Source organism: Peromyscus leucopus, chromosome 13, assembly GCF_004664715.2.
Source record: "Peromyscus leucopus breed LL Stock chromosome 13, UCI_PerLeu_2.1, whole genome shotgun sequence".
NCBI classification, from domain to species: domain Eukaryota; kingdom Metazoa; phylum Chordata; class Mammalia; order Rodentia; family Cricetidae; genus Peromyscus; species Peromyscus leucopus.
In genome coordinates this window covers 54620487-54764665 of record NC_051074.1, presented here as the reverse complement: position 1 = coordinate 54764665, position 144179 = coordinate 54620487, and the positions used below count along the sequence as shown (strand labels likewise).

The 144179-nt window shown below is 42.8% G+C and overlaps 3 protein-coding genes across 6 annotated transcripts; 2 read left to right on the top strand and 1 right to left on the bottom strand.

Annotated features, from left to right (window-relative positions):
• The first annotated feature begins 77663 nt into the window (after nt 1–77663).
• C13H2orf69 (chromosome 13 C2orf69 homolog) lies at nt 77664–86333 on the top strand. Its single transcript, XM_028886096.2, has 2 exons — nt 77664–78039; nt 83612–86333. The coding sequence occupies exons 1-2, from the start codon at nt 77743–77745 to the stop codon at nt 84428–84430; spliced, it is 1116 nt and encodes a 371-aa protein (XP_028741929.1). The 5' UTR covers nt 77664–77742; the 3' UTR covers nt 84431–86333.
• A 2549-nt stretch (nt 86334–88882) lies between these two features.
• On the bottom strand, nt 88883–107410 carry Tyw5 (tRNA-yW synthesizing protein 5). Of its 3 annotated transcripts, none has more exons than XM_028886051.2 (8): nt 107238–107410; nt 102612–102766; nt 98435–98504; nt 95504–95548; nt 94572–94709; nt 92708–92795; nt 92112–92228; nt 88883–90019 (listed from the first exon to the last, which is right to left on the bottom strand). In XM_028886051.2, exons 1-8 carry the CDS (start codon nt 107313–107315, stop codon nt 89763–89765), a joined length of 948 nt encoding a protein of 315 aa, XP_028741884.1. In that variant the 5' UTR covers nt 107316–107410; the 3' UTR covers nt 88883–89762. The 3 variants fall into 3 exon arrangements, with proteins under 3 accessions (XP_028741884.1, XP_037066298.1, XP_028741894.1); XM_037210403.1 differs by lacking the exon at nt 107238–107410 and adding an exon at nt 105370–105935; XM_028886061.2 differs by lacking the exons at nt 95504–95548; nt 98435–98504; nt 102612–102766; nt 107238–107410 and adding an exon at nt 95139–95488.
• Nucleotides 107411–107515: 105 nt separating this feature from the next.
• On the top strand, nt 107516–118496 carry Maip1 (matrix AAA peptidase interacting protein 1). 2 transcript variants are annotated; one of them, XM_028886074.2, is made up of 5 exons: nt 107536–108087; nt 111588–111659; nt 111984–112110; nt 113441–113588; nt 118204–118496. In XM_028886074.2, exons 1-5 carry the CDS (start codon nt 107635–107637, stop codon nt 118280–118282), a joined length of 879 nt encoding a protein of 292 aa, XP_028741907.1. In that variant the 5' UTR covers nt 107536–107634; the 3' UTR covers nt 118283–118496. The 2 variants fall into 2 exon arrangements, with proteins under 2 accessions (XP_028741916.1, XP_028741907.1); XM_028886083.2 differs by lacking the exon at nt 113441–113588 and having other exon boundaries at nt 107516–108087.
• Nucleotides 118497–144179: the final 25683 nt, after the last annotated feature.

Below are 144179 nucleotides of genomic sequence, written 5' to 3'. Positions count from 1 at the left end.
CTGGACATCTGCTGTAGTTTTGTGACTTGTCTCTACACAGGAAACGCTTACATTGCTTCCAGTATTTGTTTATCTGTCATACATGTTACAAATGATGCGCTGATAGACATGCTGACAAATAAGTGCCTGTCAATGGAGGAGAGCTGGGAGTGGGAGAGGGGGTGTCCCCAGGGATGAGCACGCCAATTGGTTGTCCAGTGTCAAAAAGCCAGCCCTGAAAGCATGCATACAAATGTCATGTGATGAAGCTGTGATGGAACATCCTGAGGAGATGCTCCCACAGCTACTCACCCAGACAGGGAGCCCAGGAAGACCAACTACCTTGGTCTGCTACCAAGGTACAGCTACCACCAAAGTCCCACCTGGTGAACCAATGAGTTTTCTTGGGGTTCCACACAGGTATACGACAGGTGAGGAGTTACTTATGAGCAGATGAAATTCTGCATATAAATCACTGACCTCTGTGTGACCTTGTATAGAATAATAAAAATAGAGAAAGAAAAATGCTGTGGGATGTTCTGTATGTCAAATGTGTTGCTCTGATTGGTTAATAAATAAAACACTGATTGGCCAGTGGCCAGGCAGGAGGAAGTATAGGTGGGACAAGGAGGAAAAGAATTCTGGGAAGTGGAAAGCTGAGTGAGAGAGACTGCCAGCCACCACCATGACAAGGGAGATGTAAGGTACCTGTAAGCCACGAGCCATGTGGCAAAGTATAGATTAATAGAAATGGGTTAATTTAAGATATAAGAACAGTTAGCAAGAAGCCTGAGCCATTAGGCCAAACAGTTTAAATAATATAAGCATCTGTGTGTTTATTTTATAAGTGGGCTGTCAGACTGGTGGGGCTTGGCAGGAGCTGGAGAGAAAAACTCTCTAACTACAAAAAAAAAAAAATCAGACCTTCCCACGTCTATCCATTTCACAACCAACGACATAAAATTGGTAATGATGAGGTTAGAGAAGAGATCGTCCAAGCCCAGGTAATTAACAAACAATTGTCAGTTTAGTCATTGCCCAGGAAGTTGCTCTTGGCAGGTGAAAAAGGTTACTGGTGCTATCATATGGTCTTTGGTCCATCCGTGTCTGTTACATTAGGTTAAACTTTCTCCTCGACATCAGCCCATTTCTCCTGACAGCACAACAAGGCTGCAACTTGCTCGCCTCCCGATGAAAGCAGTGCTTCCAGGCCCTGGTGCTGGCCTGCTCCTATTGTGTCCTCTCCATGCGAAGCAATCCCAGTCCTCCAGCCACAGGACTGTCTACGTCTGCGGTGTGATCTCTATGGTCTTGAAAGGGGCTCTGATTAGTAAGCAGGAAATATAATTCTGAAATTTTAATCATAAAACTTATACTTCTTTATATGTCAGGAAAAAATTCATGGGAAAACATGGCAAACTGGTACAGAGCGATCACTTTCTTTTCTCTGTAAGAAGATACTGAATGCAAGGAGCCTATAACCATGTCTTCACAAATCCATACATCACAGGGAAGAACAACTGAGCCCTTGGTTGCATAATGGGTACTCTACAGAAATTATGACAACTTCTCAATATTTTGAGGGCCATGCTATGGTTGTATCTAGACTCAGGCAGGAATTGGAGCTTCCTGAGAGTAAAGAACTCTCTAGAATCCCACAGTCCCTGAACAGCTTAGCCTCGGAACCAGTGTGCTGCATTGCTCCACTAAACACCAGTGCAGAGTTCTGGGGTGATTAACCCATGGCCCAGAATAAATGATTCCGGAGGGTTCTGTAGAGCCGACCTGTGAGAAATTTCTTTCTGTGCTCATCTGCCTCTGGCCACTGGGTATCTGTGTTCTTGTTGTTATTGTTTGTTTGTGTTTGCTTGTTTTTAGCAACTGCTAAGATGTTGCTGGCCACCGAAATGTGGCCTAATATAGTGGATTGGAGACCCTTTCCAAAGATGTTTGAGAATTAAGGATGTAAGGCTCTGAGCAAGCCTCCTCATGCAATAAGACAGCGCATAGGCTGAAGACCGAAAGCCAGCCTTCCACGTGAAAGCGCAGTGCTCCGGAACTGCTCACCACATCTTCCTCCTCCATCGCCCAACGTACGCACAGCTGAAGGCTCCAGCTCCAGACTACCCCATAGTGCAGAATTCTCTCCGCTCCATTAGGTCAAGTGAATGCAAATTACCTCTAGCAGTAGATTCATAAAAATACTTAAGCTTCCTCATAGTTGATTTTTTTTTTAAGCGAATTACTGTAGTTTTACGGCAGGAGGGAGAAAATGTGCTCACACAGTTTCTAATTAGGTGAGATGTTGAAATAGTGAGTGACTGACGTGTTTAGCAGAGATGAAATAAACGATGATTAATTGTCATTTATACTGGGGGGGATGAATGTAAGACTTAAACAAAACATAAATAAGAGGGGTAAGCCTTCCCCTGTTCCTTAGGCAATCCTTGTGGGTGTCCTGGGGAGACAAAGTTTGGGGGATCCGGGGGAACAGGAGCTTTACCCTGGTGCTTGTGTTTTCCGTTATGGAAGTCTGTTCTTAGCAGGCTGATGCTTCTTCCGGCTCTATTACTGGTTTGTAGGCTCCAACTTGTCAACCCTTGATGTGCAAGCACTAAAACACCATCCTAACAATCAGAAGGAACCTCTGCCTACGTCCCTACTCATCCCATCCCCGTGTGTCTCCATCACACACAGAACACATGCCCCACCTGGCAGAGATGGGGGCCACCAGCATGGTCCCCAATGCTACTTGCTTCCACCGTTCTTGCTCTAAGTAGTCGTGCTGCGAGGCTTATCACATTCCTCCTGTTTTACACACACACACACACACACACACACACACACACACACACACACACACTGAATATAATGGAAACTTCTAGGCTCCCTGGCTAGCTCACATGGGTCTAGTTGGAAGCCATAACAAGAGCTTCACTAGGTAAGAAGGAGCCACTACCCCAAAACTGTCCCGCCATGGGGAGGGCCTGACCAAAGAAGGAGAACTTGGGATAACTACCAAGTTTGGAAGACAAAACAGGGCAAGGGCAACTCATATGAGAGGCCCTGGATTTGATGCCCAACACCAGGAAAAGGCAAAGGAGAAGAGCAGGTTGAAGACTATACCCGAATCTGTTATCTCGCATCCTTTGGCTGGGTTAACTCCCAAGTCAGGCTCAAGGGCACTGAAATCCCGCCTAGGGAACCAACCCAACGGCTTCCTTGTCTGGACAAGACTGACTTCTCCGGCAGGTCGGCTTCACCAGGAGACACACACCGCAGCCAGCTGCTCCGCAAAGCCTGACTTGAAGAAATTCCGATCAAAACCAGGCCCACTGAGGTAAATGTACAACCGCAGTCTTGGTGGTAGCCCCGACTAAGCAGGAGCCTTCCGAGTGTGCCCTTCGGGACATCAGGTTCACCCTGTTGTCGAGACATCCCCACCACAGCCGTATCACAGTCTTAAAAATCAAAATCCCTGGACTGAGTCTACCAGGTTGATCGCAGTCCTCGGAGGAGGACTTGTCCTGGAGGAGGTGGGAATGGAGGGTAGGCTGGGGGTAAGGGGAGGGGGTGGGAGGGGGAAGAATAGGGGAACCCAGGGCTAATATGTAGAACTGAATGGTATTGTAAAATAAAATATATGTAAAATAAAAAATAAAATTTTATATATATATATATCAAAGTCTGCTCGTGGTCGAGTCTTTCTTGAAGTTAGTCCCACAATGAAGGTTTGCTTTGATCTCGGGAGACGACGGCTCAGTGGGTAAGGCAAGTGCCAGGCGGGTCTGACCCCTGAGTGCAGATCCTCAGAACCCTGGCATGACAGGAAGCATGATGCAGGGCAGGGGAGCCAGGGGGTGCCAGGGGGTGCTGAGGGCCGGTTACCCTGGCTTACACCGCGGCAAAGACACAGTCCCAGGCAAGGCGGGCAAGGTAAGTGACACCCAAAATTGTCCTCTGACCTCTGCACACATGCCTTGATATACATGTGCCCCCCACAAGAAAATGCACGCACATCATCTCTCTCTCTCTCTCTCTCTCTCTCTCTCTCTCTCTCTCTCTCTCTCTCTCTCACACACACACACACACACACACACACACACACACACACACACACAAATAAGTGAATAAAGAAAATTTTGCCTTTATGTGAGAAGGCTTGGGTTTCTAACCCACTACGAATCTGAATGCAGAAGGAAACCCCTATCATTTACAATTAATAAAATTTATGGTGTAAATTTGAAACCATGTTTATCACCCCAATTTTATATATGTTGTTTGGAGACACTAAAAGTTAAGAGTAAGGGTCATATCTTCACTGCTCAAAACAAAAATCTCTAGTTACACAGGACATGTAACTTGAACTTTAAAAATGTCAGGAGCAGGTAACAGGGTGAATTTTGTCAAATATATGTGCATTTATGAAAATGTCAAAATTAAACACGTAAATATGGTAGTTACATGCTAATAATAAACTGCATAAAATTTTGAAAAGCTTTTTAATTTCACTCACTAGCTACGTTTCTCATGTTTGGGGACCACACATGGCTACGGTCTCCACACTCGACAGCACAGGTTGACAGCATTGCCAACACCACAGAAAAGTCTACTGGACAGCTTTCTTCTCTACAAAAGGCCCCTTCTTAAGCATAATTAAGGGCTACTTCAAATGACACACTAGCTTGCCTGTCCTCTGAGATGTTTACTAGTAGATCTTTGGTACCTGGCTCTGTCTTCTCCAGACAGATTACAGCATTGCCTCGGAGCTCTCCTGCTTTGGCCTAGGGCATCTTCTGCAGCAGAGACCCCCTGACACCATGTGAATCATTCCGTTAGTACATAAGATGTATGTGCACCAGAGATGTTGGTATGGGCCCGGGGCAGCAGGAGTGTGAGTCTTCATTATTTGGAGGTACCTTAGAAACTGAGACAGGACAACCAACCACAGTAAGGATAGGAAACCACCTAATCTGCCATTTTAGGGTTCCTCTCTGCCCACGTGTTTTAACGAAAGCTGACACATGATGACGGAGTGAAACACGGAGCGTTCTAAGAAAAGACCGCGCTGATGAGACACGGAGTCTTGGGAAAGACTCATGCTCTGAGCCAGTCTGTACTCCAGCATTGGAAGCCAGTGATATTGTAGGCTCCATGGAGCTAAGAAAATCTCAAGTCTTATTTTAGTCTAAGTGATTTTTGCTTATTTAACACTATTTTAAGATACTAACGCATCACAGCTCCTAGGGAAGGCATCGGGGGTAGATCCCAGGGACACAGTCAAGTGAGGTTAAGGAAATCAAAACAATGCTTTAGCGATGAACTGAATTGTCCCCATGCTTTAGCGATGAACTGAATTGTCCTCTACAATCTGGGATGGTTGCCGGAGGGTGCAAGAAGAAAGGGGGAACGCAAGGGAGTCACAGAGTTGACATCTGATGACCCCCAAACCTGTCTCTCCTCTCACTGTCACCTAGAGCGACTCACGGTGGGGATGCCACAGTAGCCACAAGCGCAAAACACTACGCTGAGATCTTCGGCTAAATTCTCTAACACGTCTTTGTCCTTCCCGGCCGGTGTCTCTATCTGAAGCTACGCTTCTGGAACATTGCTGTTTATACAGCTCAGAATGCCCGCTCAGAGGTGTCCTTAGCCCCTGGTTTCTAAAGCGAAGAGCATCAGATGTTTGCAGCAGCAACTCCCAGTTGTCAGAAGTTGTGGGTTCGAGGGCAGAGGTCCATTTTTGTGCATCCAATAGAGAATCAAATGGCACTTCTGCTCCTTGATAAGCATTTGAAATCTTAAAAAATTTATTGTCATCTCAGAGTTTCAACTTCTCTATAAAATGTGAAAGAAAAAACTTCCCCTAAAGCACTAAGATTTATATATATAAAGTATAAAGTATATATATATATATGTATATGTGTGTGTGTGTGTGTGTGTGTATATATATATATATATATATACACTTTACTGGTTCTTTGAGAATGTCATACATGTAGAAAATGTGTGTTGATCATAATCATCTTCCCTCCCCACCTTCAATGCCTGGATTCCTCTGACATACTCTTCCCAACATTGTTCTCCTGTTTCAGATCCATCGATTCTACTTTGTGCTGCCCAGATGTTCACTGGTGTGGAGCCACACAGTGGAGTGCAGTCAACCTATGAGGGGCCACACCCTTTAAAAGACTGACCCTCCCTTTTCTAGCAGTCATAAGCTGTCAAAAAAAAAAAAAAGGTGTGTACAGCTAGGCATGGGGTCTCTTTCCATGCTGGAATGTTAACTGGCTGGATCTTATGCATATCTTGTGCAGGTTGCCACGACTGCTATGAGTCTAGGAGTGTGGCATTCCTGACATGTCCAGAAGGCAGTCCTGCCCCCATCCTCCTGACCTCTGGCTCTTTCAGCCTCTCCGCCACCTCTTCCACAATGCTCCCTGAGCCTCAAGAGTAGGAAAGACTGGAGCACTAACTTTGTGTCTAGAAATCTGCCAGTTACAAATTATGTGTATCCAGAACTTCCCATAAAAACAGCATTTCAGATGAGTCAGATATTCCAAATTGACGAGGGTAAGAATTACAATATAAAACACAATTTGTGAATGTACATGTGATAATCAGGGAGTCCATACTCCACAGACAGTAAAGATCAAATTATCGTAGACAATGAGAAGAACCCTAAAGTGGGGTGGGAACTGGCCAACAGCAGACAGAGGCACTTCGGTTTGCATCACCAGAAATGAGGTCGCCAGGCATGGCAGCCTCTTGATGAGACGTGAAGCAGACAGGCGACCTCTGTGAAATACTGGACCACTGTGGCAGGCAGAGCTTGCAGATGGAAATCAGGCGCCACTATGCTAATGAAATCAGATTTGGGTTCAACGCTACCGAGAGCTGACTGTCTTTAGTGGGAAACCACAGGGCCCACTCTCCGCCATTACGCTCCCATTTGATGTGCTTGCGACAGCGGTCTCCCCTGCAGAAGTCAGAGTCACATGGACCTGTGGGACAGCAAACCCGTTGACCTTGTCAAACATTGGGACCACCTTGCTCAGAAATAGTTAGGTGCTGAACACAGTTCAGTCGTGAAAGAAGTAGAACAAACCTACTGCTTCCTAAATCACCTATTGTTGGAAGACCAACGACTTTAGTTATTGTGTCTTTGACAAGGTTGTCCCACGGCTCTCGGGGGAGAGGAGGATTCTGATATTTTCATTTTCTCTGTTCTGAAAAGTTTGACTGATAATGATACTGTTTACAAATGTGCATCTTGAATCTGCGCTGTGGCTGATTTTATTGACTGAACAATGATTTCTAGCAACTTCTATGCGTATCTATTAGGCACTTTCTAGTCTTAACTCTAGAGACATTAATGCATTTGGTGACATTCCTCGTTGCAGAAGAACCAATAGCGAGGTTTTCCTGCTGCACTGGAACTTTCACCCTCATATTGCCACACAAAGACCTTCTCTAAGTTTAGAGCAGATATAACTATGGCAGAGATGCATATTTTATTGAGCATATGCAATAATAGAGGAACATTGACAGGCGTTTTAAGAATCTGCTTAATTAAATGTACCCCCTGCCTTACACCAGCACACACTCCATGTCATGGTAGGAAGTAATGTCATTGTCTTTCCTTCTGCTCCCATTTGTTCCAGGGGCAATTTAGGAGGTGCCAATATAAATGGAATCAAAACTCAATGCTACGCAGAGTTACATTTCAGCAGCTCAAGGAACATAATTCAGAAGCTTCGTTTTTGTTACACTTGTAATTGCAGCCAAAATGCACAACTTAGAAAAACCCTGTCTGTCACTCTCTCCTCTAGGAAGTTAAATTCCCCTTCCTCTCCCCCCACCCCTCGCATGAGTGTGTGTTTCATCATTATTATTTCTAAGCCAGAATGCTGGTGATAATTCAAAAAAGGATCGAATCTTTTCATAAGCACATACCCGTCAAGAAAGCATCTTCGGTCCCACCCGGGGCACCCCAGACCCAAATCAAGAAGAGGGAGAGGAAAAAAGCACAAAATTCTAAAAATTAAACTGGTGCTAGACTTGAAATCTTATATTCACCGCCTGCTTTTAGCATAGCTCTCCTAATATAGCCAAGGGGCTGTTTGTTCATTGATTTTTTTTTTAATGAGAAGGGGTAATTTTTTTTAATCAGAAATTATAAGAAATCTCTCAGATGGTAAAACAGATAGCCTTAAGAATTTTTTTTTTTTTACCTAAATCCATGTACATACCTAAAATAAAGCTGGCCGGTTAATCTTGTCACAGTACGTTTGGAAGAGCAGCATTTGAAAATACATTGTAGCAGCAATGCTGAGCTGTGCTGCCTCTAATTAAGTGCAGACTAGGAAAAATTATTCTTAGTTTAGTCTGTGGAATGGGGGGGGGGGCGTGGAAATTTCTCTCTTTGCAATTCAAAATTGTTTTAAAGATAGAATATTTCTTTTCCAATGTCTTCATTAAACAGAGCTGTTAAGAATTGTCTCCCAACCATCCCCAAAGAGTACAAAGCTTACCCAGTATTCACCCCATATGCTCGGCTTTGAAGTGTGAAGCTGTGACCATCCCGAGTCTCTGACACCACCATCAAAGCCATCTCATTACGCCCAGCGCTGAGAGCTAAAGCGCGGGGCCAGACCCGCTCCAACACAAACAGTGCATTAACAAAGCAACCGCAATATTCCTCCCCCACATGGCTAGGGCTTGAAGAAACTCTTACCATATGTACACATGCACGAGATACAAAAATTGACTGCGCTAGAACATCATCGAGGAGTGCATTAAACATGCCGACTGGAACTGGATGTTACTCTCGGGGACTGGGGGGAAAAATAAAATGCAGCTGATTTTATGATGAAAGAGCAGAAACGTTAGGCTGAGAAATGAGATCACGTGCCTTTTGACTAACACATTCAGGTGCCCGGGCATTTCTTGAGGTAGCAGAGAATGATGTGAGGCTGAGTAGCAACACTGTGACCCATGGCTGGAGGCTATTGCATGCTCTGCCACGGTTCATTTCAAAAGAACAAGTAAGTTTACAAACAGTGACGTGAAGATAACAGCATCTGTGATTCTCGCTGTACAGGCCCTCCTGAGAAGGGGTGGTTCCTTAGCATCTCTGGGTTGTCCATTTATGATTGTCAAGCAAGTAAATGATAAAATGCAAGGAAAAAGCAAGTGTCATAGGTTACAGAAACAGGGTCACTTGATTCTCATGTGAAAACAACTGTTAGGTTAACATTTTTATAACCTTTAGACCTGACAATTTCATTTCCAGGTATTTGTTCTAGAAAAAAAAATCCCTTGCTTTTGTTAATAATCATTACTGTACATTAGGCATGAGGAGAAACGGGCAACAATTTGGATGTTTACAAAGGAATAGATACAATCTGCACACCCTGATAGCTGTACAACAGGTAAAAGGGATGGCATGTGTGGATATACAACACTGTGGATAGACACATTTCTGAGATACTTTCCTAAGTGAAAACTTTCTGTGTAGGTGCTACAATTTAAACACAGACAGCCAATATATTAGGTTTACAGTAGAGTGTGCTCTCCATACCCAGAAGTTCTACTCCCAATCATGGGTCAAAACTACTTGTTAAAAATTTCACCCATAGTGAGCATGTGCAGGGTCCCTTGTGGGTTTTTTTTTTCCCTACACAAAATAGTCTAACAATCATTCATAGGCTTAGGTATTAAAAGTAAACTAAAGATGATTTAAAGTAAGACTGGCGATATGGTTAGGTGGGAATGCTATGCAGGGGTGTGCAAGGGGATCGTGCGCACATACACTGTGATCACTGTGATTTACAAGGGGCCCTGAAGCCAGTCTCCATAGGATAGCAAGGGGCCACTGCACATAAGTATCAAAGCACAAGTGTAGGGAATTCTGAACTTGAACATGGTACGTAAATTGCCAGATAATTTAGGAGGCCAAGAATAAGAGTGGTTGGAAATGGAGTTTAACCTTTAGTAGTTCAATTTTTGAAAAAAAAAAAAAAGGGGGGGGGACTAAGAAAAAACCCAAAGTGAGGGCTAATGAATGTCTGTGGGGATCCTTCATCTTGCTGTTATCTTCACAGGGAACTGCTAGTGACTTCTTGTTTCTGAGTCTGTTTTCTAGCTATAGAATGAAAAATTGAACCTCTCTTCGGCCTTAATTACAAACAGAAGAACAACACACCTCCAAACTCCTATTATCTGCATACCTTCACAGAGATGTAGACACTAGCACTCGTCAAAGTGCATGGCCCATCATGGTGTTGGGGCATACTGGATACTACGTACATACATACATGCATACATGCATACATATAAACATACATACATACATGCATATATGCATGCATGAATACATTACATCCACACATACTTACATATGTATATTACGTGCTATGCTATGTATACAATATATAAAATAAAGTACCTGCTATTCCAAAGAGCTTATTATTAATTTGTAGGGCACATGCTAAGGTATTTATGCCTTTGTGCAGGCATAGTATTGTTCATCCAAAGAACGACATCTTCCTGAGGGACCTCTAGCATATTAACACTTACCCCAGTAACATACTTCAGTTTCTCCCGTGGCTCTCTGGTGGTTTTGTGGATGTATACTGTGGCCCCGGAGGGAGATCTTCCGTTACTCTTCCCTGATGACACTAGAATCTACAGTGGGAAATGCGAACAAAACAGGCATTTCTCTTCATAGCATTTCTCGAAGACAGAGACTAAACGTCACCTGTGCAAATGAAGAGAAATTGTCTGCTGTAGAATTTGGATTTTGGGGACAACTGAAAACTCCTCAGATCTTCTGCTCAAGAGGTTTGCCAACAACTTGGATGCACAAGACAAAGACGGATCCACTGTCTTTACACTGGGAAGAGATAGCCTGAGCCCCAACCATTGAGCAGTCCCCTCACGGGACATAGAAAATCTGCACAATGAGAGACGGCAAGAAGCAGAGTCCCAGGGGCTATGGTGGTTCTGATTTCTCACAGCCATCTTTACAAGACGATGCTATTCTATTTTATAGAAGAAAACACCGAGACGCCCGAAAAAGACACTAAATACTAAAATTATCTGGCGAATAGGGGATGTGAACTCATGTTTTTAGTTCCTGAACTCTTGCTTCAGCCTCTTCATTATTGGACTTCCCAGCCTAGCTACTCAACATGATGCTATTGATTAGCTCCTTCTTGTCACTGACTCACACAGCGATGCACATGTGTATGAAACGCTGGGGACCGTGGTGTTAGGCCAGCCAGCCCAAACACTGCTGACCTGGATAAGAACCTCACTTTCTTTGTGGGGACAAATGGAAATCTGAAAGTACCCACAAAGAATAGTTCATAAGAGACAGGACAAAGTCTTGAAGATTGCCAGGAATCATCGACTAGATAACTGTGTAGAGAGTCCTTTGATACTACTGGACATTCGATATCTTATCTACCACAATTGCCCCCAACCTAACTAACCCTCATTGCTTTTCCCTACATAGCTTCCCAGCAAACTAGAAGCAAACAGAAATACTAGAGGAACACATAGAAGTTTACAACCAGCCTTCGGTGGCAGGGTTCGTGCCTGACTCTCATATTAACTTGAATCAAATATCGCCCTCCCTGATGACCCCAAATGCAGGGATCCTCTTGGCCTTGCTGGGGCTGGGGACCACAGTTGAGTGAGAAAGCTCTGACCGTCATACTCTGCAACCATAACTCTGCCTCCATTTCTTGGGCTTCGAGGCACCCTGAGCGGGTCCCGACAGATTGTTCCAGAACAACAACAACGTAGTTGTTTGAATGAGAAATGTTTCTAATAGACTCCAGTGTTTAAACGCTTGGTCTCCGATTGGTGGTGCTGTTTGGGGGAGTTTAGGAAGTACATCCTTGCTGGAGCAAGTAGGGTCACTGGAGGTGAGCTTTGGGAGTTTAAACTCCAAGCCACTTCCAATGCTCAAGCTCCCTCTCTCTCCCTCTCGCTCTCTCTTCCTCTCCCCATCCCCTTTTCTTTCTCTTCTCTCCTTCTCCCCCTCTCCCCCTTCTCCTCTCCCTCTCTTGCTTCCATTTGAAAATGTGAGCTCTCCGCTTTCTGCTCACGCTGCCCCGTCTGCTGAGGACTGCCTTTCCCCACCATGATGGACTCTTATCCATCTGGATTCTGAAACCAAATAAACTCTTCCTGAAGGTGCCTTTGGTCGAGGCATTTTATCACAGCGATAGCAAAGTACTAGTACAAGCGGCACAGCAACACCAGTTAAGAGTCTTCAAGACAAGCCCATGGCAACAGCAGCAGAGAGCTGTTTACCTCTCGGTCTCCTCTGTGCTCCCACAACGGCAAACAAGTGGTTTTCACGAGCTGCCTGTGTGCACAGCTCCCAAGGGTCTTCCAGGCCATCAGCCCAACAGCCCTTCAGTTGTTTCAAACGTGGCCTTCCTTCTTTACCACTGCATCCCAACACTCAAGTCTGAGCATCTCCGTTCTCACAGCCTCTCCCCTCTTCAGGTCACACTGGAGTAGGTGGACCTTGAATCCAATATAACCAGTGTTCTCTTTTAAAAAAAAAAAAGGGGGGGGGGATGTGAACATAGACAGTATTCAGGAAGAGTTGCCAGGAAGACAGGATGTGAGGAGTGTGGGACCGAAAACACTCTCATCTCAAACTTCCAGCCGTCAGCTCGGAGACAGGACACTTCTGCTGTTTGAGTCACCTGGTCCTAGGCACTTGGTTCCCACGACCACACTAACCTAATACAGTCGACTGCCTCCTCCCCCACTTTCATTGCCTGGTGCAGAGTTTGGAAGGGAAACTGCTGCTCCCTCTTCCTTTGTAGGAGATGGCTGACCAGCTCACCCATTCTTGCCAAAACACTGTGCAGCAGAAAGCCTAGGGTATGTGTGTGTGTGTATGGAAAAGTCTGTCCAATCTCTGGTTGGGTGAGCAAAGTCATCAGTGTTAGTCTCATCCGTAATAAAGGTAATGTTTCCACTTCTGTATTTTTTTGTTTGTTCGTTTTTGTTTTGTTTTGTTTTTATTTTTCAAGACAGGGTTTCTCTGTGTAGCTTTGTGCCTTTCCTGGAACTCACTCTGTAGCCCAGGCTGTTCTCGAACTCACAGAGATCCACCTGCTTCTGCCTCCCGAGTGCTGGAATTAAAGGCGTGTGCTACCACCGCCCAGCTATGTTTCCACTTCTCTATTGGCATTTCTTTCTAGGGAAGGGGTTCAAAATTTATTGCTCTCCTTTCAAAACCAGCATTAATTTTCTCATTTTCTTAGGGGCAGGAAGGAGAGACCTCCTCCTTTCTCTGTTCTTTTCCTAATTCTGTTGCTATAAATCATATACCTTGCCTTCCAAAGGCCTCTGCTATCAGAGATCAGAGTGAGCAGGACTTTCACCTTCCTTATTCTCATTATGATAACCTATAGCCACATCAAATTAGCAGATAACTCAGATGGTTACACACTGACTATGGAGGACAGGCAAGCACAATTAGCATCTTGAGGTATCTTACTACATCTTCCTGATTAGCTAAAATTGAAGAATGAGTTATTCAGTATGCATAACTTCAATGATCACGCAATAATGATTACTAGTTTAATGATACTATAATTATCACACCATACTGGTATGGCCATGTGTTGTTATAACTGCTACATTCTCAGTCTTTCAAGAAGTACACCTTGTCCCACCAATAGAAACCAGGGCTTTGAGTAGGTGTATACATAAGTGGACAGAAAAACTTGGGTTTTATGGCTTAGTGTTATGGGTCCTCCGGTATTGCTAACATCACACCACACTGAAGGTCTCTATACATCCTGGGAAGGAGGGACCAAAAGGGAAGGAATTCAGGAAGAGCAACTCCAGTGTCTGGAGATTTGTACTTGTATGGCATTCATTCACCACTGGAAATCCCTTATTAGGCCCAAGTCTCCAAAACACGGTTAGTAACTTCAGAAAACACCCATCTCTGAGTGTTACAAATGTCTACTGAAAACTGGAAACATACACTCACTAAGGCTTAACACTCCCCTCCCCCATAGTTCTCTTCACTGAAGGTGTGTCACAAGGAGGAATGACTTGATCCTGAAGAGTCCAAGAGACGTTATTCCTAGAAGTGACTACCACGGGAGGCAAAGCCTCCCAAGCCTTCACTATAAATCTTACATTATTTCTGTGATAGGAAAGAATTATAAGGAAGTATATAGAAAGGCGAAAAGATGCCGTGCACTCCACCTCATCCTAATTAGTAGGTTTCTTTTGGACGTCTGTTCCCATGAACATTTTCATAAAATCTGTTCGGCAAACATCAGGAATGAAACAGGGAAAGGTGGAAAACCAGTCCAAAGGTGTGCTCTCATACTGGCCACAGCTGCACAGAACTGGGACTTGATCCTAATGGACCTTAGACTTTTTCACCTTGGAGACAAATGGGGAGGGTGTTTATCTCCCAATCCTAGTCCCCCACAAGTGTCCAAAGGCTGCCCAGGGGGGTGGTAACTTGCCGGTCCCTTACTTTGTAGCAGAACCCCAATGAGAGAAGAGAATGCAGCTGTTTCAGGTGTAGCTGGGTTTGCTGATAATTGCTGGCCAGAGAAGATTCAGTTTGTTCATCCTGTGTCTCCCAGCTGGCTCCTTCTTTTCTTGTTAGTGTCTCTGGATTACAGTAGTAGGTATAATCTCCCTGCATTTATTAAGTCTATAGTGATATTCATTTTATGAACAACCTTGTAACGATCCTTCATAGTTGGAACCGTAGTAAACCATTGGAAATCAATCTTCAGGGTTTAAGTATTTTCACAATGCACAATCCTTCATTTTTTCCAGCTTCTCCTGTGGTGGTGACAGTGTCCTGTCCTTCTCAAGGTAAATGCTATGCTCTAAATGTGCTGATCCACATCTATCAAATCCATTGTCATTTTTATGCTGTGGCAATAAAGGCAGTGCCAGCGGTGACAAGAACTATATGGGAACCCAGCACCTAGATTGACTGATTTCAATCAAATTCAATGCTTTTTTTTCTGAGACAATCTCCATAGCAACTGAAAAATTAGAGCGGAAAATTCTTGAAGTGCAAAGTTGCTCCTGCTTTGCCAGCTCAGCCCATGTTTCGACAGTTGGTAACGAGGTAACTAAGGGCCTCGAGACTACCCACACAAGTGCTGATGCCCTGAGAGTTTGTCATGGCACATGTCCTCCGAATAACAAAAACAGCTCCCCACCATATCATGAGGCTGAGTGTCCTAATACAATTCATTAATGTTTTGTAGATTTAAAGAAAACACACACCCTAACAAATGAATAAAAGTGAACCGTGCTTCATTCATAAAACTTTCTCCACTCTCGCTGTCTTTTCTGTCTCAATAATAACCCGACATGGTGTAAGTGTTATTCCACTGAATCAGTGACATGAAACAAGGGCCAGTGTCCACAACACTTACAAAACACATCCATGTTCCACACAGTTAAAAGCTGGGTTTTTCTGAGCCCGAAGAAGAGGTGAGCCCATTCTTTTTTTTTTTTTTTTGGTTTTTCGAGACAGGGTTTCTCTGTGTAGCTTTGCGCCTTTCCTGGAACTCACTCTGTGTCCCAGGCTGGCCTTGAACTCACAGAGATCCACCTGCCTCTGCCTCCCAAGTGCTGGGATTAAAGGCATGCGCCACCACCGCCGGCCCAAGCCCATTCTTATTGATAAATCATTAGAAATTTTTTTCTAAACATCTTCTACCCTTATACCCCCTCTTTTCTATCTCCATTCAGTATTCCTCATATAGTGTGTGTGTGTGTGTGTGTGTGTGTGTGTGTGTGTGTGTGTGTGTACAACAGAGTCATTCAACAGGAACATCCACTCCTGTGTATAGAAACTGTGAGAAAATGAGATGTGGAAAACATACAGGAAGTACAATGGCCTACATAATCATGTGGAGAAGCTATACAAAATTTACAGAAGCCCGGGGATTCAGGCTAGACACCAGCAATATTGGGTGGGAAGTTTCCAGGAGTTTATAAAATTATAGGAGAATATTCTTTTTTTTTTTTTTTTTTTTTTTTTTTTTTTTTTTTTTTTTTTGGTTTTTCGAGACAGGGTTTCTCTGTGTAGCTTTGCGCCTTTCCTGGAGCTCACTTGGTAGCCCAGGCTGGCCTCGAACTCACAAAGATCCGCCTGCCTCTGCCTCCCGAGTGCTGGGATTAAAGGCGTGCGCCACCACCGCCCGGCTATAGGAGAATATTCTTATAAATTTACCTCTTACTCAAAATTAGATGGATTCAATGAGCAATCCAAGATAATTAAAAGTCACCAAGAATTAGAGAAGATTTAAGGTGAAGATGGGTTCATGTATTTCCTTTCGCTTCTACCAGAAACACCAAAAAAAAAGACGCTAAAGAGGACAGATTTAAGTCACCTCTACAGATAGATCTGGAAGAGAAGGCAGCGGCCCCTGAAGCCGAAGGGTGGATGGATGCATGAGGAATACGTGATTTAGCTGTTCTTGGGTGGCCAGAGAGCAGAAGGAAACAACCACACTCATACCACACACACCTGAAATAGCCGGAAGTAGCAACCTCATTTGGGGAGGAAAGGTCAAGGTGAAGCTCGAATCAGGAAGCCACGTGAGAGTGAAGGATGGGGGGGGGGGGGAGAAGCTGCCGTTCACCTTCTGCAGTGAAAAACTAATGACAATGCCTAAGACGGAAAGACCCAGAAGGAACAACAGAAGTGTATTTGCTACTTTTCGCTCACTGAGATAAAACACAAGGAGGAAAAGGTTATTCTGGTTTATGGTTCCAGGAAGAGAAGAGCCCAGGATGGCAGCAATGGCAGCCTCACGTGGTTGGTGGGCAGCAGGGGCGGAGCTAAGAGATCACATCTTCAACCATCAACACGAAGTAGAGATCAGGAACTAGAAGCAAGGCTGTGAATACCCAGAGCCCACCTCCTGTGACCTCCGTCCCTCAGCAAGACTGAACCTCCTAAACCTCCTCAAACGAGGCCACTAACTGGACACTAAGTGTGCAAATGCCTGAGCCTGTGGGGGAGACTTCTCATATAAACCACCACAATCAGCATGATATTCACATAGTTGGAATTAAACCTTAAATAAGAAAGTTTAAGAGTTGAAAGTGCCCGGCTTTAAGGAAGAAACTGAAATAGAGGTGTGGTAAAGGATGTGGGTAAGGGGATACTTAATGATTGTTGAAATAAACCCTACAGAACATCTGACTTGGCAACATACATGATTTTGGTACAAAGAAGATGCAGAAGAGAAGGAATGAGAAAGAATGGCAGAAGGAGGAGAGGAAAATGTTTCAAGATACAATGGAGATTTAAAAAAAGATGCATGACCTAATAGATTAAAATACTGAAATAAATCTGCAAGTGTTAAATAAACCTAGGCTAGGGATACATGCCTCTTAAACTCTAATTGTAAGTCCGAGAGCCAAATGATAGCTCTAGCTATGCTGTGCCATCCCCTATTCCCTACCACCCTCTGTTCTCTATCGTTCTCTATTCTCTGTCATTCCATGGTCTCTATGTCATCATGTTCTCTACCATTCCCTGTTCTCTATCATCCCCTATCCTCTATCTTTCTCTGTTCTCATTATCCCATAGTCTATACCATCCTCTGCTCTCTATCATCCCCTATTCTCTCTCTTTTTTTTTTCTTTTCAGAGCTGAGGACTGAACCCAGGGCCTTGGCTTGCTAGGCAAGTGCTCTACCACTGAGCTAAATCCCCAACTGCCATCCCCTATTCTCTATCATCCCCTATTCTTTATCATCCCCTATTCTCTATTCACTATCATCCCCTATTCTCTATCAACCCCTATTCTCTATCATTCCACAGTCTCTACCACCCTCTGTTCTCTACCATCCCCTATTCTCTATCATTCTCTGTTCTCTACCATCTCCTAGTTTCTATCATTCCCATTCTCTGTCATTCCATAGTCTCTACCATTCTCTGTTCTCTACCATCCCCTAGTCTCTATCATCCCCTATTCTCTATCATTCCATAGTCCCTACCATCCTCTGTTCTCTACCACCCTCTGTTCTCTATCATCCTCTATTTTCTACCATCCCCTAGTCTCTACCACCCTCTGTTCTCTGTCATCCCATAGGTCTCTACCACCCTCTATTTCTGTCACCCTCTGTCCTCTGCCAGTCTTTATTCTCTTTGTTTTCTCTCATCCTTCATCATCTCCACTCTCTATCATGCAGGCGACATAATCTTTCTGAATTCAAAGTCAACCATACTACTTCCAAATAGTTTCTCTTATCTTTAAGATAAGATTTGGACTCAAAACCAAACAGAAGATTCAGAATCTAACCTCTGATGACATCTTGAGTCTCATTTCTTGAGTTTCCTGGGAATGCTTTCCCATTCTACCCCATCGCTAAATTCTGGTCAACCATACTGAAGTCCTTGGCACATCCTTGTGTAGATGCTACCCTCACATCTGCACTGCTTTCCCTTTATTCTAGAAGTTTTCCAACTAGGATCATATGCATGCACAAAAGCGCATGCACAAAAACTTACAAATAATGTAGACAGCATTTATAAGTATCATGAACACTAACTGTGGACCCACTTTAAGAATCCCTTCCTTAATTAAGGTATAAGTAAGCTCGGAGCTGTTAGGAACTTTTGTATACACTGCACTCATGAATTACATGCATCAATCTCAACTATACTTCTATGTTGCCGAAAACCCTACATTGAAAGTTAGTTTTCCTGGAAAGGGGTTACTCTATGAAAAACATCCCTTTACTGTTCTGAAAATACTAGGATCCTAAAGTGTGAATATTTCTGCCTCATAAGGATGCCTGAGCATGCTGTTACAAAAAAAAAAGGTCTTTAAAAAATGTTGGATGATATTAGACGAACAGCTGTGTAGAAAGGGGAATGTAAAAATAAAAACTGCATGTTGGAGCATCAAAATAGTAACCATGTACAGTATATGACTGTTTTTAATCAGAGGAAGATTGAAGCTATTACGTTTCAAATCAAATGTTATAAATTAGTTCAAGAATGCAGCTGAGCTCTCATTTAATTAAAAATGTCCATGTTTAAATCATGAGGTACAGTAGCTGCCAGAGAAGCAGAAGGGCAGAGGAGGAGAGAAAGGCTGCCCTCCGACCCTCCGCTTCTCCACTGTCTCCTACCAGGAGGAACATCTGGGGTGGACCAGTCTTGATGTCGGGAAGAACTCCATGTACTAGCTAATTTCAGAGTTAATGTAATTATCCAGAATTGTTTTGAAGACAATTAACATCATTATTATGGTTTGGACAATTCTGAGCTCCTGGTTTTGTGTGGAAACCCTCTACGCTAAAGGTAACTCTTTCTTGGATCAAAAGTAAAGCAAATTTGGGGACTAGATTTCCTTGGGAAATGACCCCTTGGCTGTCAGGTCACATTAAGAATGAAGCAGAAGCCGCAAGGGAACTCTTTGGAAAACAAGTCTCATTTTCCGTCCCTGGTGTTTGGTGTAGCTCAGCTAAAATCCACATCTACACTCCAAATGTTAGACAATTCACTATTAAAGAAAAAAGAGGCGACATCATAGAAGGACTTTTGAGGTCATGTAGGGAAGAATGCAATTATCCTGAGAAGGGCTTCCCCCAAAGGTTCTGGGCCGCTGCTCTGTAATTAACCACAATGCAGCTAGACAGTCCAAGCAAAAGGTCTTTCTTTTCTCCCAATTTGCCTCATTCAAAAACACCTCAAGTGACGTAACTCAAATTTTCCAAATTAAACTTACCCCCGAGGTTGAAGCCATGCATACCAAAGACAACCTCCACAGAAAACCTTGGACTTGTGTGTAAGGAAAAAAGGAAAATTCAGAGCAAAGCAGGGTGGGAGTTAAGCTCTGAGTGGTTTTCAACCTCATCATTACCTCTACATTAGAAAATGGGACACAGATGGGCAAAGCAAGCCATTCTTCTGCCTGGAAGAGTCCCAGGGACTCAAAGAAAAAAAAGTACCGTTGTTTCTTCTCTAACTATTGGACCAACATTATTAGCGAAAAATTTCTAAATGCCATGGGTACAAATTGGATAGGTGAGTCCCAAAGACACCACGTGCCCGTGTGAAAGCCCACACCCATAGTCGGTACTGTGCCTCAGGCTTGACTTTGCCCGGAAAGCTGACCCACCGACCTGTGATTAGATGGTCACAGGCCATTTGCATTTGCAAAAACTGTGTGTCCTGAACTTCTCTAACTTCTCGCCACGGCTTCACACTCTTCCACCCCAACACCAGAGAGAGGGTAAGTGGGGTAAGGTCACTGCTCCCTGGCAAGGATGCGTTCCCTCTTGAACCTGTGTCCTGATGGCCAAGAAAGCCCCTGCTGAGGCAGCCCGAGCAGAGCTTGCCCAGAAATGTGCAAATGTGAACTTTCATTTTCTTTTCTCTTGCCATTGGAATAGAAAATTGTTTTCTATGCAAAATGATTTAAGAAGAAAAGATTCAACATTTGCTCTCAGCCCACCTCCACACAGTCAAGTTTAAAGTTCTTCAAGCTTCTTCCTGCCCAAAGTAGTGGGGCTGGGCAGTGTTTATTGGTCATGCAAAGTTTACTTATTTATTTTTTTTTACAGTTGCCTATTTTGACTTTTTTAATAGTCTCCCATTAATCTGATACAATTACTAGTTATTTTTAAATTGACTTATAAGTAATTATACTAAAATGGCTTTTAAACCCATAAATTTTTAAAGCCCAAATACTTATTTTAGTTTTGTATTTATTTAATAACTAGATTTTTTTCATTATTAAGAAATATTTTGTTCAGTTTACATACCTACCACAGATCCCCTTCTCTTCCCTCCTCCTGCTCCCTTCCCAGCCTTCCCCCCGGCCTACCCCCTATTTCCTCCTCTGACAAGGTAAGGCCTCCCATGGGGAGTCAGCAGAGCCTGGTACATTCAGTGGAAGCAGGTCCAAGCCCCTCCCGGGCATCAAGACTGTGCAAGGTGTCCCACCATAGGTAGTGGGCTCCAAAAAGCCAGCTCATGCACCATGGTTGGATCCTGATCCTACTGCCAGGGGGCCCCTTAAGCAGATCAAGCTACACAACTCTCACTTATGTGGAGGGCCTACTTTAGTCCCATGCAGGCTCCACAGCCATTGGTCTAAAGTTCATGAGTGCCCGCTAGCTTGGTTTGGTTGTCTCTGTAGGTTTCCCCATCATGATCTTGATGCCCCTTGCTCATAGAATGCCTCTTCCCTCTCTTCAACTGGACTCCCAGAACTCGACCTGGTGCTTGGCTGTGGATCTCTGCATCTACTTCCATCAGTGACTGGGTGAAGGCTCTATGATGACAGTTAGGGTATTCACCAATCTGATTACCGCAGTAGGCCAGCTCAAGCATCCTCTCCACTATTTCTAGTAGTCTAAGCTGGGGTCATCCTTGGGGATTCCTGGGAACTTCTCTAGCACCAGGTTTCTCCCTATCCCCATGATGTCTCCCTCTGTCAAGACATCTCTTCCATTGCTCTCTCATCCCACCCCTGTTCCAGCTCGACCATCCTGTTCCCTTCTGTTCTCATCCCCCATCCTCTCCCTCTGTTGCCCCCCCTCATCCCCAGTTCACTCAGGAGATCTCATCTATTTCCTCTTCCCAGGGCAATCCATGCACCCCTCTTAGGGTCCTCCTTGTTAGCTAGCAATTCTGGAGCTGTGGGTTGTAGTCTGGTTATCCTTTGCTTTACATCTAGTATCCACTTGTGAGTGAGTACATACCATGTTTGTCTTTCTGAATCTAGTAATCAGATTTTTTACTGGTTTTATATATAAGTCCTGGATACAGACACCTAAGAATGTTATGGTGTTTCTCCACTGACAGAGTAGTAGAACCATTTTAGCAACAGAAACAAAAGCTGACCTCCCATCTGGAAACTGTACCTATTAGTCGTTACCTCTCAGGGCCTCAATCTCCAAGCAAGCATTCTTTTTTGAAAGAAGATAATCTGCTAAATTGAAAACAAGTTAATTTGAAGATATTTTTGGTCCCTTACCAAAAAATTTAAGTGAATACAGTTTTTTGTCTTACACAGGCATGATTCTTCAAATGCAAGGTGTCCTGTCAAAACTCACAGTGTCCCCACAGAACACGGAGCCCATTTCATTTCAACCCGTGGCCCAAATCAAGATTTCAGGCTCCCTGCCCAAAACATAACCTTTGTATGTTTCCTTCCATGCTGACTTATCATGAAATCCAGATGGGCATCAACACTGTTAATGACCTGAATGTGTTCTTTTCTTAACCACTAAGCATAGGCGATCATCTTCAGCAAAAGAACACTAGTCAGTCTTGCACCCCAAGATCCACTGTAATAAGGATGAAATGAAGAATGTTTCATATATGTGTTCAGAGGGCTGAAGGGACAGCTCAGCTATGGTGATATTTTATTTGTATTAAAATGTTATTTGTATGTTAATAAATAAAGTTGCCTGGGGGTCAGAGCTATTAGCAAGCCATAGGAAAGCAGGGCAGTGGTGGTGTACGCTTGTAATCCCAGCACTTGGTAGGCAGAGCTAGGTAAGTCTCTGTGTGTACAGGGATACAGCCAGTATTGGATACACATGCCTTTAATCTCAATACCAACCATAGAAAACCTGGAGGTCTATACAGACAGGCCCTGATGAGGTGGTCATGTGGTTGGGTTTACAACCAATGAGAAGGCAGAACAGAAACACTATAAAAAGACAGACACACAGGAAATAGCTCTGGTTCGGAGAGGTAGGACCACTGCAGGAGGAAGGGTAAGGTTTAGCTCTTAGCTCTGACCTCTTGGCTTTCTTCTTTGCATTGGTTCTGTGTTTCTTATTTAATAAGACGGTTGGTTACATCTACACTCAGCCCTTAAGAGCACACACTGCTCTTGCAGAAGACCAGGGCTCAGTTCCCAGCACCCACATTTGGCAGACTGCAAGGGCCCATAAATCCAGTTCTAAGACACCTGACACCCTTTTCTGGCCTCTGTGGACACGTACATGCACATGATGTATATAAACTCATGCAGGTACACATATACACATATACATAAGAAATAAATTTTAAACAAGGTTTATATGTTCAGAAAAATGATGAGGTGCAGTTTGGGGGTATGCTGTATTAAACGGTGGGGAGCCTTCATTTACACAGTACCTAGATAGTTCAAGAACATTCCAATCTACCTGAAGCCTGCATTTCACCAAGAAGACACATATTCGAAGAAAGAAACTAAACTCTTACCCTTATCAACAGGAGCCACTGTCATAAATGACTGATCTGCTCTATTTTTTTTTTAAATAATTGCAAACGTTATACAATGTCTCCTAATCATATTCACCCCATTCCCCCCACTAACTTCTTCAGCCCCATAATACGTCTTCCTCTCAACTTTGTGTCCTCTTTTTAAATTACGTATTTGTTTGTTTGTTTGTTTTTAATTCACTGATTCCAATTAGTGCTGCCAATATGTGCGTAGGTATAGGGTCATCCGGTGGAATATGGGCAGTGCTCATCCCCCAAGGAACAGTGATTCTTCCTCTCCCACAATCCATAGCTGTCTATAACTCTTCAGTTAGGAGTGGAGTATTGGGATCCACTCATAGGTCTGGGTTGTAATTTTTAACTATATTGATATTGTGTAGATATCCACAGCTGCTGTAAACGCATGTGTGCAACAGCCATGAAAATGTCATTGTCTGGTATGGGTTATCTCCTTGCAAGCTACTGGTCACAGAGACTCCAGAGAACCCAAAATAGTTCAGGCTATTGTCATTGTTCTTGCTTTCCCGCCGTATCTAAATTATTAGGACCTTATTGCCATAGATAGGACATGTGTATTATACCTGCCCCCACTGCCTCCGAGGCTCGGTGACCATGAAGGAAGAGGAGATGGAAATAATTTAAGAAGCAAAGGTCAGAAAGGATTGGACTGAAATAGTGTTTTCTGGACCTGGTGGGACCACTGTAGTCATGAGCTCACAGCAGCTGTGGTTGTCTACATAAGATCTACACAGATCGAGCCAGACCATAGTCCAGCACAGGGAGAGTGGGGCTCATACGGTCCTCCCCTCCCTGAGGAGCTTTTGATAGCTGATGACCGCTTTGGGAGGAAGTCATTTTCTTTCAGGGTGTAGACTCTTATAGGTTGACCATGCTGCAGCGGATGGTCCACGTCCGTGAGTACATGGGTAACACACAGTGGGCTTGGTATGTTTAAAAGGAAAAGAAGAGGACCCAAAGCTAAAAGTGGGTGAGCAGGTAGAGAGTGGATCTGGAGGTTGAAGGGAGGTAAGGGAGTAAATATGACCAAAACACATTGTATGCATGGATAGATTACCCAAAGAATTAGTAAATATATGTGTGTGTGTGTGTGTGTGTGTGTGTGTATGTGTGTATATACATATATACATACACATATATATACATACATATATAATTTTTTAAAAAGGAAAATGTCACTAAAATGCAAGGATTTTTTTCCGTTATAAAAGCTTAATACTTAATTTCTCCTCATATAATTAAATTTCATTTGATAGAAAAGTTCTAGATTGAGACCACTAAAAGTGACACTAAGTATCCCCAAGCATGACGTTCATATCAGGGTTGCCCACTCTCCCTACAGCGTGGGTAGGTGCAGACAGCTGGAGGGCTCAGCTCAGGTGTAAGCACTGGATGTCTGTAAGAGACCTTGGGGACGGACTTGCTACTCAACTCACCAAAGTTCTCTTCACTTAGTTTTGTATTCAGTGGTCTGGTTGTATCACTCAAAGCTGACTGTGATATTGTATGACCAAAATCTCAGAATTTGGGAGGTTAAGGCAGGAGGACCATGAGTTCAAGGCCAATCTGGCCTACATAGTAAAATCCTTGTCTTTAAAAACCCCAAACAACAAAAATTGTGTCAGCTTGCATTTTGTGGCTTAACGATTTCATCTCCGTGTTCTTGTCAACATTTCCTTCCAAAAACCAGAGATCAAACTTCCCTGAGCAAGGTCTGAATTCTTAAAAACAAAACAAAACAACACCAATCTAGGGAAAGGCAATTAGTGTTTACCACAAGGGTCTGAGGTATGCACGCACCTGTCCATTTGAAACTGCCCTGACTACCGTCTCCTTCGGAGGGCCACCAGCAGTTAGCCGGTAATGACTTCCAGCTTTGGTACCCTACACCCTGGACTGTGTAACCTGGAGGAGAAAGCTGCTCTACCCTGATGTGGCCGTCATACAGAAACCCCAAGTTATTTTTGAAGTTTACAAGCCTGGTCCAGCCTCCTGAAAAGTCCCCCTTAATCCTACAAAAGCAAATTCAAAGTGCAGGACTAAAGGCTTTAGGTCGTAATTAAGCCTTTGGTGATGCCATTATGCCTCTCTGTCCCCTGGCAAGTTAACAACAGACCTTTTCAGAGCTGCAGGAAAAAGAAGTTCGAGCCAGCAACTGTAGCTTAAGCAGCCCTCTACTCTTAGTCTTGCCTGTGTGAAAGATAAAAATATGTCACTTGCTCACAGTCAAAGGAGCATCTGTGGAGCCCCCACACTCAGGTAGGTCTAACTTTTATAGCTTACTTTCCTGTATGAAGACTTAGTAGGCTATTTAAATGTGACCACTTTGGCCTAATTAGAAAAAAAAAAATAAGGTTTATATCACTTTATCGGCCCCCTTAAACACACATTCCTTTAAATGGTTTGTAAAGCAGCCTCGCCTTCTTAACCTGTGCGACCGACCCTTCCTGCACCTTTCAAACTGCAAAAGACGAGACAAGAGCAAAAGCATGCCATTCCTGTGTTATCCAGCTTCTCAGCGCATTCTAGCTCCTGGGAGAAAAGAGAGAGGATGACTTTTTTTTTTTTTTTTTGCTTAAATCTTCTGAAAAGCTTTCATTGGTACTTTCATAGGATTCAATAGACCCAAATGCCGGAAGAATGAAACTCGCTCTCCTGCAATTTCTTACACACATGTGTGGGAAGAGAATGCTTGCTGGCAGGAGGAACTGCCGGTGTGAATCTCGGCAGAAGTAAATTGTGTGGTGTTTGTAATGGAGTATAATAGCTGTAATTCCATTTGAGTGGCTGCCACTAATAAGCTGATAAAAACTGCAAGTTGAGACCCAGGCACCCATCCGCGTCTGCCTTCCACACACGTCCCTGCACACTCATTCAATCACAGACACTCGGGTGGTCCAACCCCATTAGATGTCCTCTTTCTGATACTGAAGAGCCCACACCGGCTCTTCCTACAAAGAAAAAGCAAAAGAACCAGCTGCAGAGTGACTCGGAAGGTGAGTCTCTTTAAAAATCGGTAATTACTGAGAATTTCACAAACATTTCCAAGTTGGAAGACGGTAGCCTGAATGTGCTTTTAGTTAGAGGTGGATGGGGGCAGACTCCTCTTTCTCGTGGGAGCTGTAAAAACTGCCCATCCAAAATTAAAATACACTGTTTCGGTGGGTGACAGAAGGCTGACACTCTAATACTCACCTGGTGACACAAAGCTACTTAGTAACAAAACATTCCTATTTAAATGATGTTAAACCTATGTTTTGTGTGCATTTGACAATAAACGCAAATCATATTTAAGCCATGTGTCACCACAGGAAGGTTTTGTGGAGAATGACAAAACCATAGCCACATCACTCAGTAGTGCTGGCCAAGGGAGAAGTCGGGCTTGAGTTCCGGTCTCCACTGAATCACTGCGTGACCCTGTGCAGATCATTTCAACGCAATTGCCCAACAGTCCTTGCACAAAGCACATGCAGGAGCAATAATAATAATACTGGAATGATATCATGGATTGTGCGGGCAAGATTGCTTTGAAAACTGCTTGGCATTCAGAAAGCTTATTTTTTATTTAACTTTCTAAAGAAAAGGTACGATGTATTATGTACGATGCTTATTGTATTAATGATCAGATGCGGGGCCTAGGAAGCAAAGAATACATTTTTGGGTAAACAGATCCTTCTTGTGGACCTAACAGTACCCTGAACAGTCTGCATCCCAGAGATTTGCACAGCTAAGCTAATGCAGGCGTCTGAAAAAAAAACCAAGCATCCACACTAAAGTGTTCAGTATCTCTCTGTGTCATCATTGCGCAGAACAGCTGCAGAGGGAGCTGGGCCGGCTCATGACCCGGAAGCACTTCAGGAAGAGCATCTACAGATGCAGGGTGCCAGCAGCTTGCAGCTCAGAGTATGACGTCACCCATCAGTAGCAGTCGCAGCAGCAACGGCCAGGTGTTCCCACCACTTTCTCCAAGAACCGCTTTGCTGTGCCCCCAACAGGGTCGTCTCTTCTGGCTTCTGAAGGGTTTCGTGAGCAGGCCTCCACACAGAGCCGCAGGCTAGAGGCACAAATGGCTTTTCTGGAATGAAAGAAAACTGGTCCTTTACTGCGGCAGTCTCTATAGTTCAGGGTTACCTTCGAGTTCACTAACCACGAGAATCCTACCTTCCTGGAGAGCAGGGCGTCGCGACCGGGTACTTTACTGCTGTTTTCTAGAGAAGATCTAAGGGAAAAGTCCTCAGACCGGCTGGGACGGTGTCCTGTGTATCAGCGGGCACGTGCACTGGAACAGGAATGTAGTAACAACACCGGAAAATACCTGGTAAATTACTCAGTCTGGCTGTGAAGTGATGCTTTCTTGTGGAAGCATGTTATTTCACTTTGAGCATGGCCCTCCTCAGCGTGGCTGATTCTCCTTTCCGGGCCTATACTATTTGACAAGCAGACAGGGTCATTTTGTTAGCTGAAGTGTGCTGAGGGAGGCTACTTAATATGTTGTTAAAAAAAAAAAAATACTCGCCGGGCGGTGGTGGCGCACGCCTTTAATCCCAGCACTCGGGAGGCAGAGGCAGGCAGATCTTTGTGAGTTCAAGGCCAGCCTGGTCTACAAAGCGAGTTCCAGGAAAGGCGCAAAACTATACAGAGAAACCCTGTCTCGAAAAAAGCAAAAAAAAAAAAAAAAATACTCCTGTGACAAATAAAAACACTCCTGCAGAGCGTGACCCGGGTGGGTCGGGCTATTTGATTGGCTTTGGCTTGTCCTTTCATCCCCAAAGTTTCTAAATCAGTTTAAAATAAATCTTTCCTTGAGACTCTTCCTTGAACAGAGAGACATATATTCTCATTTATGTTACTCAGTAATACCCAAAATACGACTTACTTCTTCGCCATTGAAGTATTAATCACGCACATTTGGGAGGTTACATTGATGCTTCTTAGACCGCCAGATGACATTTGGCAACCCATCGCCCATGCCTCGAACAACATTACAATCTAATAGAATCCAAATATCTCAAAACACAAGACAATAATTCAAGATCGGGTCATCCCTAGTGTGGGCCTCTTCTAAATATTGCAACTGGAAACGAATGAGGTCCTGGTGAATTCATTCCACAAACATGTAGAGAAGGCCGTTGTGCCTGGGAAAGTTCTCCAAGTGAAGGGTACTGCGGCGACCCAGTCTTTAGAGAGAAATGTTCGGGAAGATGGCTATGGTGGGATCTCCGCGCTGTGCAGGCACACACTGGCTGCTGTGGGACAGGTTTCCCAGCTAGTTTCAGACTTGCCCGTAGGTTTTCCATTGTCCCATCACAGAAAATTCAGAAAAGGGTGATCACCGAGTTCTTGTAGACATTAATAACGTCACGAGAAAGCAACTCAGACCTCGCTTTCCTGTGTAAACAAAAATGGAAAAAAAAAATCGCTTTACACAAGGGGTGTGGGTGTCTCCTGGTTTTCATTTGTTTTCAGTGTGTTTATGTAGCTTAATTGTCTCATCAGGCACTTTCCCAACGTAATTATGCTTTTTAACAAATGGTGTTTATGGCAACCCCTTACAGTGCAAAAGAAAGGATTGGTTTCATCCACTCATTCCACATTCTGATTCCCCATGGACAAGCTAAATCACACAAAGATGCTGTTAGAGGCTCTACCGTCACTGCAAGAGCTGACATGCGTGCTGTACGTACGAGGCTCTGACGCAGCCTTTGCTCTTAGACGGGGCCCAAAGCCATGCCCCATTCTTCTTGGTGGTTTGGGACAGGAAGATCCCACATCGCCAAGCCACCCGGCCACCCTGGATGACTTCAGGTGATAGACCAGAGTCCCTGTCCTGTCCCTGGAGGAGCCAGCAGGTCAGAGCCCCGGAGGAGTGGGTCGGGGCATAGGCGTTCCAGAGCTCCCAGGACGCAGTCACCCAAGAGACTCTTGGTGACTACAGCTGCCAGGCCGGAAGGGGACTGCACATGACAGTCATCAGGTGCTTTGGGACCACACAGCCAAGCAGGCTCTTCCACCAAGTGGAGAGGAGCCCCTTGGCCTTACCAGAGCTGACTCTGCTCTTCCCATTAGGGATTTACAATCTCCAGACCGGGTCTTTACCCTCCTCGGGCGGTGCACCAGCCGTGGGCTCTCTCCTGGGGCGCCCACCAAGGCCTCACTTCCACACCCTCCCTTACTCGGTTTACCAGGAATGTGGAGTTTGCTTATGCATTTCCTTCTCCATCCCCCCAGGCCAGACAACTCTGAGAATGCATTTCCAGAAGAAAAAAAAAGAAAAGAAAGAAAGAAAGAAAAACAAAACAAAACAAAAAAATCAGGACCTGTTTTTGATTGTTGTTGTTTTCTTTCCTTTTAATGTAACAAGGATTTAATGTCACCGTTTTTTATCTAATTTCACTCCTGAAGCTAAATAATCGCCAAATAACTACTTTGATGGAATAGATTAATTTTTAAATCTATTTTTTTAATTTTCTAATTATAATTTTTAAACACGGTTCGGAGGAAATTAACATTTATGTGGACATTTGGTTTCTAGCCTAATGTGGCATAAAAATAAGTAACATAATGAGTGTTAAAAAAAAAAATCAGGTTCATCGTGCTTCTCACACCATCATCATTGTACTTAGATGTCACAACAGTATTATGTGCCATTATGTCAGATCCAGCCTTCCCCGGCGCCGAGTGTTGGCAGGTAGGAGGGTTGTTGGCAGGAGGCAGGGTGTTAACCTCAGGATCCTGGAGCCAGGCCAAGGCTGGTAATTACGTTCTGCCAGCCAAAATTCATCCCGCAATTTTAATTGGATGAATCCTTTCTAGCCGACTGCGATGCCTGTCAAACCGTTGCCACATTTCACCCCAGAGGTGTCTGTGTTTTAGTCGCAGGAATCAGTCCCTTTGAGGTTGGCTTATCAGTTTAAATCCCCCCCCCCCCAAAGTGTTCTAGGATCTTATGGAATTAAATATATACTTAGGTGGGATTTTATATATATATATATATATATATATATATATATATATATATATATATATATATGCACAGAAATGCATGAATAGATACATATCCACTTTAGTGCTTAAAGATCAATAACCATCTAACCTCAGCATTCATCAGGTCATTTTGATTGCTTTTAAGCCAGAATTTGTCCTTTTTTTTTTTTCATTGAGAGCTTTCATGACCTATCGCTTCACCTTCTGTTTTCCAAAAGATCTTGCAAGGCCTAGAGTTTCTTCCATGGTCGAGCAAAGAGTTGAGGCCCCTGGAATGATAATCGGATGATGGGGGAAGGAGGCAGTGTGCTAATCTTCCATGCCATCTCTTCCTAAGTCTCCAAAGGATGCCATGTGACACCTAAGGTTATCAGGACAGCAGTTCCCCAGGAGGTGGCTTCCTGCATCTTCTAGTTCTCCCTCTCGGTGAAGCTCTCTCTCTCTCTCTCACAGGAAGGCCCAGGGGCCTCAAAGCACAATAACCCGGAGGTAAATCTTCACATGCCTATTCCAAATGCGAACGAAGGGCAAGTGGGCTGTCTCGGCTGCTTGCACTCTGACCACTCACGCGGAGGCAGGTCCTCGAGAGGTTAAGGAGTGACTTAAAGCCCTGGTGTGTTCTCAGGCAGTGGAAAGGCACCATTGGCGTTGGTGTGGTTCTCCGCCAGGGAGCTTGCCTGCTTCCCTATTCACACGAGCTCTATGCTCCTCATGTATTTTTTTTTTTTTTCTTTAGCACTCCTTGGAAGAATAGTTCATACTTCCAGAGTCTGTGTTTCTACACTTGATCTTAGCCAAAAGGCCGAGAAGCGATGAGTTTGTGTTTCTATTGCTGAATTCACCTGCTGGCTGTTGGTGCTTTGGTTTGTGACCCCTGTCCAGAAACAAATCAACCCTGGAATAGAAGACTCAACCGAGATGCCCAAGCCTTCCATCACCCGCTCTTTCCTCCCCCTGGTTCTGGGTTAGACGACTAGATGGAGGACACTTCATTCCGCTCTTGCATTTTTACAAGTGGGCATAGCTTAGATCCTGTAAGAGTCTCCTGGCCCATGTGAGCTGAAGAAGATAAAGAAAGACATCCTCAGCTGTGGCTCCACGGATCTACCTGAGCTCAGAGCCAGGACTAACGGAAAGCATTAATGGGTTTCTTGTTATGCTTAGGAATTTTGAAATATTTTAAAAAATAATTTAGTTGATAGTGTGTCTTAGTTTCTTTTCTGTTCCTGTGATTAAAAACCCTGACCAAAGCAACTTAAGTGGGAAGGGGCTTACTTGACTCACAATTGTAGGGAAGTCACGCGATCTGGTCACATGGCATCTGTTAGGAAGAGAGCAGTGGACTGATGCCAGCCTGCCAGTGTGAGCTTTCTTAGCCGTTCTATATGGTCCAGGACCCCCTGCGCAGGAGTGCTCCCAACTACAGCTAAGATGGGTCTTCCAGCATCAATTAATTTAGTCAAGACAACCCCCCCCCCCATCTTCTCAAAGGCTAACCTTAATCCAGACAATCCCTCCTGGGTGTCAAGTTGACAATGAATATAACCATCACCTACTGTACATCTATTTCCTAGCTGTCATTTGTCAGAATTGAACAAAGCCATGTGGCCAGTTTCCCTCTGTGAGACGGAAATTTGATTCCTAATGTGACCTTTGTCTTGGGGACATTCATCTTCACCTTTATTTTTTTGTTGGTGCTAGCCAATTCATATTTCATCCTGACTTTCTGCCTCTCCATGGAATGGGGCATTTTATTTCTTTCTTTTAGTCATTGCTCTAAGATATTAAGCAGAGAAGTGTTTCTAAAGTGAATGTTAAACTATTTACATCAGGGAATGTCATGATATGTGTGTCCTATTACTCATTAAATAAATAGCAATTGAATTTACCTCACCTCACTTCTTTTTCTTTTAATTTCATTTATTTTTATTGTATGAGCATTAGTGTTTTGCCTGCATATGTACGTCTGTGTAAGGGTGTCAGATCCCCTGGAAATGGAGTTACAAACAGTTGTGAGCTGCCATGTGGGTGCTGGGAATTGAACCTGGGGCTTTTGGAAGAGCACTTGGTGCTCTTAACCTCTGAGCCATCTCTCCAGCCTCTCATCTCATTCCTTTAGAGGGTTTAGTTCTGTTTTATGTGTGTTTGCCTGTACATACCCATGTGTACCACTTCCACGGTGCAGCGCCAATGGAGGCCAGAAGAGGGCGCCTCTTGAGGAGGACCCGAGTTCAGTCCCCAGCACCAACAGGAGGTAGCTCACAAACTGCCTGTAACTTCAGCTCCAAGGGAGCCAATGCCCTTTTCTAGGCTCCTCAGGCACTCACACACTACAAAAATAAAATCTTTAGAAAAAAAATCTTGATATCCAGAATGATGTTATACCTTCTAATAGAAACAAACCCATCATCTACACAGCAGAACCTTGATTAGTTAAATGATTTCTAATAATTTCAGTCTTAATAGCAGAATGAGATAAATGTCCAGAATTAACTGTTTATTTCACCTTAATATTCTAGACTTCGTTTTTTTCACATAATAGGGATTTTTGGATTGGCTCATCTCTTTGTCATGAGGACTAGCATAGCAGAATGTCACTGTTGTGATTAGCTGAAATTGGAATCACTTAAGCATCTGATTCATTAAGAGCCATCATAGCACATGTAAGTAGCTAGAAGCCTCCAGCTCTATGATTCACCAGCCCCTTAATTCATCTCTTGTCCTCTGATGCTTTCCAGTGTTTCTTACGGGGTTATTATAAAATTTATTTCCATTATAAAACCTGGAAATAAAATAAAAAGCATTTCCTGTTCCCTCTCTCCAGAGCTGTGTTTTCCTTGCCATCAGAGTACCAATGAAAACACTTAGAATTTTTTTTTCTAATCATTTAACTTAGAAACTAGATGATTTTGAAGGCTGTTACGATTCCACAATGTATCATTATATATTCTGAAAACTACACAAAGTGCGTAGACACACTGACCCCTAAGGAACAGGAATATCGGTTACCACGTGCAGTTTTATCAATGAGAATTAATGTCCCAGGAGTTGTGCTGAGCACCAGCTCTGGCTGGGACCAGCCCGGCAGGAACCAGTCATCTGCACGGGGAGGCTCCTCTGTATTACCGCTGTCACCTTCACTCATGGGTCATTTCATGTCTCCGGGTGTATGCAAATGAACGTCAACTCCATCGACGCCAAGAAGGTAGAGTCCCTTCTGCGTGTCTGCATGAGAATCCGGAACAGAAACAGACGGGAAGGTCTTGTGTTTTCTACTTCCTGGTATCAAAGCGTGTCCAGAGGCATCCGGTGCTTGGAAAGCAATGCTTTCTGGAGAGCATCAGCTGAGCTGCTCATGGGCAGATTTCCAACCTCGGTCTGCAAGATATTCAGACAGAAAGCATAATGGTTTTCCTGCTGATTTGTCTTGCTCTATAGCTCAGTGGGTGAAGGAATTTCCATTTTCTAAATCTGCTTTTTCACCACGTGTAAGCTTTTAGGAAGAAGTCGAACAGAGGAATTGGGGGGTGGGGGGGGCGCTGTTGATAATTTTTTCTTCATCTTTTCCTGTGCCTCGGTCATCACACAGCTCTTTGAGCTTGCAAGTCTATCGAACTCATGGAGACCGTTTTTCTTCTCATTTGTTTGAGACTAGCTCTCACTAGGTAGCCCAGGTTGGCCTCGAACTCAAGATCCTCCTGTCTCAGTCCCTACCTCCCCTCAAGTGCCGGAATTACAGGCCTGGGCCACGAGGATTAGCTTGTGGGAAACATAACTTGAAAATTCCTCGGCATTCAGGGAAAAGGGGATCTGTCGAGTTCATCTGGCATTTCCTGGAAGGAGGCACTGGAGAGGGAAGCAGGGCTTGAGGCAGAAGCAATGGAAGGGCCCTTGCGGGTTAACACGGGTCCCTATTTCTGCTTGCCCAAGGCCCTGCCTGAGCTCCAAGGTGTCTTTTAAAAACAGGGCATCAGCTCAGCTACCTTTCTTAGGCTTGGAAACCTTCTCTTAATAACAACATTCTGACTTTGGAAGATTAGCTCCGGATTCTCAAGGGGGAGGGGCGACGGCGTGATCTCGGAAGGCAAGCACCGTGGAATATAACTTTGCAAGTTATTGTCAGGATTTTACTAGTTGAAGGAAAATAAATATAATTGAACATTTAAATCTGGAATGGTCCATCAAAGATTTTAATTAATACCCAAACAAAAGTGATTCAGAACCCAGAAGGATGAAAATATGGGGAAGGAGGAAGAAGGAGTCAGAACGATGCAATCAAGCAGAGCGGACAATTATAGCCCAGACATCAGGCGGAGAAGAAAGTGGTTCAGGGACTGTATCATTAACCAGTGGGAAGACCGTAGAGCTCTGCCCTGCCCAGAGCCTCCGTCACTTTCAGCATTGGTATTTTTATTCCTCTATTTTGGGCGAAAGGACGGCAGTGTTCCTTATGGGAAATTTTTGGGGTTTCTGTATTGATTTTAGATATGGCCTGATTTTGTTTTCTGCATCCCATTCTTTTTTTTTTCTTATTTTTTATCACATGTTATACCATTTGATCTACGGTCATAAATTCTGAATGTCACAGACCTGTCCTCAGCAGTGGTTTCAGCCAGCCATATTTTAAAACCTAGTTTAAATTAAAAAAATATAAAAATACTTAATAAAAATATTTAGTGGTGATACATTTTGTAAGTCAGAGACAAATATATCAAATTTTTGAGTAATACTAATTTCATTAAAAATTAGCAACTATTCTTCAGGTTTTATTTATTTATTAATAGAAGATGCATCTTATTTCTGTAAAATAATACTTTCGAAGTAATTGTTGAAACTGTGGAACATATTTTAAATTATTTAGCTTAGATTGCCTAAAGCACTGATAAAGGTATAAGAAGTAAAGAAGGCTGATACCTTAAGAATTTATTCAGAGGGCTAGAGAGATGGCTAGGAACACGAGCAGCTCTTCCGGAGGACCCAGGTTCGCTGCCCAGCACCCACAAGGCGGCTCACATCTGCTGAAAGTCCAGTTCAAGGGATCTGATGTCCTCTTCTGGTCTCTAAGGGCACCAAAGTGCTCATGATACTCAAAACATCCATGCAAGCAAAACACTCATATATATTAAACAAATAAAATATTTTAAAAAGGAATTTTTAAGGGGGGGGGCCGCAACCTCACTTAATTATTTACACATTCAGCAATAAACCAATTGGAGGACTACCCTCCACAGAATAACGTATAAGTATGTCCAGGCTTAGAACAAACACTAAATTTGAATAAACAGATGTGACATTACATATTTCTGTGTGAGGACGTATATGGTGTGCATCGTTTGTGTTGACCCATGTGGGGAGGAGAGCACACATTGCCTGTAGAGACCTGAAGCTGATGTCAGGAGTCCTCCTCCATTGCTCTGCCTTTCACACTGAGGCAAGGTCACTTACTGAACCCAAGGCTCCCATTCTGGCTAGTCCGGCTAGCCAGTTTGCTCCAGGGTTTCCTTGTCTTTGCCGATATTACAGGGATTAGAGGCTCGCTGCCATGCCCACCTGGCTTTTAAATAAAGGGTATGAACTCCAGTCCTCATGATCTTGAGGCAAGTGGTTTACCTGTGGAACCATCTCCCCAGGCTCTGATATTATAATTAAAGTAAATATCACAACAAATATTATTTTTGCAAATAAAAAGCTATTTCTGACAGGTATGATGGTGGACACATTTAATTCCAGTACTTATGAGGCAGAGGCAGGAGGATTACTGTAATTCAAGAGCAGTCTGGCCTAAACTTCCCAGCCAGGGAGGTAGAGTGACATCCTGCCTTAATAAGCAAAGATATTTCTTTATAGTCATGATCTTTACTAATAGTTGTAATATAAGTCTAATATATTACGTCTATCTTATAGATTGACTTTGTAATGTTTTACAGAACAATTTAAAACTAAAAGAAACATCTAAAGGATTCCTCAGACATTTGAAGTGTGTGGAGACAATGCTAAAGAATTGTCACGTGCCCCAAATCACTTCTCTATTTTAAATTTAAAATGCCTAGACCATGAAATCCCAGGTCTCTCCCAGAGTATCCCTATTCTATTCCCTCAGACTTTCCATGTATCCTAGTTAGGATCACTGTGGTGATATTGTGTTCCCCAAAATATTGTGTACCCTAATAAACTTATCTGGGGTCAGAGAACAGAACAGCCACAGAGGCTAGAAAATAGTGGCACACATGCCTTTAATCCTATCATTTGGGAGGCAGAGATCCATCTGGATCTCTATGAGTTTAAAGCCACACTGGAAACAGCCAGGCTTGGTGACACAGGCCTTTAATCCCAGGAAGTGATGGCAGAAAGCAGAAAGGTATGTAAGGCATGAGGACCAGGAACTAGAGCCTGGTTAAGCTTTTAGGCTTTGAGCAGCAGTTCAGCTGAGATCCATTCTGGATGATGACTCAGAGGCTTCCAGTCTGAGGAAACAGGATCAGCTGAGGAATTGGCGAGGTGAGGAAGCTATGGCTTGTTCTGTTTCTCTGACCTTTTGGCATTCACCCCAATACCTGGCTCCAGGTTTTTGTTTTTGTTTTTATTAATAAGAACTGTTAAGATCTGTTTGGGAGGCATCTAGGCAGTGGTACCGGGTCCTGTGCTCAGTGCATGAGTTGGCTGTTTGAAACCTGGGGCTTTTGCAGGGACGCTTGGCTCAGTCTGGGAGGAAGGGACTGGACCTGCCTGGACTGAGTCTACCAGTTTGATCTCAGTCCTCGGGGGAGGCTTTGCCCTGAAGGAGGTGGGAATAGGGGATGGGCTGAGGGGAAGGGGAGGGGGTGGGAGAACAAGGGAATCCGTGGCTGATATGTAGAACTGAATGGTATTGTAAAATAAAATAAAAGGGAAAAAAAAGATTCCTGCTACAGGATCACCATTGCTGTGATGAGACACACAGGAGCAAAGCAGCTTGGGGAGGAAAAGGTTTATTTGGCTTACACTTCCACATCAGTGTTCATCACTGAAGGGAGTCAGGACAGGAACTCAAGCAGGGCAGGAACCTGGAGGCAGGAGCTGATGCAGAGGCCACAGAGGGAGCTGCTTACTGGCTTGTTCCCCATGGCTTGCTCAGTTGCTTTCTTTAGAACCCAAGATCACCAGCCCAGGGACGGCTCCCCCCACCATGGGCTGGGCCCTCCCCCATCAATCACTAAGAAAATGCCCTCCAGGTTTGCCTACGGCCTGACCTTCTGGAGGCATTTTCTTAATTGAGGCTCCCTCCTCTCAGAAGACTCTAGCTTGTGTCAGGTTGACGTTATAGACATCACACCATGTTTTCCCCAAGTCTTCTCATTCATTTCCTGTCTTAACAGCACACACTCACCAGATGCCTTTGAAGGTTGTGCCCCTCTGCTGTTGTTGGGTAGAAATTTCACTCTGTGACTTCGCCTCTGCCTCACAATCAACTCCCACACAGTAAATGCTTCTTAAATTCTATCCTTTTCAGGCTGGTTCCTTATATGGCTTCCCTGTTCCAGGATGTCTTACACTTAGGAATGAGGCACCGATCATACCCTGACACTATATCATTTTGTAACTATTTCTCCTGTCGGACTGAGTAAAAATGAGATTAAAAAGAATTATCTTCCTTATCGTTATCACTTGGTCCAGTCTTGAATCATAGTGATACTCTGAAAATTTGTTGCACACGCAGATAATGAATAGACTGAAGAGAAGATGACGGCATACAAAAATGAATACTCGGATGAATAGATGAGCTGACAGAGCAGTAAACGAGACCCCTAAGCCTGTCGTTGCTTTTTTTAAGATGTTTTGTTTTATGTGAAAGCATGTTTGCTTGCATGCATGTCTATATAACATATATATGTTCTGGGTGCCTGAGGTGCTCAGAAGGGGGCACTGGACCCCTGGAACTGGAGTTATAGATGGTTGTGAGCCCCCATGTGGGTGCTGGGAACTGAGCCCGGGTCCTCTGCCATCTCTCTAGCCCTCAACCTTGTCGTTATTAAGACACTGGTGTGGGATAACTCCTTATTAATGGCAGCAGCTCCCTCACTCCCCCAGCCGACTGTAACAACGGAAAAGATCTCCAGACATGGGTTAATCTCCCCGGGTCGGATGAGCAGGCCCAGAGATTCAGGTAGATGTGAATTAGATATGTGTCTGCTTCCGCCGGGCGGTGGTGGCACACGCCTTTAATCCCAGCACTCGGGAGGCAGAGCCAGGCGGATATCTGTGAGTTCGAGGCCAGCCTGGGCTACCAAGTGAGTTCCAGGAAAAGGCGCAAAGCTACACAGAGAAACCCTGTCTCGAAAAACCAAAAAAAAAAAAAAAAAAAAAGAAATGTGTCTGCTTCCATCCAGTTCTTTTCCCTTTATGATTTGGCCTTGCCAACATTCAAATTCAACTCTTAGTTTTCTCACAAAATGTTCTTACAACATGAGGCCAAAAGTAAAGTTAATAGAAACATAATTAATAGAATATTTAAAAGTAGCATCAGGACTAAAGATATGCTCATTTATAAAAACTCGCCTCGTTCACCAACCACCAACGTAGTTTAAAAAACCCGGTTTGTCTGGAGGCAGGATATTTCGGGACACTTATTTGACCCTGACTGCAAAAGCATTTCCAGCAGCTTTTGAAATTCTTTCCTAAACGCCACTTCATAGCGCCATCTTGTGGATCTTTCAGGAATGTGCTAATTTCTGTTTAAAATGGACAGCTATTTTTCCAGAAAATGAGTAAAGGCAAATAGAGAAACTATGTTTTTGAAAAACAAAGTTTGCTTCCTGAAATGTCCTTCTAAACTCCGAATTGTGAATGCGGTGAAATTTGACCTTGGGTTTGGTAATTCAGCCAAGATTCAGCATTTAGCTTCCAGGACGGCTTTCCTTTGGTCTGTGGAAAGTCACATAACCACACAACTCCGTCATCGCCATCAGGTCACCTTGTGTGAATTCCCATTCTGCGCAGTGAGAGAAGCAACGTTGTCCCAACAGGGACGGTCATCCCGATGTACTTCTTGATGCCGGAGCACAAGTGAACGCACAGATGTAACTGAGAACTGAAATGCCCTCGTGTGTTTTAGGGAAGACAGCGAAATCTCATAACGTGACGAAAACACAAAAACCTCTGAACTGTTAAATTCATAAGTAGGGACATAGTACTTTCCTACTGCATTATGTTAAATTTCGTTTAGTGATACTACTATAAAATGTAATTGTGGGGTCGGAGAGACTGCTCAGTGGTTAAGTACTTTTGCTGCTGTTGCAGAGGACCAAGGTTTGGTTCTCGGTACCCACAGCAGGTGGCTCACAGCTCACTGCCTATAACTCCAGGTCCAAGTGATCCAACATCAGGCGTCCCTGGGTACCAGGCATGCATGCGATACACAGACACACATTCAGGCACTCACACACATACATGAAATAAAAATTTTAAACCTCCGTTTTTAAAATGTATTGTACCACATTTCACACTTCTTACTTCTGGGAAGTTTATCCAGTGACAGCATCTAGCATCAGCCTCCAAGAGGAAAATCAAACAGAGAGGAGATGGTGCCACACATAATACCCTGGATCGATCTTCTTTTTCAAATGTGAATTTTACCTTTCTGACCAAAAAGAAAATATAGTCTACACAATTCCAGGAACATCAAATGCTTGGGACAATGCTATGGGCAACCTATATAGAATTTCTGATACAGGAAAAGCATCTCTACTAACATGTGTAATCCAAGTCTGATTATAGGGGCTCTGTGTGGTTAAGAGAACAGGCTACATTTCCAGAGGACCTGGGTTCAATTCCTGGCACTCACAAGGCAGCTCACAACCATCTGTACTCCAGTTCCAAGGGATCTGGTGCTCTTTTCTGGCCATTGCATGCATGTGGTGCAGATATACAAGCAGGCAAAGCATCCGCACATGTAAAAAAAAAAAAACAATTGAAAAGTCTCTATAGGCAAAAATGTTTGGTTAAAAGTCTGTTTTGTTTTCTCACTCTGGTAGGCAATCTCCTCATTTTCTCTGTGAGATAAACCAAACACAATATAAGCAGAGCCAAATAAAAACAATTTTACAATTTTTTCCTTGTTCATCTTTTTTATCCTTTCAAGCAGAATTATAAATATGCTGAGCATGATGGCACATGCCTTTAATCCCAGCACTTGGGAGGCAGAGGCAGGCGGATCTCTGTGAGTTCAAGACCAGCCTGGTCTACAGAGAGAGTTCCAGAACAGCCAGGGCTACACAGAGAAACCCTGTCTGGAATTAAAAACAAAACAAAAAAAAAAAAAAAAAAAAAAAAGCCACTAAGCAGGTCCAAGCCTGAGGCATTTGTGAATCTAAGTCCTATGCTTCTCTAAAGTTAAGGCTCCTTTGCTTTAGGAACTGATGAGAAAATAAAGAGTTAAAAGAGGGCTTGTCCCACAAGGATCATCACCCCATTGTTCTGACCGCACGGTGAACTATTTCGAGTTACAAGGCAGTTGACGGTCTTCCATCTGTGTGGTTGGAAAGCAGCTTCAGAAAGTCCCTGACAACGGTTCCAGTATTATCTGGTTCTGCTTAAGTCTCGCTGCCTCTGTAAGAAGACAGTCACAGCCGTGAATGACTCCTTTGGGTCTTGGAGTTCGCAGAGATGCCCAAACGCTACAGTGGAAGGAACTTCCGACCAGACATCATGGAGCTGTGATTCTGTCCCAGCCTTTCACCAAGCTCGTCCAGGGGACAAATGACTCCACCTTTCTTCAGCTCAGCTTCCTTCGCTTTAACAACATGGGGGCAGGGTGGACTCTAGGCTCTCTAATACTGAAGGCTTACTGGATTAAGATTCTGTACACTGGGGTCAGAGCATAGGTCCTTCAGTGTGTGATGGCTTGTGTGGTATGTCTTACATAGTCTAAGGATCTAACAAGCAGCCCTGGCCCTCCCTGGTGATCACAGGGAGAAGACGTATCTGTCAAGGCTTTCAACTTTTTCCTAATATTATTTTTTTTTCTCCCACATATCATGAAGTGTTCATCTCACTGGAGAATATTTTTTTGAAGTGTTTGAGGGTACCTTCTAGTTTTGCTCTTTCCAAATCAAGGCTCAGATTCTCAGGAGCTTTTGTAATGTAAAGGCTGTAAACAAACTTACTTAATAGCCTCTTCCTGAAAGGGGCCTGTCGAATATTCTTCTTTCCCATGGCCCCAAATCCAAATAGCAATGTTGGACCTCTCTATGTGATGCACTGCCTTCTTCCGTACCCACAGTGGCTGTATCATTTTGATAATTCTGGATGCCGCATTTAATTTGTATTTTCTGATGGTTTTGATTTAGGTAGGCAGTTTCCTTTTTAGCAAGACTGGTTTTTGGCTATAGCTTCAGGAATAACGTTAGCTATACTTTTAGCCTGTCCTGACATAGAAGCCATCCTTGGGAAGGCTTCATGCTTTCTCTGGATTTCTTTTCAAGCTCTCTTTTTTCACTGTATTTAATCATACAATAATATGCCGAGGGACTTTAAACTTTCTTCTGTACAGCAGAATGGCCACTTACCCACAAACAAGTCGCCACAGCCCAGTATCTGAGTCCCTTTGAAGGACCTAGTCGTCTCCTGTTCTTAGAACTATAGCTGCTTCTCGAACTTGATATGCTCAACAAAGGGAGGCTAAAAACATTTCAAAACTAATGCTAGTGGATTCCCCTTGTGCTGCTGCGCTCAATCCTGTTTTTAACAATGAAAAGCATGCTCCATAGTCGGTGAGAGAATTTTTTGAAAATGTGGAGGTGCACAAAATTCACCTTTTGAGAAGCAAAGAGAAGATCCATGCAGAGGCTGGAGCCTGCTGTAACAGGAGAGAAGTGGTGATACTCTACCTGCTGCCAAGCTTGGGATGAACCTCACCTTCCCACCTCCCGAAACATGGTACTATCTTTACACTGCAATTTCAGTGTCCTGAGTTGAATGCCAGTCAATCCTGGAGCAAAGGCGAATTGTCAGTTCAAATCTGAGTTTGTCAAGGTGTTAAGCTTAACCTCTGGACATACTATAATAAACAATGGACATGACGGCGATGTCATACTTTATTATAATTAAACATGAAGCTATATTATCAGATATTTTAATAAAAAAATAGCAAGAAAGCTTTTGGAAAGTTGATTTTATACCATTAGGATATCTTTATTAATTTTATCGGAGGTATAAATTGTAGTCTGTGTCATTGATTGTTGACAAATTTGTTTCTATTTAACATTTCATGGAAAGATTTTTCATGTCATTGTGATTTTTCCCTTAAACTTACATGCAATGTAAGTTTTATCTTGTTTAAAAATTAAGCCTATCTAAATTACTAATCTTTTAAAGTTTACTGAAGAAATACTTTTAAAAAGCATTTTCTACGCACAATATTAAAAAGATATAATGCCTTGTAAAATCCCCACCCTCTCCTCCCTTTTAATCCATGCTTCCTGGTGAAGGAGCTTCGCCAGGGTTTCTGCAAACTATTTTTGTTTGAAAATTTCAGGGTGGAATAGTTGTTTCAGACGATGGAAACTGTATTTGCAATTACAGCTTATACAGCAAAGAAAACCAAAAATTCACGTTGGCATCCATTTGACTCGAGGTCCAAATTAGATTTCCTCTTCCTACAACATTTGAATCAGAAACCCCCTCTTTCTGTAAGGAGACGGATTTCAGGTTGGTGGCGTCAGCTGTAAACTGCAAACCATGCTGCACGGATTCTAGGGTTAAAGTATAATTTTAAGTAAGGAGCTAACTCAATTTCGACCTTATCTTTAAAGTCATTTTTCATCTTGGGACTGATGGTGTTTTTTATACTTTAATTCAATAAAAAACAGTGGTTTCCCTAAATTTCAGACTAACACGATTATAAGTTGAAATCCTTCATTTTCACATCAGGCTGGGTGGTGGTGGTGGTGGTGGTGATGATGATGTTAGCAACTGCAAAGTAAGGTATTGGGGTCTATTATGCCGCAGAGCCCACTGGGTGGAAATGTATTTGAAGAGAGACAACTCCTGCCATTTTTCCTGCATGTAAAATTGTCTTTTTATACGAAGGCTTTCCTGGGAAATATTCATAACTCATTCTTAAGTTGTCCTCTGAGTGAAAGAGTATGGGGCTGGGTAGAAAAATCACTCCTTTACTCCGTTCAACTCTTATTTGAATGCATCCCTTCACTTACTGTAGCATTTCACGAGCAACTGAGAATTCTAACTCATTTCACATTAGTTACTTAATACGTTAGGCTAATGTTTATGTATGAAGTCACAGATCACTGAGCTGAAAAGGATCTGAAAAAGCCCTCTGTAGAGCAAAGAAAGTGATGTGTCCCAAAGTAAGAAAGAAGATGTCAAGAGAAATACAGAATCCTGAAGGAGGTGTTCAGCCAGAATCTGAGATTAACCTGGCTTGTAATCAATCAATGGAAGTCACACAGACATTATAAACTGATAATTCCACTAGCTGATGGCAGCACCACGAAGAAATATTTTTAGCAGATGCATTATTGAGGTGTATTTTAGTATCTGGTCACTTTTTCCATTACTTTGACTTCCTTGATCCTTGTCTGAAGGAAACGATGCTTATGTTTTGTATTAAGAGAGTATTCATAGCTCCCTAGGTTTCCCCAAGATCATCAAAAAATCTGGTACTGCTGGGCGGTGGTGATGCACACCTTTGATCCCAGCACTTGGGAGGCAGAGGCGGGTGGATCTCTGTGAGTTCCAGGAAAGGCACAAAGCTACACAGAGAAACCCTGTCTTGAAAAAAGAAAGAAAGAAAACCCCTGATACCAGTGATACTGTGTCACGGTCCATCATAATTCACTGAAACCATTAAAAGTAATGTTTTGTCATATGAACGGTTGTCTCTTTTTAAAGAAAAATTAATATACCACTTACAAGGACTATATGCATTAGGCAGTACAACTGTTTGATGGACTGAGCTTAGTCCTGGAACAGCATTTGTTGACTTTTTATTATGGAAAAATCTCCAAAGCAAAAACAGAAACAGTCGTATAATAAACCCTGGGTGCCTATTTTCAACAATTACTACCAGGTGTGGCCAATTTCACTTCATCTGGGCACGTCTGGGTTTTGCCTTTCCCCTTCGCTCTACACTCTACACTCTTCAAAGTGTGTCCTCAAAGGGAAGCTCAGCTGTCATATTCCACCCATGAATTTCAGAGGAGGTTTGTGAAATAAACGTCTCTGCTCTTCGCATGACTTATGTCTGTTTTGGAAAAGTTTAGGCTCCCCAAATCGTCGATGTCAGAGAGCTGTTTATCCGGGAGAACCTCTGTTCACAGCCCAGGCTCCCTTCTCTCAACTCTCTTTACATGCGTACCCCTAGTCCTAGTCCACTGGTCCATGGGGTTACCTTCGGTGTATTCATGACTAGGCTGACTTGAAGACTTGGTGTACACGGTGTCAAAGGAATCAATAGTCATAGTCACTCTTTATTGTTCTAGAAATGGCAGTCTAGTGTTGAGCAAGTTAGACAAGAATCCTGCCCACCCCCACCCCCGACCTCCACCTTATTGACTAAAGTTGGTATCAAGAGACTTTACTATGTGGAAAAACACCTCTTCATTACCTCTTTGTATGGAGATTTTCTTCCCTACCCCACTCCCTGTCTAGAAAACTCGATACCTTCACCAAAAGTCTATAGTGCTGAACCAAAAACACACAAAACAACAGTAAAATTCTAAAAGTCCACACGTACATGGTAGCTCACAAGTTTCATGCATCTTTGCTGCTCCCTCCCTTCTCCAAACCATCCTCTCCCTGGTACAGATTCCTCCAGGGGGATCTGAGAAAAATAAATGGCCACAATTTCATCCCTAAACAAAGGGCTAACAGAAAACAACCAACCATCCAGACTCATAGCACTGAGGATACAGTTTCTAAATTAGATAACAGATAACACTAAGGAAATGGCATACACACCTCTATGAAAAACTACAGTATATATTTAGTAACCATCATAATTATATTTTTATGGATTATCTTAATATAAATGATTGTATGAGATTAACTTCCCTATCAATCAATCTCCAATTGGAAAACTGATGTTTAGAAAGAACTATGGAAAGATAATCATTGTTTTGCAGCACTGAGTATTAACTCAAGTTCCCTTAAAAGCCACCTGTGGCAGTTTAACTTTCAGGTGTTTCAAAATGGCTCTTCTAGAAACCTCATAGTAATGAACCCAATATTTAAATCATATACTATATGCCATTAATGGAAAAAGTATAAAACAATACACTGCTTTTAGGAGGTACCAAGTTTCTTTTGTACTTTAAAAACTGACTTTGCTGTTTATTCCCCCAATCAAAAACTTAAATTACAATGTCCCATAATATAAAATATTTTCTGTCATTGCTTTGTTGGCAGTTGGGACTATAAATGGTTTCTAATTTTAAAGACTCAAAGATTTAATAGCTAGATGAATTATGTTTTGAAATTCCCATTAACTTATTTTCAAATGATGAAAACCCACAACTCTGAGAAACTGATTATTATGGGGGGAAAGGCCATGATTTGTCATTGTACCCAAATATGAAAGCCTGCATTTTGTAAGCATAAAAATTACATTCCCTTCAAAAGATTTGCAAATTCTCATAGGCACATAGCTTAGAGAATGAGAAGATTGTAATTTGAAAAATTACAGATTTCATTGTTTTTTGATGTGTGAAACCTATAAACAAATATCAGGAGATTGTATTGCAAAACTGAAAATCTCTTGTTTAGTTTTGTAAGGGACAGTGCCCTATGTGGCTTACACAACCCTAACTTAAAAGAAAAATGCAGAGTAATGCAAAAGACACCCTAATCACTGCATCTAATTACAAAGAAGAACTCAGCTGAAATTGTAAGGATCCTTGGGCGGGTGTGCGGTCTGGTGGCCGGAGCCTGGGATTTCAAGTCAGTAGTCTAAATTTCTATTTTAAACACAACTTTCAGATTTCTCCATGACTTTAAACGTGCCATTAACTTTATTTTTAAATAAGAATCTGAGATCTGTTCCTGATAATTATAAAGCGGTTCTAAGATCCTCTAACATGGGCGTCAGCCTGCTAAAGAACTAAAAAAGAGGGACAGGTGATTTCCTGACTTCTTAGAGACTGAAAAACCCATCCTTGGCACAAGACAAAAGCCAGCCAGCGTGTTTTTGCGAGCGTTTGCTGGTAGGTAGGCACACGGCTGCACCCCTGCCCTGCTTCTCACCCCTGCGCCATTGTACAGCAGTCAGAGCATTCACAGTAGGCTCCCTGGTCTGGTGACTTCCTTCAATAGCTCCCCTCCAAATTGCTCCTTTGTTTTCGAGGAGAGAGCATCCCCCCAGGAGCCAAAGCTGCGCCTCTTATACTGATGGCTGTTGTCACACTATGGAACTTGTACTCCACAGCCACACGCCTGCTTTGCGTTTTGCTTAGGTGTGGCATTTTTTAAGTGTCCAAGTGTAGTCCAACAAATGACCACATACATTTTCTTTAACCTACTGCTACAGTTCTAGGGATCCATGTAGTAAGCGATTCAAATCCTAGCACACGTCTATAAATCAGCTCTCACAGAAATTTTCACTGTGAGTAGTTAACATTTGAATTTGGGGGATACGATTCCCGCTTCCCTCTCTCTCCTTTTTATTTTTTCCCCTTCCCTCCTTCCCTCCCTCCCTTCCCGTTGACTTGCTTGCTTCCGAGGTTTAGATACTGGGTTTTTGAATATGATTCCTGTTTGGTTTGCACTAGTTCAGGCAGAGTGTGCTCTGCTGTAGGGATGGAGTATACAAATTAGACAAAGAGTGAAACCAGGAAAGGGGCCGGAAAAGGGACCACTATGACTACAGTATGCATTGAGACTATCCGAATTCCGCCCGTGTTTAACCTCACCAGGAACCTTCGGAACCTAGGCTATTGCACGTTTCTGTTTTTGTTTTTCTTCAGTAAAAAGTGTCCTTTAAAAACACCAGTTTGTCAAGCTAATGCTCCGCAAAGGGAAATAGAGACCAGGGTGGGTAACAGGAAGCAGCTTTAAGGACAGCTCCTGATGATTGGAAACGCAGCCCGGGATGTCTGCGGAAGCACCAAGGCTCCAAATCCCAGGTGAGAAATCACAGAGTTAAAGGATCAAATCCCAGCAGAGTCGGTTTGGTCTCTGGCTTTGTGTAGGAGGAAAATTAGAGATGGAGCTTTTCCTAAATTGCCCTCTGTGGGAAACGGCGCTGGAACCGTGGCGTGGTGGTTCCTTCGCAGGGGCCAATGTCAGTGCTTCTGGATTCCCAGGAGGGTTGAATGTGAAAAGCAAGGAAAACTGATGTACTAAAATTTTGAAACTTGAAGACAGGTTCATTTTCTTTAAAACTAAACATTAGGGTAAATATGGATATTTATTTTAAACGCAGAGATTTACTCTGGCATATGGTCCACTGAAAATCACTTCTAAATTTCCTGCCTGGACTTGGTCATTCAAAGACATTGACAAGAAAGAGACCCTCCGTGAACCTGACTTTCTCATAGTTAATGAGACACTGAATCCCCCATCTGGGTTGTGCATCTCCTCTCTTCCTCACTCCCCTGAAAATACAATGGAAACAAAACCACTCATAGCTGAAGGGAGAACAGGAAACCACTGAAAACGTGGGAATACATAGGATGGGTCACATTTAGAATTGGGGACAAGGCCCCCTCCATCATCTCTTCCACATACCTACTCCAGTGATAAGCTACAACCCAGGCCAAGTTCGGATGATACTTGAGAGCTGTGGAAGTTCCCATCTCCGGTCATCACCCTGGGTACAGCAGCACCACAGCACAGTTCTGAGACCCCAGACCTAGGTCTGCTGAAGACTTGTACATGGATATGGCCATGTGGCTCAGTGCAATAGTGTCCCAAAGCTGACTGGAACTTTATCCCTTGATATATTCCTCATCCTCAAATTGTCCTTCTATTTTTAACACGTCAAAGCTACTTCCCAAAGGTTACCATGGAGTCAGAAACAATTATTCTAGTAATGGACTTCTCTTACAGCTTTTTTTGTTTGTTTGTTTTGGGTTTTTTGCTTTTTTTGTTTTTGATTTTGAGACAGGGTTTCTCTGTGTAACAGCCCTGGCTGTCCTGGAACTCACTGTATAGACCAGGCTAGCCTGGATCTCACTCTATAGACCAGGCTGGCCTGGAACTCAGAGATCCACCTGCCTCTGCCTCCCAAGTCCTGGGATTAAAGGCGTGTGCCACCACGCCAGGTTCAGTTATAGTTTTGAACTTTTGGATAATTCTTATGCTGCACTGCTAATCACAAAACAGACTTCTAATAACTGAGAACGTATAAAAATGGTAATATACCTACTGCCATTAAAATATTTGCTCATTACATAAGCTTTAAAATGATGCCCCATACAGCTTTATGAAATCTCGCAATCATTGGTATTAAATATTAGCATCATTTTTTAGTGACAGTAATGACTGTTTAAGATTAGGTTCAACAATGAGAGATATGAAGTTCAGGCTGCAGAGCTTGACGAGGTTAAGAAAGTCATTATGAAATACGGAAAGCCGAAGCTAGCTGGGTATGATGCCCCATGCAATGCCAGCCCTGGGGCAATAAGAACAGGAGGGTGACAAGTTCAGGGCAAGAGTGGGCATCATGGACAGCTCCTGTCTCAAAGCAAAGCAAACTCAGAAAGCGGTTCAGGGCCAGTAGTACCAATTTATAGCAAGGCTCATTTTATCACAAGCGATGTTTTCCTTGCAGCCCACGAGGCCAGGTGATTGCTCTGGATACAACTTTGTACTCATAGTCAGGTAAAGGAGGGGAGGGGACAGAGCCCACCAGGAACTCTGAACTACAGTTTTTATGACCAGTATGTGACTGTGCTCCTATAACCCAGTTAACATGTTCATAATTTTTAATTCTTTTATCGTTGTTCCTGATTTTACATTTTCTACTGCAAAATGATAATTTTGGGTAAAGTAACTTTCAGGGTAATATAAAAGTGAACACATGTTAAAGATTTGATTTTACTTATCATATAAAGGACTCAGGCAGATGTTTTTACCAGTTCAAAGAAGAAGGCAAGCAGCAGAAATTTGAGAGGAAAGAAATGTTGAGACAAATTACAAATAAAACAAAATAGCTTTGTTAGAGGGGTGGAGAAAATTAATGCAAGGCAAGGTAAAATTTACATATCTAGCTGTTAACCAACAATTAACATGCTGTGAAGTATCTGAAAGTCTATGAACAAACCTAGAATCTGAGCTCAGAAGGGTGCTCCACACAGGATGCAATTTCTCACTGAGTCATATTTTTTCGGTAGTCTTCACCTGTGTGGCAGAAAGTACTCGCAAGCAGCAGCCTTGATCACAAAACTGGAGTGGACTTGTTAGAGTTGGCTCGATAGTGTACATAGGTGTAGTGAGACTGTTGGGTTTCTTTATAGACCTTTGTGCACCCACTCAGTGTGAGTGTGCGTGTGTGCGTGTGTGCGTGTGCGTGTGCGTGTGTGTGTGTGTGTGCCTCACTTTTTCTGACAGTTTTCAAGACCAAGCCTCCTATAGAACCATTAGATTTCTACTTCATTATTCCTTTGAGTGAATTCCTGAATTCCCCCCCGCCTCCCTCCCTCCCTCTCTCTCTCTCTCTCTCTCTCTCTCTCTCTCTCTCTCTCTCTCTCTCTCTCTCTCTCTCTCTCTCGTGTGTGAGATGTTTGTGCACACAGTGTGTGAATATGGGTGCACACGCCACACAGCAGGCATGGAGATCCGAGAACGACACTGGGCATCAGCCCTTTCTTCCCTCTTGTCTGAAACAGGTTCTTTTCCTTGCTTTCTCTGTGTACACCACACCAGCGGCCCCACGAACTTCCAGGGATTCTCCTGTCGCAGCCTCCAGTCTCACCAGAGGATCACTGGCATTACAGATTACCAACACGTTTTTTACATGGGTTCTGGGGGTTCACACTCGGGTACTCACACTTGTACTCTACCTACTAAGTGTCTCCCTAGTCCCAATCCCTCCATTCTAATGGTTCAGATGATGTTGTAAGATTAAAGAACATAAAAATTTAGATTTAAATTAAAAAAAAAAGAAAACAAACAATAAAACATGTCGCCGACCCCTCTGGGCAACGGCCTGCCCCTCTATCCACCACAACCTTCTCTCCCTACAGTCACAGCTGTCACACCTCTAGCTCAACCATACTTACACCACTTCGTGTCTGTCTTTCCTGCCTCTCCATCACATATCCGTTCTTGTAGTGGTATTGGAAGCTGCACTTTGTCACTCAGCATACCGTTTTACAACTATTCATTTCAACGAGTTGTTGGTCTGGTTCAGAGCCTCTCACTTCTGGTACACCATCAATACTGGACCCTCACCAAAAGTCCACTCTGATATCCTGCTGGTGCCCAGAATCATGGAGATCCTGCAGGTATAGTTCCACAGGACCAATCCTGTCACACACTCCAGAAGCTCACGGGTGGGGTAGATGTTGGATGGGCCAACTCAAGGCCTGGATCTGGGCCTGGGTGGAAGTTGAGTTGGTCAGTGGCTGCCCATGGGGCGGTCAGTGAAGGAAGGGCCAATGAGCATAAATACTTACAAAGAAAAATATGACATAAGAATGATTATATTGTATATATAATCTACCTTGAATATGTCCAAATATGAAGAATATGACAAGAATGTATAAGAATGTAAAGCTATCTAGCAAGCCTAGGGTAGATCTTAAAGATATCATAAAGACATTAGTGAAAGGCTATGGCTAAGTAATATGAATTTTGTGTGTGTAGTGTGTGTGTATGAGAGATTTTTACAAGACTACACTTGTAAAAAACATTGACCCAGAAGATGCTTGATTCAAATTAAAAATGGAACTGAATTACAAGTTTAAAAATAAAACTATGGCTAATAGCCTGAACTATTACTGACTGACTGACAGCCTATACTATACAATGCCCAGCTAGGTGGCACCAAGATTATAGTTGACAGAATAAACATGGAGTCTAGGAAGTTCTCATAAAGCACCTCATGACATGTTTCTATTAACTGTGGACTTTAACCATCTCTTCTGCTTTACAGCTGCTCACATACAGCTTACCGACAGACACGGGCCAAATGAACCTAGATATTTCTAGTACCTCCCCTTACAAGGTGAAAGAACAAACCTCTTCTTTCCAGGAACCTTCTAGAGCATTTCAGAGGCAGTTTCAGGTGCAGAAGAAACTGTATAGAAAGCTGTATTTTAGATGCTTTACATTTTGGATTCCATTGTGAGAATGTAAAATTTAATGATCAGAAGATTTTACCATTTAAGACAGAAATCCAATTATCAGTGCCTAATAAATAATACTTGTCCACTCATTTTTAAAGTGACAGCAAGACATTTACAATGATAATAGACAGGAACCTGAACTCTGATTCCAGGGAGAAACTTTCATCTTCTGAAATGATTCAGAACATAATAGAAGTAACTAAGTTTACAAAGAACCAAGAAGGCCAAAACCCTGTGTCTTTAGGTCAAAACTAGTCTTTTCCTTGACAAGTAGGTAACAGAGAGCAGTATGTCTCTGAAACTATTGCTCTTAGAGTCTTGTTTACGTATGTTAGTTATAATTTTCAAGCACAGAAACTTTTGTCTCACAGAGAATGAGGGAGGAGGTGTCAGGAGAGGCAGCAGGCATAAATGCTGTGCATCAGCACTAGACATTGCTCGAGCTCTCAACCAAAGGCAAGGCAACGCTGTCCAGCCATGCTCCATACAACTGTCTTTTCTCCCTCCCCACCTCTCCCTTCCTTTTTTTTAAAAAAAAATCTTTTTGAGATACAGCTTCTTGTACCCAAGGCTAGCCTCAAACTCATTATGTAGCAAAGGATAACCATGAACTCCTGATTCTTCTGCCTCTCCCTCCGAGGCACTGGGATTACAGGTGTATCTCTATACCCGGCTTCAGCTTTTTAAGATAGCATGGCCCCACTTGATTTTCTCTATATAACATGTGAAAGTATGTGGAAAAAGCACAGTCTTTTTTGTTGTTATAATCATGTTTTATTCTTTCCTTGGTAATTTCATAGATAAATATAATGTTTTTAGATCATATCAGTCTCATATTTCCCTACAACTCCTCCCACCCCATCCCCACATACCCATTCTCTTTTCATGGCTCATGAGTCCAATCAATGTGGTCCTTATGTGCACAGGTGTAGGCCACCCATGGGAGCATGATGGCTTAACAGGAACCACTTCCCGAAAAAAGGCCGAATCTCCACACCCCAGCAGCCTCAACAGCCAGGGCTCCTCAGCTGGGCGTGAGTTTGCAAGCCTCTCCCTCCCTCATCTATGCTGGATGTCGACTGGCTCCACCTGGTCTCGTCTTGTGCAGTAAGTTCATGTGCAACATCCCTGAGGTGTCCAGAAGACACCATTTTGCAGCCGTTCTCCCCAATGTCTGGAAATTTTCCACCCCATTCTGTTCCCTGACCCATATGGGGACTGTTGCTGTTTTTTACTCTGGGGGGGTGGAGGTTGCCCACCACCTTGCTCCCAAATAAATCACACACGGAGGCTTATTCTTACTTATGAATGCCTGGCCTTAGCTTGGCTTAGTTTCTAGCCAGCTTCCCTTAACTTATCCCATCTACTTTTTTCCTCTGGGCTTTCCCCATTCTCCTACTTCTGTAAATCTTACTCTGAGGCTCGCTGTGGGGCTGGATGGCTGGGTGGCTGGGTGGCTGGGTGGCTGGGTGGCTGGGTGGCTGGGTGGCTGGCCCCTAGAGTTCTCCTCCTTCTCTGGCTCCTAGATCTCTCCCCTCCCTCTATACATCCTCTCTGCCTGCCAGCCCCACCTGTCCTTTCTCCTGCCTCGCTATTGGACAGCTCTTTATTAGACCATCAGGTGTTTTACACAGGCACAGTAACACAGCTTCACAGAGTTAAACAAATGCAACAAATGAAAGTCACACTCCTTAAAATAATGTTCTACTACAGGGGGCAGAGAGAAAAGGCACAATAATTACTCTTTCAGTGTTTAATTCATTGAAGTCACACATGTGTGGTCTTAATTGCCAGGTAAGGGTGTCTGTGGGAAGGTTGCTGTTATTGGTTTTGTTTTCCCTATTTTCACAAACACACTTGAGATGTGTTTGTATTCCAGTCTGCCTTAGGTGTCAGTAATTAAATTGTCAGGGCTACATCTGAACTCATGATCCTCATATATCAGCCTCCTGAGTACAAGTCCAATGATAGAAGATGTTCCCCAATACATTCTGTCCTGTCAACAAGTTTTAATAATGTTAATGTCCAAATGCTTAATAGAAGATGTCAGAAGCAACAAATACTTCATGTGTGTATAAAAAAAATCTAGCATATTGAAATAAGTCCAACTTCATTATTTTCTTGGATTGTAGGAATGTCCAATCAATGTAAAAAGGTACTCCTAGGTGAGGCTGAATAAGGCTTCTTACAGAGACCACATAATTTATTTAACTTGTATAATTCAGAGGTAGAAAATATCACAACTTCACACAAAAGGTCGCAGGCCTTTCCGACCTTGGAGACAGACATACAGACACAAATATAATTTACAGTTTCGGTTTTGAAATTATATGTATGGCAGGTATAACAAAGTAAAAACACTAAAGTAGTCTGTACCAAAGTGCAAACAATCAATTTGAACTTAAAATAAATAGAAAAGACCAATAAGCCAGATATCTTATCATCTCTCCCTCAACAGACATTTACAGAGATCACTCACTCTGACCATGAAATCCAGATTCCCACGGGGGAATAACTAAATTAGCCACACATAAACCCAAACCAAAGTCAACCTAGAGCAACATGTAAATGACAATAACAGAGTGCTCTGGTCGTTTGGATTTACTCCTCACTCATGGAAAGATGTGCCTTGCCTGTAACCAGCCCCGCTGCGCTCTTCCTTGGTGACCATACTTATCTGGCTCTAATGGTGAAAAAACCATCACATCTCTCAATTGTATTTCCAAAACTGCAAAAGATCATTTTCATCAAAATGTAAGAATTATGGCTGCCATACAGATAAAAAAAATGAACCCATATCAAATAAATTCATAGGCAGAAAGAGGTTATAATTATTTCTCAAAAAAAGTCAAATATGCATTCATAAGGATTAAGGAATAATGGAGTGAATTACAAATAAATACAAAATTGGGGGTTGTGGTGGGCAGTGAAGAAAAAGTCACCAATACAGATTTATAAACAGCAATCATCAATACTTTATGAAGAGTTCTAAAACATCTCAAAGACAATAAATAGGGTTCAAGCCTGATAATGACTCTGGGGGTCATAATGTATCTGGAGGGTACATTAGAGACAAGCCAAAGTTTTTCACTGTTTTCTGTAATGCGGTTTTGTATAGTAGGTAGCCATTCCAGCTTTGATCTGAAAGTTTCAACCCCCACTGAGGCTTTGGTAGCGGTCATGCCTACAAGGTGGGGCTGAGAGATGAAGCTGAAGACCCGAGTTCCGGATGCAGGGGCTCTCTTGGTTCCTGGACCCTGGACGCTTGGAGGTAGACCGAGCAGAGTTCTCCAGAGAACACCGCTGGACTGTGCCACACCTTTCCCAGACCCTGTAGCCTATCCCTTCACTTGTAAGTTACCCCACAAAATAAACATCCCTTTTAACTACGTGGAGTGGCCTTAATAATTTCACCAATAGTTTTTCATTGTTCTAAACACACATTTTTAATCAAAATATCTAAATAAAATTTACCTTTCTCACCTTTGAGGCATATTCAGAACATAGCAATATTTATCACTTGATTTTGAATGCTTTATGATTTAAAATAGAATTTTATAGAAGATGCTATATAAATTTTTTCAAATATGAAAGTCTTGAATAAGAAACTATTATTCTATAACTCCATACTGACATGATATTCCTCCATCAGTCTTCAATTGGATCATTTAACCAAAAAAAGAAATATTAATAAAAGCTGCAGGAAGAATGGAAAATTATAAGTGGTATGCAGAAATAACAGATCAAGATATATACAAACTTGAGTGGAATATACTTTTAAAGTATATTCTATTTACAGAATACGATCGATAAGCTGTATGACATTGTAGGATATACATAGAATCATGGTAGTTTTTTTAGTAAACTTCAAAACCAAACAGGATAAAACAAGCCAGATAAGTTAGACAGGTAAGGTGTGCTAGGCAAGTCAGGGAAAGAGCTAGAAGGAAGGGAGCAAAGGTTACACAGAGAACAGGTCACAGAATGAGAGAACTGATTGTCAAAAGCAGGAAAGGGAATTAAGATGGCTTCTGGAATTTGTATCTTGCCTAATTATTCCCTTAAAATCCATATGGGGAAAAAATCTGCTGAAGGGCAAGAATGAAACAGAATTTCTGAAGGGAAGAACACAGAATCCAGAACCTAGAGGCAATTTGTCGTTGAGATTTTTCTTTTAAGGCAGCAAATACCCACACGAGGATTTCGTTAAAGGAAATTCAATTACGGAGGCGAGGGGGGTGACTTACAGCTCCTCATTCACTTAGAGGCCAGGATGAAAGACTTCCAGGAATAAACTAAGTTTAAACAAACATGTGGGAGAGAAGATCTCCTGACTAGTGATGCTAACAATAGGATGTGGCATTTAAAAAGAAGTGTATTTATAAAATTAATAGGAAGTATTAGTACACAAATTGCTGAGTTGAAAAGTGCATCAGATTATAATATGAACATCTCTGTGATTTTAACACTTCCTCAACAGGCCTTCCATCCAGGACTTGGTATAGTTAGACTTCCTTCACTGTTACTCTACCAGGCTATCACAATCTTTATACATCACTTTGATTTGTTCTTTGATAAGTGTTCAATTAATTTGTAAGTTCAACATATCAAAATGTGAGTTAAACTTTGATTACAAAAAAAAATTATCCCAAGCAGTATAAATTATACTAATAAATTTAATATATATTATCTGAACCACTTTTAAAAACTGACAAAGTAGATTCATATTGCAACAAGCAAAATCTAAGATTTTTAACTGTTATCAGTCTAAAGACAAACTCAGACATGTTAAATTAATGTTCTCATACACATTCAAGCACAGTTTAACACCGTAACCACTTTTCTTATATAGTTCACATTTAAATCTTAAGTCTAACATCAAATTATCTTAGTTCTCTAATCTAAACCACAAGCAGATACATCAGACCCTCTAATTATTCAAAATGATTACAACAGAAGCAATAATTACAGTTCCTAATACTTGGGTAATAATAATTACCAAACTTCATTACTTCACTAGTGATTGGGAGAAAGTGGGGGGAGGGGGCCCATTTTAGGCAGGCTAAGTCAGACATACCATTAGAGCATAAGAGATGAACCATTACTTCCAGGTTCATCTGCAAAAGTCATAAACTAATCCATAGTGTCCTTCTGCATGTACTGTTTAGATTTTGTTTTGCTTTGTTGTTTTTTTGAGACTGGGTTTCTCTGTGTAGCCCTGGCTGTCTTGGAACTCACTCTGTTGTACCAGGCTTTTATTGGAGGGCCACCAACAGCTTCCAAATCATGACACAGAGACTTCTTTCTAGTTATGAATGCTCGGCCTTACCTTAGCTCTTATTTTAATCTGTTTCTCTTCATCTATGTTTTGCCTCAGGGTTTTTAACCTTTTCTTTTCATATGTTCTACTCTGTGCCTGCTGGCTGGGGGCTGCAGCTCCTTCTCTTTTTCCCTTGTCTTCTCTTCTTCTTCCTCTCATTCTTCTTTCTCCTCCTATTTATTCTCTCTGCCCGCCAGCCCCACCTATCCCTATTCTGCCTAGCTATTGGCCATTCAGCTTTTTATTAGACCAATCAGGTGCCTTAGGCAGGCAAGGTGAAACAGCAACACATCTTTTCATAATTAAACATATGCAGCATCAACACCTTCACACAGTTAAAGTTATTTTCCACAGCATATAGAAATGTAACACATCTTTACATAGTTAAGTATTCCACACCACTGTGTAGACCCAGCCTGGCCTCTGCCTCCCAAGTGCTGGGATTAAAGGCGTGTGCCACCACCGCCCAGCTGTACTGTTTACATTAATACCACATAACAAGTTTCCCTGAAACCTACTATCTTAAAACAAATATCATTTGATGGTGAATTATGGTTCTTCAAGCCCCTCTGTGGCTTTAACTAAGGTGGTGTTGGATTCAGCAGGCCTCTGGGCCTGGCCTGTAACAGTGGGGTCCTGGTCCCTAGGTCTTCACGCGTAGTTTCAGAAGACTGGGTTCAGGCAGAACCCCTCCTCCATATGCTCTCTCCTGCAAGACACTCAGACTCCTTCAGTGACTGTTGCTCGGGTTTAGAGGCTAGACAGAAGGCTAGAAATGTCTCCAGAGTTCCAGAACATTCTTTCCTCTCTATGCTGCTGAACAAACTAGTCCAGTTTAGGCTCCAGGATTGAGTATGCAGACCTCACCTCTCAAACGATGGGCAGCTACTTTTCACTCAGCACAGAGGGCTTCTGCTTTGCTGTGTGCTTCCACTGGACTTCTATAATTTAGTTCCCCAGGAAAGCAGACATGGCTAGCAGCATTCAATTTTCACATTTTCCAAATTTTTTATGTAAATATTTTCAAAACTGAATTGCCTAACTCAGGAAAATAAGAAACGCTCCCACCCACGTTGAAGGCAATGTCTAGGTAATTATTTGAGCTAATTTACTTCTATTCCCTATGACTACCTTCCAACTGGCTTGAACAATGATTACACTTTACTTCCTGCTTGCCTCTCCAGTCCCAATTTCATATTTATAGTGTTGCATCACTAACTGGGAAGAGTACAGAGGTCATGAGGTCCCAGAATGTCAGCACCAAGGTTGTGGTGAGAAATCCAAGGGTGTGCAGGAGACTGAACTGCAGGCGGAGGGCTGTCAACCACTCTCCAAGCAACCAGCCCTTACTGGCAAGGGTTAGGGCTGTTTCAGCAGGAGGCATACGAACTGGTAGCCTAAGTGCGGGTGTCTGCAGGGGAATGTACAAAACTGTGACTTGTGGGAAGCTGCGAGAGGGAAGGTTTGGGTGCCTCATCCAGGAGTGAGGAAGAATTGCCTCCAAAATGGGATTTAAATTGGCTTAAACAACAACAACAAAGCCAGTGTGCTATTATCTGCAATGTGAGCCTGTGGGCAAAGATCCCCACTGCTCTCGACGGCAGCCTTACTAATATTTTGTAATTTTCTTATTGTCCTTTGGCGAAAAGTCTTCTACTCTGCAGACTATGGCAAACACTACAAACTTCTAAACTGCTACCATTATCTCTTTCATTATCTCTTTCTCAATCACTGACCCAGCTTCCTTCTTCACAGACATTCTCAATTTCCTGTCCACCTGTTCCCCAAAGTTCCTTGTGCTCGAATGTCTGCTTCCTCATTAGCACATGCTGTCTCTTTTTAGCTCAAGATCAATCCTTGCATCTAAGTTAATCTCCATAAGGAACTAAGCTAAGAATAACTGGGGAGGCGATCCGACTGCAGGAGAAGAGCCACCGTTCTGCTCTCTCCTCAGGTTGCACAAACCAGTCACCCTTTCAGGAGAAAAGTGAAGGAATACTTCCTTAGAGAGGTGCAAATTAAGACCCGAAAAAAGGAAGGGACTAGCCAAAGAAAGAGCAGAAGAAAGAGTGAATTAGGCAGAGAAAGACAAAAATCCCTGACATTGCGGTAGTTGGGGTGTATTGAAAAAAGTAAAGACAACTATGGCCAGAGTGGAAATAGGAAACGATGATACTGCAATATAGATAAGCCTATAGATCACATAGCACTGTGAAAGGTATAGGTTTAATTCCAAACTATACGTCACGATGAGATTCATAAGTAGCCAGAATTTGGCAAAAGGGTAGAGTGGTTGAGGAAGTCTGGGGAAATAGGAACGAGCCTAAGGAAAACACAGATATTCATTTTTGACATATTGATTGAGAGATGGAGGCTGAGGATCAGGGCTTTGAGTCTAGTCAGGTCTGCATGAGACCCTAGCTCAACAAAACAAAACAAAACAAGCCCCAAACTCTAATCAAAACAATGTCATATAATCTGTGGGGGTGCCTCAGTGGGTATATTAGATAAAATTCAACTTTTACATTAGGGAAAAGATTCAAAGTCAGCAATATATTACGTTTTTGTATGAACTCTATATGTAAAGTTCTCAGCTCAAACCATAACCCTGAGAATCATTAGCCCGCAAACAGGAATCAGAGCACTGGTCATGAGTGAGGTGACTTTGGGAAAATGTCTAAGAGAGAGTCAGTCTGCAAGATATTACCAGTATTTCAAAAAGAGGAGAGAAGGCCTTGCTGAACAATTTGAATGGTTAGTCAGGGGGCTGAGGAGCCCAGAGAGCCCGGTGCTGAGGAAGACACTTGGAACAGTATCAGAAAGGGAAGGAAAGTGGTTAGCTCAAGAACACCTGCCTGGGACACAAGGCCTTGGGTTCAGTCACCAGCACTCTTCCCAAACAACAGATGAGTGCGCGCTTACCTGCTTCATAAGGTGCCAACAAGCCGCACTAAATAGAGGCAGAGGGATATTGGCTGAACCTAGCAATTATGGGTAACAATGGTGACTGACACACAGTAACCTGAGAAGTGAGTACAGGGACAAGATCAGACTGAGTCAATAAATGAGTGAGAATTAAGTTGAAGAGGTTCAAGGAAATGGTGGTGGCCTGCTGTGGAATAATGCCCTTGCACACTGGTTTAATAAAGCACTGACTGGCCAGTAGCCAGGTAGGAAGTCTATGTGGAGAGAGCAGACAAGGAGAATTCTGGGAAGAGGAAGGCTGAGTCAGGAGACACTGCCAGCTGCTGCCCTGAGAAGCAAGATGTAAAGGTCCCGGTAAGCCCCGAGCCACGTGGCAAAGCACAGATTTATAAAAATGGGTTAATTTAAGACGTAAGAGCTAGCTAGCGAGAATCCTGAGCCATTAGGCCATACAGTTCATAGCTATATAAGCCTCTGTGTGTTCATTTGGGTCTGAGTGGCTGCGAGACCACAGGGCCGCAGGAGCCGGGCAGGACCAGGAAATCTTCCGACTACAGTGGTAGAAAATGCCATAGTTGGGGATGAGGGGAAAATGACATGAGACAAGGAAGATGGAATGTAACTGTTAAGATGGAGTCCTATGGAGAATGGAGACAGACGCAGAACATGGGAGGGGTGAAGATCATCTCTTCACTGTATGGGAGGAAAGAAAGCTGGCACATGTTTACAAGTGAGCGGTAAGAGCAGGGCATTCCTGTCCAAAGAACTCTGTTCTCCAGATGCAATGATATTATCAATTGAGAAGGGATGTATGAAATGACTGACCAATGTGGGAAACTACATCCACTTGTAGTTTAAAACATTAAAACGGTACTTCCACATACCGGTGATCGTCTCAGTCAAGGTGTGTGACTGGGAAAATATGTGAAACTTCTTACTTGTGCTTACATAGTTGTGCCCAAAGAGCACAACTATTATTTATAATAATTGCAGTAGTATTGTTATCAAATGACAGAAAACAACAATGTTTGCAATAAAGGAGTGGATACCATTTGGAAGGAAAAAATACACAATAAAATATGTGTCTATGAAAAGAAATGAGTAAGCTTGCATGATGATAGAGACAGAATTCCTAGAGTAATTACCAAGTAAATAAAACAAAATATAAGAAAACTCAGTATTGTACAAGTTTCTGTTAATAGTATATAGAGAGGGAAGGTAAATATATCAATTTAAGGTCTTAAAGAAAAACAATGTTTCCTTATCTACTGGAGTTCAGAACTGAGAAATGAGTCAAAGAAATAAGGTAGAAGCCAAATTATAACTTTCATCAAGTTGATATATTAACACTTACACTTTTCTTGTGGGTAAATGGGATTCCTAACACTGAACCCCATAACTAACAACCCCCCCCCCCCAATTTTCAGTACAGTCCTGGACTCTTACAGAGCCAGTCATTAGAGGGATTATCAACAAACATGTGCTTTGTGTCAGCAGGCTTTTTACCAAGGAGAAAGGGTGAGTTGAGCATTCCTAGAATGTTCTTCTAAGACTTTCCAATCTGAGAAGCAGCAGCATCTCTTCAGACAGAATGCACACAGAAGCAAGGCTCTGTGTGACGAAGGAGTCACTCTAACTACCGTCACAGAATCTAAAGCTGAGAAGAAGATGACAGGGAGGAGAGAAGATTGTCAATAACCGAGAGTCAGCTCGAGGTTCTGACAGTGCCCAGAACAAAACGTGCCGATGGGGTGAGCAGAGCGGGGAGGGTGTGGAAAGCTTGTGCGGAGCAAGCGGGCGAAAGGTGTGAGGTGTGATACTTCTGGTCTCTTAGAGAAAGGTGGTCTTGGTTCTAAACGTAAGCTGTCAGCTTTTTCAAGAGGTGTGAGCCTTAGGGCTAACGGTGCATCTCAACATTCCCCACACGCTCACGCTGAGTTCGGTCTCCAGCACTGAAAAGCAAGGATGGGAAGTCTTAAGGTGTTCAGTACTGAAATCTTCCCCCAGTTAACTGTGCCCCTTCCCACACCTCCTGCCGAACCTCAGCAGGACTGACTCTCTCCCGGGTCTGCAGAAGCCCGTGCAATCACTAGCATGGCCTCACCTAAGCTCATTCCTCAGCGCGGCAGTTTGCCTGACATTCTCTACCCACGCCAACCTTCCCACCCCACCTCACACGCCCTCGCGCCCGCTCCCTCTTGTGCGCCAGCCCTTCTCTCCTGGTTTTCACAGCGACAGCCCATCTTCTCCTGTACTAAAGCTCCATCTGACTACCGCTTTGAACTGTTGCACGCACAAGCATCGCGTCCCTGCAGCTCTGCGTGCTCCTCTCCCGGATTGTGCTCTCAAGTCTCGGGCCAAAGGTTAGTCCTTGTCCATAATCCATCTGTCCATAACGCTGTGTATCAGGAAGTGGTTTGTTGAGTGACTGTGTAATTCATCAAACAATACACACCTATATGTTTTGCACCACAGAGATGTCTCCCCATTTTCTTGCTAACGTTCTTCTACCCTCAAGGAAGAGGGTCCCGGAATTCCCTCTCCTAGACATTCTTTCCTTCCGGGTCTCTCGCTTCCTTCTCCAGCTCCTTACTGACTGTTTACATCTTTGCTGTCAAGTAAATCCGGGTTTTAATTTTCGTCTGCACACCACTGCCCCGACCTGGCAGCTTCCTGTGGACACTTCACGAGCTGTGCTAATCTCCACCAAGACCTCCATTCTTCTCGTCCACCACCTCCGCTCTTCACAGAAACACACACCAAAACCTAAACAAAAAGCAAGCCCTTGAGAAAAAAGAAAATAACTTCCTAACATTCTATAATTTTGCAAGATTGTACAAATGCCAACACAAATTTTGGAAATTACTACTTGTTCAGACCCATTTAGCACATTAGGCAAAGGCTACCTTCTCAGGTTGTGACTTGTAGGCAATAATAAATGTTAATCTTCCAGTCACAAATGTGAAACCCAAATGGCTTACGTGTTTAATGGTAGACCCTTGAGAATATGCTAACCAGTAAGTGGATTCTCATTCTGAAAATGCAGTCATTTTTAGCTCAGTTTCTGAGGCTCACAGATCCTATAAAGCCTAATAATGGGCCCAATTTAAAATCTGTTGAAAAAAAATCAGAATTTGGTAAATATCATCTAAAGTTTCCCTTATTTATATTTTTAATTCCCTCAGTGAAAACAGACTATGTTAAAATGTATAATTGTTCAAAAACAATCCTATTCTATATACAGCTTAAAGGATCTTGTAAAGTAAATTTATTGCACAGTGAACTTGTCAAAAAACCGACAACACTGGGTTAGAAATTATGACAACAAAAGGCACTCAGTTTTCCCATCTGCAAAATGGAGTAATTAATATTAACCACTTCTTCCGCAGCACAGAACAGTATTTGCAGCATTCTAATGGTGATGAATTTTCTGGGCCCCTCAGGGTCGTCTCTTCTTCAGGCTGTTGTTTCCCTCTTAGACTGAAGTAGAGAGGATGCCTTGGCTGCTCCTTCAGCTCCTCTGTTTTCTGGGAAGGAACACCTGCCTGGAACGTACCTAAGGAGCTATTCTTTTGTTTTCGGATAATTAAAGTACGGCGGTGCTGATAGCTGACATCTGGATCCACTTTTAAAGCTTTCCCTGTGTTTTTCTAGCTCCTAGGAGACTCGTGAAGTATAATGCAGTGGATGGAAATGTGGCGATGTGCTTCATTTCGCCAGGGCAATTTTCCTCTTGCTTTGTTACTTCCCGCTGCCGTGAGTGAGAGGTCCACATTGCTGCCGGTCCTGAGAGGTTAAGGGAGCTGAGCTGAGCTCCAGAAATTTAATATGCTATATAATGCCTGATTTATTTTTATTCTGGCTTTGACTTGACTTGACAAACTCACCTGGGACTTTTGTGCAGAATCAATATCCAGGGATTAATTTTTTTTGTTTTTAGACATTTTTAGACAATTTATTTTGGACATTTTTAGATTCATAGAGAACATTAAAGTTTAGGTGTCTCTGGCTCCTAATACCACCAGAGAAAAAAGAAACCTGGGAAACATTTTAATATTACATATAATTACTACTAGGATTTGTTTTCCTTCAATATATACCTTTGTTTCAAATTATAATTTCTTAGCCTGTTACACATAACAGAACCTATTTTGACTAAATGCACAGAAAAGAGGTTTATTTAAAAAATATAGGGAAACCCAGAGAATCACTGGGAAGCCAGAGAAGGGTGATACAATAGGCTTAATCATTTTAATGCTAAAAAGTCTCCATAGACCCGGCCTAGTGAGCGTCACTGTCATGACTGATGCACCCACACTAAGTATGGCTGAGGCCACTCCCATTGTCCAGCAAAGCCACCGCTGCATTGGGAATTCTGCCCTATCAGGGAATTGCGTACTATGCAAACTGGATTTTTAGCGGTCTCCCTCCCTTAAGCTATTAACATCCAAATCACCTCTGCAGGTGAAGCTGAGGCCACAGATCTGCATCCTTGTTTAAGAGGCTGAAAGTATTTTTAGGGTTCTCCTTGAGGAAGCAACACATAGTGTGTCTCTTACATCCTCTTTTCGATGCTGGGATTAAACCCCTTGACAAAAGCAGTTTCTGGTCGACAGTGTTTAGTATTGGTCACAGTTCGAGGTACAGTCCTCCATGGTGGGGAGGCTAAGGCAGCTGCTCCACACTCAGCAAAGATGGAGTCACAAATACCTTCCTCCACTAACACAGTCCAGGGGCCAAGCCAGGAAATGGTACCACCCACAGTGGGCGGGGCTTTTCACCTCAACAAAGTCAATATGACTGCCACCACCCCAAGGCTCCCCCCACCCAACTTCCCACCCTGCTATGTTAGATTCTATCAAGTTAACAATTAACCATCACATTATGTATGGTTTATAAAAAAAAATCCTAAACAAAGAAAAACACATTTTTAAAACCCTAGATAGTAGAAAAAGTTAAGACATGTTCATGACAAGAATTACTTTTCCTGAAGAGTATATATTAAACATTATTGCTTTACAGTTTTTGATAGTCACAAAACAGATACTGTAATGATTTTAATCATGAGAAAACTAAGTCCCAGGTCATTTTGTTGGTAAAACAGAGGTCAAGATTCATATCCAGGCCATTTCCTTTCCTAATATTGCTAATTTTGCAAGAACTCTAATTTCTATTTCCCCATCTCCAGTTCATGCAGAAGCATTAGGATTCCAAACAGTGCACTGGAGAGCGGTGTGGATGCATCAGCTCTGGGAGATGGAATAAGATATGTGTTATCTGTGAGAAAATTGAAATGCAGTTATAAAGCCAACTAAACAGGTCTGCTCTTCAGAATCTTGCTGTGATGCATCAACCGTTGTGGGATAGTTGTGCATTGTGTGAAGGTGTGTTGCTGTGATTGGTGTAGTAAAAAGCTGAAGGGCCAATAGCTAAGCAGGAGAGGTAAGTGGTTCTTGGGGGGTGGGAGAGAAGAGAAGAACTGGGGAGGATGCTAGGCGAGTGAGACACCAACAAGAGACGGAGGGAGTTGGACATAGAGAATGAAAGAAAGGCAAAAAGCCATAAGGCAAAACATAGCTTAATAGAAACAGGATAATTTAAGTTATAAGAACTAGTTAGGAACAAGCCTAAGCTATAGGCCGAGCTTTCATAATTAATAGAAGTCTCTGTGTCATTATTTGGGAGCTGGCTGGTGGGACAGAGAAAGACTCATTACAATCAACACTAACCAATGTCAGCAGTAAAAACGGTTCTTCTTCTCAGTGACTGCTCCACGTTGGTTGGTGCATCGGTACATGTAAGAAGTCCTCAATTTAGTCCTCAAAAAATGCTGCAAGTTTGTAGGCTGTAGATGTAACTCACTGGTAACTTGCCTAGAAAACACAAAGCCTTGTGTCTAATTCCAGTCCCAGTACCATCACCACCACTAGCACCAGAGAAGGGGGAGGAGGAGGAGGAGATAGAGGAGGAGGAGGAAGAAGAGGTTGAGGAGGCAAAGGAAGTTGTCGTCACTTAGAACTTGCAATTGAAGTACCATAAACAATCTGAGAACAGGAAGGAAGCCACTTACTACATGATGTGCCTAAGATGCATATCTTTTAACACAGTTTCCAGAAAATTGCAAGTTCCATTGAGAAGCACATTTCTCAATCATAGCATCAGAGTGCAATGGTTTCTCTTCCCTCCTGGCAGCATGCAAACCTCTGATAAAAAGGCAGAAGCTCCTGGATTTCCTTTGGCAGCAGAGGTTCTCTTGGCAAGACAGCTGTTGCTAAGAAGGAAGATGGGTCCTAGTGATTGATACAGGAGGTGGCCGTCTAGGTGCATTCCCAGCTACAGAGAATTTGAAATCTTGAAGATATGCTTTATGTTGTCATCAAATTACATATTGAATTCATAAATCTGGTGTTGAAAGAACCTGTTGGAAATGTTTCACTTTGTTTTGCAGGGGCTGGGGGGGGGGAGGAAATGACAAGATTTCCTTGTATTTCCAAGGATTACCTTAAACTCACTATGTAGCCCAGGCTGGACTTGAACTCAATCACCCTGCCTCCGGCTCCTGAGGGCTAGGATTACAGGCCTGCAGCACTCTGCCGAGAAGGGTACTTACAGACCTACATTTAATATTCAGAATTTCTCCATATGGTAAGTAAGGACATTACTGGTGTTATTATGATTTATTTTTACAAATATAAACTTCTGATTAGGTAAGAAAATTGTACAAATAGCAGAATTTAGTGTAATATCAATTTAAAAATTACATTGCATATATATAAGAAGCTATATGAAAAGAAAGCAGAAATAATTACATGGCCTACTATAGTCATATTTACTGAACTAATAAAAACAATAGCCATTTATATTAGGATTTTCCAAAGAAACTAATAGGATATACATGTATATGTACATATGAAAATACATACATATATACACACATATGGAGAAGAGAAAGAGGGAGCTGAAATTATAAATAATTGCTCACACAATCATGCAAGCCAAGACATCTCAAGCTCGGTGTTTGGCCATGTGTGAGATAAAGAAGATCTGGCAGTCCCAGTTATGCCTGAAGGACTGAAAGTTGGGACAACTAACTCCAGGTCTGAAGGCGTGAGACCAGCGAGCTAGTTCAAACACAGATAGAGAGAACACATTCTCCTTTCCTGGCTTTTTCTACTTAGCACTTCAAAAGACTGGATGAAACCCACCTACAGTGGGAAGAGCAATCTGTTCCTCTCAATACAAAGGACAATCTTATCCAGAAACAACCTCAGACACGTTCCAAAGGATGCTTCACCATCCGCCCTGTGGCCCAGTCAACTCAACACCTACAAGTTGGTCTATGTTTCACTAGGTCATACGAAGATAAGGGGACATATAAAGTGTTCTTCCAGTTCACATGTGGAAGAATATAGAACAGATTAAATGACCTTCCATGGGAGCAAGCAAATACAGACGGTGTTAATGGAACTGACTTGGAAGTACATGAAGGATGTAAGATATGATGCCTGGTGTTGCTTTAAAGTTCCAAAAAATGGAAAAAAAAAACTCAAAAAGAAGACAAAAGGAACAGATGGAACAAGTGACGCCAACGTGGCAGTCACCCACTAGCTTGTAAGCTATTAGTAAGGCAGTGGCTATGTCTCTGAAACCCCAACACTCAGCAAAATTTTGGGTGTAAATAGTATATGATCAACATTTTTCTTTTTAAATAAAAGCCAGGTCCCATGTGGTGTATCTATTGAGGAGAGGAGAGTCTGGATAAACAAATACATAGAACCAAAAACAGAAAGCACAGGATGCACCCCTAGAGAATGCCAGGGCTCCTTATTTTGTTGTTATTCTAAGGAAAGAATGCTTCATTCCAGTTTTAGGCTATAATGGGGGCACACAGTGGAGAAAAAGCTCAAGAAAAACAGGGCAAGTGAGAAGACTAACAAGTGGAATTTCAATACCTAAAGACGCAGCAGGTCGGAGGACTACTTCAGGCTCCAATACGGATCGCATGAAATGGCGTGTAACGGAAGGCTAGAGAGCAGCCCCACTGGGCGTACAGCAGAGCATGGGAAAAGGCTGACAACGCAAGCTGGGCATTAAATGCTGGCTGCAGAGACAGATCTCATTTAGAAGGAGCTGCAGTATGACGAAAGGCAATCATTAGGAGAAGACTGTTTCAACAATAGTGCCAGTCCAGGTAAGAAAGAACAAGGTCACTTTTCATCTTTCATAGTCAGGAGCATGTAGACATGCAAGCAGACTGGGTTCAAATACTGGCTCTGTTAGTTATTAGTAAGATGATCTTGAACATGTGATTTAACCTTGCTAAGTCTACACTTCCTCATTTATTAAATTTATATAATGAGATTTTTCAGTGTTCAAATAAATGAGTGACTTATTTCAGCTGCAAGGAATAAATACCCAACTCAAATTAGCAGAAATAAATACATTGTTACAAGACTACTGACTAGGTCAACGGGACAAAACAGAGACACAGGCCCCCACCAATGTAGTGACTGATCTTCGGTAAAGGCACAGGACAGTACAAGGGAACAAAATCCACCTTTTTCACACATGGTTGAGCATCTAGACTAACTAGCTGTGCAGTCACGTGAGCAAATGTCGACACAGGACATACAAATTTCAGAAACATGAACTCAGAATTTATCATAGGCTTAAATCTGAAATGCAAAATTATAAAATTCTTGGAAGATACTAGGAAAAAACAAATCTGTAAAACCTTTGGCTTGGCGATGCCCTTTCAGTTGGTACAATACCCAAAGATGATGCATGGAAGCAAAAAAATGGACTGGGAGTTGGGTTACAACTTTCCACTTTGCAAAAGATGCTAATGGAGTTCAAGGAGTTCCAACTGGGAGAAGCTTCAGCTGAAAGATACTTTCAGCTCAAGGACTAGCATCCAAAAGGATTAAGAACTCTTCAATTGCAACAAGAGAACAGACAACTCAATTTAAAAATGGGCAAAACATACACAAGAACATACTGTATTAGGACGCGGGCTACAAGGCATTTGTGTCAGCCCTTGGCAACAGACACGGCTACATTCTGCCTGTGTCCCTAGAACGGAGTGAAGCTCACCTGAAAAGTGATGGACTCGGGTGTAAAGATGGCTCAGCGAGTCAAAGCACTTGTACAAGGTTGGCAACATGAGTTCCATCCCTGTGATGTATGAAGAGAACAACTCCTAGAAGCCGTCACACGTCAACATGGCACGTGTGCACTGTGCCTACATATATAACACACGCGCACACACAATTTGTAAAGTAATGTACTCATGTTTTGGTAGAGAAAGTTTTGGAACAGGACAGCATTCAGGTGGTGTCATGGTTACTAATCATAGTTCTTATGCAGGTTTACAGTGAGAAGAGATATGAAACTGCAGCGTGAGGAAGACAGGAGCATGGTTAGTTTAAGATCACAGACAACGTGGGGTCAAAAGCATCTCTAACTGTTAAGGAGATTGGCAGTATTAGAACCCCTCCGCTCTGCACTACGACAGTGGGAAAGATGCTGTGGGGGTCCTTAAATCCAAGCCCCTGTTCAGGGTAACATCTGTGGTGCCAGCTCCCACCCTTTAAAGGGTTCCATTGAGGAGAGAAGAAACTTTTAGAAAAATAGCAAAGAGGAGACAGACAGAAACACAGGACAGGTTCGGGAGGATCTGGATCAAAATCCACTGGCCCCTTCTGTCTCTTCAAAAGGGCTTTTTATAACAATGCCAAGGGCCAGGGCAAAAGACCTCCCCATTGCTAGATCAAGGCATACTGCACAGGCAAGTGCAGAGCCTTCCAAACACTTGGTCAAATCAGCTCCTTATGCAGCCCTGCTGGGTAAAGCAAACTCAGATTCTCAGACCCTGAGTAAGGTCTCACTAGGAAACCTCTGTGGGTCTCTACAGTCGGCCCCACCTATCTAAGGCTCCAGTTTGGAAAAACACAAGCTCCTTTGAAAGGAGACACTACACTGAGGATGCTGCTGAAGGGGTTCCTTGCTTGACAATAACTCCCCAGAGACATGTTTTCCCAGGTCATCCTAGAAGGCACAGAGAGGCTGATGGAGCTGTGGTTCAAGGAAGTCAGGCAACATTTCCAGCTGGCAGAACCCAGCAGTGTTGGCCATGTTTTGCCAACAAGAATGATAAAGAATGAGAGGGTAAAGGGCCTGCACAAAGGTTCCAGAAAGCCAGCGAGGGCATGCAGTATGTGTCGGGGTGGGTTCCCTGGAAGGAGACCCTAAGAGCACACTGCATAAAGTCAGGAAGATGAAGCCTACGCAGGCTGTAGACCCCAGGATATTTGCAACACTAGGAACACGAATGTCTGTTGAGGAAAGCTGAACGTACAGTATAGAGCTAGACTAAGAGAGCTTACATATACTGTGGGTGGCAGAGCTGGAGGGCGGCATTTCACAAGGCTGCTCGCTGGGGCCCAGATGATTCCATTACAAGCCGCAGATGTCAGAAATGGAACTGAAGAGTGTGGCACTTGCCCGCTAGGTGCCAGACTTGCTTTGATCTGGTATTTCTTTGCTATGCCTCAGTTGTTCCCTCTCGGAATGAGGATGTTTATGTTGTGCCAATGTATATTGGGGTGTGTCTCCTTTAAAATAGGGAGCACTGAGATTGCCTTGAGTCTCAGAAAAGACTCTGGTCTTTTGGACAGAGCTGAGCTTGTTCACAATGCAGACTTTTGAAGTTGTAATGAATGCATTCTATATTATCAGAGAGCTGAACACCACAGGGGACCAGGGCTATATGCTTCTGTTTGAACATGGAACATCTACATTTGTTTCTGTGTTGGAACTCTGGGTTCCCGACTGGTAGTGCTGTTTTGAAAGTTTGTGGAAGCTCTAGGAGGTAGATGGAGCCTTGGTGGAAGAAGTGGGTTATTCCTGGGGGGCCCTGGGGTTTTACAGGCTGGCCCCTCCTCCTGTGCATTTCTTCTTGACTGTGGATGTAGTGTAACCAGCTGGATCATACTCCTGCTTCTAGGCCTGGAGGAACCGTATTCCTCAAACTGTGAGCCACAATCCATCTTTCTGTCCTTGAGCTGCCTCTGTCTGGTGTCCTGTCGTTACTACACATGGAAAAGCTGTTTACTATTTTGAAAAACTACCAAATGTTCATCAAAAGCAGTTGCATCATTCTTAGTAGCAATGCAGGAGCCTCCTAATTTTCCCCCAGCATTGTCAACACTTGTTAGTAGATGTTATTTGTAAACTGTAGCCCTACCAGTACATGGGAAGTGAAACTTGTGACGGTCTGGATTTACATTTCCCTGATGACTAGTGTTGTTGAACCACCTGTTAACATGACTACCGTCTGTTGGTCCGTCTTCTCTAAGATGTCTATGTAGAACTTTTGCTTATTTTTAAAACTGCTTTATCCTCATTATTGAGTGCCAGAAATTTCCAATGCATTTTTGATATATTTATTGTTAGGTATGTAATTTCCCAATACTATATTTTCTATTATTCTGGGGATTGTCTTTTTCACATTTAACTAATACCCTTTGAAATAAGTTGTTTTATTTAGCTAAAACTCAGTTTGTCTACTTTTCTTTTTGACTCTTTTTCATTTCATATTATTTAAAAAATGTTGGCTATCTGGGCTCAGTAACTTATACTTTCCTATGGTGAGCATTAGTCCAGAAGGCTTGGTGGCTTCTAGAAACTTCTGGATCCAACACCATTGCTCGTTCCCTCAGTCAAGGGCACAGGTAGCAGAAAGCACAAACCAAAGCTCCCTCTCCAAAAACCTGTCTGTCACTCTTTTGCTGTATTTTTTTGAGACTGGAGTCCTAAGAGGGTGGGGTGGCCTCTAACTCTGGCTAGCATCTTTTTGTCATACTAGGCAGGGCTGGACTCCAGCAGGAACTTCATCCTGCCATTCTGAGTCTTCACAGCAGGCATCTCAGCCTCATGGGAACTTGGGCTATGAGGAGTCACCAGGCTCCCGAGAAGATGTGCTACCCTAACCCTCACCATTATGACTGTAGAAACCACTTTGGCGAACACAGCATTACTGTTTTGAAATGGAAAATTGTGAGTCTTGCAACTTTTTTTGTCTTCCCCAAAAAGGATGTATATTTTGAATCCCTGGCCTTTAATGTGCATCTCAGGACCAGCAAAATAAGGCAGATGGGATTTTAATGTGGGTAGCACTGAATTAACAGATCGATTTTGAAAGAAGTAGCAGATTTAACAATATAACATCTTCTGATCCATAGACATTGGATTTATTTCTATTTATTTATGTTTTCTTTAATTTTTAAACAGCTTTATGGCTTTTAGTATGCACATTCTATATTTCTTTCATTAAATGTACTCATAAATGTATTTTTACTAGAGTAAATGAAATTTTTATTACTTTATTTTTGGATTTTCCATTACCAATGAACTGAAAAACACTTGATTGTTAAATATTGATTTTGTAACATTGCTCAACTCATTTATTACTTTCAGTAGGTTCCTTAGGATTTTTCCATATACAGTATCAAGGCATCTGCACAGATTTATGTCTTCAATCTGGATGCCTTTTTCTTTGTTTAATTGCTCTGGTTAAACTTCTAACATGATACTGATTAGAAGCTTCAAGAGTAGGCATTTCATCTTGTTCTATTCTTAGAGTGAAAATATTCAATCTTTTAACCATTAAGTATTACATTAGTTGTAGGTTTTTTATAAGGACTTTTATTACGTTGAGGAAATTCTCTTCTATTCCTAGTTTGCTGGAAGGTTTATATCATGAAAGTATGCTAGATTTTGCCAATAATTTTGTGTGTATCTATTAAGATGTCTATGGTATTTTTAGTTTTATGATATTCATATGGCATAGAATATTGATTTTCAGATGTGAAACCAATCTTAAATTCCTAGACTGAATCTCAGGAATTGAGGAAGCAATCTCTTTGTCGTGTCTTCTTGAGACAGGGTCTTACTATGTAGCCAGGCTGGCCTCAAACTCATAATCCTCCTGCTTCAGCCTCCTGGGCACTGGAACTATAGGTGTATACCATCGTACCCAGCTAGAAGTTCAATTGGTTATGATGCATAACTCTCTTTACAAATTGTTGGATTTCACCTGATGATAATATTTTGTTGACAATTAACTTATTTTGAATTGATTATATTTTCTTACATTTTGACAGTGAGTAATGGATAATGTATACAAATACTGTTAGTTAACCATTGTATGCAGGAGGTTTCGATGAGTACTCATCTATATAATCTTGATATGCATGATTTATAATTTAGAAAAGTATATGTTCAAGTCATACTATAGGAAAGCAAAGTGTAAAATGTGTCATTTTAGCTAGCAAAACTTGCTGAAAATAAGCTTTCAAATCCCTAAATGGACTCATTCTGTATCTTTATTTCATCTAGAGTGTTTGGGGCAAAATTATATGTTAGAGTGGCATATCTCATTTAATTTCTGGTCTTCTCAGGGTCTGGTTTCAGCATGGAGGCTTGTTAGTATACACACATCCACTCCCTATTAACACATACCACCAATGCCACCACTACCAATTCAAAACAAAGAATAATTGAAAATAATTATTTGGTAGAATATCAACTGGAATTCAATTTAAATCCCATGGAAGAACTTGAAATCTTTACCTTCTGCAAGTTTTCTTTCACTGTCTCTTAGAGGAAGCTACATTTAAGACCTTGTCTCTTTTTCCATCCCCTGGTCTTACATATTCATTTAGCAGAGAAGTTGAATATTTGTAGCCTACTGGCCAAATCTTGTCTGTGCATACATTTAATTTGATACAAAATAAGTTTGATTAAATATTAATGTTTGTATGCTGTGGATATCACTCTATATAAATAAAACGCTGATGGCCAATGACCAGGCAGGAAGTATAGGCGGGACAAAGAGAGAGGAGAATTGGGAAAACAGGAAGAAGGAGGGGAGAGACTGCAGCCACCGCCGGGAGAAGAGCATGTAGAGACGCCGGTAAGCTACCAGCCACGTGGCAAGCTATAGATTTATAAAAATGGGTTAATTTAAGATAAAAGAACAGTTAGCAAGAAGCCTGCCACGGCCATACAGTTTATAAGTGATATAAGCGTCTGAGTGATTATTTTATAAGTGGATTGTGGGACTGCGGGGCTTGGGGAACCTGGAGAGAAGCCCTCCAGCAACATTTGTAGGTTAGCAAATGATAATCATCTGTGTTTCTGAATTCTCCAGATAAGGACTTGAAATGTCGGCAGACCACTGCCTTCATCTCTTAGCTGCCTCACAACAAAGAGTGACTTCCTCTTTCAACTGTGGCACATCCCTCCAGTCCTCCCAGTTGTTACCACTTACTGCTGTGTTAGAAATGGCCAGTTTTCCTACTGATAACAACACAGAGCTTCTGTTGGTATCTGGGTTCATGTTCTCACTGGTGGCCTTACAAGTCTTTCTCAGACTCCTTCTAAAAGTTTAAACTTTCTTCTATTATATTGAGTGGCAGAAAAAAACATTCTGGGGACTCACTAGTAAACCTTTTGAGAACTGAGAAGTGGCCAGACATGGGCTGTAGCAGTTTGCACACCACAAACAATAAAATGTCCACAAGTAGGTAGGAAAAGGGAAAACTCACTCAACTGGGTATAGCAACTTTGTCCTTCTAAGACCTCTTATTGGGACTAAAAGTCTAGTTCTGAGAGGCAAGAAGGTAGAGTCCACTTGGATGGATGGTTGTAGGAAAAGTCAGAGGGTAGCATCCCTATTTTGTGGAAGAAGACGGAGGAAATGAGAGAAGCCACCACAGTAGTAACAGGGAGACACACAGGCGGGAGCTTTAAGTCTGTGACACAGCACATAAGCAACACCCATACCTCTAGCAACGGAGTGAGGGAGAGCAGCTGCCTTCCCAGGAAACGTCTCCTGCAGGTTAGGCTGTGTGCGTGACCGTGCAGCTCGAGTGCTGCTCACTTCAGCTCGTGTCTTTGCTCTCAGGCTCTTCTTTTGTATTTCCCAAAGGTCTCAATTATCTTAGAGCTAAGAGTCTTCGTCCCTTCGACACATGACAATTTCATTCGTCGGTCAACCTGGAAAACCAAACCGTAAGAATCAAAAGCTCCGTTAGCAAGGCACGTCTGTCCGTCCATCCGTGAACTTGCAGAGTGCATCTTAACAGTCCTCTGTCTAGGGAGAGCAACATGGGATTTGCAGAACTACAGTGAAGACTGGCTTCCTTGGTGGGATCACACCATTATTGTACAATTAACCTCTATTTCTTCTTAACTAGCTATTTTTAGAAAGCAATCGATCTACTTTGTAATAGGAATTGAATAATTTTTGTCTTGGTTTCTATCTTTGTTACTTTTCTATTGCTGTGATTTAGAAAAGAAATATGACCAAGGCAACTTATAAAAGGAAGTATTTAATTTGGAGCTCGTGGTTCCAGAGGGTTAGAGTCCATGACCATCATGGCAGGGAGCATGGCAGCAGGCAGGCATGGTGCTAGTGTGTGGTGATATTTTATTTGTGCTGAAATGTGGTGATATTTCATTTGTATGTTAAGAAAGTTTGCCTGGAGATGAGATGTCATAGTCAGCCATAAACAGAAGTCACACGGTGGTGGCACACGACCTTAATCCAATCTCATGGCAGGCAGAGTCTCTGTGTGTTCAAAGACACAGCCAAGTGTGGTGACACACGCCTTTAATCCCAGTACCAACCATAGAGACCTGGAGATCTGTATAGACAGGCAGTGAAGAGGAAGTGATGTGGCTGGGCTTAGAGCCAATGAGAAGGCAGAATAGCAAAGCAATAAAGGCGCAGGTTAGAAAGAAAGAGGCTCTCTTGAGAAGCTATGGTGAGGTGGTGAGCTAAGGTTAGTTGGTGGCTATCACTCTGATTTCTACGGCTTTCACGTCTGTATTTGGCTCTGTGTTTCTTATTTAACAAGACTGTTTAGAAATTCATCTACACTAGTGTTGTAGCCGAGAACTTATATCTTGATCCATAAGCAAGGAGCAGAGAACAAACAGAGAATGTTGTGGGCTTCAGAAACCTCACCCCACCCCCAGTGACACACCTCCTCCAAGTACACATGTCATGATCCTTCCCAAACAGTTCCATCAAATAGGGACTATGTGTTCAAATATGAATCTATGAGGGTCATTCTCCTTGAGAACACCTCAGTTACATTTGTCATGTCCGATGGAGTCCAATAGATTATATCAAAGTAGATTGACAAACTGTACCTCCCTGAAGCCACTAAGAAAATGGTGGCTAGTGAAATTCACTAAGGCACTCCTGTTTTATTAGTTGCTAACATGTTCCAACTACAAACACAAGAACTTGTAAAGGGTAGAAAGGGCTGGGAGGTGACTTAGTTGGTATGGTGCCCCACTTCTTTCCCCAAAGTGTGAGGACTTGAGTTAGATCTCCATCATCCACAAAATGCAGAGAACCCCACAGCCCATGTGTGCGGTCCCAGAGCTGGGAAGGCAGACAGGCAGATCCTCGGGGCTCCCTGGCTAGCCCAGGGTAGCCTACTCCAAGAGCTCCAGCTTCCATGAGATGCCGTCAAACAGTAAGTCAATAAATAAAAACACTAACAAGATGTAGAGGGGGGAATGTACTGTTGACACCAGAAGCTGCTCTCACCTCCAAGGAGAACTGAATATGAGCATGCTGACATTTTACAATACCAAGACAGAAAATCTTCTATAAATTAAGACATTTCAAATACATTGGTGGAAACATCAGGTGGAAGATCTCTGCTACAGATCCCAGATGTGACCTGATAAAATTCTTAGCTTCTGGGCTGGGAGAAGCTAGTGCCCTGCTAAGTTAATACATTCCAAAAGTTTCATCTGATATTCACCAGGATGCTGGCTATTCAGGCACACAGGTGGGCTAGGAAAGGCTATTAATTAAAGGGACTAAAGGCAGCTCAAGATAAATTATAATTTGGCTCTGGGCTTCCAACATTATAATTTCTCCCCAATCACTCAAGTTCTAACCAGCTAATCACTCTTGCAGAAACTTCAATTTAAGTTCCGACTTCTTTCCAGGAATCGCTCTCGCCACACCCGAAGTTCACAGCGGCAAACAGACATGTGCATGTCTGCAGTGTGTACACACAACGATAAAATAACAGACTCGTTTTTCCCATCTTTAGCATAAATTTGGCCCAGTCCTATTCCTACATAATTACATATAAGAAGTTCTTGTTCTCATGCTTTTCCTATACTTTATTGTTGTTTGAGACAGGGTTTCTCTGTGTTGTTTTGGTGCCTGCCCTGGATCTCGCTCTGTAGACCAGGCTGGCATCGAACTCGCAGACAAAGATCTACCTGCCTCTGCCTCCCCAGTGCTGGGATAAAAGGCGTGCGCCATCACCGCCCGGACTTTCTATATACTTTTTCAAACTGGTTTCAAAATCCTAAACAGAAAATCCTCCTTGGCTGTCAACACCCACTACAGTAAATGTGCAGGGGGAAAAAAACTGGGCGTTCCTCCATCCTCCTCCCTGAGCCATGTGCCCTGCTCCCTCTACCAACTAGAAATGCAGAAGCCGCCTTGATGTGGAACCACAGATCCCCTGCTTGGAAACTTCAGGAGGAAGGAGATACTTCCAGAATTACTCTACGTCGTCCCTGAGCAGCTAAACCTCACCGTGAGGAAGATGAACCTACCCCCACTTCCAAACCGGAGCCGATGGCACGGCGACCCTGAGCCCAAACTGCCGCACCCCCCGGCCCGCTGCAGACGCGAAGCTCTGCAGACCTCGGTTCGAACTTCCCGGCCAGAACCGAGTCCACGAACCGCCAACGTCCTTCCGCGGGCCACGCCCCCCCGCTCGCCCCTCCCTCCCGACGCACGCGGCGCGCTGACGTCAGCGGCGAGCCGGGGGCCGTTGGGGCTGCGGAGGCCCCGCCCTCGCCGCCCGGGTGCGCGGCCCTGGCGGCTCGACGCCCCCTCCCCGTCCACCCATGAGGGTGTTCGGGCGGCCGCGGTCCCGGGCACTGCTGCTGCTGCTCCTGCGGCCGCTGCTCGCTTCCGGAGACCCTGCGTCCGGCCCGCAGGCCCGAGCCATGAACCCGGGCGGCGGTGGCGGCGGCGGCGGCGGCGCGCGGGGCTCGCCGGCGGACGGCCACCGCTTGCAGCGCTCCACCGTGCCAGGCTCCGACCCGCAGCGCTGCAACGAACTGCTCCTGCTGGCGGCCGCGGAGGAAGCCGCCCCGGAGGAGCCGCGGCACCACGTCCTCTACTTCCCCGGGGATGTGCAGGTAACGCGGGCCCGGCCTCCCCGACACGCCCACGCGGGTTCTCGCCCGGGGTGGGGTGGGGTGGGGAGGGGCTGGGAAGGACCGCGGTCTCCCGGAGCAACTGTCAATCCAGGTGCCACGGGGGGCGGGTGGGGGTGCGAGGAGAGGTGCGACCCGGAATGGGACACGCACGCACAGCTCCAGCCTTGTCTCGGACGACTGTGTCTGTGTGTGTGTGTCTGTCTGTGTGTGTGCGCGCGCGCGCGTGCGCGCATGCTGGGCACAGGACAGTGTTGGGAAAACGCTGACTTTTAAAAACACGCCCATTGCTAAAGTGTTGACCTTTCCCGTAACCCTCAAACACGGTAGTGGAAGAATGTGATTGCCAGCAGTGCCAGTGCCCGTGAGGACCATTTGCATTGAGCACATCTGTGTACCCGCGCTGCCGGTTTTACAGCTGCAGACAGGCGTACTGCGTTGTGTAATGAGTACGTGAGCCATGCGAGGGTATCTGGATTGGTTAAAATGAAGAGTCAGGGTTCTCTGCCTCGCTAGTTGTGTCTCCCAAGTGTTGAGTCACCACAGAGGACTTGTGTGTACCATGTTGGACGGCCTTCCATAGAAAATCAGCCACGCCAGTCAGTTCTGTTAGCGCTAGGGTAGACGTGCAAGTGAGGATATAGCTTAGGTGTTTTTCCTCGGGCTGGAAAACTATGATTGTTTTGGACTTGGTACTTGAAATTAAAGATCACAGTGGTACTCAGAATCTTCTCTTGCTCTCAAAACAGTCAGTTGACTAGTTGACCGCTAAAGGAAACTGGAAACAAACAAACAAACAAACTTGGATTTAGATTTAAGAAAATCTACCTAGTTGGCGCCTTTGTATTCAGAATGGAAAACAAACATGTTGTTTCTGACAGTTCAGAGGTTTGCGACCAGCCACGTCATGCCTTCCAGCGGTGGTGGTGGTCATGGCGGCTGAGTACTTTCTGGTTAAGTGTGCCAGACAGAACATCCACCTGTCTTCGAATGGGGCCTAAAGTACTGTATACACTCTGAATATCATCTTTCGTCTCCCCACCATCCGTTCCGTCAGCTCTTTGGACAGCGACGGACTGGTCATCGGTGCGGAGTGTGGAGTTTTACAGAGTCCTGGGCCTCCTGGAAAAGAGATGGAAGGAAGCACACCACAAGGCTGCAAGACCAAATTGCCTACAGTTAACACCCCATCCTGTGCTGCCCAGCTTAAAGTCTGTGCAGATATTAGAGCTCCCTATTGAAGTACCTCAGTTATAAAATGGGTGGTAGTTCACAGGGCATCAGTCAAGGGTAAATACTGGAATAACTCTGGGTACCACCCCTGTTCACCTTTGGGTATTCTAGTGCTCCATTCTTAGACTTTTTCTTCTCTCTTTCAGTGATCTCTTTCCATCGTGTGGGTTCACCTATTGCCTATGCCCTGACAGCCCTTGGCGTTTATTTAGTGTAGACATAAGCCGGATGTTTATGGATTCTCCAATTGCATGCCAGTTACTTCCTTTGGATATTTAGTAGCCACCTAAAACTGAACATCTGTTCACTCCTAAGGAGTCTTCCTCATTCAAGTTACTGAAAATACCGACTTAGTCACTCGATCTAGAAATCTGACTTCATCCTGTAGATCGATGTCATACCTCGTCTCTAATCCAGTAACAAATGAAGTGACCTCACCCTCATCGTGTATCTAAAATGAGGAGAACAGTGGTTTAAAAGCAACAGTCTCCTTAATACCACCCCTCAAAACCCTCCATATGGCTTCTCTGTTCCTCAGTAGTAAGAGCCAGCGTCCTCAAGTCTTAGGAGTGCAGACGTCATCAGATCTTGCTTTCTTGAAGGATAAATGTCCATGGGAGTGTGTCTTGGTCTTGTTCTCTGGGTCTTGGGGCACTTTCTTAGGCGGTTCCCTTCAGCTGGACCCTTGCTCACCCTTAACTGGGCTGTGTACTTGATGTTCTGTAAAGAGGCCCCTAGCTTTTCCTCAGTGTAGCGGTCATTCTCCTCAGCTGGTTCAGAGGCTAGTCCATCTGCTTCAAGTCCTGCAAAGGCATGAGATCTCAAGTGCTGGGAATAAAGGTGTGTGCCACCACTGCCTGGCTCTGCTGTGAATAAAGGTGTGTGCCACCACTGCCTGGCTCTGCTGTGAATAAAGGTGTGTGCCACCACTGACTGGCTCTGTTTCTCTCCCAGACTGAATCAATCTCATGTAGTCCAGGGTGGCTTTGAACTCACAGAGATCCCTATGGATCTCTGCCTCTCCAGTGCTAGGATTAATGGCGTGTGTGCTACCACTGCCTGGCTTCTATGTTTAATCTAGTGGCATGTTCTGTTCTCTGATCTTCAGGCAAAGCTTATTAGGGCACACAATATATCCCTTACCATGAATGTTTCTAAACTCTTGCAAACATGAACTTTTCTGAAAAGATTCTTTGGATCCCTCTTCAGTGTGATGTGAGACGGACCACCAGGTTTCCGCAGGTCAGCGAGCATCTCACGGGGCTGAGCACTCCTAGGCCTCTGCCTCGGTGGGGATGAGTAGAAGCACGGCCTCTGCGCCTTAATTCCTGCAAGCATAGTAAGTGCATTATATCCCCAGGAAGGTGAAAACTCCATTCGGTAGGTTAATTATAGTTAACAGCCTGGTGCCGAATCAGTTTGATCTCATCTCAGGGTGTGGAAGCTCTTACCCATGGTTCTTGGGTCTGGGCTTTGATGTAGCCATGACAGTCCCAGTTCTTATTTTGCTACTCAGTTCCCCAGTGTTAACATTTTCTCCCTTTTTGATCGATCATGTAACCTGGGGCTAATGGGGGGAAAGATGTTTAGATTTAAAGCACCTTCTGTGAAGTCCGGCCTAAATGAGACTCTTCAAATCTGCTTCACTTGGGTTCATTAAATAATTAATGTAGTGATTGGATAGTTTCAGGACTTTGGGGCTCACAAGGATAATAAGCTTGCTTATTTATTTATCATTTATTATTATGTATTCCTTCTCGATGGGCTGATCTTGGATTCTGGATCCTCTTGGGCTCAGCCTCCTAAGTGCTTAAGATTACAGGCACGTGCTACCACAGCTAGCTTATAAAAATGAATTGGGGGGGGGGGAGGCAGGAAAAGCAGCTCAGTGTCATCCTCAGCTACAGAATGAGTTCAAGGCCACCCAAGACTACATGAGACCTTGTCTCAAAGAAACAAAATAAAAACCAGCCAGCAAGATGGCTCAGTGGGTACAGGGGCTTGTTGTCATACTGGACAGCCTGAGTTCAGTCCCCGAGACTCACGTGGTAGAAGAAGAGAACCCCTCCTGCAGGCTGTCCTCTGACCCCCACACATGCGGGCGGGCGCCCACAAAAATGATGTTTAAAAACAATAACACAAAGTAACAGACAAACCCTTCCAGATCCAAGCTGCTTATACTAAGACAGTTTTGTGTACTAACCCTGGGTGTGCAGAAGGTGATGGCGAAATCCATAAGAAGTCACCCTAAGAGCCTCTTGGAACATATTTAAAACATGCATAGCAAGCTACGAATATACACACGTAACAAACGATTAATGAAATAGACCTAGTAGGGAGTTGAACATTATAGTAAGAAAATTATCAAAGGACACAAACATAGTTAACAAAAATAAAAAATAAAATTGCCAGCAGACAGAAAAATGTTTAACTTAATTTGAAGTAATATATGCAAATCAAATCAGGAGCATTGCATAATCTTATCCTATCCGAAATTTTAAAAATTAGCCATTAGCATTGAGGCTAAGTAAGAGTTTGAAAAACAGTGCATTTTTATATATTTCTTTTTCTTTTTTCTTTCTTTCATTCTTGTATATTTCTAGTGCAGGTTTTACTGTTTATGTCCAGTGGTATTTTACTGATGTCTAAAAACTATTAGGCAAATCTGTATTGATAGTCATGTCTTTTAGCATATTTTAATTGATTTATTTTTATTTTATGTGCATTGGTGTTTTGCCTGTGTGTGTGTTTGTATGAGGGTCCCATGGAACTGGAGTTACAGATGGTTGTGAGCTGTTATGTGGGTGCTGGGAATTGAACCCAGGGCCTCTGGAAGAGCAGCCAGTGCTCCTAACTGCTAAGGCATTTCTCCAGCCCCCTTTAGCATATTTTTAAGGGAAAACTATATCTCAGCTAATGGTTGCTTAGTAGAGAAGAAAAGAATATTTTCTTATACACGTAATTACATATGTGTATGTGTATTAAAGAACTCTGAACTGCTAGCCACCTAAATTTTAATTATTTCTAATACTGGTGACCTTAGGATATTTTTCTTTGTATCTTTGTACATAAATTTTTGTAGTAGTCTATTTATTAAAAAATAGGAAAAATGTACATATCACTCAATACTCAAATTGAGAAAAGTTTCAAAGTGTAAGTCTCTTACCTTTTTACCTCTAGCCTCCTAGTACTCAGGGAGCTGAGACAGAAGAATCACAGCCTGGGCCATATAGCGATACTCTGTCTCAAAAAAAAAAAAAAAAATCACCATTAATAAAAATAAAAGTAAAATACATATATATTATATGGTCAAAACAAAAATACATTATTAATTTATATAGAATGCATCTAAACAAATAAAATCTATGTACAAAAGGCAAACAGTATGGACAGACAAGAGCAAAAATCTAAATAGTAATAAGTAAATGAACAAAATTTCAATGTCATCCTAATTTTAATACATCTAAATTTGAGCTATCCCATGCCTGTGAGATTGAACAAATTAAAAAGAAAACCATGGAAGACAATTTTATAGTCTCTATCACCAGTTTTAAATTGTGATTATTTAGATTTTCTAGTTTTCGCACCTCTAGGGATTTTAGAATGTAGGTACAGATGTGCACTAAGATTTTCTGTGACGATGCTCCAGCTCTGTAGCAAAAACGAAGTCAGGCACAGCAGTCAGCTTGCTAGCAGAATCCACATGCCTGTGGTAGATTTCATTACAGATGTGCGGGACAGCAGCTCAGTGAGAAGGAAATATTTTTACATTATGATCTGTAGTGAATCAAATTTATATTTATATTTTCAGTAGAATTAGGGAACTTCATTACATGTGTACCAAATAAAAATTATGAATAATTTGTAAAACTAAAATTTATTTTTTTAATTGTTTTATTCAGAAATTCTTAATACTTAGTATATTTTATTACCCTGTCTCTTAATAAAGTTTAGGCTGAGTGAAATGTTTCACTCAAAATCTTTTTTTTTTTTTAAATTTTTTTTTTTTTTTTTTTTTTTTATTTATTTTTCAAGACAGGGTTTCTCTGTGTAGCTTTGTGCCTTTCCTGGGACTCACTTGGTAGCCCAGGCTGGCCTCGAACTCACAGAGATCCGCCTGGCTCTGCCTCCCGAGTGCTGGGATTAAAGGCGTGCGCCACCACCGCCCGGCTTCACTCAAAATCTTAGAGCCAGAAAGTGATAACAGGTATTAGGTTTTATTTCGAGTATATAAACTATAGGTCATCAAAACTTCCTCAATAATACTGTAAAGCTTTTTATAGGTAAATACACTTGTAATGCTTATTCCTTCTCTTTTCAGAATTACCACGAAATTATGACGCGTCATCCTGAGAATTATCAGTGGGAAAACTGGAGTCTAGAAAACATTGCCACCATCCTAGCCCACCGTTTCCCCAACAGTCACATTTGGGTAATAAAGTGTTCCCGGATGCACTTGCACAAATTCAGCTGCTATGACAACTTTGTGAAGAGCAACATGTTCGGTGCGCCAGAGCACACCCCGGACTTTGGAGCCTTTAAGCACTTGTATATGCTATTAGTTCATGCTTTTAGCTTAACTCAGAACGGTTTGCTGTCCAAGAACAGGAGTGTTTGCAAGAAGGATTGTAAAGCATCCAATTGTGAGTCTAATTCTTCTACTAGTAATGGTGGCCAGGACAAAGAGAGGACCTGTGAAAACCTGGAGGAGTCTGCCGGGAGTTCGCCTCCACTCTCACTGAGCGCTGCATCGTTTACTCTGGTGGGATTCAGTAAAGGCTGTGTTGTTTTGAATCAGTTGCTGTTTGAGTTGAAGGAAGCCAAGAAAGACAAGAACTTAGACACTTTCATCAAAAGTATAAGAACGATGTACTGGCTGGATGGCGGTCATTCTGGAGGAAGCAATACTTGGGTCACGTATCCAGAAGTCTTGAAAGAGTTTGCTCAAACAGGGATTACTGTTCACACTCATGTAACACCTTATCAAGTACATGATCCAATGAGATCCTGGATTGGAAAGGAGCACAAGAAATTTGTTCAGATACTTGGGGATTTGGGTATGCAGGTGACTAGCCAAATTCATTTTGTGAAGGAAACTCCCTCCATAGAGAATCACTTCAGGGTTCATGAAGTGTTCTGAGACTTCATGTGCTTGCTTAAGTGGGAGAACCAAGGACTTCGTTAAAACACAGATGATGAGATGTAAGAGTAATTAGATGCATTGTCAGTTTGTGGGCTAAGAAGATGCACATTCCAAAAATATGTGTCATATACAGTAGGATTCCTTGCTTGTAAATGTGCGCAGCTTTAAGTTTTGATTGGATTAGAATTAATTTGAAGTCTAGAAGGATAGTTTGTGATAATCCCATGTCCTTTAAAAATCAAAGAAACTTGGTGTTAGTCTTTTTAAAAGGTAATAAAATTGGTGTTGGAAATAGCTGGTTTTCCGAGAGCTGTTTTAAACTAACATTCAGCTGTTGGCTACAGTCATTTCACTTCTTCCTCTGTCCAGGGTTCTTAGGGGGACATTTGCACCCTGCAACCTGCCTCCTGGGAAAGTTTTGTGATCCCTTGGACTCATTCTCAGTGTTCCACCAAGTGTTTGTTTTGTTTTGTTTTTTAAAGTCAAAATATATTTATTCCCTCATATTTAAAATCGTAAGATTGTGTAGTTGGTTTTTTAAAACATATTACACTAAGCGCTGTAACTTAATTCTTAATTGACAGTTTTTAATTATCTGTTAGTGTGCTCTCAAAAGGAACCAGATTCCACAGACCTAAATCAGCGTTTCTTCAGAAGCATGGTTTTGTCTGCCAAGAGAAAATAGCTTTCTTTGGCCAAATGTAAAATTACATTGAGATAAGAAAGGTTACAAAGGAAAGTTTGAAGACACAAATAATTTAAATTTTGGCCCAGAAACTGAATTTGCTTAACACTGCTACATAATTTGGGTGAAGTTTCCTTCTGCCCATTTTTCTTCACTAGATAAATGCATTTTGAAAAACCAAAATCTAACGAATTTCAAACAATATTGGAACAAAGCTGTGTAGTTATAAAAGTGGCACTTTTTATTTATGAATAAATAAATGAAGCTTTCTAGGTCATGGAATAACCAAACATGGAAATAACATGCTGTTTTGGGATCAAAAAGAAAATGTATACTGAAGATTAGTATCTTAGTGTATGCAAAGTGTTAATTTCTTGGTTTCTTCCAAAATTACATTTTAATCATCCTATAAATATATTTCCAATATTCGCTCATGAGAAAGGATTCCTTCACACCAGATGTTTAAAATGAACGTGGTTCTATCAACTACAGATAAGTGTCTGTACGTTTTTTTTTTTCTAAATAGTTTTATATTGTTTCTCTTTGAATATGTTTTAAGACCAGCACTTCCCATTGTAGAAACAAGTCACCTGGCTTCTTTCTACCTCATTGTGCATTTCCTTAACTTTAAGCATTAGGATTGGATGGCTACATTCAATTTGTTTAATGGTTGTCAAATGTATCACTTAATGTAAAACAGCTGAATTCCTGAGTGGTCATACAGAGGGAAGGCATTTGTTTTCACAGGAGTAACTCAAGTGGAAAGAGGTTTTTTGTTTTTTTAAGAATTCATTTTAAATGTCTGAGTTAGTTCCTCACCTGGCCATTCATGTGAATGTTCAGTTGTTACATGTTAAAGTGGACACTAATCCAAGGGACACCGGAAACTGCCATCGCTTCTGGAGATAGTGTTGAATAATACAAATACGGGACACCGGAAACTGCCATCGCTTCTGGAGATAGTGTTGAATAATACAAATACTTTGGAGTGGAAATGATTGTTAACCCACACACAGGTATTTCTGTGTAATACTACAAATTGGTCCTTTCCCACACTTCTTTAAAACTGTGTCTGTTAAATTTGTTATTGTAAACGTGTGTCCTACTTGATTGTGCCTTTGTAGAGAGTCACTGGAGAAGTGGTCTTGCAAATGGAAAATTGTTACCACCACAGCATGAACGTCTGACTGTATTAAAAGTAATAATCCATAGAAATGGTGTTTGGATTTGTTTCTCTCTTAGATCATTGGAAAGGAAACTGTACACCTTGCCATTTTGTGTGTCTGCTTTTACTTCCCTGTCTTTCAAGTGAACAACTTTCCTTTTCAATTAGTACTCCTTGTGTTAATTATTCCACAACTGCCAGCAGTTCCTAGAGGAAGTCCCTAAAAACCCCTCCCTTTCCTTTGCTGACGTCTTAGCTGTCTGTACTCCTTTATCCCCATAAAAGACCGTTGGAGTATAATGATTTATTTCATTTCAGTTATGCAGTGTCCAAGCACCCCCTGTATAAGGAGAATCTAAGCAACAAGGATTTAACTCAAGTCTCCCCACGTTAGCAGAGAAATACCCAACAGCCTAGAACTTAGGAACACCTGAAACAAAGTATTGTATCTCATGTGAAGGCCTTTTAAACATGAATTAAGGAATAAGGGGTAAGTGGTCTCAGCTGTGACTCACAATGCTTTAACTGAAGTGGGCCTCGCAGTCTGAGTCCGTGGTGGGGACAGGTACTCAGGAGTCATTTTAGTCTCATGGTATGTTTAAGATGCCCATTGACGACTTCTACGTTTGAAACAAGGTTAACACCAGAGTGCCAGCCTGTCAGTCCCTCCTGCCCCATCTGTTTCCTAACACTGGAGGAAGGAGCCATGTGGGCACAGTCCCAAATTCTCACAACCTGCCTTTCACCTCCCTGAAATGACCTACCCTACTCCACAACTCCTGAGATTTAACCTCACCTTTTATAGGCATGAGATATGCCTTGTATTGGATTCTTTGCAAATGTTCACATAGCTGCTACAAAAGGATAAAAGAAGTTTAGCCTTGTTGGCCGTCTCTCGGTATTGCATACATTTTGAAATGATGGAATAAGTACTCTTTTTTTTTTTTTTTTTTTTTTTTTTTTTTTTGGTTTTTCGAGACAGGGTTTCTCTGTGTAGCTTTGCGCCTTTCCTGGAACTCACTTGGTAGCCCAGGCTGGCCTCGAACTCACAGAGATCCGCCTGGCTCTGCCTCCCGAGTGCTGGGATTAAAGGCGTGCGCCACCACCGCCCGGCTGGAATAAGTACTCTTAATGAAATACGCCAAGACAAATATTGTCATGAAAAGCTAATAGTGTTGTGAAATATATTTCTGAACAAAATGTACAAAGCCACAGCTGTATCTCCTGGGACTACTCAGCCCCATCTCAGCAAATGCTATCACTAGGTTGGTTGTGTATCTAGCAGAGCTAATTCTGTCTACGTAAACGTTTCCACAGATCATACATTGTACCAATGGCAGCAGAGTTTCCAGGTTTTTGTGTAACTGAACTGGACAGATCCCATGCCAGCTCATGTAACTGCCAGACTCCTGGGCTGCAGATATTGTGCCGTATTCTGCCGTCTTCCCACTGACTGTCCTCGTTTGTGTCCATGTCTGTATATAGTGAGCTGTACAGGAAGTTTTGTTGGGAGGAAACGAGTTTGTTAAGCCTCGTATCAGCTGGAAGAATGGGGTTGGACCAGTATCGTCAATACCACTGTAATCCCAGTTTCTGTGGCAGGTCGTTAACCAGGGCCATCTCTGCAACCCAGGGTGATTAAATAATTTCTAACATTCATTCATTCATTCAATAAAATATTTCAAATCCAATGAATTAGTTAACGTTATGTTATTCATTTGGCCTTAAAAGATTAAAATACCTTCATTTAAAAATATGACCAAGATTGTCTAAGAACTTCTCCAAGGCTTCACTGCAGTGCCACAAATACACTTCAAGAGGAAGTCTTTAACAAGTCTTAGAAGAATACAGAGTGACTAGCATCAGTCATTATGTGCTGGTCTGTAACTGGCTTTTGTAGTGTGTGCTCTAAGTATCAGTTACACTTTCAAGATGAAGACAATACAGATCTTCCAGTTTCCTTCTAGGCTACCTAACAAGAATTTTGTGTAGGCCAATTTGGTTCCAGTTATAATGTTTCTACATGACCCTCTTTTGGTGCTGTGGTCTGAACCCAGTTATCCATGCTGGGTGAGTGCTCTACCATTGTGTTCCCAACCCTCTGTGTGATCTGGTTAGGTTATTCAAAGCTAATTACTGTATGAACTAAGGGTTTACATCTTTTCCTTTCTAAGAAAAATCATTAAGTGTTTGCTAAGGCTAAGAAGTAAAGGTAATAAAATCTGATTAGACCTAGCTAGCATATTAAAACATTTTTCCCAATACACATTTAACCTTTGTTCATCTCAATAATTTATCTTCCAAAAATCCTAAGAAAAGCCATAACTTATATACTTTTCCTTTTGTTTAATTCCTGAAATGAATGCAACTCTAAACAGGGCATGAATGAATGAATCACCTTCAAGAGTAACTATTTCCTCTGTAGATTAGATGGTCAGTAAAAAGTTGTTCTTCAATGGCACTGAGTGATTAGGTTCAAAGAACAGTGCATGCTCGCGCGCGCGCGCGCGCGCGCACACACACACACACACACACACACACACACACACACACACACACACACACGGCTCATTTCTCTTCAGAGATTACATTAGTGGGCTTTTTCATCATTAAAGGAAGTATTTATTTAAAAAACTAGAAATAGTACAGAAGTATCTGCTAGGAAAACAATGATTAAAGTTTATATGTAAGTATTAACTAAAGAGAGGCTGACAACATTTGGGGGGCAGTAAAGGCCAGGGTCAGACATTTGGGTAAATCCAGAACTCATGATCTATCACACCATCAAATCTACTCATTTTTAGCATCCTGTAAGCTTTATTAAATATCTACTCTATTCCCTCATACACTTCTGTGCCCCAAGGAAGAGCATCCCACTCGTGTTTAATTTTATAAAATGATGATGACTGGCTCATTGATGGACAGGGCTAAGCCATTTCAGAGCATTAAGGCTAAGGGCCTGGTAGGGAATTCTGGAAAGCGGCTTCATGTAAGACAGTGCCTGTGGATTACAGCCAGACGACTCCACTGCATACAAATGAAGACACACAAGGCCCCAGCTGCTACTGGCAACCATCCCATGACCACGAGGGTAGCTAGACCTAGGATAATGCCAATCCTGTGGTTGAAAGACAGTGGGGTGGGGGTGGGGTGATCAAAAGTTTCTGGTGGCACTACTGAATCACTGCAAAGACCAAAGAAGGTCATTCCATCAGTAGACTTTATGTAGTGTGATTCAATACATATTCTTATTGTCAGAATTTTAGTTATTTACATCTTAGAGCTAAAGAATGGGTCTACTAAGCATTCTCAATCTGTACCAAGTAGAAATCAGATATGTATCTCCTTTTATACAATAAATCTGAGACTGATTTATCCTATTTTTAAAAAACATCTTTAAATGTTTATATCTTGTTATAGTTTTCAAATACTTAAGCTGATTTTTATTTTTAAATTTTTACTACATTTAGTTCATTTTTTTACTCAAAGTTCTTGCTGTAGGCTTTGTCCTGAATACGTAAGACCATTTGGCGTGCATAGAAGTCCCTGTATTCCTCTGGTAGTTCAGCCAGTGTTTTCAAAGCTCTGTCCAAGATCTGCACAGCTCTGGATGCTGCTACAGGGTCTTTGTTGCCGTAGGTATCTGTTTTGTCATAGCATTCCGACGGAAGGTGCTTCCAGAAGACGTTCACACCCACGCCAAACTCTTCAGAAATTACATTATGGAACCATAAAGCTGTAGGAAGTTTTTTAAAAAAACAAGTTAAAAATAAAACCTCAAGCTAAAAAAAAAAAAAAAACAAATGTCAGTGAAATATCACGAATTGCATACAGCCAATGTAAGAAACATCCTCTGTAGCAAGCTTGCCGCTTGCCCATCCCTGCTTTCCAGTCACTCTGAACAGCCAGCCAGTTCAGTGACAGAGCACCGCCCCTGTTCTAAACTCCTTAGGAATTTTCATTATTCCCATCTAGCTTGAAAGACATAATAAAGTTGTAATTGCTTTGTGATTCTCCGATTTGGGGCAGCCTTTTGTGTTACACGTCTACGCTTTCTGACTCACACAACCGCATCAGAACATGTAGTATCTTTGTACACAGAGCATTTTAATTATTTGAAGACTGTGCCTAGTCCTTTGTGATTCAATACAGTACTTGTTCTCAGAAACTTCCTATTCCAGAGGCAATCTGCTTCCCTAACTTAAGCTAGCACACACTGTAGCTTCAGTTTTTAGGTTTCTAAGCCTCTTAGATCCAGTCTCTGTTTCAGCTCCTTTTCCATAGTCAAGAAAAACTACAGCAAATCCTTCAGTGGTGGTGGTGGTACAGAAGAAACTTGATCATGTTATTTAACTATTTTTTTTAATTTTCCCTAGAAAGTTTACTGTTTTCAACTAACATTTTCAAAATGTAAGTGCTGAAAGAATATTAAAGAACACCTCAATGTAACAGATGGAATGCTAATCATGCCAGAAGTGTTTAGTCTTATGAAAGGGGGTTAAAATCCTAGAGACACACACTCTAACAGAGTTCATGGAAGAACAATACTTCTATTTATAAAAGTAGTCCTCAATGTTCTTGTTTTAGTTATAAGGTCTTTCAGAATCTTTATTCACTTGTTAATATATCAGAAAAAGTTAACCATTCTGATAATTAACTCAAAACATGGAAATCTTGTTTTGCATTAAAATATATGTAAATACTTAATTTCTAGATAAAATGAATACAGTAAGAGAAAACTACATCGCTCTAATCATGTTCTAAAGACATAAAAACCAAAAACTGAATGTATACAATAGCAATAGATCAAGATAAAGGAGCAGTTGCTGACAAAGTACAGTACTAGGTCAGTACATCATGGCTTTGATCAGCTATATGAAGAGTGCTGCCCTTTGAGGAATATAAGATTAGCAAGAATGTGATCCTTGTGCTCAAGGAATTTACAATCTAACCTCAAGTATGTCACCTGATTTTTATTGTTTAGAGATGCTTCAAAAGTTAATTCTATCACTGAATAAAAGTATCAATAGCTTATGAACAAATTTATGAATTACCGCAAATAGAATTACATAAGTAAAATTGGTCAATAAACCTATTATTTATGATCTTTATAATCTTTTGTTTTGTTTTTGTTTTTGGAGACAGAGTTTCTCTGTGTAACAGCCCTGCCTGTCCTGGGACTTACTCTGTAGACCAGGCTGACCTCGAACTCACAGAGCTCTGCCTGCCCCTGCCTCCTGAGTGCTGGGATTAAAGGTGTGCCACTACCGCCCAGCTGATCTTTATAATCTTAAGGTATTCACTTAAGTGTTAATAACAGATAATAACTATATCACCATATCACTAACAACATGGAAATTTTATGAGCATCCAAACTAATGCTTATTTACTGAACATAGAAACTATATATAGAAAAAGTTTTCAGATGTTGATATTATATTTTCATATTTAATACAAATCTATAGTCTTAGAAAATTTTGACCATTTCTGAAATGCCTATATACTTTAGAAATAGAACGATTTTTAAAAAACAACAGGGTACAAACTTTCCCCCAATACAAGGTATATTACACTTCGTGTTATTTCGTAAAATAACTTAGAATACTATCTTAACAGGTTATGACAGGAATACATTGAGAATGCATCACTGTGTAACACGGATGGAATGGCCTACTACTAGATGGTACAACCTACTGCAGGGTACATGCTTGTACAGCAGTTTATTGTCCTGAAGACAAGACAGAGGACAGCTGTGCCACAATGTATGCCCAGTATATCTAGACACAAATAAAGACAGAAAACACATTAGTGTGGTCTAGAAACCTTACCAGGAATGAACAGAGCATCACCAGCCTCAAGGAAACACTCATACCTCCTCGCCTTAGCAAAGAGTGGGTATTTATCCAGGTCTGGGCTGTCAATATTCAGCACTTCCGATTTAGAACCTAGAAAGTTCCCAAGAGATATCATACAGATTGAACCAAGTTTGCATTTTTTAAAAAGTAATCACAAATATAAACTTGAAACTTAATTCTTTTCAATTACTGAATTCACACTGTGAGAACTAACTATTCTTCTGAAACCTAAGGTAATTTTCAATGACCATTCTTTAAACATAACAACTGACATCTATCATCCGTGTAATAAAATAAAATAATCTGAAAATGGTGTTTTGGAGCCTGTCCTGGAACTCACTCTGTAGCCCAGGCTGGCCTCAAACTCAGAGATCTGCCTTCCCAGTGCTAGGATTAAAGGCAAGCACCACCATGCCTTGCTTTGAAAACACATTCTTTATACTGCCTACCATCACAACACATATACAATGAGAATACTGGACATAATTAGGAAGAAGTATCCTACAATGTGATCTTCCTATGTTATTTAAAAATAATAGAATAACTGTAGAAACAAAATTATATCATACCTGATAGATACAAATAGTGTGCATCTCGAGGACTGAACAGTGTAACTCGCTTCTTTCCGGTTACTTGTATTAAAAAGTTATCCATTACCTAAAGATCAATAAGATGTGTAAGCAGTATCTAAAATTCAATTCAACAGAACTAATGGCATTCTAAACAGTTAACTTCAAACCTATTCTGTCCTTTTTTCTTTTGGGGGTGGGGTGGGGTTCACAGGGTCTCATTATGTTGTTCACACTGGCCTTCTAATGCTCCTGCCTCAGCGTCTGAGCAGCTGGGATCACAGGTATGTGTCACTGCATGTTAAACCCTATTCCTCTTGTGAGATCTGACCCACACAAGACTCTTAGAGTTGTAATTCAAACCTAACAATGAAAAGTTTGCACTCCATATACAACTATGTCTTTAAAGACGTTTCTCCCCATATTTCTTACCATGGGAAAGCCCAGCACAGGAGGAAAACGTAAGTAAGAGCGTCAGTGCACCTGAGGTTGCCCTTGGTTAATGTCTGTCTTACTAAGTTGTCACGAATGCCCTGGGCCAGACAGAAACCACCACTGCAGCTACTGTTCAACACTGCATTCATGTCCACCCACACCATGGTTATGAAAACTGTGATTATCAGACTATTTGGATAGGACTACGATCAGGCAAATTCCTATAGGAAGCTCTACAATGAATCAATGTTAACTTTCCCTGTGTATACAAAGAGGATCTTTTAGTACAGATTGTGAAAAATGTTAAAAGCCAAAAAGGCACATGATTCAGTTACAGAATAAAGACATACACTGAGCGAGATGTGTGCATGGTCATTCAGGTATCAGTCATCACTACTGACACATTTCTTCTTGTAGCAGTAACCCTTTACTTAGCAAGCACTAACTGTAATTATAACTACTACTCCTCTGACTTTTTCTTAAGTATTATATATTCTATTATAACTCAAGGTCAAAGTAAACTATTTAAAATTTAAAGCATAATCTATAAAGTTAAAAATTTATGAAGCACATCATTTCTCACCAATCATTCAGATAAAGCTTTGAAAATATGCTAAGATTCCATCTATGTCTCATCTAACTATAGAGTTACTATGTTGAAATCCCCTGTAAATTTTTAAATGTTCTAGAAGAACCACGTACATGGCATAACAGTTTAGCGTGCTGTCATATGTCTGAATTCCTGCCAGCTGGGAGGCAGAGAAAGAAAGATCTAAGGTCAAGTCTAGCCAGGGCTTCAAAACACAACTCCTATTTCAAAAGAGCAAAAGCTTTTGGAAATGTAACAGGTATTGCAGTTTTTTTGTTTCTCCAGCTGCCAATACCAAACTATAAACAACATCAGTTAAAATTTGCTTACTATGCTTACACACATAGTCAGCAAATAAAGCCAATGAGAACACAGAAGCAGGATCAAAGTCTATACATCCTGCTCATCTACAAATCAGCAAACATTTGGTGTTCTCAAGGGATACATATCCTCGGGCCTTCAGGTACCCCAAATTCTTATTCTTGCAAGTCATTCCCACAATCTCTACCTTTCCCCTAACTAACAATTTTGATGGCCAGTCAAATGTTTCATTAAGACACTTTCTACCACACTGTGTTTCCACATTTCCCCCCACCAAGCCATAACTCATTTCCTATCTATAGTCAAGAACCAGACCACAGAGAAACAGAAAAACTAGGTTTTGCTATCTGCTGACTCCATATTACCACTGTCCTACAGATGGCTTATTCTCACGGCTCCATGTTTCAGCCAATGACACCGTACAGATCTCTAAAGGGGCCTATAAAGCTCACTCTATGAACATTAGACCCTAAGAGCAATCAATTTCTGAACCTTCACATTTTTTATTTTGTAACCTACATCATAGTGAGTCCAGAGTTGCAATCCAGGTGAACTAATTCGAAAAACACTGGAAAAGAACTGCTCCTCTTCAAAGAATATTGGAAACTTAATATCTCCTCCTAATGATGGAAACTGCTGTCTGATATCTGCAACATCCTGCATTGACAGACATACAAAAAATACTTAGATTCAAAATAATATCTGGAAAGAATTTCAGTAATAAGCAACATTGGCATAACAGTTACTGTAAAGCACAGCACCGTGAGCAGTAAGGACGTGAGAGGCAAGTGTTTGTTCAGGGCTTTAAAGCCCAATGACGTGACCAACCACCAAGAGCCCACCCAGTGGTTCTCAACCTGGGGTCACGACTCCTTTGGGGTCATACCAGATATTTACATTACGATTCCTAACAGTAGCAAAATTACAGTCATGAAATAGCAATGAAAATAATTTTATAGTTGGGGGTGTAACATGAGGAACTGTTAAAGGGTTACAGCATCAGGAAGGTTGAGAACCACTGCTGTGACCTTTCAAGTGAAGGGTAACAGACTAAAGTATCACTACTGTCATCTTGAACAGACTCACCAACACAGCAAGATTCATATAATTCGTATCCAGTCTAGCCTTATTCATTTGGCTCTGAATACACATAAAGGCTCATCTAATAAGTCTTCAGTAATTTTAGGTAAGTATTTTATTAGCTGAACTACCATCTGTAAAATAGCAATAGGAATTCTTATTGAATAGAAATTAGATGACTCTAAGATTCTATAGTTTAGAGTAATTAAATAATCAACTTTTAAAGATTCCTCATTCAGGAGCACAAATCATTAAAGAAACAGAAGAGGATAAAATGGGTTATGTATCCAACAATAATAGAAAATTTATAGTGCTAATGTGAAAATGCTCACTGACATTTTAACTAACTGCTTTAAATCCATAATTCTTACCTTCCTCGGGTCTTCTCCAAGCGACCGTAAGTAGTATTTCTCATCCTTAAACACCCCAAAGAAAAACAGCATCAGTAGTCGTTAAAAAATAGTGAGAAATAAGGAATGGAGTAAATCTTAAAATATGGCCTAGTTAAGTCATCTAAAAAGTTCAATTCTCTTACCCTTTCTACTGATGCTCCCTGGTGGCCACATAAAGAAATGTCTTTATATGATGCTCATGACTAGATCCAGTAAATAAAAGAACTTCTAAAGGCAACGTAAGTAAGTGTGAAGCCACCCGATTAACTGATACTTCAATGTTCAGTTTTAACATCTGATAAATCAATATGAGTCCAACAACAAACTTAATGCAGCTTTGAAATGAGATAAATAAAACCCTTATCCTTTGGCATATTAAAAAACAAAACGAACAGGGAGGCTGCATTACACCAGACCATGCCTATCTGCAACAACCTGCATTTTCACACCAAATCCTTAAGAGTCAGCTCATGCACGATCTAGAAATGCATCATTTTATGAGAGCAGAATGACATAAGCTATCACTTACACTTCTGACTACCTGAGTAACTAAGAGAACTGATTATGAAACTGTCACCACAGGGCTGGGGGTCGGACTTTGTTCCAACACTGGCCCTGCCTCTGCGACACCTGGAACTCTATTCCCTAGCTCCACAAACAACACAAAACCACCCACTACTGTGTGCATTTCCTAGAACTGAGAACTGAGATCTAGCAGGTCAAGTACAGGCACAATCCAACTCAAGAATTCTGCCTTCCGGAAACCGATACAGACTGTTGTAACATAAACTTTGTATTTTATTTAACCTTAAAATAAACTATTAATCTACACTCATAAATTAATAACTTAGTTGTTTTCATACTTTAGTGACACACTGAAATGATTCTTTAAATAGGTTTCAAAGTATGTTCTTCAGAATCTGAACTGTCATTCAGCAAGACACACTACTCAGACTCTTCAGCGAGAAAGGGCTCTCTGCTTATTTACAAAGAGTGCATTTAATTCGGGGCTGTAGCTGTCGATTTCTTCAGGTTCACCTCAGCATCTAACCCAGGGTTATGTTCTTCACACAGGGCAGACCCAAGCACCAACCAAGGAGGGCAAGCGGTCTAGAAGCTGCCACCTGTGCAGAAGTCCTCTGATGGACTCTGCTCAGGGTTCCGGAGGACTGGGAGACCGCCGGGTATGTACAGATGTATCTGATGGCTCCCCCAACACGCACGCGCGCGCACGCGCGCGCGCGCACACACACACACACACACACACACACACACACACGCCAACTCCTCCCGAGATTCCTCTTCCTTCCTTCCACAGCCATTATTCCCTGATGCTCTGATTCCATCTCAGTCTTAACTTCCCATGACTTAACTGAGAATCCATGTTGATCTGTTCACACACATCCCATAATTTTCAATTTTAACCCTTTGTCTATTTTACTGCACACTTCACTGGCTAGTTAATCTGTGCCAGTGAAGTGTGCAGTAAAATAGATGGGAAAAATCCCTAAAAGCAATGAGTATACATCCAAAGAATGGCTACTAATGCAGGTGGGTTTTACGAGACACTGTGATCATGGTCAGGCTAGAGGTCAACACTGTTGCTTCTCGGGATGGCTGTCTACCTTGTTTTCTGAGATAGGCTTACCTATTTGGCTATGCTGGCTGACCAGTGAATTCAGGATCCTTTTGTCTTCGCCTTCCAGCACTAGAATGACTGCAAGCGTTGCCAGGATGCCCAGCATCCTCACATGTATGTTGGGGACCACACTTGTGGTCTCGTACTTGCTGTGCAAATACTTTACCAACTGACATACCACTCCAACGCTAACGTAATTAACTTGAAACTGTTATTTATGGGTAAGCCCTACTTAATGCCCTAATCAAGGCATTAAACCGAATTACTCAGAGCTATATTTTAATGTAAGAATACTGCTTTAATTTTGAACAAATGTTACACAGATAAAAGAAACAATATTGATAACAATAAAACATAGAAATTCTAATATAAGATATGAAAATAAAGTTTTCTATTAACATTTATATTTGGTGTACAACACCAGAGTACTTTCAAAGAGAGTAGCATTAATGATTAGTAGCTGATGAGTAGTTCCTGTGTCAGGCACACTACAAGTAATGATTATTTTATTTGGGTAAACTTTATGAAATAAGTAGTTTTTAGGCTTCACATAGAAATAAGTGTATTTAAGCAAAAATAGTTTGGCCAAGGCTTGAGAGCTGATCACGATCAGAGCTACAGCCTGTAGAAGAGCCGCCCAGAGCTGAAGAAGGTACCAGGACTAGAGCTCTGGGACATGGAGTTTGTAAGATTATTTGTACAAAACAATGTAGTGGGGGCTGGAGAAATGGCTCAGAGGTTAAGAGCACTGCTTGCTCTTCTAAAGGTCCTGAGTTCAATTCCCAGCAACTACATGGTGGCTCACAACCATCTGTAATGAGATCTGGTGCCCTCTTCTGGCCTGCAGGGATATGTGCACTGTATACATAATAAATAAATTTAAAAAAAAAAAAAAAAAAAAAACAATGTAGTGGTCCTTTACACGAAGTCCATTTAGGGAGGTCTGGGAAGATGGCTCAGCTGATAAAACGCTTGCTGTGTAACCATGAGCGTCTGTGTAACCAGCAGCCACATACAAACAGCTGCATGTGGCGGTATGTACCTAGAATCCCAGTACTGGGGTCAAACACAGGAGACACCCTAGAGCTGGTTGGCCAACCAGCCTTCCAGGTTCCAAGAGATCTTTCCAAGAACAAACAGAAAAAAAAAAAAAAAAGGAAGAGTGTGATTGAGGAAGACATCCAGTGCCAACCTCTGGCCTACACACACATGCACACACACATAAAATCCATTTAGTATATGGCTATTAACAACTTCTAAAAAAAAATTACCTCTGAAATAAAGAATTCTTTATGCGTTTCTTCGGCTGCTCTCTGGACCAGCTTGTTAAATGGTAATGTTCTGCAATAAACATAACAGAATCCTTAGACATAAAAATAACATACCAACTAGTGATACCATCATAATGCATGTAGGCTTGGCACAGTTGAGTGCCATGTGCTTTGAAATATCCAGTTTTTAGTATAATCCATGTGGATGGAATTCTGAATATTCAAAATTCATTTAGCAATACATAAATTTGACCTGTTACCTGAATTTTTAGACTTAAAAATTTTAAATTTATGGTTCAGATGGATCTTCAAAGGTCAATATCCTTCTTTCCAAGTTACTAAGGGAGATGTTTCCATGGTATCAGAGTACTCTGAAAATACAAACTGGGGCTGAAGAGAGTTCAGTGTGTAAGAGCACTTGTTACTCTCGAGGACAATGTGCACTCAGCTCCCAGCTCTCACGTGGGTGGCTCACAACCATCCACAACTCCAGCTTCAGAGGATTTGATGCCCTCTTCTGGCCTCCATGGGCACAGACACACATGCAGTGCACTTACATACAGGCAGGCAACTCAGACACATAAAATCAAAACACAGTTAAAAGAGTAAAGAACACAAACTTTGAGGTTTGACTGCCACCTGTCCTTATGGGCTGTGGCCAAATAACTCTCGTGAAGGGACAGCCACTAGTCTCACACTAGCAATGAAGTGTGACGAGATGACTAGTGAAGACATTCCAGCCCTTGCTCCTGCCTGTCACCACTCAGCACAGGAAGCAACAATACTGCTCTCCCCTCCTGCTTTACCTGCCATCGTACGGCTTCTGGAAAAAACGACATTTGTTCCCATTAAGCCATACTCTCCAGGTTAGAGGGTTACCTTTGCTCTAGATATCCTAGTACCTTCTAGAACCAAAAGCACTTCCTAGATGTAGCTCAGGGACTGAGGGCTTTCAAAGACCTACAGAATATGGCATTTAAAATGTTTTAAAAATTTAGACTTTCTAGACAATGAGAAATGTCTGTCTGCTCCTGGCAGCACCAATTTACTTCAGAGAGGAAGATGAGCATCAAAGAAACTCCATATGGAGTTTATCATCTTCTTGGCAAAAATAGCCATTTGGGCAATAAACTGTTCTTGCCTGGACTGCTTGATTGACTGTACATGCAGGACCCATGGGAAGGTGACCACTGAACTTTGCTTGGCAAAATGGTCCTTCAGGTTCCTGCTTCACAGAGGAAACTGCCAGACATTCTACAGGACACAGAGAAAAGTGACTGAGAGACTCTAGGCCTGTGGGCTGAAGACAGATGCCCCAACTTTACAAAAGAACTTTGGATGACTGTCCAGGCTGCCAGCTGTCTCTGTCTACTCTTGCAAGACTCCCGAAAGTTGCTTGCATCCTTCTCCCGTTTCTCAGGTAATAGTATATCCTCTGAGGTCTTTGATGTAGTTGAAGACTAGATAGTTATAAATTTCCTGTTATGATAAAAGGTAAATTAGATATAAAACCTTAGACTTACAAATATAGTGCTGTGGGATGTTCTGTATGTTAATGTATTGCTCTGATTGGTTAATAAATAAAGCACTGATCAGCTAGTAGCCAGGAAGAAAGTATAGGCGGAAGAAGGAGAGAGAATAATTCTGGAAGGTGGAAGGCTGAGGCGGAGAGCCACTGCCAGCCACCGCCATGACAAGTGAGATGTAAGGTACCGGTAAGCCACAAGCCATGTGACAAAGTACAGACTAATAGAAATGGGTTAATTTAAGATATAAGAACAGTTAGCAAGAAGCCTGCCAAGGCCATACAGTTTGTAAGCAATATAAGTCTCTGTGTATTTACTTGGTTGGGTCTGAGCTGCTGCGGGACTGGCAAGTGAGAGAGATTTGTCCTGACTGTGGGCCAGGCAGAACCAGAAAAACTCCAGCTACAATATAGGATAGATAGGATATCTTCTTTAATATTATAAATAATATTATAACTGTAGTTCTTGCTTCATAATTGTTTTATGTAATTTTACTATGTGAAAGTTAAAACCTTCCTTTTTGGAAAAAAAAAAAAAGAAAAGGGAAAGTGCTGTGGATTATTACTCTGTATAAATAAAATGCTGATTGGCCAGTAGCCAGGCAGGAAGTATAGGCGGGACAAACAGAGAAGAGAATTCTGGGAACAGGAAGGCTGAGTCAGAGAGACGCTGTCAGCTGCCGCCATGACAATCGAGCTACAACAAATAGTTTAACATTTTTAATTTAATTTAAAAAATTATTACATGCATTTATTTGTGGGGGGGGGGGTCTGGGTCTGAGTGGGTGTATCAACACCAGGGCATGTATGTGGAGGTCACAGGACAACTTGCAGGAGTCGGTACTTGTACCATGAGTGTGCAGGGCATCAAACTTAGGTCATCAAAGCCGCAACATGCACTTTATTCCCTGAGCCATCTCATGAGCCCCCAAGTTACTTTTTTTAAACCTTCGTTTTCTCATCTGTAAAATCATTACGAACAACATCTATATTACAGACCACCTTAGAGTTTAAATGGGAACTATAACCTAGTATTGCCACAGTACCTAGGTACTGTGGCAGCAGTGTACCTTTAGCAACATACAAGTAGTTATCATTAAAAACAAAAGACAACAAAATCCCTCAATGCATCGCCTGGTTCTGTGTTTGGAAAGGCTGCTTTAGGAGAGCGACACCAGATTTGCTGAGAGGGTAAGAGGAGGATGCGGACAGAATTAGGTGGTGCAGTAAGTAAGTGGAGGCTCCAGAGCTAGGCTTCGGCTTACATGGTGCTCCTGGCTGAGAGGAAGGATCAGGAATCATCGAAGCAAACAAGAGAAATGGAAACGCTAATGCTTGTTCAGGGAGGACCTCTAGACATCTGAGAAAGGATAAAAGCAACTCAAACTGAAGTGATTATATATCAATGCATGTGATATAGCTACAGGATTTCTGATGTTTCAATATCTCTAGATTAAATTCCTTCTTTCCTACTGCTTAGTAAATGCTAAAAAAACAAAAACAAAAACAAAACCGAAACTACGTCTACTTTTTTCTTTGCACAAAAATAATTTTTCATGTTTTTAGTAGCTCTAGTAAAAGGCTTTGAAGAAGCTGGAATAGAAACTATTACATAACATATTTAAAAGCAAGTTCTGAAAAGTTTGAAAGACATGAAAAAACATCCAAACGATTCAAGACGAAGTTTCAATACCCACTTGTTATGGCATTAGATTGTGGAAAACAAATGCTATTAACGACAGACTGAAAAACACTCATCACTCTAGCACTTTCTTCCACTTTTCTGATTGAATAAAGGGTGCAAAGTTCTTACGCTTGGAAAAACTTACGGCAATTAAGTTCAATCCGTGGCCTGTGAAGTCACCCAAAACTATACTGGTGACCACTCAACCGAAACGGAGGACTGCTTTGCTTGGGAGGCACTGGAGAGAGGAACGGCCTTACACCAGAAACCCCGTTTAGCTCATCTCTAAACTGAAATCTCCTGTGAATAACAGGGCCTTTTAATAAATTTAATTTGCTGGGAACTGCACATGCTCAGAATGTGAAAGTTGTTTGTTTTTTAATCTAACACTTTTTTGTGACTCTCATGGGAATAAACAGCACATGAGATCTGCAAGATGCCATTTAATGCATTCAGCTGATGTACCTGCCAGAGACTGCACAGCATATGCAGGCGTGGAAGAAGCTATGGGCGTTCACAGCTCAGCTCGGGTTTGACAAGCTACTGAAAAGGAAGACCGTGTGCACCAGACACAGGCAGTCCTGTGCTTCTTGAGAGGCAGAAACAAACAAACATCAGCCTTTCAGACAACATCCTGCACCAACCAGGCAATGGCAGCAAAAATGCGTCAGTAAAGATGGAACACAGCACACAACTTCAGAGGCAACCTAACTCCAAGAATAGAAATACTCTGTTCCATGACTCCAAAGAATACACAGTGCACCCTATATTTAAAAAATAAGACTGTGGAAATGTCTCTGTACAATTATGTAAACTCAGAATTCTTGTCTTTTAAGCTACTCATTAAAAAGCAGTAAGCTATTCCATGTTACATAAACTAAAGATGAGATGGTCTTATATAATGATGTAAAAATATTTTAAAGGTTTAAAGTTCTTTGTGTCCCCAGAGTAACCTCAGAAGAAAATACCTATACACAAAGTTCTTACTAATGAAGTCCATCTGTGCGACCGCAGCAACGTGAACCTTCACTTCTTTCGACCCCCCAGCTTGGCTCAGGTAATCCACTGTCCATTTGCTTGTACAAGATCCCAAGTCCAGTCCTTCCAACACAAGAGGCTTTCTCTAGAAAGAAGGGAAAAACACAACTGTGAAAACGAACACTCCATCAGAAGCCGCCCGGAATCGGAGTGTGGCTTTGAGCTGAGCCTAAGATGCTCCAACTTAAAGCATCCAACAGTCTGTGCTATGACTAAAACATGAAGACTGCCTCTGTCATACACCTAGAACAAAGCCAAGATTAGGAACACAAAACAGTCTCGTCAACAGATAAAAGAAATTCAAATATTAAAGTATTTTCATGTTATTTATGGCAGAAATTTCTTTAAATTTCACTTCATTTTTGTAGCTTTTAATTTTGATATCACTTTAAGCTTTCTAAAAAATCCAAGAACATAAGAATTTCCATCTGCTCTCTACTTGACTCCCCAATTTTTCAATTTGTAGTCCCATTTGTGTTATCACGCGCTCACACACTCAGTGTTTAGAGACAGACATATTATTAAACCTTATTTTTCTGAACCATTTCAAAGTTAAATTGATAACATAGCCTGATCTCTAAAACTGAAGTAGACTTTTTGAAAACAAGGCTATTCTCTTATAGAGCAATTATCAAAGTTGTATCTCACACTGACACAGTATTCTGTAACCCACCATGCACATTTAAATTTCACTAATTATCCCAATAATTTCCCTTAGAGTTCTTTCCCTGACCCAGAATTCAGGCTGAGATGCCACTCAGATTCAGTGGTCACATCTCTTTCCATCTGGAATGGTTCATCAGTTTTCTTTGTCTCCTGACCTTAATATTTCAGCACATAAACCAATTATTTCGTTGGACACCCTCGGATTTGGGTTTATCTAGTTTCTTCATGATTAGATTTTAGGTTATGCAATTTGAGTAAGGAATGTTCCACAGAAGGAATGGAGTGGTCCTCCCAGGCACATCAAGTGGCACGTGATATTCTGCCCTGACATTTACTCAGTCTCTCTGCCTCCGTGTTTACTGGCATAATTTTAACGCTCACATTATCACAGATTTGACTAGTAGGTCTCTTTGGGCTGGCTCCTGTGACTTTTAAAACTAAACATTTCTTTATTTTATAACAAAATAAAACAATCTAATTATCTTTTTCATTTTCCCTGCCCAGACCTGCAACCCACCATTTCTTTAAGAAACCCTGGTTTCTTTTAAGTGGGAACTTTCCTTTTGACATTTTGATTATGTGTATAATTATTATATTTATCTACCCCAAAGGGGCTCTTTTAGTGCTGTATCATAACTTCTGCCTTCTCAATGGTAAGAGTTGAGGAACATGTAAGGACATGTGTGTAACCCCCAAATAGACAAATCTAGACATGCAATTACTTACCTTTACCTCTCACCATGTATGTACTATGTATACATACACATAAACTTAATATCCTAGGAATAATGCTTATGTCAAGGTTAAATCTAGTCTTTGTATCTTTGCAGCTATTTTTGTTCAACACTGAAAAACTTATTTCCCATCATTGATATTTAATCATCTGAAAAATCCCAGAATTTCCAGCAAACACTTTCTGAACTGCTCGTTAACAGGGTCATAAAACACAAGTCTCCTAGCTTGAACTGCTCAGTCCTTCCATCCTTTAAAGGTAACTCACCCCCAAGTAGGCTCATTTGTTGCTCATTTTCTCTTTCTTTTTGTTTGTTTGGTTTTTGTTTTTTTGGTTTGTTTTGGTTTTTTTTTTTGAGACAGGGTTTCTCTGTGTAGCCTTGGTGGTCCTGGAACTCATTCTGTAGACCAGGCTGACCTCAAATTCAGATGGGCCTGCCTCTGCCTCCCAAGTGCTGGGATTAAAGGCGTGTGTCACCACCACCCAGCTATTTCTACTTTAGGAATTTTTTTTTAAATCACCTCTCCCTTTTGTTGAGTTTTTTATATTTGTTTTGTTTTGTTTGAGACAGAGTCTCACTATATAGCCCTGGCTAGCCTAAAACTCACCATGTAGACCAAGCTGGCCACAACTCACAGAAATCCACCTGCCTCTTCCCAGCCTCCTTATTGTTTGTTTTTTTAATTATTACCTTAGAATGTAAAATATTAATTGTATTCAAAGCCAGCTACCTTACCACATCCTTCCAGCTCATCCTCACTCATCCTCTAGAGGCAGTCAATTAATTTCTCTTTCTTCTTTTTTTTTTTTTTTCCAGTTTTTCGAGACAAGGTTTCTCTCTGTACTCTCTGTAGCCCTGGCTGTCCCAGAACTCACTCTATAGACCAGGCTGGCCCCAAACTCAGAGATCGGGCTGCCTCTGCTTCCCAAGTGCTGGGATTAAAGGCATACACCACCACTGCCTGTATTTCTTTTATTCAAAGTGCCCCCAAACACACATTTGATTCCCCCCCAAGACTACATATTTTTTTAAAAGTTTAAAAACATATACTTTGAAAATTATTGCTATCAGTTTCCATGTTATTTGTTTGTATAGCTTAGTGTATCAAAGAATAAATGAGTTATAATTTATCTAATTTCCCTCTCATATAAACTTAGTTTACTTCTAATAATTAATAGTATAGTAGAACCCTGTAAATATTATCATATATTTAGACAAATATCTGCAAAGTAAAATCCTAAAGAAGAAGTTATTTGGTTATAATTAAACTCAGGGGGACCCTACTTACAAAGACACGAAGTGGGAGGGAGCCTTGCTGACAAGACAGGTTGTGTCAGGACAGGAGTGAAAACGAGCAAAATTCATTACCTCATGTACAAAGCTGTCAGAGAACAACAATACACAAATTTAAAACCTGCTGGATTATAAAGTAAACATGTAGTTTGTGAGCTGTACCAACGGTTGAATCAGCTGGTATAAATCACCTGGCTGTTATTTCAACACACCCTCAGCAAGGTCGAGTTATCAGTGTCTTAATCTCAGGCAAGGTATGTGGTCGGAATTAGTATCTCAGTGCAGGAGTGGGCAGCCCTGCCTGGTTCACAGACACAAACGTTGATGACAAACTGCTGTGTTTTTCTGTTGACTCGTTGTGCTCTATCTCAAACAGACTTACTGTGAATGAGGCTAGGTAGAAAGACAGGGAGAATGAAGGACACGGGGAAGGATGGGAGACCCTCACCCTGCAGTCTCAAGTCTCTCACCAGCTGAGAGGTAAGAATTCAGCACAACTAGACCAGCATGGTGGTGCACACTTTTACTCCCAGCGCTGGGGAGGCAGGGGCTGGTGGTTTTCTGAGTTCAAGGCCAGCCTGGTCCACAGAGTGAGTTCCAGGACAGCCCTGGGTACACAGAGAAACCCTGTCTTGAAACCCCCCACCAAAAAAATTCCAGCACAATTAACAAAATTTGCTGGGAGATTGCCTACATGGAGACAATGTTCCTTTTTATAAGGAAATACTTCAAGTAAAAAATATTATAGCAACAAATCATGTCTAAGGCCAAAGCATATATATCCAAGTATGGCTTTTCTCCTTTCCCGAACCTGTAAACCTGCTATTTTCTAAGATTCTCATGAGCAAGACTAAAACTCCACTTGCAGTAAAGGGCAGGTCTTAATCTCTTTGTGCAACCTTAGTGACCCACGGTTTTATCCGATAAAACTGTAATATTATCCAAAGCATTTCTCTATTGAAGCATGGCCTTAAAAACTCTTAGTAAACTCTGCCTCCTATTTACTTGATCAGAAATTCTTATCTGTAGTGCAGTCAGGAATTCTGTCTTCTGGGCAGAGAGCTCTCAAAGGTCTTCAGGCTGCACTAGCAGCGTGGAATAAGTAGCTGTATCTCCAGATCCCACCCCACCGCCACTAACACAACCTTAGAGACCTTTTCCCTTCCAAGATTCCTTCCTGTTTGTCCTGAAACTTGGACTATCTTGCAAAGTCCTGAAAGCAAACTTTTTTTCTTTTTTAAAACCTACTTTCTGCTAGTTTTTTTTTTCCTTAAAAAACTATAAAGGGTTTATAATGCCTTAATTACGGTCCAAGTTAAAAGTCAAAGACCTGTACCAGAGGAAACCCACGGGAAGATAGATTCCCACTGGTTTCCCTGTAGTAATCTCTCATCCGACTAAAATGTTGCGCTTCAAAAATTCATTTCTCGGAATAGAGAGGGACTGCGAGGACCAAGGCAGGGGTGGGAGGGTGTGTGTGTGGGGGGGGGAAGGGATCCTGTACTAAATTTTAGGAAACCCCGTGGAAGAGGCGCACGCGAGGCCACAACAGCCACACTCGTCATTTTTAACAGGCCCCCACCCCTCCAAGGCCGCTCATCTCAGAGCTTCGGCAAAATGCTTCACGCCACCCGGCTTTCTGGGGTCATCCTGCTCCCCAGACACGAGGGGCCGTTTTCTCCAGGGCTTGGAATGCCCCAAGCCGGTCTGCAGGTCCCTTCCACCCTGTCCGCGGGCGGCAAACCACATGGGGTGCAGCGGCTGTCCGCCGCCGTCTCTTCCCCGGACACTCGGGGTCGCAAGAAAACCGACGGGAGCTCCAGGAGGTTCCGGGGTGTCGCTTCCCGCGGCGGGGCTCCTCACCTGCGGGTAGAGATGCTCCACGAACTGCTCCCGCGAGACGCCCCGAAGCCGGGGCACCGGAAGGCGCTGCTCCGCCATGCCGAGCTCGGGTTAGTTTGCACGGGGCCTGGGAACCGGGACGTGTCCGTCACGGCCGGATCCTCCGGTCAACACACAACCCCAGAAGAAAAGGGCCGCGAAGGGGGACGGACGCCAGAGGGGCGGCTGGCTCGAAGGGCGGGGCGGGGAGGCCGAGGCCGGCTGCCTGGGCGGCGTGTGGCACAGGCGCGATGGGCGGACCCACCAGAGGTGGCAGCAGCAGGCGGCCGTGGCTCCGCGTCCCCGGCGCCGCCGCGCTGGTTTCCCTCCGGCCTCCTTTCGGTACCGCACAGCTATGCGGAGGTGAAAGGTCACCAACATGGCGCTGGCCGCCCGTCTTCTGCCTCTGCCCCTGCTTTCTCGGCCGCTGCCCGGCCGGGCCACCCGACTCCGGACTTTGGGTGCCACCGAGGTGAGGCTGTCGCTGGCAGAGTGTTGCTGCTTGTGCCGCCGCCGCTGCCTGGGCTCCAGCGCGGTCCCGGTCCCTCGCTGCACTTGGGTCTGGGCGACCCCGGCGCTGCATTCCCGGGGCCCCCGGCGGCCCCTGCTCGGCCGGGCAGAACTTCTTCCAGCCCTCGCTTCCTTCCCCGCTGGTCCCAGCCGCAGCTACAGCACCGAGGAGCAGCCCCAGCAACGGCAGAAGACCAGAATGATCATTCTGGGCTTCTCCAACCCCATCAACTGGGTCCGGACTCGAATTTACGCCTTCCTTATCTGGGCCTATTTCGACAAGGAGTTCAGCATCGCTGAGTTCTCTGAGGGGGCGAAGCAGGTTGGTTTGGCTTCTCTAACCTGGTCGCCTCGTGCGTGTCAGCTCTCACATGCCCGGGTGTTAAGCTGTGAGGTTCTTCATTACGATCCAAGTTACCAAACGACGGTAGCGACGCAGACAAGTCTGTCAGCCACTTCTTGACATTAATAAGCATAGAGCTAGCTGTGTTTGCGTGGCCGGCAAGAAGGAGGGATTCAATTAAAACACCAGGGTGACGGTGGTCTCCCAGTATTTTTCACTTCAGGCTTTGAATCGGAAGTTAAGTTCAAAGCCTGTTTGTTCCTGCCACTTGAAAGCTGTGTAGCCTTTTCCTGGCTATGATTGTTTTCCCCCATAATTAGAAAGTCAGAGAAGACAGAGCCTAGCACACAGAGTAGGCACTTCGTAAGTATTTGTGAAACTGAGTGGAAAAGGTATGGTGAGGAATAAGATAACACTGCCGGAGTACTATGATATCATTTTAGGTATGAGCTCTCTGACAGAGCTGTATTGCCATCCTCCTCCTCTACCTACAGCTTCCTTCAAGGATCATGAGGTAGGAGATGGGACTGAGCAATTGTACCCTTTCAAAGAGTTTGCTGAGGCTGCTGGTCTGCTAAGTGCCCAGACCCAGCAAACTGGAATGCTCGGGCGTTTGTGATTCCTAGCTCTGGCTTTGCCAGTCATGACCTTGCTGAAGGACAAATGATATCACCTTAGAGTGGTCGCTTTGAATCCGGAGATTATTTACAGACTTTGTGTGTCCATATATCTTTCTAAGATGAAAGGCTATTTTAATTTTCCCTTCAATTTTCCTTGTCAATCCATAGTATTTCAGAATTATTGACTGAAACAAAGGTATAAGTCATAGTTTATTCCCCAGCTCATATCACCGAAGACCATCAGCGTAATAATTTAATAACATTGACTATAATTAACTATATGCTGATATTTATAATTTTACTCCTGGCTTATTTCAGATTTTTCCCCCCAAATTGTAGTCATTTATACCCAACTCATGTGATATATTAGTTATAAATTAGTGTTTTCAACTTCATATAATCAAGTGTCACTATTAACTCCTGTTTCCTTGAGTCAACTCTTGGCTAGTACATGTGTTTTCACAAAAATATGGGCTGGAGAGATGGCTTGGCAGTTAAGAGCACTGGCCGCTCTTCCAGAGGTCCTGAGTTCAATTCCCAGCAACCACATGGTGGCTTACAACCATCTGTAATGAGATCTGGTGCCCTCTTCTGGCCTGCAGGCAGAACACTGTATACATATTAAATAAATAAATCTTTTTTTTTTTTTTAAAGAAGCAAGCTTGAGTAATCATGCCTACCTCAGTGTCATGATGAAGGGTAAATTTACTGCTTGTAGTTCTCTGTGTCAGTTGTGCTTGTAAAGATAAAGTGGTGTGATCCTATACTCTGCAGTACCCGTGTGTGAGTCTACCTTATCATCCGTACATGACTACACTGCTTTATTTATATGTCAGGAATGGAAATCATATCACATGCAATTGAAAGGGCCTCTTATCTAATCCTCTTTTAGGCATGATGAAGTCAAGTTTTAAAAGGTTAAATTTAGTGTTCTAGTAACCACAAAAAGTAGCCTTGGTGCTGGAGAGAGAGCTCAGTGGTTAAAGAACACAGGCTACTCTTCCAGAGGTCCTAGGTTCCGTCCCCAGAACCCATATAGCAACACATAACTGTCTGCAGTTCTCGGTCCAGGGAATCTCACCCTGTCTTCTGGCCTCAGAAGGTACACTGAGCTCATGTGGTACCCAGACACACATTCTGGCAAAACACTTATAAGAAATAAATTCCTAATAATAAAAGCGGCCTTGGTCCTCCAGAGTCACCAGCAGTTGAAATGGGTACAGATAATTTAGGCAAATATTTATCATGACATAAGGACATACATAATCTAATGCACTCACTTCCATCAGTATGTATGTATCTTCCTAACTACCCTTGAGCCATGCACTGTTTCTTAGTCTTAGAGCTTTCTTGTCAGCTGTTCAGCATTTTCTGTGGAAAAATAAGGCTGTTTCCAGAAGTGTCTTGAGGTAGACATTCCTGTGTCACTGCGATCCTACCAGGGTGGCCTCATGATGATGATTACTTTTCAGGGCAACTTTCTCAGGTATGATCTCAACCACACAAACTAGAGATGCAGTTTCTGCATAGTGATTACAGTTCCTTCTGTCCAGATTGCCGCTCCTATTTGCATGTGAGAGCTCACCACACGTTATAAGATCTCTGACCCTGAGCACCTCCTTAAGTGTTCAGGGAGACCTTGAATCCATTTGTAGATGCGCATTCTCTCAAAAGCCACCTGTCCTGTATTATAGTCGTGTGCCAGGTGTCAGAGCAGAGGCCGCAGATTGAATAGCTTAAACACAAGTACTTGAGTATCTAGGTATCGGAGCTTCGCTTTCTCCCGAGGCTCTGCATCTGTTTCTGTTCAGCATCTCTACTGCCGTAAAGGTGCCAGTGGTACTGCATTAGGACCTACAGTAACCACCTCATTTTCTATCTAATCACTCTTTAAAGGGGCGTCTCCAAATGGAGTCTCATTCCACAGCGGTGTCGGGCTTTAACATAAGCACGACAAAGAGGGCAGCTGAGCAGTGACTTGCAGTGTTCTCTGTCTGACATGCCTGCGCGTATCCTTTCTCCGGCCAGTTCTTCGGAGCTCAGCTACTCCCTTTAGGGAACCCTCTGTGGTCCTATCGGATTAGAGGAGATGGCTCTCTGTGCGCTTCTTCTACCCCACTGTTCCTACCATCCAGTGCTTATTGAACTTGTCTTCTCTCAACAGACTGAGAGCTCCTGAAGTATACACGGGATAAAAATGTTCCATTTTCCTCATTGCTGGGAATGTGGAGAATTGTGCTTTCTCTCCCCTCTCCTTAAAATAAGACATCATACTTCAGGTGGAGATCACTGTGGATGATAGACTCTTTCTCTTCTCCCACCTTCCTAACCCTACCTTATATCTCTTAGAGAGGTGCTGTCTATAATCCAGCTCTCTAAACTTCCAGTACAGTCTAGACTCTAGAGTGTCCTACATTCTTTCTTTTTTTTTATTAAAATTTTTTTTATTTATTTTACATACCAACCACAGATCCCCTCTCTCATCCCTCCTCCCAAGTGTCCTCCTTTCTAATTGTTGTCTAGAAATGATTAAGAGATAGATCATAGTTATTTACATCATCATTTCAAAATAAAATACACAGTAATTTTTTATTGCGCTATCTAGTCTATATATTCTACACACTGTCATTTCCCAGGACCTAAAAATGGATTCATAATTAGTAGTTGGCTCGTTTGCAGTTGTATATGCGGTCATGCTATCTGAAAAAAGTCAACCAACTTAAAAGCAGTCATGCTCAACATTATTATAATAGTTTTTAATATCCCATTTGCCATGAAGCAAGTCTCTGTTAAATTAACCGTTGACGTATGTATGTTGTATGGTATAATTGTCATCTTTACCCTTCTGTTTTTTTCAAGGCTTTTGCTCATGTATCTAAGTTGCTGTCACAGTGTAAATTTGATCTACTGGAAGAACTTGTAGCCAAAGAGGTAAAGTGTTCTTTTCATTTCAAAAGTGTATGATTCTTGGAATAGAATGATACAAACATAGTTTCACTTATATGCTGTCAGGAATTACCTAGTTGAGTAACTTTTATTTTTTAGGATAAGTAGATAAGGTAAAATATTTTTAAAATAGGTCTTAGAAAATCCCATGATAAACATCACTTTTTAAAATACTTTAAAGGGGAGGGAACAGGAGGAGAGGAAGGAGGGGAAACTGTGGTTGGTATGTAAAATAAAAAATTAATAATTGAAAAAAAATAATTTAAAAACTTGAATGGGTAAATTGCTGGTTTTCTTTTTCCTACTCAGGTGCTACAGGTACTAAAAGAAAAGGTCGCTTCACTGTCTGATAACCATAAAAATGCGCTTGCTGCGAACATAGATGAAATTGTCTATACATCAACAGGTGACATCTCCATCTACTATGATGAGAAAGGTAACGCTGGCCGAGGCAACTTTACATGACCATTAACTGTTCAAATAAACCAAAGCAGTGAGTACCGCAGGGTAGAGGAGTTATGTCTGTGTGAGCGGACGTTTGTAGCCCTTCAAAGCCTGGATCACTTTTCTAGTTTGCAAAACCAGCCCAATATACATAATAAATAAAAAATATGAATTTAAAAAGAAAGAAAAATATACCATATTTGCTGTTTAAATACCTAACTCTGAAAGAGTTGGTGCCTGGTTACTGTTTACAGCAGGAAAATCCAAGCCCAGGTGTGATGGCTTATACCTTTAATCCCAGCAGAGGCAGGAGAATCTCTTGAGTTCAAGACCAGCCAGGATTACATAGAGAGACCCTATCTCCAAAACAAAAAGAAAAAAGAAAATTCTCACATATGTTGATGAAAATAGTTTGTTTAGAACAGGCTGCTCCCATGTTTCAAATAATATTTATATATCAGATTTCCTAAAGTGTAGAAAACTTGAGTATTTTACGTTCCTAGCTGTGTGTTACAAGGAAGGACTAAAGTATAAAAGGAAACCAGAACAGTATCAGATAAAGACGGATAAGAAAGAAGATTGCAAAGCTCCCAGGTTGCATTAGGTAATGGTGTAAAGCTGGAAGGAACTTTGGTTATCTGGTCCTTTCCCAGTAGCACACCAAAAGTTCATTGCTCACTCAGTCCATTTACAGATTTTTCGTATGTATGCATCACAAGGTGGGCACACGAGAGCAGTAGCCTCTGCTTATATTCTTTGAGGCCATGACAGTGGAGGACTTTGAATAGATACGCTCACATGGGAGTCACTTTGAAATACTGGAAAGGTGTCTTGGGTGATACTTTATTCTTCCCTAACATTTCCGAGCCCATTTTAGCACCCTAGTTATTAACTGAGTTATACGTACGTTGTGAGACTTAAGGCACAACAGTAAAAGAAGAAAGGCCATTCTTTGGAATGGTTGAGCAGGGGCAGAATTGTGGGTGTGGCCTCACTCTTGTTTTGGGGGGACAGGTATTTGCCTTAAGAGTATTTCAACTTTAGGAAATGGTGTAAGTGGAGATTAATCCATGTGGTACACTCTATAAAGTCTGTGTCTAACAAACAGTAGATGGTTACCAAGATGCAAAGAGGACAGAACCCTAAGAGTTTTTGGAGAAGAAAATGGCGTTAATTCATGTATTTTCAGTTGCTTTGGAATATGCACAAAGACTGATCTGCGACAAGCAGACTGCCTGTTTCTGATTTTGTTTTGGATATGGAGCTGATAGATGATTCTGATTTGTATGTGTGTGTATGTACGTGTGTGTTTTCTCTCTAAGGAAGGAAGTTCGTTAACATCCTGATGTGCTTTTGGTATCTGACTAGTGCTGACATCCCCAGTGAGACTTTAAGTGGAGCCAGTGTGTTTCAGGTGAAGCTGGGGGACCAGAACGTGGAGACTAAACAACTGCTTAGTGCAAGCTATGAGTAAGTATGATCGTGCGGTTCGTTTCCATTGTCTAGAAAATGGGAGCACTGTAAATATGAAAACTGAAGAGAGCTTTAGAAAGAAAAGGATTGAAATTTGACAAGCTATTTATGAAGAGAAACCGAATATGAAATAGAATTGTTAAAAGTAGAAAGTGGTAGCATTTCACTGGGCATGGTGACTCAGACTTTTCATCCTAACCCTCAGAAAGCAGAGGCAGGTGGATCTCTATAGCCAACCTGGTCTACACAGTGAGTTCCAGGCCAGCCAGGGCTACACAGAACTTCACACTGTTTCAGAAGAAAAAAATAACCCACAGTCAGAGGCTTCAAACAGCCATTCTTTGGCCTGTACTTCACTGAGGTATGAGCTCTGGGCTTCCTCTGCTTCACTTGCATCAGGGAGGGTCTCAGGGACAGGAGGATTGATTCCCACAATGGCTTCAGCTGGCCTGTGTGGCATCTTGTTCTCTCTGGCAGCTCTTTCTCCAGGACTTTCACAGCTTGGCTTGTAGCTTTAGTTTAGCTTGTGACACCATTTTTTTTTTGGTTTTTCGAGACAGGGTTTCTCTGTGTAGCTTTGCGCCTTTCCTGGAACTCACTTGGTAGCCCAGGATGGCCTCGAACTCAGAGATCCAACTGGCTCTGCCTCCCGAGTGCTGGGATTAAAGGCGTGCGCCACCACTGCCCAACTTGTGACACCATTTGCCTGGTGACTGGATGCCAAGAGGTAGAACTTGGAAAGTGATGGGCCCATAAACAGAACTAAAGCAACATTTAGTCCCAGGATTTGTACAGTTTAAATGGTGTCTAGAGACACCCCAGCCCCCATTTTGATGAACAGTAAAGAGCAGTGTCACATTACAGAGGTGTGTATGGGAGGAAACATAAGATGTCCCCATCTTTAGAACTTCAAGTCTGCCATAGTTGGCATAGGTATTATTCGTTCCGAAGACATTTGTTTATAACCTTTCATATGCTAAACACTCCAGGTCAGATGCAGAATTGAAGGGATGCTGCCTGCCCTTAAAGAGACTTAGAAGAGGCATTATTTTGTAATTTTTGGGAAGATGAGCAGCTAAAGCAAGTCAGTGGAGACACACTTTGTAAGAGAATACTGCTGTTATTTTGCCAGTAATATATAAATTTGTTTTAAAGTAACAAAACAAATCCCAAAGTGTCCTAGGAAGGAAGACGTATTCTGTCTCACAAGAATCATATGCTCTTTTTTTTAACCTGCCTAAAAGTTTTTTGTTTGTGAGTGCTTGTTTGTTTTGAGACACGGTCTCACTACGTATTTCTGACTAGTCTGGAACTCACTCTGTAGACCAGGCCGATCTAGAACTCACAGAGCTCCACTCGCCTCTGGCTCCTGAGGGCTGGGATTAGCTTGCCATCATGTCTGCCCTGGGAACCAGTTGTTCTTGTTCTTGCTTTGTTTTTATGCTTTGATTATAATTATCCAAAATATTCTCTAGATACTCAATACTTGTTTAATTTAAATCTATTAATTGCCTCTTTTGAAATGTCTGTTTATAGTTAAGAACCGTATCATCAGTACTAAATTTTGTTTCTTCTAATATTCCTTGTAAGACCAGGATGGCTCAAAATGCTCAGACTGGGGGGCCTGGGGAGATGGTTCAGTGGTTAAGGGCACATACTGCTCTTGTAGGAGATCCAAGTTCAGTTCCTAGGCCCCACATCCACATACTTACACGCGCGCGCGCGCGCGCGCGCGCGCGCACACACACACACACACACACACACACACACACAATTAAAAATAAAAATAAATTCTTCTCAAAAATCTGATACTTAAAAGATTGATTTAATGTATATGAACTGAACCAATTTCCACGATTTTTCACTAACTTGGTCAGTCTGCCCTGTGTATCTTAAAAGTTCTTATTAATAAAATCAAACCCGAGGCAAGTTATTGGGGTCCATGCTGGTAGATCAGAGAGACAGAACAAGCCACAGCTATCTCACCTTGCCAGTTCCTCAGCTGGTCCTGTTTCCTCAGACTGGAAGCTTTTATGTCCTCATCCCAATGGCTCTCAGCTGAACTGCTGCTTCAAAGCTTGAATGCTTAACCAGCCACATGCTTAACCAGCCAAATGCCTAAACAGTCAAATGCTTCTAGTTTCTGGTCCTCACACCTTATATATCTTTCTACCACCACTCCCTAGGATTAAAGGCTGGCTTTCTGGGATTAAAGGTGTGTATCACCATGCTTAGCTATTTACAATGTGGCCTTGAACTCACAGAGATCCAGAGGGATTTCTATCTCTGGAATGCTAGGATTAAAGGTGTGAGTGCTACCTTTTTCTAGCCTTTGTATCTAGTGGCTGTCTGTTCTCTGACCCCAGATAAATTTATTAGAGTACACAATATTTTGGGGAACACAATACCACCACATTTCCTCTCTTTTTGTCTAAAATTTAAAAAGCTTATAACTAATACAAGAAAAACTATCTTCAATAAGTATATGCAATATACAGTCAAGATTACATTAACAATGTCTAGTCCATTAACATTTGACAGATCCAGACAAAAAACTCCATTATATATATTAACAATGTCCAGTCCAGTAACGTCTGATAAACTCAGACCAAAAAATTTTCATTACTTATCTTATTTAAAACAAGTAGTTCCTTTTTAAAAGTAGATTCCATAATCTCCCTTTTTATCTTATCATATCCATATTCTTTTTTCTTTTCATAATACATTCAGTAGTCTACCTTTTTCATTTTTATATCTTCCCCTTTTTCTTCAGTGTAGATTCAATGATCTACCTATTTATCCTATTATTTCTTTACCTTTTTTCTCAGAGTAGATTCAATGATCTATCTCATATCTATATTCTCTTTTTCTTTTTGCTTTCTAGGGGTGAAGATATCTTTAGGGAATCTTGAAAAGAAAATTTTGGGGTTAATCATCAAGTCCTGTATCGTTTGTCCAGTTTCTGGATAATAGGAAAGTTCAGGGCTTGTTTCAAGTCCTTGTTTGAGTAGTCTGTCAGGCTGGATCATCTCAACTAGTCCTCTCGAAATTGTTCTGACCAGTTTGTAGTCCAAAGTCGATTTTTCCATGGTGTTAATCGGCTTAATGGCTTTATCATAGTCCATGTGGAATCATGGTTGTAGGATCCTGTCATCTTTTTGAAGATTTCAAAGTCACTGTTAGGCATGGTCATGGTTTCCTGCAGACTTTTTTTTTTTTTTTTTTTTTGCCTCCTCTGTGGTTTGGAGCAATCACAGTCTGATAAATGTCTGTCTCTCGGAACCATGAACATTCTTCACTAGAACAGAAAATCTTCACAACAATTTCTCCCCACCAAAATTTGTCTTGCCAAAATTTTTCAAACTGGCCTTTGCCGATGCTTTCTTGTAACATGATGGTCCTGGCAATTCTTCTCTGAACCAGCAGCAGTAAACCCTTCGTCCCTGGTAGCAGCATCACCGCAGTCACCAACATGATGAGAAGGAGCTGGCAACGTGGAGCAGTAGCCACTGCTTCCATGGTCCCACCACTGTTTGTGGTTCAGTCCGGGCCAAAGCTTCTCCCAAGCCTCCTAGGCTGGCTCAAACTCGGGATCCTCCTGCCTCAGTCTCCTTCAGCAAATCCTACCGGCATGCGCCACCTCAACCGGCTGAGTATAGCTTGGGCCTGAGCTGGGGCTCACAAGGCCACAGGCAAACAGCTTTTTCATGAATTCGTAACACGAACGTTGGGCGCCAGATGTAGCATGAATCTTAAAAGTTCTTATTAATAAAATCAAACCCGAGGCAAGTTATTGGGGTCCATGCTGGTAGATCAGAGAGACAGAACAAGCCACAGCTATCTCACCTTGCCAGTTCCTCAGCTGGTCCTGTTTCCTCAGACTGGAAGCTTTTATGTCCTCATCCCAATGGCTCTCAGCTGAACTGCTGCTTCAAAGCTTGAATGCTTAACCAGCCACATGCTTAACCAGCCAAATGCCTAAACAGTCAAATGCTTCTAGTTTCTGGTCCTCACACCTTATATATCTTTCTACCACCACTCCCTAGGATTAAAGGCTGGCTTTCTGGGATTAAAGGTGTGTATCACCATGCTTGGCTGTTTCCAATGTGGCCTTGAACTCACAGAGATCCAGAGGGATTTCTATCTCTGGAATGCTAGGATTAAAGGTGTGAGTGCTACCTTTTTCTAGCCTTTGTATCTAGTTGGCTGTCTGTTCTCTGACCCCAGATAAATTTATTAGAGTACACAATATTTTGGGGAACACAATACCACCACAGCCCTGTGTGCTGATATCTAAAGTGCTGTCTGTATACCCGGAGTCCAGTTCCCTTCTGCTCAGAGTGGGCATTCACTTTAGTGAGTAGTTAGTAACAAGATCAAGTGTCTTTCAGGGGCTAGTGGGTGTTGAATATAGATCAGACCATTAAAAATTTGGGAATTAAGAGTACTTCAGTATTATGGTATTGTTCTGATTAAATTAAAAGAGTAAAGCATTAACCATTGAATTAGGTTCTTTTTAAATACTGCTTGTAATTTATGCTTGCCAGTTGTATAGTTATGTGAGAATATTTGAGTTGGTGGAAGATCACAGTATTTATAATGTTTTTCCTAGATTTCAGAGGGAATTCACACAAGGAGTAAAGCCTGACTGGACTATTGCACGGATTGAACACTCAAAGTTACTAGAATAATCTTTCTTGGAAGAAAATCAGGGTGTGAACTTTTAATAATTGCTGTGAAAAACTAAGGAAGAAATGTTTCTGGATCATTTGGTTTTCACTTAATTAAGTCTGTGGATTACTTTTGTATTATTTGGAAATATTCCTTGCAGTATATCAACACGATACAATAAAGCATTTTCACAGAGTGATAGTGTTCTTTAAAGGTGGTCAAAGTGAAACAGAACTACAGCACCACATTGGTGGTGTTCTCATGTTTTATATGTGTACATGTCATGAACTAATTTTATAGACATGAATTATTGAAACTATTTATATATCTCTAAATTAACAATCCAAGTTTCTAGGAGATTTTAGTTGCTGCTGCCTGACTTGTTTCCATCACTGTCCAGATAAGAAAGACTGGGTAGAACCGTAGCAGTCTGCCCTCTGTAGAGCATCCCTGTTTGTCCCTGTGGACACCAGTGATGAATGGAGCCAGCCTAGATGTCCACCGACACCAGGGAACATGAAGAAATGTGGTACATACATGCAATGGGATTTTATGTAGCTGTAAAGAAGAATGAATTCATGACATTTGCAAGAAAATGAATGGAACTGGAGATCACTGTGTCTTGTAAAATAAGTCAGACTCAGACAAAAAAAAATTGCATGTTTTATATGCAGAGTCTAGATTGAAATTTGTATGTGTCAGCATAGACCATGAAAGTAGAAAGGATCCTCACAGACGGGAGGGAGGCGTTGGGAGGAGGATCATAGAACACACGCGATGTGGGATATGATACTGAAAGGGAGGTTTAGGTTGGGAGAAAAAAAAAGGCTGGAGAGGGCACAGGAGGGTAGTGGGGGACAGAGATGAGTACGAATAAATGTGTGTGTGTGTGTGTGTGTGTGTGTGTGAGAGAGAGAGAGAGAGAGAGAGAGAGAGAGAGAGAGAGAGAGAGAGAGAGAGAGAGAGAAAATGCCATAGGGAAACTCAGTACTTGGTATGTTAACTTAAAAGATTAATTTTAAAAGAATGAACTAAATGTTCCTTAGGAACTTGAAGCATAGGGATGATCATAGAATCAGGAGTGGAACAAGGGGTTCGGCCAACTGCATGAAGACAGTCTTACATGCTTGACTTTGAACTCCTAAAGGCTGGGTCAGAGGGCAAAAGAACATGTTAAGAAAAGAATGGGTGCCTGGTGGTAGTGGCACACGCCTTTAATCCCAGCACTCAGGAGGCAGAGGCAGGCAGATCTTTATTAGTTCAAGGCCAGCCTGGTCTACAGAGCGAGATTCAAAGGCTACACATAGAAACCCTGTCTCGAAAAAGAAGAAAAAAAATGGCTAAAGACTTTCCTAATGAAAACTGTAAACCAACAGGGTCAAGAAATTCAACAAGCAAGTTAACACATTTTTTTAAATTATTTTTTCTTTTATTTTTGAGATTATGATGAATTACATTGTTTCTCCCTTCCCTTTCCTCCTTTTGAACTCTCCCACATACCCCTCCTTGCTCTCTTTCAAATTCATGGCCTTTTTTTCATTAATTGTTGTTACTTGCAGTGTATGTATATTTTCAGTGCTGACCATTTGGCATTGGACAACCAGTTGATGGGTTCTTCCTTGGAGAAGGCTGTTTCTCCCATTCAGCATTTCTCAGTTGCTTGTATATCATTGTGTAGGAGATAGTATATTTTTAAAAACCTCATATGATATACCAATAAAATTATCAGAAGCCAGGCAGTATTGCAGAAACATCTGGAATGCAGAAGCTGGGGGTTGGGGAATGGATGTTTCATACACAGAAGCCGAGCTGAAAGTGAATACAGACTTCTCTCAGATTGCAGTGGGAGATATTGATAAAAATCTTTAAACACGGACACACGGGGCGACCTTTATAGAAAATGTGACAAAAGGCTTTCAGAGAGAAACTACGAACAACTTTGTTACTCAAGGACACAATTCATAAGAATTGCTATGGACTATTGGACAAAACGGAGTTCAGAAATTGAACCACACATACTTGGACAACTGATTTTACAAAAGTATCAATAAGGAAAAGAATCTTTTCAACAAGTGGAACAATTGATGGTCATATAGGAAAGGAGCTTAAGCTCTTGGCTCACAATTTTGGTGCAAAGTTCGGATTAAAAAAATGGGTGATAGGCTTAAACGCCATAAGTAGAAATTCTTGTAAGAAGCAGAAGAAATTTTTGCTGTTTTGGGATAGGAAGAGTTTGTTTTGTTGTTTTGGTTTGTGGGTTTTTTCTTTGAGTGTGTGTGTGTGTGACAGTAAACATAACCAGGAAAGAAATTTTTAATCTCGAAATTTAACAAAGTTGAAACTGCTCTTTGGAAGATAGTAAGAATCAAAACATAGTTCCCAGGTTGTGAGATGCTCAGAATACATGTGTCTTGCAAAGGCGTAACCAGAATGAGCAAATAATCCTTAGAGTTCAATAACAGAACGCTGAACAGTGTGGCCGGTTTGAAGTGGATTACTCTATGAAAGTTAAGTCAGCACCCCAGGCGCTGGGAATACAAAAAGACACAAACCACCACAAACTCCCCAGGATAGCTAGTGACAATTGCTCCTTCAGTTTTCATACATGGGTGGCAGCCACAAGACTGGCTGAGTCCTCAGGCTTTACTTTGGGGTCAGTTTGGCAGGTGTCTGCACCTGGTGATGGCCTGCTTAGAGGACCTTACCTGTGGAGAGAGATGGAAACACCCAGGTGTGTGTGGATCCTTTGCAAGCCACCAGGCAGTCATGGGGGTTCCACCCAAAGTCCTTAATCAAGCCCCTACCTCCAAACACTAGAGATTAAACTCTCTTCATAAACCACAATAGCAATGGGGTTGCCATACATACAACCTATGAGTATTCAGACCATGTACCAACCAACAAAACTGCCAATACCGACTGTTGAAGACAAGGAGTAACTGGAGTTCTTGTACATTGCTGATCAATGGGCAAAAATAGTGCAGCTACTTTGGAAGAGAGTTTGGTAGCCTCTTATAAAGTTAAACACAGACTTACCACAGGATCTGTGGGAGTTTGAATGAGAAGTCTCCCCACCATGGATTCACACACTAAACACTGGATCCCTGATGGGTGATGCTTGTAAAGATTATGGAACAAAGGGAGGTGAGAGTATGACACCATTCCACTTTCAGTTCACTCTGGTTGGAGTTTGAAAATGATGACTCAGCTTCCTGCTCTGGCTGCCTGCTGTCATCCCCCCTCCCCCTGCCATTATGGACTCTCCATCTGAAACTGTAAGCCAGAATAAACTCCTGTAGAAGTCTCTTTTGGCCCTGGTGCTTCATTAAAACAACAAAAAGTAATGCAGGATCCCTCAATTCTATTCTCAGACATTTACCCTAGAAAAGTGAAAACAGATTCTCTCCTACGCAATGATTTGTATAGGATTTTTTGTTTGTTTGTTTTGTTTTTCTTATTGCCTCCAAACTGGAAAGTTTGTATACAAATGTGTTGTATACTCAAGTACACAAGTGGAGAGCTACCCAAGCCAAAGAGGACTGCTTACTCAACTGTATGGTTGTATTTCTGAGGAATTTTAGCAAAGGTAGTCAGTCTATAATGACAGGGTTGTAGAATATTGGTGTAAGATGTGTTACATTCATTTATGTTGTGGAACATTAATGATGCAAAGATGTGTTGCATTCATTTATGTTGCATCTGTTTAACTCGGTGAAGCTGTGTTACTTTGCCTGCCTAAAACACCTGATTGGTCTCATAAAGAGCTGAAATGAATATCTAGGCGGGAGAAGGGATAGGTGGGGCTGGCAGGCAGTGAGAATAAATAGGGGAAAAAAAGAGAAGAGGAGGACCTCTGGGGCCAGCCACCCAGCTACACAGCAAGCCCCGGAGTAAGAAGTAAAGAAAGGCATATAGAATAGAGAAAGGTAAAAGTTCAGAGACGAAAGGTAGATGGGGTAATTTAAGTTTAGAAAAGCCGGCTAGAAACAAGCCAAGCTAAGGCCAGGCATTCATAAGTAAGCATAAGACTCCATGTATTTATTTTGGAGCTGGGTCCCAAAAAAAGTTTTAAAAAAATATAACTCAGCAGGTTCTTGGATCTATGAAACCAGAGTTGGGGTGCAAGGGTAAGTGTGGAGCTTTCATTGCTAATGTATCCAAAGGAGGTTTGGGGATGTGATAAAAATGTTGTATATCAACTCGTTGTGGTTACATGATTTTATACAATTATGATTCAAAGTCAGCTTAAAATGGGGGAATTGTGCTATATGATTTTATGTTTGTGCAGATTATAACTAAAGTCTATAGAAAGAATGTGTTTCACACAAATGTAAGATGAAATGATTCTATTTTTGCAAAGTATTAAAAACCTAATCTATATTCCCTCTAAACTTAGATCTCATCTCCATGTAATTTCATTTAATACATCGTAGATGAAATACACCTAGATCAAATGGAAAAGATAATAGCTGAAGTAGATAGGACTAAAAATTGCAGCCAATTATCACTTGCTATCACGTTTTAAGATATATCCCCAAAGATTTTTAAAATGGATGAGGAAAGTGAGTTACAATCATGGGTTTCTATTTGTTAATTATACTTCAGTAAAGCTGGAGGCAGGGTGGGGAGAATGTCTGATGTTTAGATCATGGTCTTTGTGATTTCAAGGAAATGAAGAATTCTTTAGGATCAATAAATTCCTGGTGTGCAGAAAATAAGATTACCTGAGATAGTCTTGTATGAGAAAAACATCAAAGATACCTAGAATGATGTTCAAAGGACAGACATGAAAGGGCTGCTACTGGATAAGATGGGCCAGTGTGAGCTTCAGTGAGATCAGGGATCTCACGGACCGCAACACAACAGTTTTGGAAGCCATTAGTTTCTTCAAACACAAGAACATTTTTTTTTGAATACTTGGGACACCATTGGTATTTAATTTCACTACAGAAAATGATCAGAATGAAAAAGCATTTGTGGTGGTTAATATTGTTGTGGACTTGATAGAATCTAGGCTTACACAGGTGACAAGCCTCAGGAACACCTGTAGAGGAGTTTCTAAAGTACATGAATGATGGTGGGAAGACACTAGTCCCTGGGCTGAGGTTCTAGACGGAATAAAGAGAGAGTGGGATGGGTCCTCTGCTTTCATACTGTGGATACAATGTAACCAGGAGCTGGGGAGCTCTGTCTTCCCGACTGCCTCACCATGGTGAAGCATACCCTTGAACTGTGAACCCAAATAAACCCTTTTGTTGTGGAATATTAGCTTAAGATGTGTTACATTCCTTTATGGGTTGAATATTTGTTTAAGGATACAAAGATATGTTGCATTCTTTTGTGTTGCATTTGTTTAACTCTGAAGCTGTGTTATTGTGCCTGTCTAAAACACCTGATTGGTCTAATAAAGAGATGAACGGCCAGTAGCAAGGCAGGAGAGGGAAGGAGGCAGGGTTGGCAGGCAGAGTGAATGAATAAGAGAAAAGGAAGAGGAGAAAAGGGGAGGAGAGAGGATGCAAAGGGCTAGCCACCCAGCCACACTACCATGGAGTAAAAAGAAAAGAAAGGAATAGAGAATATAGAAAGGTAAAAGCCCAGAGGCAAAAGGTACATGGGATAACTCAAAAAAAAAAAAAAAAAGTGGTTAGAAATAAGACAAGCTAAGGTCAGGCACTCATAAGAATAAGACTCAGTGTATTTGTTTGGGAGCTAGGTGATGGGCCCCCAAAGAGTAAAACAAAACAAACAAACAAACAAAAACAACCAACAACTACACCGTTTCTCCCTTCAGTTGCTTTGGTCAGAATATTTTATCACAGCCACAGGTATTATCACTCTCGTGGGAGCTTGAAGCAGCTGGTCTCAGTACAAACACAAGAAGGAAGCCAACAGAATGAACGCCCGTGCTCAGTTCACTTTCTCCTTTTCATTGGCTCCAGGACCCAAGCCGGGAGTGGTTCTGCCCACTTTTAGGATGGGCATTTCCACCCCAATAACTCGGCAACACAATCCCTCAGAGGTGATTCCAGAGCCTATCAAACTGACAACACAAACCATCACACATAACAACTCCGTGTTTTAGACACTTCAGGCGGCACCATTCATTCTGCTCACCTGTTAGGCATCTGAGTCAGGCTGTTTGTTAGGCTCTAGGGTAGCCAGCTCTCACCCTGTGAATTTTAATCTCTCTGGTGGCTTGAATGAGAATGACCCCTGGGGGACATATCTGAATGCTTGGTCCCACTTGGTAGAGCAGTCTGGGAAGGATGGGGGGGTGTTGCCTTGCTGGGGGAGGTGTGTCACTAGGGGTGGGCTGAGAGATTTCAGAAGCCCAGACCATCCCCAGTTTGCTCTCCCTGCCTCCGGCTTCTGGATCAGACGTAGTTACTTGGCTCCAGCACCACATCTGCTGCTGTTCTCCCTGCCGTGAGGCTCATGGACGCTACCGTCTTCTGGAACGGTGACGCTCCCCTCCCCCAAATAAATGCCTTGGTCATCATGTGTTATCCCAGCAATAGAAAAGTAACTGAGATGGTCTCATTATTAAGAAATAGCATTTCTGAGGTCTCTGCTGGATGCCCCAGTGGATCAAATAGAGCAGACTATGCTAACTAGAGAAGACTGTGATTAAATTCCCAGAACAATGGGATTTCTCACAGTTGATCACTGCCTGACTTGAATAGACTCTTGTTAAATACTTCAATTCTGAATATTTAGACCTGTATTTCCCAAGAATAGGATGGTATCCTGCATACATAAGAAAATTAATAAGCCCATATTCCCTAATATTTAAGTCATTTAAAATTACACTATCTTTAAAATGACTTAAAATGGGAGATTTATGTATTGCATTTAATTACAATGTCCCTTCAGTCCTTTTAACAAGTTCAGAATATTCATCTTTTTTTCTATGACTTTACAATTTTGAGGAATCTGGAGTTGCAGGCCTACGGCATGCCTCACTTCCTGAATGAGTGCACATGATCATTCTATTATGAAACCATTTTTGTTACTTGGAAGTTAGACCTAAAGCTAACTTGTACATTTAAAAATCTGGCAAGAATATCTTGTAAGCTATTTGTGCACCTTATACTAGATCAAGTTAAGTGCTACATAATTTCTCATTATTGCATTGTTTATGGTGGTAATAGTGAGAATCCTTAATTGTGAAAGCCATTTTTCTCTTTTGCAATTAACTAACAGTCTGTAATTATTAGTTTGACATCTTTTAGATACTCTACTCACTGGCAACCTTTGACAAAGCTGTGATGGGGGAATGATGCCCACATCTTACCCTAAGACATCCACATCTGATCCCTGGTACTCATGACTGTGATGCATTCCATTGAAAAATAATGAGACTTCAAGGGTGTGATTACATTAGTTGTCTTGTGTTATCCTGGTTCATGTTTATGGTCTCAGTGTTATCAGTGGTGTTTTTATAAGAGGAGGGGGAAGGGTCAGCATGGAAGGACATGTGATGATCCAGGCACAAGCTAGAAAGATGTAGGACATGAGAGTCAAGGCATGTAGACGTCATTGCTGAGATAGAAGAGCATGTTCCCTGAAGACTCCTGAAGGGAGAAACATGCTAACCTAGTTTGGACTTCTAGCCTCCAGAGCAGCAAAAAGATAGGTTTATGTGGTGATAAATAACCACACTGGGAGACTTTGTTACCTTAGCAGTGAGAAATCAGTATACAAGATCAGTGTTCAGTTATAGTTTGCAAAATAATGACTCATGGTCTTTTTTTTTTTTTTTTATAAAACAGGGCCCTATCTCTTGATTTTTCTTAATTATTACTATAAACTTTTGAATGTTTTAAATAAACAAAGTATCAATTATAGTTATTATTCATGTTGATGTTTACATATTTTCCAGTTTTCCAAGTGGGAGCCCCGGGACCTCTCTGTACACAAATTAAAGGTTGATGTGAACTGATGTCGATTTTTTTTTTTGAGTGGTACTATGTTTTCTGACAGATAAACACATCCCATGATATTCTTTTCCTTCTGTCACAGACCTGGAATAGGTGACTTCTCTAATGAATCCTGGATTCTGTTCAGTGTGAGAACATTTCAAAAACAAGATATATGCATCTTGATGCCTTTCAATCTCTTAAGTCTGTAAGAGAATGACTGTTCACATGGAGAGTAAAATGTGGACTGACAGGTGGTATTTCTGTTAACTTTATTTAGAATAACCTCTCCCACACTGTTCCCTATACTCTGACCCTGATTTTATCATCCCGTTTTCTATTTAACTGAGAAGCAGGAACTTGTAAACCACTGAATTGCCAGGCCTGACACAGTAGAACTCAGTAGATGCTAGCTGAGTGTATAGATTATGACCCTTAATTTCTTGAATATCCTAGTTCACGTGAGAGAAATAATTTCCCTCTCACTCTTGCTTTGGTGTCCTAGAAAATTGGATGGGAATTTTTTTTTAAATTATGTGCAATCCTTCTCAAGGAGTATGTGGTATTGAATACATGATCTTGCCTTTATGCTTGGTAATAAATGTCATTTATTCCAAATAACCACATGGTGGAGCTAATTGTGTGTGGAATCTAAATATCGACATTGGCACTAAGTTTGGTAAGATCTTAAGTCACTGAAGAATGGAGGCTTGCTTTGCTTATTGACAGACTTTTGTAGCAAAGATATGCAATAAATTGTTTCATTGAAAAAGTTTAATGAAAGTTAACTTCATGTGAAAAGGTTGGCATGAGGCGAAGTAGAGGAGGTTTTCCTCACATTTTCTGTGGTGGCTGGAAACAAAGACTATAGCATTCCATCTCTCTGATTGCACCCCCTCTCAGAAAGCTATTTTTGGACTGTATTTTGGACACATGTCAGAACATTACACATACAATAATAACCAATGGATCAAAACAGAAGTAAATGTTCATTTTTTTTTTTTTTTTTTTTTGCCATACTGTATGTCTGGGAAGAGACAGCTGGGCCCGTGTATAGTAGTTATCTGCCACCGTGAACACAGCCTAAAGGACAGTCACCACATGGCACCACAGTAAATGAAACATCCGGCTCCGAAGGGTCTCCCATGAGCAATTACGTGTTGAACTGGGCAGTGAGGAAGGAAGTTCCCTGACTAGAGCATGACTCCATCAACCAGGAAGTTCCAAGAAGAACAATTTACCACATCCCTGGGAAGCTACCACTGCCCCCGGGGTAGCAGGAGTCTGGGGAACCAAAGGAACCTTCTAGATCTGTTAGGTAATTCCAGCTGATAATTTGTGGGCACTACAGTTCCTCGATGCTTTGAAGAAAAGGCTGCAACAGCTTGAATCCCAGGCCTGTCGATTGCGATCTGCTCAGGCCAACAAAACACTCTTGGGTTTATGGAGCACCATATGATGCAAAAATTGTTCGTGTAACACCTTACATAATGTCAATCAGATTGTGAATTGTTCCTTGTTTCAAAGTAATGATTTAAGAAACTGAGGTAAATTAGACCTTATGCGAGTGCTTAATCTTGGTCACTTACTCTCCCGATATGGGCGGATTGTATAAAGAGTTGGTGCTAGCTATGACTGCCCGAAACTGAAGCTTTTCAAATTGGCGACTAAAACCGGGAATGTTGGCTCATCCTTGGAATCCCACACTCAGGGGGCTGAGGCAAGAGGATTGCTATGACTTCAAGGTCAGCCTGGACTACATAATGAATTTGAGCCCAGTCAGGGCTACATAGCAAGACCTGATCTCAAAAGACCACCACCACCACCACCACCACCACACACACACACACACACACACACACACACACACACACACACACACACACAATGGTGACTTAAGTAATGTAGAAGTCATTCTTTGATACTAGGGCAAGTCCAGAGAGAAGAGGCATTGGGCTGGTGTACCAACTCCACAGAGTCCTCAGGGATCCCGTCTCCCTTTAGTAACTGTAGTCTTTCTTAGTGTAGGACCCCTGTTCTCACAGTACAAAATGACAGGCAGAACCCCATGGTCCAGGGTATATAACAGAGGCAAGGAAAGAAAGGATACCAGTTGTCTTCTAAGATACTGACTAGAATCCATCCAAAGACATATACTTAATCTCCATGACCAGGGATTAGTCATATGCCATATAATCCTGCTGGTTATGAGAATTATAGTTAATGTTGTTCATCTGGTTACCCCCATGCGCACACATGCACACACACACACACACACACACACACACACACACACACACACACACTAAACAAAGGGAGAGAGTGAGAGGGAGGGAGGGAGGGAGGGAGGGAGGAAGGAAGAAAGGAAGGAAGGAAAAAGATTAGTTATCTGGCATTGACAGCTAGCAGCCTGGACTGGCTGAATCATGAGTCAGTGCAGATCCTGACCTCTGGCTAGCAGTCTTGTGTCCATAAATTTCACTAAGAGCAGCCTGCAGAGATCCCTTGGTGTCTTCTAACTGGAGTCTGGGGAGAGTCCTGATATAGCCAAATAATTTGTAAAGCTAAGATAAAATAGAGTACCCAAAGAGAGCCCCTTCCTTCCAGAGCTGTTTTAATATCATTCCCAGTGTGAGAGCCAGAGCTCTGGGCGTTCATATTCTTCTGTCCCCACCAAGAACACCTCTTGGCTGGAAATGCACCATATAGTTCATTCCATCTTCTGGGCGTTCATATTCTTCTGTCCCCACCAAGAACACCTCTTGGCTGGAAATGCACCAAATAGTTCATTCCATCTTCAGAAGAGGAAACCTCAGCCAGGTGTGGTGGCGCACGCCTTTAATCCCAGCACTCAGGGGGGCAGAGGCAGGTGGATTTCTGTGGGTCCAAGGTCAGCCTGGTCTACAGAGTGAGTTCCAGGACAAATATGGCCACACAGAGAAACCCTGTCTTGAAAAAAAACAAAAGAAGAAAAGGAACAAGCAGAAAAGGAAACCTCATTCTTCGGTGTATTGCACATCTGCACATCTGTCAGAGTTTAATTACTTGTTTAGTAAACCGCATCTCTCGCTCACTTTCGTGTGAGATCTGTCTTACCACAGACCCAACAGAAGTGACCAGCTGACAATGGCTAGAAACCCCCCAAACTGTGAACTGACGTAAGTCTTTCCTCTTGCTTTAGATATCTGTGACAGCGGTGGAAGAGGCTGCCTTTGCTCTTCAGAGCAGCCATGGACAAGGCTCTAGGGGGCTGAGAGAACACCTGTCCTGTCCTGCCCTCCGGCTTCCATCCTGGCCTGGCCGAGTCTTCAGTGTGCATTGCAGTATTGCGTCTGACCGTGACCGCTGGGAAGCCTCAACAGGGCAATGTGGTCCGGTCTCTCTCTTTTTAACATCCTTCTTATCCTACAGTATCTGGATAGCCCCGTGCATCCCAGACAACGTGATTTCATCTCAATCCAGAATCAACCGAGTACTTCAAAGACTGACCTTGCCAGTCAGTCCATTGCTAAGAAAGAGATTTCTGATGATTGCCTTTTAAAGCAAAACAATAAAACAACCAAAATGAAAAAAACTTTGAAAAAAATTTACGGTTATATCAAGTCCACATATTCTAGTCAGCATGGGGTACTTTGAGGCAGTTTCTGTCTTTGGACCCACGTCAAGCAGAAGTGCTGTCCAATGGATGCTTTTGCACAGGCCTTGTTGGACGTGTCTTTGACTTCTCACCTCCCTCTTTCTGGGCCTCAGTCATATCAGGTCCCTACTGGGCTCCTTGAATGGAACTATGTTCCCTTGCCCTTTGTCCAGGGCTTCAAGGGCTGGTCACTTCCTGTCCTTCCACCTCTTCTGAGAAGACCTCCCTGGTCATCCAAGAGAAAGCAATCCCAGCCATCATTCCATCCTGACACACAGAAGCACTTTCCACCCGTCCGTCCTTTCTGTCTGTTATCTACCCTTGTCTGCCCTGTGCCCATCAGAGTTTCACTTTAGCGCCTCACTGTGTATGTTCTACTTGACTAGTGTTCCATTGAGGGCAGGGTTACCTGGCCTCAGACTACTGACATTTGAGAATACGTCATTGAAAGGACCAGAGTCGGCACACGACACGACACCCCAAGACCAAGTTCTCAGCGCAGAGGAGATTTATTTGCCCTAGAGGGACAAAGTCAGGGAATAAGAGACAAAGACAGGAGACAGCGGATGAGGGAGAAGGGGGAGGGAACAGGGGAGAGGGAGGGAAGAGTATTTGCCCCGGAGGGACAAAGGACTGTCTTTGGAGAGAAAGGAGATCGATGTGGCCCATAGGCAAATGGCAGTTTATAAAGGGAAACCTGTGTTAGGATGAGTTGGTTTGTTTTGATTGGGCATGTTAATTAGGGCAGCCAAAGGGGGACTTTTGATTGCTGGACTTCGGTACTTTGATATCTGGACCTTGGTGGTCAGCTTCAGGAGGAGGAAGTGGCCAAATAAGGAAAGAGACCTTGGTGGCTAGATTCAGGGATGTAATCTATGGTTTATCAAGGCAGAGGGAATGGAGGAGGGCAAGGCCTGCCAGAGCCATGTTTGCCACGCTCAGGCCTCCTAGAAGCCTTCAATAATTCTTCACTGGGGGCTTCAGGGAGTGCTGTCCTGTGCACTGTAGAATATTTAACAGTGTTCTAGCCCTTGACCATTAGATACCTTTCTATCAACAACCAAAACCTCCAGACCGGACAGTCCTAAATGTTAAGAAGTGTCTGAACAGTTAGTATGAGAGCCAAAGTTACATGTTAAGTTTTAATTACTATGCTTTAGAGATCCATAAAACAAAAATGCCTCTGATCTGCAAGCCCCTTGCTCAAGGACAGATAGTTCCTGAAATGCTGGAGGCTACTGTTTATGGGAGATAAAATATGTTATCACATGTTTTCATTCCCTGTGGGAGACCCACTCCCGCTTTTACCCCAGGACACTCTTGAGGAGAGATAAGTGAGAAATATTTAGATAGAAGGATAGAAGGGAGAGAGACAGATAGACACACAGGATAGCTCGGGAGGGCCTGGATCCTTATCCACCGGCCCAGAACTTTATTCAAAAGGGCTTTTTTATAGCAATGCCAAAGGGCAAGGCAAAAGCCCTCCCCCTTGCTCGATAGAATCAAGTGTAGCCCCTTCCAAACACCTGGTCCCCAGGCCTGCGGTCCAATCATCCTCTTATGCAGTCCTGCTGGGTAAAGCCAGCGTAGATTTCGCTAGGACACCTCTGTGGGCTCCCACAATTCCCCTAAATGAGTTTATTTGACCCATCTTCACTGGATGTGCCTGATCACAGTGGGTGAGAGGTACATGGACAGGAAATATGTCAGGATGTGGGGGAAATACTGTGAATTATGAGTTTCCTTCTTAAGTCACTGCAAACCATGAATCTAGGCCATTTCCCAGGAACCTGTGTAGTGGGTAGCCATTCCAGCTTGGATCTGGAAGTTCCAACCCCCATTGAGACTCTGGCAACTGTCACGCCTACAAGGCGGGGCCAAGGGAGGTGCCTGGAGACCCGAGACCTGGATGGGCAAGCGCTCTCTTTGTTCCTGTATTGCAGTCCAGCGGTGTTCTCTGGAGCTCTGCTCGGTCAACCTCCACCAACTAGGGTCCAGGAACAAAGAGAGCGCTCGCCCATCCAGGTCTCCGGCCTCCAGACGCCTCCCTTGGCCCCGCCTCATAGGCGTGACAGTTGCCAGAGTCTCAATGGGGGTTGGAACTTCCAGATCCAAGCTGGAATGGCTACCCACTACAAACCTGGGTATGGACCTGGCCAGAGACCATCCACCTGGCCAGTATTAATTAAAGCTCGCTTCAAATTTGGCTTTAAACTATGGTAGTGTTCTTATTCTCTTTGTTATTTTATTTTACTTGATGTTATTTTGTGTGCATTAGTGTTTTGCCATGGCTTTCGGATCCCTTGGAACTGGAGTTCCGGACAGTCGTGAGCTGCCATGTGGGTGCTGGGAACTGAACCTGGGTCCTCTGGAAGAGCAGTCAGTGTTCTTAACTGCTGAGCCATCTCTCCAGCCCCATGGTCTTGTTCTGGATCAGTGAAATTTACATTAGCTGCTGTTGTTAAACTTTCTTTTTCTATTAAAGGTAGTCAGCCCCTGCCAGGTGATGGTAACACACACCCCTTTAATCCCAGCCCATAGGAGGCAGAGGCAGGTGAATCTCTATGAGTTCAAGGCCAGTTTGGTCTAAAGAGTGAGTTCCAGGACAGCCGAAGTTACACAGTGAAACCCTGTGTAAACAAAACCAAACAAAAAACAAACCAAACCAAACCAAGAGAGGTAGTCAGCACAAATGAGGGCTCACATTTCCTCAACCTCCCCCTTCCTCTCTGCAGCAATTAACCAAGCATGTCTGACTGTGAAGCCCAGCTTCCACCGATGTGAGGAGACACAGCCACTCCTTTGGGGATAAAAGTTTGTTGTAACAGAAGCCATTCTGGCCAAGCGTGTTGGTTAGTTAGCACCCTTGTTTCCAAAAAGAAACTGCTTTGCTGAATTACTCGGCTTGGTCAGTGTGTTCCTTTTATATGACAGGGAGATTACTCTTTTCCCAATACTAGGAAGCAGCATTGCCTTATAATAATGATAGTCACCACGTAGAGAGCCCCTTAGTGCTCTGGGGACTTACACTCAATATTTCCAACAACCTTTACAGAGGGGTCATCATTATCCTAATTTTACAGACCGGGAAATGAGAGCGTCAAACGATCTATCAACTTGTCTAGGTTTGTGCCATTTGTAAAATCCGGGGTTCAAACCAGGCCACAGGCTGCAGAACACCGTGCAAACAGGAGTGGGCATTGCTGTGAGAATCTTGTCCTACCCACCAGTACAGAGACGGGGAAGCAGCCAGGCTCCCCAGCCCATGCAGCCACTCAGAGTGATCATGCCCACTTTCTTTCTTAAGCCTTAGTTACCGCTCTCAACCCTCATTATAACAGTAACAAGCAGCATTCGGTTAGGAATTAAGCCCAACAGCACACGTGAAAATACTTAGCTGGTTTCTGGCACTCGGCTAGTTTGGAATTCATTTTCCTTCCTCTCCATATGGCCCCAAGCCCCAAGCACAGAAAGCAGATCCTAAAGAGCTTGGTCAGACAAGCCCACTGGGAAATCTAACCTTAAGCAAGCTGTACTTTCACTGTTACTGTTCATAACCGAGGAGAGCGGCCTCCTCAGAAACAGCCTGATGAACTGGCACCTTGGCTCGCTTTGCTAATGACCAGCAGTGCCAGCCATCAGCACTTGCCCGTTAAGCCAAAGGGAGCTTTTAAATCTGTACTGATTGGATGCCATGGGGCCGGGTTGACCAGTTGCCTCCCGCTCCTTTTCTTGATGGGAATTAATAGCCTGATCCATTGTTTTCTAACACAATTAAATGAACAGCCTGAATCTTTTGGCCAGCAGAGGGCAGCCTTGGCTAACATAATGATTGGTGCTCTCCTCTCTGGCAGAACTCCACCAAAAACTGGTTGCCTGGGAAGTTTTTACCATGGGGCAGCTTTTAAATCGGGGCAGGGCACAAAGCTCCATGGATAGAATTCTGAGTAGTCACATGGGGAAAAACACCATGCTGATTTTCATTCACCTCCAGTTGAAATTTAGAGTTTGATTCAATTGTGAATGTGGCAAGTCACAGATATTTGCAGATCCACTCTGGACAGCAAGAAATACTGCTCACACTTCTCATTGCTTTAAAATTGCAGTGGCTGTCGGACTGGCCGCTGGTTCTTGTTATTTAGGGCATTAATACAGAAGTACACGTAGAACCGTATCACAAATCTGTTGGTTTTGTTTTGACATTTTAACAACTACCTTTTCATATCACCGGCTCGCTTTGAATCCTTATGAGCTGTTTTATTTCATTTCAAGTGTATTTACTTTGAAGCATTTCTATGAGAAGAAATCCATGGGCCTCACCACACTGTCAACAGATCCAAAATTTACAAACAGTATCAAGAGCATCCAGCCACCAGGCTACCCGATTGGTCTCTGGAGAAGGAACTGTGACTCCGATCTTATGCTTTGGTCTTTTCCAACAGCATGTGTCATACCTATGTCAAAACTGCTAGCCATGATGCCTGGCAGAGCACAGCTTACCTCAGGCGGAGATTCGGGTGTATTCAGATCATATTACTAACTAAAGTCTGGCCTTGGGAAGGAAGAGGCCCCGCTCCGGCAGCTGCTTTCACATTTTTGTTGCGCTTGATTTATTTGCCACGACTCAGGAATCTCCTAAAGGCACCGAGAACCACCTCCTTTTCAGCAAGAAGCCCTGGGCACCCTGGGGTGTTGCTTCAGGAATCTGCTCTCCTCCTCCTCTTCCTCCTCCTCCTTCTCCTCCTCGAAGAAATTCTCAAATATATTTAACAGGAGAGGAAGACGTGGGATCTTAAACACACTTTCTTTTCCTGTCTCCGTGTTTCCTTTCTCCCAAGTAAGGAAAACCACACTGATGGGGCAGGCCCAGCCAGGGGCCAGGTGCAGGGTCTCTTTTCCGGACACTTTATCCCGAGTGTTGTCATGGTGACTACGGGAACCAAACACGTCCACTGGAGGAATGTTACCTAACTCTGTGATCTTCCCTTTCTCTGAACCTGTTCCCAGCCGGGCCTTCCTATCCTCTCTGTCCCTGCTGCTCTCCAGCCTTGCCCTTCCCGCTTCAAAGGAAGCTCCTGGCTTCTTGTCTTTTGCTGTGATCTAGTACCCGACCTAGGGAACTTAAGGGAAAGAGTTTGTTTTGGCTCAGGGTCCCAGAGGGATAAGAGTCCCAGATGGCAAAGAGGAGCCAAGCAAGAGGTAGCAGGCATGGCCAGCGGAGAAGGATGCTGAGACCTCACATCCGGAACTGCAGATGGAAACCGGAAACTTCACTAGGCGTGTTCTCTCTCTCTCTCTCTCTCCCTCCCTCCTTCCTTTCTTTTTTCTTCCTTTCTTTGTGTGTGTGTGTGTGTGTGTGTAACTTTTTTAAAAAACTTTTTTTTGATTCTTCATGAATTTCATATCGTGCACCCCAATCCAACTCATCTCCCCATCCCTCCATATCCACCTTCGGCCCTTGCAAACCTCCCCCTACAAAAAACAAAACAACAACAACAAAAAATTGCACTGTAGAAGCTGCGGTGTGTCTCAGTGTGTCACACAGTACACACCCTTTGGCCTGAACAGCTTTACTTGAACGTGTTCTTGCAATGAGCCTTTGGTCTGGCTCAAGGCCTCTGGCTTCTGCTGCAGTTCATGGATGGTGTAGATGTTGGGGTGGGCCAACTCAGAGCACTGGGTCTGGGCCTGGGTGGTGGCTGAGTTGGTCAGCCTGCCCACTCTCCTGCACCCACAGCACCAGGGCCAGCCCTCACACTCTCGAGCCCTTGGGCCTGGCTCTCCCGTGCCCACGCCACCGGGGCCGGCTTTACTGTGCCACTCAGGTGAGGGTGCGCGCACGTGGCCCTTTCCGCCAGGTGCTGCAGCAGATGAGGGGCAGGTGTAGCTAGAGTTTTCCTGCCTTGCCCACAGTCAGGACAAATCTTTGTCACCCGCCAGTCCCACAGCCGCTCAGACCCAACCAAGTAAACACAGAAACTTATATTGCTTACAAACTGTATGGCCGTGGCAGGCTTCTTGCTAACTGTTCTTATAGCTTAAATTAATACATTTCCATAAGTCTATACCTTGCCACATGGCTGGTGGCTTACCGGTGTCTTTACATGCGGCTTGTCATGGCGGTGGCTGGCAGTGTCTCTCCGCCTCAGCCTTCTGCTTCCCACAATTCTCCTCTCTCCTTGTCCCACCTACTTCCTGCCTGGCCACTGGCCAATCAGTGTTTTATTTATTGACCAATCAGAGCAATTTGACATACAGACCGTCCCACAGCAGGCAGGGCCAGCTCTTCCAACCCCCACGTCCCGAAGCAGGACAGGCTCTCCTGTGGCCGGTGAGGGGCAGGACCAGCTAAGCGTGGCACTTGGACATCAACACGGCTTCAGGTGGCAGCCCGGACCCCAGGCATCCACTTGGCCTTTGGTGGCAACACAGGACACAGTCACCAACACAGACTCCAACCACCATAAGGGCCACAGACCCAACCATGGCCCTAGGTGGCAGCCTGGGCCTGGACATCACCGGGGCCCCAGGTGGCAGCGCAGGTGCTTCAGATCGACCTGTTCTTCACCACTGCATCCCCGGTTCCACCTCTCTCCATCTCCCATCTCTCCACCATGGATTCTGCTTTTCTCATCTCTCCATTATATATTTGTTCATCATAGTGGCACCTGCTGCCCTGGCCCACGGGGGGCTGGGTGAGGCTTTTAGTTTCAAAGTCCACCCAAAGTGACATACTTCCTGGCGCAAGGCCACACCTCCTAAACCTCCCCAAACAGTGCCACCACCTGGGGACCAAGTAGTCAAATGCTTAGGATCATGGGAGACATTCTCATTTAAACCAATACACCCCATATTCCCTAAAAAGATGCTAACAGTGTCTACACCAGCAAAGTAACAAAAGCAGCAAGATCTCATCTTATTGTGAACTGATGAGGAGCAAGTACCGCATGGAGTATTTTTAACTGTCCCTTTTCACGTATCCTCTCAACCAGCCATTACATAATGTTAGTGCCTGCCAAATCCTCATCCACCTGGAACTGGAGAACTGGATCTTTTTTGGGTCTTTGCATATGTATCACATTAAAAAAAAAAAAAAAGAGCATTCTGGATTAGAGTGAGTCCTGAGCCCAGTGACTGGGGTTGTTGTGAGAAAGGAAGAAGACACCGAGAGAAGGCTGCCGTAAGAAGATGGGGTGGTCACTGGGGTGATGCTGTCGTGAGCCGAGAAGGCGGGGGGGCCACCAGCTGGAAGAGGCAAAGGAGGATTCGGAGGAAACATGGCCCTGCTCAGATGATGGTTTGGGACTCCTAGGCCCTCAAACCGTGGAGGGAAAAGTTCTTGTTGTTTTGAGCCACTGATTTGTGGTACCTTGTCACGGCACGTGGGGGGAGCTGGCACAGTGCCATGAACACAGTGAACGGATAGCCAATGAAACCGTCACCGCTCCTACCTGTCAAGTGAAGAAACCCAAGCAGACAGGCTGAGCACTTGGCGTAGCAGGATTTGAATAACCCTAATACCTTCCACTGCCCCTGGGTGTTGGATCGAGTTCATTGTTGATTAAACTGCTTCATAGTCAAGCGTGAGGGGGTCATGTGACACACAGCTCATGGCAGCTGTGCTACCAAGAGGAATAAGGAATTCCAAAGGACCTACTACTTACCTGCGGAAGGGAAGACTGAAAAACGGAGCTTCGCCCACGTCCTACGCCACAGGGCTCTGCACCCCAGTGCCTGCCCAGGGTCATCTCTTCTTCTCTTTGCTGTCTTTCCTGCTCAGGCTCTTGCCAGGATCCGCAGCTGTTCAGATGAGGGGAGAGAGCCCGCTCTGAGGCAAGCACCTCATCTTCAGAGACAGCCCCCTACTCCCCAGCCGAGCATATCGGGAGCATTTTCGTAAGCCAGAGTGTCTCCCCAGTGTGCTGGCTCAGGCATTACTCTGCAAGTGTGGAGGGTGCTGGTTAGCCCAGGCGCATAATTCTCTCTCTTCATAGGGACATTTCTAATAGAATGAAGCACGGTCCTTATCAAATCATTCCATTCCCTGTGGCTCAGGTCGGTCCTGCTCATACCACACGCCTGGCCCTCTGGTGTCTGGGTCCCAGAGAGTCCCCTCCACAGTCAACTTCAAACCATGGCCACATGCTGTATGGCTGGCCTGTGACTTGCCGTGGTAAGAGTGTCAGGGATTCAATGATGTCAGGTCACTCGGCTCAGGGGCTGGCAGTCTATCAATGTCCCTGTCCCCAGCTTGTCAAAAGTTACCTGCTTCAACTGACAGCAGGGTTTTCATTTGAAAAAAAATAGGATTTCTGCGACAAGATCAGTGATTGCTGTAGCAGTCTCCGAGACTGTCGCTCTAGGTAAAGCTCATACCAGTTCAGATGGCTGCTCAGGTCTCACCAGGTGGGTGTCCTCTGGCAAGTACCCGAGCTTCTACTGTGACAATATTAGCTCATTTCAAAGGCTTCTTCGAGACCGAACATTTCAGTCAAACAGGAAACACAATAAAAATGAGAGAAAGCAGGGCAATAAAAAATGTGTTGTCTTTTTCCAAATTTAATACAAAGGGTTATAATTGGATGTGGATGTGACCAGAGAGCTACCTTCCCCAAATAAGAAGCAGCAGATTTTCCTAAATGAGGGAAGAAAAAAAAAAAAAAAAAACTCACTGATTCCCTTCTTTCCAGTTCCTATCTAATGCTTAACGGGAAAATATAAGGGGAGATGATGTCTGTGCTGAACCAGCATTTTATAGTACATCATATAATATTGTTTTATATTAATCTTATGCAGTCAGGGGCCTCTGAGCACACGGGAGAGTCCTTATCTCTAGAGGGTGAGGCAAGGCAGGCACACTTGTGCTCTGTCATAGCGTGCCGGCGTCTCGGAGCAGCCGAGGCCACCGAGCATCACCGCTTAGTCTCCTTTCTCCTCTGACAACCAGGAAGCAGAGGGCTAAGAATGTCTTGCTAGGTCTCCCTCCCCACGCCTGTAGACAGGGGTTCCGGGTAGTCCCCCACCGTTCCCTCTTCTGTGTTTTTAGGATGTAGAGTGGTGTGTGGCCCTTGGGCCCAGGTCGGTGTGTGAGCAGCCAGGCTTGGTACTGAGGAGACTCTCAGAGTGTGGGGCTGTTTTGTGGTGCCGGTGAATCTCTCAGTGGTTCTGCTTCTCACGTGTTTCTGAAAGGGCCAAATCACTTACTGCACACAAGGCCTTCGAGGCCTGGCACCTGGCCAGTACTTGCTGATGGTTGCTTAGAAGAGATTTTGGTGGTTTTTATGTGAGTGACCAGTTAGTAAGAGAGTGGGAACTAAACACGTTTGGCTCATCACCACGCACAGGTTCTACCAAACCAAGGTACCTGGACACGCAGGCCTGACGGGCTGAGGCCAGCTTCTTCTTCGATGCCGACCGCGACGCTGTGCTGTGATGAGCTGGTCCTCCTCCTCTTCTACTGTGTAGGACTTGTTTGTTTACTTCCGTGGTGAGGGGGCTTGAACATAAGGCCTCACACACGCTAAGCAAGTACTTGACCACTAAGCTGTCTCTCTGGCCCATTTTTTTAAATTTAAATTTGTATCATGTGGGGAGAGGGTCCATATGCATGTGTATGGACATACTTGTGGAGGTTAGGGAACAACCTCGGATGTCTTCCCTCAGGCACGGCCCACCCTTTTTTCATTTTTTAGAAAAAAAGATTTATTTATTTATTATGTGTCTAGTGTTCAGTTTGCATGTATGCCTGCAGACCAGAAGAGGGCACCAGATCTCACTACAGATGGTTGTGAGCCACCATGTGGTTGCTGGGAATTGAACACAAGACCTCTGGAAAAGCAGCCAGTGCTCTTAAGCCCTGAGCCATCTCTCCAGCCCACTTTTTAGTTTTTTTGAGACAAGTCTCCCACTGGCCTGGAACTCTTGAAGTAGACTAGGCTGGCTGGCAAGCAAGCCCCAGGGATTCACCCCTGTGCTAGGATACAAGTCTGCCAGCCTACCCAGGCTTTGAAAAAGGATTCTGGGCACTGAACTCAGGCCTTTGTGTTTACAGAGCAAGCATTTTACTGAGTGATTTTCCCAGCCCCTAGGTTTTTATTGTGCTATACAGTGCTATACTACCCATTATTAGTCCAGACAGGCCTTAAACTTGAGGTTCTCCATCCTCAGTTTACCTGGCAGCTGAGATTATTGGTGTGGGCTGCTGGACCCGGCTTGAATTGTCTCTGTCATCGCCAACACTGGTGGAGTTTACCGCACAACTTAACTGGATGGGTCACTACTATACTATACCCGTGTCCCTGGGACTGAGAGAGCAACACAGTCATTAGTCTCCATTGAGGTGGCAGCAGCAGCGGCAGCGGCGGCGGCGGTGGCGGCGGCGGCGGCGGGGAGGGGGAGGGTATGGGGTGTAGTGTGCCACAGGAGACAGTGGGGGGTGGGGGAGGAAGGGGAAGGATGAACTGCTTCCTGTTCCTACGCAGCAGAGGCAGCGCATTCCAGATTGCAATCCTTACAGACCCCCTCCAACCAGAGCATTGACGCTCTCCTAAGCCCAGCCCAGGAGGCACCAGAACTAGGTGGACTATCTTCCAAGGCCCCTACAGTTCAGGGGTCCCAACCTGTTTTCTGCCGTTGTTTCTTCTTGACACTGAAGTGGCCGACGGCTGCCTTTTAAAAATCTTTATTGCCTAGTTAATGTCTTTATACCAGATTCCCACAGATGAAATAATTGGACCAGCGTAGTTCTTTTCACTGGGATCTTGGCTGGCACACACACAAATATATATTTATATATAATATAAAAAGATAATGACAGAAGGAGAGGAGAGCCGAAAGTCGACAGTAATAGCCCCCTCCTTCTCACGTGCCACACGGTGTTCATAAGCATTATGTCCCTTTTAATGTGCCCGTACCTTCTTTCACGCTCTACAAAAAAAGTCACAGTTGTCATCGGATGCTGGTCCCTTCAGAAACTTAAACTACACCATGTACAAAGGTGTATCTGGGGGCTGGAGAGATGACTCAGGGGTTAAGAGCACCGGCTGTTTTGGCAGAGGACTTGGGTTTGGAGCCCAGTACCCACATGGCAGATCACACCCATCTTTAACTCCAGTTCCAGGGCATCTTGTGCCCTCTTCTGACTTTGGCAGGCACCAGGAATACAAGTAACACACACATGTATACATGTACAGGCAAAATACTCATGCACATAAAACAAACAAAAAAATGTGTGTGTGTGTGTGTGTGTGTGTGTGTGTGTGTGTGTGTGTGTGTGTTTAACGGCTTTAGGCCTTTACACAATCTTTTTTATTTTTAAAGAAAATGTGCAAGTGTTCTCAACTCTTAATTAGAATGGGCCCTAGTTCTTTAGTTTTAATCTATTCCTGTTTCACTTCTCAAGATACCATGCCCATCCCTTCTTTCTTTATTTTCTTGGCTTTTAGTATAACTTACGCTGTATAAATATTAGATACACCGTAAAAGGTATCTAATGTTATTACAGCATAGTCCATTGCCTGACTTGCTCTGAAAGCCAACCCCTAGGAAAATGAGGTGTAACGAGTTCATTATAGGATGCTTGCATGGACTTCACTAACTAAACCCCAACTCAGTCTTAAGTCCCTTACCAAAATGGGCAGTGAGAGGAATCCAAGGAAAACCCACAAGACATTGTCCCTGCCCTGCAATTGTTTATGATTTCCCGATAGTCAAACAGTGTCAAGTGAATATGTGAGAGGCAGTGCATTCTGGAGGAGTTCACGCCACACGGGGAAGCTAGAACGGACTTTGCAGAGAAGATTGGTAGAATTTATACTGAGCCTTGGAGAGTAGCTTGGACTTGAGCTAGAAGATGAAGAGAGCATTAAGAAGCCTAGTTTATATGGTGCAGACTCCCTATCAGTGAAATAAGCTTCTTCCTGCTTCCTAAAGCAGAGCTACATGAATTCCCCCTCAGAGGCAGACCCAAGAAAGCAGCGTTCATAACCAGTGTCTCTCTCCAGCCTGGGGAGCAATGCTTCTTGAATGCATGTCCAAGATGCTATAAAATGGACAATCTCTGTTTACCCTCTGCACAGAGTTGGCCATTGCACACTGTCCCCTTTCCCATTCAGCACCACTCAAGGCCCCCTTTCCCACCTCAGAGGCCCCAAAGCCTCCCTCAGCAAACAGAAAAATCTTCCTACTGTTTCATTGTATCTGTTCTTCACCAGAATGGGATCTCTGGGCCCTGATCTTACATTCAAAGCCAAGCTGCCCTGTTGCATTCTCATCCGGAATCTCTGTATATTTTTTTTTCCTTAACGTCTCAATGAAATTCTCTCATAAACTCCCTTCTTTGCTGACCAAGTGAGGCACAGTTGCTGATTTTGCAAGATAAAGTGCTAACGTGAAGTACGTCTCCTCCGAGTCTCTTTATCACTTGGCCGCTCCCTGCTCCACCCTCTCCATATTTATGTCCTTCATCAGAGCTGCGCACAGTATTTCAAATGATCCTCAGTGCTCTTCCTGTCCTGCCCTGCATATTGACTGTAGCATGATAGCCTGTCTCAGAACTGGTTTGTGGGATTCTTTTTCTCATTGTAGTTAAAATAGCTTGCCTTGTAAATGCCAGAATGTATTTTTGCCGATTAGGGCTTCTACGGAAAATGGTGTCAAATGCTTTCCAGAAAGGTGTTTAAATTATTTGGCTCGGCTGCTCCCATCCATTAACATTTTCCTTTGCAGTTTAACCTCACAGGTTTGCGGGATGGTTTCCCCCACTGGAAAAAAAAAATGGTGCCCATTTCTTTGTAATTAAACATAGCTTCCTGAGAGATTCTTACGTTCAAGCTGTGCTTCAGAGCTTCAAAACGTTTTCCCCCTGCTGCCGAAATCATGAAGTCCGTGGTCTCCTCTGAAAGCCTCTCTTTACAGAGTAGGAGCCTTCACAGCGCCTGTCCTGTTCAGCTGTTGCCGCTGATAATTTCAAAGACATATTCACAGAGTCTGCTCTGCATCAGGCAGCTGTTATGTGGTTACGGAGTGTTTGTAGCACTGTATCTCCTTTCAAGTTTCCACTTCCATATGGGATCGTCTGCTCAAGAAAGGCTCTGTGCTTTCCAGCGTGTTTCCTGTTTTCCTTGGGAGAGCTCTGTACTGTAATCATTTTTCCATTCCAAGTTCCCCTGGACTGATTTGCTTAACTGTTCTGACGCCTTCCCTGGGTCTAAATTTGCACCCCTGCAATACAGTTTCATCATTTGCTTCATACAGGAAAGGAACACATCACTTCTGTCTCATCCCAATCATTTCTCTCTACTCCGTTTATCTGAGCACTTGCCACGTTCTTCCAGACCTGAGATCCAAAGCCTTAGTTTGGGTTTTCTAGTGCTTGGATGGATGTCAAGATGATTTATAAAGCGCTCATGCCCAGTGCCATGGGCCAATGATACCATCGGTCGAGCAGCTTATCAGCTGCTTACCCAGCCTTGCTTATCGGTTAGGACCACTGTGAGATGCAGCTCATTCTGCATGTTCCCAGCAAGGCTGGTTTACAAGCCAGTCAGTCAGTCATTCATGGTTCATGGTGAGCATCGCTTCGGCCATCTTAGCGCAGCTTGCCTTTGGCACTGTTTTGATTTGTAGACCGCGGTCCCCTGTAATTAAATTCTGTCAGTGTTGCATGAATTATTTTATCTAGTCATATTTAATTTACCTCCTTCTCTTTTGGCACTCTCCAGTGATCTCTAGGCCTCATCCTGTAGACCTTTTGTCTATTTCTGAAGCTAAAGCGAGACTGATTACACATTGGGCTTTTAGGTACTCTGTACTGCTCCTTACAGCAGATAAACGCACCTTGTTACCAAGCTAACTTTCTTCTTCCGGTGTGATTCTTAAGGGCTGTCCAATCATGAAAGCCGCTTGAAGATGCTAAGTGTCCCCTTAGACCAATGGTTCTCAACCAGAGTTCCTTTGTCCTCCAGGACATCTTTGGCAATTTCTGGAGACATTTTTGATGGTGTTCCCTTAAAATTATTTATTTAATTTTGTGTATATGTGTCTGAGTAAATCTATGTGCACCACATGTATGCAGGAGCCCACAGATGTCAGAAGTGAGTGTCAGATCCCCCTGGAACTGGAGCCCCAATACGGGTTCTGAGAAGCCAAACCTAGGTTCTCTGCAAGAGCAGCAAATACTCTTAACAGCTGAGCCATCTTCCAGCGCCATCATTTAATTGTTTACAACTGGAGGTTGGGTGTCCCTGTAATCTAGTAGGTAGAAGCCAGGGTTGCTACTAAATTTTCTACATTGTGCATGGCAGATCGTGCGACAACAAGTTATATATCTTCAAAATACGACAGTGTTGGAGTGTCTGAAGG

Bases quoted from the DNA above. Each gene is read 5' to 3' on its own strand.
- C13H2orf69 (XM_028886096.2), top strand. From the start codon at position 77,743: ATGAGGGTGTTCGGGCGGCCGCGGTCCCGGGCACTGCTGCTGCTGCTC. The intron at 78,040-83,611 runs GTAACGCGGGCC...TTCTCTTTTCAG, and splicing joins ACTTCCCCGGGGATGTGCAG to AATTACCACGAAATTATGAC.
- Tyw5 (XM_028886051.2), bottom strand. From the start codon at position 107,315: ATGGCGGAGCAGCGCCTTCCGGTGCCCCGGCTTCGGGGCGTCTCGCGG. The intron at 95,549-98,434 runs GTAATTTTTTTT...GGGGTGTTTAAG, and splicing joins AAGAATTCTTTATTTCAGAG to GATGAGAAATACTACTTACG. The intron at 90,020-92,111 runs GTAAGGTTTCTA...AACTTCCTACAG, and splicing joins TGATGCTCTGTTCATTCCTG to CTTTATGGTTCCATAATGTA.
- Maip1 (XM_028886074.2), top strand. From the start codon at position 107,635: ATGGCGCTGGCCGCCCGTCTTCTGCCTCTGCCCCTGCTTTCTCGGCCG. The intron at 108,088-111,587 runs GTTGGTTTGGCT...GTTTTTTTCAAG, and splicing joins TCTCTGAGGGGGCGAAGCAG to GCTTTTGCTCATGTATCTAA. The intron at 112,111-113,440 runs GTAACGCTGGCC...TTTCTCTCTAAG, and splicing joins CATCTACTATGATGAGAAAG to GAAGGAAGTTCGTTAACATC.